General features: G+C 55.8%; 12 protein-coding genes and 3 long non-coding RNA genes across 34 annotated transcripts in view; 10 read left to right on the top strand and 5 right to left on the bottom strand.

Annotated features, from left to right (window-relative positions):
• The window catches only part of PYCR1 (pyrroline-5-carboxylate reductase 1), a 4,582-nt gene extending 4,454 nt beyond the window's left edge, over positions 1 to 128 (top strand). For all 3 annotated transcript variants that reach the window (XM_082442124.1, XM_082442125.1, XM_082442123.1), the window contains exon 8: positions 1 to 128. This exon is cut by the window's left edge and continues 703 nt beyond it. The gene's annotated coding sequence lies outside the window, so the exon portion shown is untranslated.
• Positions 129 to 3,681: 3,553 nt separating this feature from the next.
• MAFG (MAF bZIP transcription factor G) lies at positions 3,682 to 13,017 on the top strand. Of its 5 annotated transcripts, none has more exons than XM_082442184.1 (3): positions 3,682 to 3,936; positions 8,019 to 8,081; positions 8,179 to 13,017. In XM_082442184.1, the coding sequence occupies exons 1-3, from the start codon at positions 3,691 to 3,693 to the stop codon at positions 8,629 to 8,631; spliced, it is 762 nt and encodes a 253-aa protein (XP_082298310.1). In that variant the 5' UTR covers positions 3,682 to 3,690; the 3' UTR covers positions 8,632 to 13,017. The 5 variants fall into 5 exon arrangements, with proteins under 5 accessions (XP_082298310.1, XP_082298311.1, XP_082298314.1 ...); XM_082442185.1 differs by having other exon boundaries at positions 3,806 to 3,940; XM_082442188.1 differs by lacking the exon at positions 3,682 to 3,936 and adding an exon at positions 4,575 to 4,593.
• A 58-nt stretch (positions 13,018 to 13,075) lies between these two features.
• SIRT7 (sirtuin 7) lies at positions 13,076 to 19,656 on the top strand. 3 transcript variants are annotated; one of them, XR_014257616.1, is made up of 11 exons: positions 13,076 to 13,234; positions 13,305 to 13,442; positions 13,530 to 13,634; positions 15,307 to 15,377; positions 15,467 to 15,539; positions 16,932 to 17,030; positions 17,105 to 17,341; positions 17,426 to 17,563; positions 17,742 to 17,848; positions 18,296 to 18,381; positions 18,970 to 19,102. XR_014257616.1 is itself a non-coding variant. In XM_082442111.1 (10 exons), exons 1-10 carry the CDS (start codon positions 13,082 to 13,084, stop codon positions 19,166 to 19,168), a joined length of 1,263 nt encoding a protein of 420 aa, XP_082298237.1. In that variant the 5' UTR covers positions 13,078 to 13,081; the 3' UTR covers positions 19,169 to 19,656. The 3 variants fall into 3 exon arrangements, 2 of the variants coding, with proteins under 2 accessions (XP_082298237.1, XP_082298236.1); XM_082442111.1 differs by lacking the exon at positions 18,296 to 18,381 and having other exon boundaries at positions 13,078 to 13,234; positions 17,483 to 17,563; positions 18,970 to 19,656; XM_082442110.1 differs by lacking the exon at positions 18,296 to 18,381 and having other exon boundaries at positions 13,078 to 13,234; positions 18,970 to 19,656.
• A 310-nt stretch (positions 19,657 to 19,966) lies between these two features.
• Positions 19,967 to 27,347, top strand: PCYT2 (phosphate cytidylyltransferase 2, ethanolamine). 4 transcript variants are annotated; one of them, XM_082442142.1, is made up of 14 exons: positions 19,967 to 20,126; positions 21,996 to 22,084; positions 22,667 to 22,828; positions 23,085 to 23,151; positions 23,821 to 23,905; positions 24,075 to 24,119; positions 24,356 to 24,409; positions 24,843 to 24,981; positions 25,239 to 25,321; positions 25,571 to 25,648; positions 25,827 to 25,892; positions 26,058 to 26,123; positions 26,399 to 26,487; positions 26,573 to 27,347. In XM_082442142.1, exons 1-14 carry the CDS (start codon positions 20,038 to 20,040, stop codon positions 26,682 to 26,684), a joined length of 1,224 nt encoding a protein of 407 aa, XP_082298268.1. In that variant the 5' UTR covers positions 19,967 to 20,037; the 3' UTR covers positions 26,685 to 27,347. The 4 variants fall into 4 exon arrangements, with proteins under 4 accessions (XP_082298268.1, XP_082298265.1, XP_082298267.1 ...); XM_082442139.1 differs by lacking the exon at positions 24,356 to 24,409; XM_082442140.1 differs by lacking the exon at positions 24,356 to 24,409 and having other exon boundaries at positions 19,999 to 20,126; positions 21,871 to 22,084.
• A 2,228-nt stretch (positions 27,348 to 29,575) lies between these two features.
• On the bottom strand, positions 29,576 to 32,615 carry NPB (neuropeptide B). Its single transcript, XM_082442207.1, has 2 exons — positions 29,913 to 32,615; positions 29,576 to 29,832 (listed from the first exon to the last, which is right to left on the bottom strand). The coding sequence occupies exons 1-2, from the start codon at positions 30,153 to 30,155 to the stop codon at positions 29,704 to 29,706; spliced, it is 372 nt and encodes a 123-aa protein (XP_082298333.1). The 5' UTR covers positions 30,156 to 32,615; the 3' UTR covers positions 29,576 to 29,703.
• Positions 32,616 to 32,731: 116 nt separating this feature from the next.
• ANAPC11 (anaphase promoting complex subunit 11) lies at positions 32,732 to 37,393 on the bottom strand. The gene is made up of 3 exons (XM_082442210.1): positions 37,245 to 37,393; positions 36,633 to 36,753; positions 32,732 to 33,079 (listed from the first exon to the last, which is right to left on the bottom strand). Exons 2-3 carry the CDS (start codon positions 36,739 to 36,741, stop codon positions 32,934 to 32,936), a joined length of 255 nt encoding a protein of 84 aa, XP_082298336.1. The 5' UTR covers positions 36,742 to 36,753; positions 37,245 to 37,393; the 3' UTR covers positions 32,732 to 32,933.
• A 62-nt stretch (positions 37,394 to 37,455) lies between these two features.
• Positions 37,456 to 41,285, top strand: ALYREF (Aly/REF export factor). Its single transcript, XM_082442183.1, has 6 exons — positions 37,456 to 37,762; positions 38,214 to 38,345; positions 39,813 to 39,960; positions 40,535 to 40,598; positions 40,694 to 40,871; positions 40,965 to 41,285. The coding sequence occupies exons 1-6, from the start codon at positions 37,526 to 37,528 to the stop codon at positions 40,977 to 40,979; spliced, it is 774 nt and encodes a 257-aa protein (XP_082298309.1). The 5' UTR covers positions 37,456 to 37,525; the 3' UTR covers positions 40,980 to 41,285.
• A 3,337-nt stretch (positions 41,286 to 44,622) lies between these two features.
• Positions 44,623 to 67,634, bottom strand: LOC309650614. The gene is made up of 2 exons (XR_014257642.1): positions 64,234 to 67,634; positions 44,623 to 57,251 (listed from the first exon to the last, which is right to left on the bottom strand). It is a non-coding gene; the product is annotated as an uncharacterized lncRNA (long non-coding RNA).
• On the top strand, positions 58,245 to 62,243 carry ARHGDIA (Rho GDP dissociation inhibitor alpha). Of its 3 annotated transcripts, none has more exons than XM_082442191.1 (6): positions 58,245 to 58,355; positions 59,861 to 60,077; positions 60,180 to 60,263; positions 60,527 to 60,603; positions 60,684 to 60,747; positions 60,872 to 62,243. In XM_082442191.1, the coding sequence occupies exons 2-6, from the start codon at positions 59,888 to 59,890 to the stop codon at positions 61,069 to 61,071; spliced, it is 615 nt and encodes a 204-aa protein (XP_082298317.1). In that variant the 5' UTR covers positions 58,245 to 58,355; positions 59,861 to 59,887; the 3' UTR covers positions 61,072 to 62,243. The 3 variants fall into 3 exon arrangements, with proteins under 3 accessions (XP_082298317.1, XP_082298319.1, XP_082298318.1); XM_082442193.1 differs by lacking the exon at positions 58,245 to 58,355 and adding an exon at positions 58,600 to 58,836 and having other exon boundaries at positions 60,872 to 61,143; XM_082442192.1 differs by lacking the exon at positions 58,245 to 58,355 and adding an exon at positions 58,867 to 59,030 and having other exon boundaries at positions 60,872 to 61,143.
• Positions 67,635 to 67,736: 102 nt separating the features above from the next.
• P4HB (prolyl 4-hydroxylase subunit beta) lies at positions 67,737 to 78,400 on the top strand. The gene is made up of 11 exons (XM_082442077.1): positions 67,737 to 67,951; positions 69,021 to 69,227; positions 71,135 to 71,268; positions 71,405 to 71,542; positions 75,207 to 75,311; positions 75,508 to 75,633; positions 75,814 to 76,014; positions 76,185 to 76,305; positions 76,391 to 76,572; positions 76,671 to 76,757; positions 77,504 to 78,400. The coding sequence occupies exons 1-11, from the start codon at positions 67,801 to 67,803 to the stop codon at positions 77,582 to 77,584; spliced, it is 1,533 nt and encodes a 510-aa protein (XP_082298203.1). The 5' UTR covers positions 67,737 to 67,800; the 3' UTR covers positions 77,585 to 78,400.
• On the bottom strand, positions 77,789 to 82,827 carry LOC309650608. The gene is made up of 2 exons (XR_014257636.1): positions 79,380 to 82,827; positions 77,789 to 78,864 (listed from the first exon to the last, which is right to left on the bottom strand). It is a non-coding gene; the product is annotated as an uncharacterized lncRNA (long non-coding RNA).
• Positions 82,828 to 82,976: 149 nt separating this feature from the next.
• Positions 82,977 to 84,172, top strand: PPP1R27 (protein phosphatase 1 regulatory subunit 27). Its single transcript, XM_082442205.1, has 3 exons — positions 82,977 to 83,310; positions 83,390 to 83,540; positions 83,826 to 84,172. Exons 1-3 carry the CDS (start codon positions 83,121 to 83,123, stop codon positions 83,947 to 83,949), a joined length of 465 nt encoding a protein of 154 aa, XP_082298331.1. The 5' UTR covers positions 82,977 to 83,120; the 3' UTR covers positions 83,950 to 84,172.
• A 362-nt stretch (positions 84,173 to 84,534) lies between these two features.
• Positions 84,535 to 92,764, top strand: MCRIP1 (MAPK regulated corepressor interacting protein 1). Of its 2 annotated transcripts, XM_082442209.1 has the most exons (6): positions 84,589 to 84,620; positions 85,168 to 85,195; positions 90,653 to 90,708; positions 90,788 to 90,906; positions 91,558 to 91,659; positions 91,856 to 92,764. In XM_082442209.1, the coding sequence occupies exons 3-6, from the start codon at positions 90,701 to 90,703 to the stop codon at positions 91,918 to 91,920; spliced, it is 294 nt and encodes a 97-aa protein (XP_082298335.1). In that variant the 5' UTR covers positions 84,589 to 84,620; positions 85,168 to 85,195; positions 90,653 to 90,700; the 3' UTR covers positions 91,921 to 92,764. The 2 variants fall into 2 exon arrangements, with proteins under 2 accessions (XP_082298334.1, XP_082298335.1); XM_082442208.1 differs by lacking the exon at positions 85,168 to 85,195 and having other exon boundaries at positions 84,535 to 84,620.
• Positions 92,765 to 97,943: 5,179 nt separating this feature from the next.
• GCGR (glucagon receptor) lies at positions 97,944 to 106,939 on the bottom strand. 6 transcript variants are annotated; one of them, XM_082442087.1, is made up of 14 exons: positions 106,335 to 106,488; positions 104,980 to 105,091; positions 102,032 to 102,201; positions 101,834 to 101,936; positions 100,978 to 101,085; positions 100,775 to 100,896; positions 100,583 to 100,689; positions 100,353 to 100,509; positions 99,973 to 100,265; positions 99,619 to 99,688; positions 99,206 to 99,294; positions 98,921 to 99,059; positions 98,801 to 98,842; positions 97,944 to 98,458 (listed from the first exon to the last, which is right to left on the bottom strand). In XM_082442087.1, the coding sequence occupies exons 3-14, from the start codon at positions 102,089 to 102,091 to the stop codon at positions 98,237 to 98,239; spliced, it is 1,512 nt and encodes a 503-aa protein (XP_082298213.1). In that variant the 5' UTR covers positions 102,092 to 102,201; positions 104,980 to 105,091; positions 106,335 to 106,488; the 3' UTR covers positions 97,944 to 98,236. The 6 variants fall into 6 exon arrangements, 5 of the variants coding, with proteins under 5 accessions (XP_082298213.1, XP_082298214.1, XP_082298215.1 ...); XM_082442088.1 differs by lacking the exon at positions 104,980 to 105,091 and having other exon boundaries at positions 99,973 to 100,033; positions 100,106 to 100,265; positions 106,335 to 106,487; XM_082442089.1 differs by lacking the exons at positions 104,980 to 105,091; positions 106,335 to 106,488 and adding an exon at positions 106,740 to 106,939.
• On the top strand, positions 106,653 to 117,018 carry LOC309650611. Its single transcript, XR_014257639.1, has 3 exons — positions 106,653 to 106,815; positions 111,787 to 114,733; positions 115,084 to 117,018. It is a non-coding gene; the product is annotated as an uncharacterized lncRNA (long non-coding RNA).
• Positions 117,019 to 131,085: the final 14,067 nt, after the last annotated feature.

Below are 131,085 nucleotides of genomic sequence, written 5' to 3'. Positions count from 1 at the left end.
CCTTAGATGGTTGAACTCCCGAGGCCCCAATACACTCAGGCCATCATCTCCCATTCCTGGCCCGACCAACAGACGCTGCCATATCTGTCTCTGACTTTTTAGGTTAAATAAATTGGTTTCCAGCCCCAGTGTCCTGACTTCTAACTTTGTCACCGCCTGTGGAGGGAGGCCCAGACCTGTGCCAGAGGGTCGTTGCTGTCCAATGTAACATTGAAGGCTGAGCCAGCAGCCCACAGGCCCAGAGCCCTGCATTCCAAGGCAGCCAGTCTGGCTGGTGGGGCTGAGTCTCCAATGAGCAGAGGGGGAGGGGGCTTCTGGGGCCTCAGTCACTAGAGGCATGACTGGAAGCTGGCACTGTAGGCTGGGCTTGGCAGGCCCTGCTGTGGGAGGGGCATCAGCCTCAGCACCCTCTGTGCCTCCTGCTTTGGTGGGGGCAGATGTCTCCCCACCTCACCCAGGTGAGGCCAAGGGCAGGTGAGGAAGAAGCTTCCTAGGAAGGTGTATTAGGGTTCTTCAGAGAAACAACCAGTAGGAGATGGCTTATATATATAAAACAGGGAATATAGAAACAAAGAGATTTTTTATAAGGAGTTGGCTCACACAATTAATGGAGGCTAGCAGGCAGGCTGGAGACCTGGAGAGAGCCAATATTTCGATTCAAAGGCCATCAGGCAAGGAGAGCTGATGTTGCAGGTGATGTCTGAAGGCAGACTGATGGAGAATTCTGTCTTACTCTGCAGAGGGTTGGTCTTTTGTTCTATTCAGGCCTTCAACTGCTTGAGTGATGCCCACCCACGTATGGAGGGCAATCTGCTTTATCGGTTAAAATGTTAATTTGGTCTAATGTTGAAGTCTACTGATTTACATGTTAATTTCATGTAAAAACACCCTCACAGAAACAGAATAATATCTGGTCACCCCATGGCCCAGTCAGGTTGATGTAAAATTAACCATCACAGGAGGCCCACAAGATCAAAGGAGCTGCTGAGGGTCAGAACCGTTTATGGGGCCAGGAGGGCTCACATTTGTTTGATCAACAGTTACTGAACATAGAAACAGTAAGACACACACACACACCGGGGTGAGTATATCAGAGGAGCGGGGCTGGGTGACTGTAGGGTGTTGGCAGGGGGCACCCAGGTGAAGCAATGGGTCCCAGGAGGGGCAGGGGAGGAGACCAGGAGAGCCCCTGGGCAGAGGTTTTCCAGGAACTACATTGCAAGGTCTCAACTCCAGTTCATTTCCTTCCCCTGGGCCCACTTAGAACCAAGGCCTGATGCAAGTGGGGTAGGTGGAGGGAGCACTCTGCGGACAAGGACCCGGCCTTCCAAATCTACAGGAGACGAAAAACAGAGCAAGTGAGGGGCAAGACCACATACCCTTGTCCCTGCCAGGGTGGCCTCCAGAGTCCAGGTCACACCCCATGTACGGACTGCCCAAGGCCCTCACGGGGCCTAGAGTCCCTACAGGGCCCTCCTAAGGCATAAGCCCCTGGCACAGGCCACCATGCTGGTGGGTAGAAGCTGCATGAGGTGGGCTGTGGGCCTCCCCTGGCAAAGTACTTGGCAGTGCAGGGAGACCCTGGCACCCTCCCTCTGGGGAAAAGATGTCCCAGCAGAGATTGTCCCAAAGGCCACACATCTGCCCAGGACCAAAGCTTCCCCCTAACTGTTCCCTTAAGTCAAGGCCAGTCTCACTGGTTGAGTGCCTGCTGTGTGTGGCAGGTGTTGACCAATAAGACAAGGGGGGGGGGCTTCCCTGGTGGCGCAGTGGTTAGGAATCGCCTGCCAATGCAGGGCACACGGGTTCGAGCCCTGGTCTGGGAAGATCCCACATGCCGCAGAGCGGCTAGGCCTGTGAGCCACAACTACTGAGCCTGCGCGTCTGGAGCTTGTGCTCCGCAACAAAAGAGGCCGCGACAGTGAGAGGCCCGCGCACCGCGATGAAGAGTGGCCCCCACTCGCCGCAACTGGAGAAAGCCCTAGCACAGAAACCAAGACCCAACACAGCCAAAAATAAATAATAAATTTATTAAAAAAAAAAAAAAAAAAGACAAGGGGGGCATGCTGCTCCCACATGTGCCCTGGGTCTGGGGTCTGGAGGAAGCCAGCAGGTGGCTCTAAAGTGAAGAATCACACGTCACAGCCTGGGAGGAGGCACAGGAGTCCAGACGAGCTTTGCGGCGGGCTTTGCGCCACCCTGTGAAAAACACACTGGGTTTCAGCAGGCAGGAATGTGAGCCTTGGTCCCAACCACCAAAGGCCAGATGTGGGGAAGTGGGGCAGAGCCACATGGGCCTGAGAAGGGGTGTGATGCAGGGAGAAAGCTATGAGGTGTCTCTGGTGTTCTGCAGGGACTGACACCTGGGGAAACCCCTGCAAGTGTGAGCACAGACCTGAGCAGAGCAGGCCAGAAGGAGCCGGCAGCTGGTGGTGAGGATGCTAGAGGTCCAAAAGGACCTCTTTCTTGGCCTCAGGGGCAGGTCTTTGTGATTTAGTACATTAAAAGTTGAGGGCTTTAGAAGTCTTGCCCTGGGCTTATTAAGGCCCTATAGTCTGCGAGACTCGGGCTTCACCCAGTGCAGCGGGACATGCCCTGCACTTAAAGAGCATAGGATGATAAGACAACCACATGCAACCCTGCAAAGCAGAAGGTGACAAGGTGCTGTGGGGTTCAGAGGGAAGCTACTGGAGTCTGGCAGGGAGAGCTGCTGACACCTTGATGTCCCCTGGCTCTGGGGGCCTCCTGGGTTGGCCTCCATCATTAATTCAGTGGCACTGAATCCCTTTGAGGACCCAGCAGCCTGTCCCTCACTCATCCCTCTTTCAGCTCACCTGATTTCTACTGACCTGCCTGGCAGGGTAGGTCACCCTTCCTGGCTTTACACTTGAGAAGGTAAGTCAAAGGAGAAATTGGATCCCTTCAATGTCCCTTCTTCCTTTCGTCACCTCTTTCTCTGGGAATTTTGAACAGCAGTGAGAACTCCTTACAGAGAGTGCAGGAGCAGACATGGACCAGTGACCTGAGTTCCAGGCAGATGCTGATGAAACAGGGAAGGAAAGGTGCAATTCCTACATCAACTATTAATTCAACAGATGTTTACCCCACACCCACCCTGAGCCGGACTCGTTCCAGGAACCGCCTGAGTCCTTGTCACTCATGTGAGCTCTCGGGATGTTGCGTGAAGACAGACCACACTACACAGAGGATCTTGGAGGCGGCCTTGAGCAGACCTAAGTTTTGAATCCTGGACAAGCCCTTCACCTCCGGGAGCATATGGGTCTCCTATGTGCCAGGCCACTGTTCCTGGCAGGGATGAGACCCGCTCCAGTTACGGAGGCAGTGCATGCAGTCTGACAGGCGGCATCAGAAACACCATGAGAATCTTCTCCATAATGCGTGGGGACGTCGGGTCCGCACCTGCACCCTGGACACGTGGCCTTTGAAACGTCTACACAGAAAGCTCAGGAGAGCATTTGGGCAGATCACCAGGCCCCGCCTCGAAGGGGGCGGGGCCGGTCGGGAGCGCGCGCCCGGGCCAGTCCCGCGAGACCTCACCCACCGGGCGCGGCTTGCGTTGCCCGGGCGACGGCGCCCGGGCGCGCAGGCGCAGTGCGGGCGTGCCCCGCCCCCGCCGCCGCCGCCGCCGCGCCTTCCCCTTTAAGCCCCAGCCGGTCGCGTCGCCGCTTCATGAATGGAGCCCACGTGACCAAACATCATGTGACGTCTGTGGAGCGGCGGCGGCGGCGGCGGCGGCGGCGGAGGATCCGGAGCCCCAAGCCTGGTCCGGCCCGGCCTTCCCAGCGCGCTCGGCCCGGCCCGCGCAGGCGGCGAGCCCCCACTCTGGGCCCGGAGCCCCCGCGCGGCCAGCCCCGCGCGGCCTCGGAGCGCCCGCCCCGCCCCGCCCCGGCCTCGGCCCGCCGGGCCCGCAGTGTGGTGGGTGAGTGCGGCGGCGGCCGGGCCGGGGCCGGGGCCGGGGCCGGGGGCCGGGGCCGAGAGGGGGGCGGGTGGGTGCTCCGGTCCGGGGGCGAGTGCTCGCGGGGCCGCTGCTCCTTCCGGCGGCCTGTGGTGGCGTGGTCCGGGTGCTCCGGGCTTTGGGTCTGCCCTGTGCCCTGCTGGCGGCCCATGCCTCGATTTCCCCACCGGTCCGGAGCGGCTCCTGGTCCCTCCGCCGGGGGTGCTGGCGTGGGCGCGCGGGCCCGCAGGGGCGGGGCGGGGCGTGCGCTGGTCTTGTTCGGTGAAGCCGGGGAGTCCTGGAGGGAGGGACGGCCGGGGTGGCGGGAGGAAAGGGTGGGGTCGAGCGGGGCGCCCAGGGCTCCGTGGAAGAGCTCGGCGGCCCCAGCCTGAGCTGCTGATTCATCAGGTGTCTGTGTCAACGCCTCCCAGGCGCGGGGTCCTCGGCTGGCTAGGGGAAGGAAGCGGCACGTGGGGGGGGGGGGCTGGGAAGACCCTGCCCGCTCCGGCTTCGCTCCGTCACACGCTTGCCAGAGCCCAGAAGGAGACTTGCTGAGTCATCAGCATGAGGTCACTCGATGCTCGTCCTGATGCCTGGGGGGGATTAGAGCTAGGGGCCTGAGAGGCCGGGAAACAGGGGTAAGAGGGAAACCGTGGGGAGTGAGAAGGGGCCAGGCCCCGGGCTGGGGCGCCTGCTTAAGTTTGGGCTGATATGGGAGTTTAGGGTAGGGTGGGTGAGGAGTAAATGGAGAGGTCACGGTGCAGGTTATCCCGGGGTAGAGGGTGAAGCCTCTGGCCTGTCCATCCCCTCCCAGGCAGGCTCTTCTCAGGCTGCTGGTCCCTGACCCGCCTCTGGGACAGCTCCCCAAACTGGGAAATAGTTCTGAGTGAGAAGAGGGGAGGAGCTTAGGGGGGCCGTGCTTGCGGGCTGGGAAGTAGGCTTTCCCTATGACTGGTCTGGTTGGCCAGGCTGGGAAGTCTCCCGGTGGGAAGAGGCTGAGGCAGTGGGAGAAGGAGGGGTGCCTGTACTAGAGTCCTGGGTGACAGTGGACAGCGCAGAGGGCGAGTAGGCGCAGCTCTACCAGGCAATTGCAAATGAGAGGAGGCAGCAGGACTTAGACTCTGATCAGGGGAGCGAGGTGTCTGGTGAGCAGGCTGTGGCTCTCTTCGCAACCTGGCCTTGGGGTCCGGGTTGAGACTGCGGGTGGTGGTAACTTTGAGGGTGCCCAGCAGGTGGACTGGTGTGGATAGCATGGGTTGAAGAATCCCAATCACCCCAAAGTTGTTCCACTTGAGGTTGGGGCGCAATATTGTGCAGGTTAGCAAAGAACGTGGCCCTGATGGGTGTCAGGCCAGGTGGTAGGGAATCCTGGGGAGTGACAGCCTCAGGGTGGTGTGGCTTGAGCCACTTTTCCTGGGTGTGTGAATGGTTCCTGGTCTTCAGGGGTGGGGGAGTGTTTCGTCTAGACCAGGCTGACCCTTCTTGCCCATGCGTTCATGGCTAGGTAAGGCTGACCTTGTAGTTTGTCCTCAGGCATTCCCTTCCCTCTCCCCCATTCCTGAGCTTATAGATGCTAGATGTTTTAACACTTCAGCTGATCTTTCGGCTGGAATTTTATGCCCCAGGAAAATGCAGATTCCTGGAGGGATGTTTCTTCAAATCTTCTCAGCTACTTATGCTTTGGTGGAAATTAAGTTTTAGACTTTTTTCAGAGGGCTTCTGGAGGAGGTGGGTCTAAAGGGCAGGGTGGGAGTGTAGCGGGCTAGGTGGGGGTGCCAGAGTGACCAAGGCCACATCTGCCTTGGCTTGGGAGGTTTGGCCACTGGGGTTTGCAGGACAGGAGAAGGAGCAGGGGCGGGCTGGGCTCTTGTCTACTGTCCATGCCCTGGAGTTTGGGCCCAGGGGAAGGGGATGGAGTTCTTTCCCCTTTCCGGCTGGCTCTCACCTTGAGTGGGTGGCCCTGGGTACCTTGGTGGATCGGTGCCCTTGGAACCACCCATGCCTTCTCCACAAAATGTGCTCAGCCTCAGGGGGAGCAGAGGCGGGAGGAGGGCTGAGGGTTCTCCTTGATCCGGTCTCTGGGATCCCCTCCCTCTGGTTTCTAGAGGTGCCCTGAGCCATCAATCCCAGCCCATGCCCAAAAGCTGTCTCTGTCCCATCAGTGTGTGTCCCCAGGTAGTGGAGACAAGGCCAGGAAGCTGGAAGCATGGGCTTTGCTGAGACCCACCCCTCCCCCACCTGAGCACAAGCACACCTTTGATTAGGAGGCGATTGGCTTCACTTGTGATGTGCTGAGTTCAGGGCTTCTGTGGAGGGTGAAATCTGCCGAGGAGGCACTTTTCAGCTCCCGGCCGCCACGCTCGGCACTTTTCTGTGTGATCTCTTCAGGAAGTCACCGTGTGCTCAGCATTCGTGGGGTGGAGGGAGGATGGCGGGTGGGAAAAGCTGGTGCCAGGGCTTTTCCTTTGGACTGACAGTGGCAGGACCAGTGCAGTGACACTGTACCTGGACCTGAGGTTGGGGGAGCTCCTCCAGCTCTGCCTTGAGGACTTGACTCCCGGGGTAGGCGTGGGGCCCTGAGGACCTTCTGGCCTCCAGCTCCTCTGCCCCATCCTCTGCTCTGGAAGAACAGTAGGGCCGGAGCCTCGGGGCATGGCTGTGGGGAGGCGTCTCTGGCCCCCTTGCCTGCAGCCTCGCATCCTGGTACAGGGCTGGGTGAGGAGGGGTTTCTACCCTGAGTGAGTGTTTGCCTCCACCTCCCCAGCCATACTTTAGTGACCTGATAGGGCTGAGAAGACCCCGCAGCCCCAAATTGCCTGAGTGCTTGTAGCTTCTCCAGGAGCGCACCACAGTGCTTGTTAGGCCTCCGTTTCCCTCCCTGCATCTAACCTGGAAGGTCATGGAGGGAGTTGGGGGGGCAGAGGGGGTCCAGCTGAGCCAGGAATCCCAGGACTAGGTGGGTAAAAATGTCCTTGGCAGGGCTGCGGAAAAGATGACCAAGTGGGTGGGAGGGGGGCCTCTGGTTTTTGTTCCTTGCCCTGTGGGTGCGGACCCTGAGCAGGGAGCCAGAGAGTAGTCAGTGGCCAGAGAGGGCTGAGCAGGCCGCTGGGGGGTCGATTGTGGGCACTCTTGTGCAATACCCTGGATGGGGTGGGGCAGAGTACAAAAGGCTGCAACCCAAAGCCACAGGATGGTTACTCCATCAGCAGCAGAGGTGGACAGAGAGGGCGAAGGGGCCCAGGGCCCGGCTTCTCCGGCTGGAGTGTCTGCCACCAGTAGGTCTGGGGAACTCCCACCAGTGTTAAAGACAGAGTCAGAGCTGGTTGGACAGCTCCGTTTGCTGCTCTTCAAAGTGAGCAGTCTGGGAGAATTGGCACTCTCCTGCATCCTCCCCTCTGCCCGAGTCCCCAGTGGGGACACCCAGTGAGCCTTCATGGGAGCAGGGCTTTGCCCCAGGCCAGCTTAGGGGAGGTAGAGCCCTAGAGTACACACTCACAGGGGCGCTGGCCCCGGGCCTCACCTGCTGTTGGCCAGGCTGGCCTTCGTTGCCCCAGCAGCTTGCTGCTGCCAGTCCCCTGGAGCTGTGTTGGCGGGCGGCCTTGGGGAGTGCCAGGCTGGTGAGAGAGCGGGAGCGATGTGCTGAGTCAGCATGACTCGCGGGAACGGAACAGCCGTGCTCTGGGGCGCACTGGGGTTATTTTTAAAGCTCCTGGCTTCCTTCTAGGCTGGCCCCTCCCTCATCCTTCTAATCTCTCCCCTGGCCCCTTTTCTTGCCTCTGCCTCCCTAATAGTCCTTCAGTTCCCCTTCCCCCATCAGACCCTCCTGGTCTCCCCCCTGGTTCCCTAGGGGCAGGGCGGACAGGGAGCAGCCCAGCTTGGGAGAGGCGAGGCTGAAGGGCGGTCCTTGAGGCCAGGTATCAGGGGAATGGGCAGGCAAGGGGTGAGGCTGGGGACTGGGTGCCTTCCCCTGAGTGGGCAGAGGGTGTAAGGGGGCTCAGGGCTCTGTGTGGACTGGGGAGGGGAAAGGTCTCCAGGGTCCTGACCTGCGCTCCCTGTCTCACAGAGTGCCTGCTTGCTGTGCCCTCGGGTTATGACGACCCCCAATAAAGGAAACAAGGCCTTGAAGGTGAGCAGATAGGGTGGGCAGTGTCTCAGGGCTGGGGTGGCACAGGGGCAGACTGCCCCCACTTGGCCTGTGACCTCGTGCGCTATGCCCTCCCCAGGTGAAGCGGGAGCCGGGAGAGAATGGCACCAGCCTGACAGATGAGGAGCTGGTGACCATGTCAGTGCGGGAGCTGAACCAGCACCTGCGGGGCCTGTCCAAGGAGGAGATCATCCAGCTGAAGCAGCGCCGGCGCACGCTCAAGAACCGCGGCTATGCCGCCAGCTGCCGTGTGAAGCGGGTGACCCAGAAGGAGGAGCTGGAGAAGCAGAAGGCAGAGCTGCAGCAGGAGGTGGAGAAGCTGGCCTCGGAGAACGCCAGCATGAAGCTGGAGCTCGATGCCCTGCGCTCCAAGTACGAGGCCCTGCAGAACTTCGCCAGGACCGTGGCCCGAAGCCCTGTGGCGCCAGCTCGGGGTCCCCTTGCTGCTGGCTTGGGGCCCCTCGTCCCCGGCAAGGTGGCCGCCACCAGCGTCATCACGATAGTAAAGTCCAAGACGGACGCCCGGTCGTAGGGACGCGCTTGCCCAGGCGGGTCTGCAAGGGGCCAGTAGGCGCATGGCAAATTCAGCAGCCCTGTCCCCCTCTCCCTCCCTCCTCTTCCTCCTCTTCTCTTCTTTTCTTCCTCTCCTACCTCCTCCCTTCCCTGCAAAGCACAACCTGCACCCCAGGGGCGCCGGGCTGAGCCCCTTTGATCTCGTCGTTGTCATCGTGTGTTTTGTACGTTGGGATTGGTCAGTTTGGTGGTGACGTGGGGTCACCCCCGCCCCCTTTGTACCACGGGCAGGTGGGCTTGGAGTCCAGAGTCGGCCTGTGGGAGTGGACAGAGAGAAAGATTGACTGGGTGCTCTGGGGCACATGTGTCCCTGAGCAGGGAGGGCTGCAGGGCAGGAGAGAGGCTGTTCTCGCTGCAGAATGGCCCACAGGCTCTGACAGCCACCAGGCTAGCTGGGGGCCGGGCAATTCACTCTCAGCTCGACCTGCAGTCATAGACGGGCACTGCTCTGCAGAGTAGGCTGTCCCTGAGGGCCCTGGACAGGGGGGCCACCAGTCTGGCGCTGGGGGGATGGGGTGTCGTGTGGCTGTGGGCCGGGGGCCTTGGCACTCACACCTGACGTGTTGCACTGAACAAGACCAAATCACTGGTTGTGAGCGTACGTGAAGGGTGTGTCCAGTGTCCTGCGATGGGTCCCGTGTCACTGTTTACATGACCTATTTGTGTGGTTACATAGCCCTTTATTTAAAAGAGAGAAGTTCCTTTTACGAAGTTATTAAATTATATGTTTAAAAGCTAAAGAAAAAAAAAGCTGCAGAGTATTTATAAAACTGTCTTTTTAAAAAAAAAAAAAAGCGAGAACATTTGACCGTATAAACAGAAAAGGGAAGAAAGTATAATAGAAACTTTGCTAGTTTAAAAAAAGAAAAAAAAAATCCTTTCTTGTAAACTTACAGACAAGTCTTTGTGGCTGTTGGAGTTTAGTTTTTATATACACAGAGTTATCAGACGTTATTTATAAAACTTAGTTAAAAAAAAGACAAAAAAAAAGCCAAGCCGTGAGCGACCAGAAGGCGCGTCCTGACGTCCTCTTTGCTATCTCTTTTGCAATTGTACCGAAAGTGACTTACTCCTTTGCCCTTCCTGCTTCCGTCTCTTGCCGGTGCCGTGGTGTTGTCTGTGCCTGGTGAGGTCTTGTGCAGCGTCACGTGCTGGTGCTTCTGGTGACCTTTGACCTGTGGGTGTCACTTCTTGTGTCTGTTCTCCCGTGTTTGTTTTTTGGATTTGGTTGTGGTTTTGCTTCTGCTGGCTTGTCAGGCCTGGGCTGTAGTGCCAGGCTGCGCCTGCTCCAGTGGAGCTTGGGGTGTCTGTGCCTCCAGCCCAGCCTCTTCTGCTTTGGCGCCCACCCTGAGCCCCGGGGAGGTCAGATGCAGGGCTCTGCCACACCCCTCTGCTGACCCTTGGCTTCGCATGTGTGTCTCAGGCTTGGGCTGATCCAGTGGCAGGGTAGGTGAAACTGGGGGTCATCCTGGGCCCCCGTCCCGCCCCCTCACTACTTCCTTGCCCACCATCTCTGGCCCTGGGTGGGGGCTTGCAGGGACCAAGGAGTCACTGTGGGTGCCCGCCAGGCCAGGGCCAAGCTGCCCCCGACTGTCTTCCTTCTGGCCTCCAGTCAATGTGTTTGGGCTCCAGCCACCAATCTGGGGTTTGTTCCGGTGGGTTTTGTGTAGGCCTCAGCAGGGGAACCCCAGGGGCCCGCGGCTCACTCATCCCAGAACTGTTTCCATGCTGCGGGACGGTGCTTCCCAGGCAGAACCAGGTGGTTTCGGGGCCCACCTGGGGCAGCCCCTTCTCCTTGCCTGAGGGCCTGGGGGTCTCCACCAGTGCCAGACAAGGGCTACGGTCTCCAGGGCCAGGTCCTGTCCCCCATCTCCCCCTGAACATGCTGGCAGCTCTTGGCTATGGGCCTTCTTTCAACTCCCTTTGGGGCCTGTGTCTTCCAGGGATCCACTGCTCGGCTTGTGGAGGTGCTTCCCCGGGGCTGAGCCCACCTCCCCGTCCTGCCACTCGGTGAGGCAGCCAAGTCTCCCAGACTTGGCTCAGGCAGCTGCTCGTAGGCATGTGATGGGGCTGCCTGTGGTGCCTGCCCCCCAAGAGGCTACTGCCCTGGCTCTGGCCATGTGGGGCTTGGCTACTCCTTGGGGTTGCTGGTTGGCTTCTCTGGGGGCCCTGAACCCCTGAAAAAGCACAGACAAGTGGGCTAATGAAAAGAAAAAACAGTGCGGCCAGGCAGGGTTTAACCTTGTGGACAGCAGAATCTTCATCCCGGAGTTTACAGTGTGCCTGTGGGATAGGAGGGGGGATGTGCTGTCAACTTCTGTTGTCTTGATGGGCTGATCTTGGCCCTAGATATTCAGAGACATTCCTGGCTGTACCCAGGTTGGCCTGCAATGGAGATTTTGACCATTGACTCTGAATCACTTAGTGGCTTCCTTTGCCTCCCTGCAGTCTGGCTCTGTCTACCTAAGGTCCAGACGAGAGTAGTTGATGTTTCTTGTAGCAGCAAGTTGGAACACATCATAAGAATCCCTAAAGAGAGATCATGCGCTGTCCTGGACAGGGGGAGGGACAGGCTCCCCGTGTCCAAGTACGGTCCCCACTTTTATCCTGGCTGGGAGGTGGTCCTCCATCTCTGTGCACCCCTGCCATGCTGTAGACCTAGAGACAGGAGGGTTTGAGTGTGGGCATGTGCTGAACAGAAATTGCAGGTCCTTGGTTTGGTTTACAGACGCTTCTGGAGTTAGTGAAGCTATACTTCCTTTCGAGGTTTTTGGATTTGGAGCAACTGTTCCTTGGGTCTGGGGGAGCATCCTGCTCCCATCAAGCCAGTCTCTTGGGGCTGCTCTGCCCCTTCTCCCCTTCTCTTTCGTTATTGACAGTAGATCCTGTGTCCACATGTGACTGTTTGGCGTCTTTCTGATTCTCGTTAATTCGTTTTCCCTACTGTGAGCGTGTTGTGTTCTCTCTCCTCAACTTTTTGACACAGCGAATTGAGGGCTTTGGCCGAGGCCAAGTCTCCCAAACTTGTCCGCTAAGTAAACCATAATGTGCACCTTCCTTCACACCTTGCCCTTGCCCAACTCCTCCCTATCCCAACATGGACACTCAGATTTCAGAGGAGAACCCTTTGAGAACAGGTCAGCTCCTGCCCAGAGTATGGCCCCAGGGAGCCCACCCCATGGCTCTTGGCTGCTGCTCCAGGTGGCACTGCGTTTGTGCAGGTGAGAAGTTGTGGCTGCTGTGTGGTGTGCTGGTTTCTGCCGGGTGCCAGGCCTCCCTGGAGGCTTTTCTACTCTTGGTCCAGGCTTCAGGTCTGGGCACAACCCTGATCAGCAGCAGCAGCCTTGATGGTCGGTGGCTGGGCCCACGGCTCTGATCAGCTGCAGCCTGCTTTGGGATGGGTGGTCGAGCCCCATCTTGTCCCTGCGACTTCCCTCTCTGGGGTGGCCGGTTGGCCAAAGCTTCCGTCCACAGCTGGGAAGCCACAGCCTGCAACACTGTTTCCGCTCTAGGATCTTTTAAGTTACTTTTTTAGGCTGTGGTTTGGTGAAAGGAACCAACACATTAACGATTTTTTTCCCCCAGAAGCCACTGAATAATTCTTGCTGGCCGGTTTTCACCTTCCTTTTGGCTGCCTGGTTTTGAAGCAGATGGGAAGAGGCAGGGGTGTGCCCTCGAGACTGATGGCTTGTCCTGCTCTGGCCTGTGTGTCCTGAGCATGTGCTGTACCTGTTGGACCAGTCGCACACATTTCCACCCCACTCTGCAGCAGCAGCCTTGGTACGTGGGTGTCCCTTCAGTCTGAGCTGGAGTGTAGGAGAGCTCGTCCCCGATGACCTGTGAAGGGGGGACCCCTCTAACAGCCTCATGTCCCAGCCCCACCCTTCCCCACATCCCCTCAATCTGAAGCCTTTAACCAAACGGGAGTGGGTACAGAAAGCCTTCTCCTGGCATATTAGGGCAGCAGGACAAGGGCTGTCCAGTGTGTCCAGCTCTGCTGCTCTCCTGGCGCTGAGAGGTGGGCGGAGCAGAGTTGATCAGACCCTGCCTGCCCTGCCTAGGGCTGAAGACAGGAGGTGGGGTGGGTACGCTGGGATCTGTCGGGGTGGGCGGGGGGTTGTTGAAGATCCAGGTGGGGAGGGGCCCTACTGGAGCACTCTGGCTGACCTGGGTGGCGGCGGCCTCGCGCCCTCCCTGCCCTGTGCAGTATTTATTGCTAAATTATTGTCCAGGAGGGGCGGCACTGGGCCGGGCCCCGGGTATTTATTGCTGTATATAGTGTATGTTTGTGATATATAAGGTTTTCTTTATTTTGTATATGATCAATAAACACCTTTTAAAGAGACTGGCAGGTGCTTCCTTGGGGCGACGCAAGGGCGGGGCGGAAGGGCGGGGCGGGCCTCGTGCGCATGTGTCGGCGCGCGGCCTGCCGGGAGGCGGAAGCGGAAGCGCGAGTCTCCCCGGGAGTGATGGCCGCCGGGGGTCTGAGCCGGTCGGAGCGCAAGGCGGCGGAGCGGGTCCGGAGGCTGCGGGAGGAGCAGCAGAGGGAGCGCCTCCGCCAGGTACGGCGTTGCCCGCCCCGCGCCGCGCCCCCAGTCCGCGCCGCCCTCACCGCCCACCCCGCGCCCGCAGGTGTCGCGCATCCTGAGGAAGGCGGCGGCCGAGCGCAGCGCGGAGGAGGGCCGGCTTCTGGCCGAGAGCGAGGACCTGGTGACCGAGCTGCAGGGCCGGAGCAGGCGGCGCGAGGGCCTGAAGCGGCGGCAGGAGGAGGCGAGTCCGGGGTGCGGGCGGGCCGGGCGGGGGCCGGGGCGCGGGCGGGCCGGGGCCGGCTCACGACCGGCCTCGGCGTCTGGGCAGGTGTGCGACGACCCGGAGGAGCTGCGGAGGAAAGTCCGGGAGCTGGCTAGCGCCGTCCGCAACGCCAAGCACCTGGTCGTCTACACGGGCGCGGGGATCAGCACGGTAAGGAGACGAGGCGGGGACGGCCGCGCCCCGGGTCGGCTCCCAGGTTGTGCGAAACACGGACCGCCGGGGGCGGGCGGGGGGCGCCCCCTTCTGGGTGTCGGACCCCAGCACCGAACACCGTATTCTGTTAAGCAACAGTACCGATTCGCAAAAGCTCGCCTTAAAAGCACCTCTTGAGGGTCTTTCTTTTTTTAGAGAAACTCAGAATGACTCTATTTGGAACTTCGCTACGTAGATAAACATTCTTAAATGCTTGAATTTTCTATTGTACCCAGTTAGAGACAGTAAAGGAAGAGAGATAAAAATGGGGTGTAATAGTTTGGTGCTTGTCCCAAGGTTATATGGGCAGAGCTAAACCCTAAACTACCTTCTGATTCCCCATTCATTGTGTGTCCTGAATATTGAAGTAAGGTAAGTGGAATACAAGGCAGTATGCATTAGAGTGCACCAGGTAAGGAAGAGAAATGTTTTGGCTTTTGATAAGTTTTATCAGGAAGCTACCTGGGTGGTAGAACGTGACTAGCTTTGACAGTGTGGATAGCACGTTGTTTAATTGCTGGGTGCAAGTTGAGTGTGATCTACATGTAGGCCCAGCAGAGGTGAATAACAAGGATTTCTGTGGAGAGGTCCGGAGGTGATGATAATAAACCATATAAACGAATGACTGTAATGTGAAGCTGGCTGTGCTAGGCTGCTAGAATAGAAATCCAGATATGCCCTCTGTGGTCTCTGAGAGCTGGGAAACCCATCTGGTTGTTTTTCTGTGAGAAGTGGCATTGAGTCTGGGCCTTGAAGGGTGAGTAAGATTTTACAGACACGAAGTAAGACACTCCATACAGGGATGACTGAAGAAGCCCAGTAGCGAGAATGTGTGAGGTATGTTAACTGCTTTAACTTACCAACACCTGGAGCCCTGGCACATGTGAATTCTTGTCATTAGATTATGTAAAAGCAGTAATACCACCTTTTAAAGAACTGTAAGCAGTTACTAAAGCCACATGCTGTTCATTAATTTGCTCTGAGTGTTACTGTTTAAGGTTCCCTTTTTCCATGTGAGTCAGACCCACTGGTCAGGTGGGCATTTTTCTGAGCTTTAGCAGCAGGGAAGAGACAGGGCTCCCTACGAGGGAGGTCACTCACACCTCAGGAAGCACAGGGCACCTGATCCTGGCACACTCTCTGTTTTCTTCTCTCGGGGTGGCTCTGTTTCACTGGATTGGGAACTTGGGAAATTCAGTAATGTTTATCTCATTGAAGAGGTTGGTCTGTGTGAAGGTAGGCCAGGAAACACTTACAGCATCAGGATGTGAGAACGTGGAGGGAGGCGTGCAGTGAGCCTAACCAGTCCTCGCTCTCAGTATGAGGACAGACATGGCCACAGAGTCCAGACATGCTAGAGAGGCTCCCAGGACGGGCAGGGCTCCTTGGAGCCTAGAAGGATGAGCTGGACCAGGTTTGGGTGCAGGGGTCCTGGCAGAGGGAAGGAGCCACAGGGGGTGCACTCCATCTGGGAGGACAGGTTAGACTAGGAAATGCTCAGCCTGAGGAACGAATTGAGGCCAGTCTGTGGGCCAGCACTTCTCAAAGTGCTGGGAGAAATTATTGGGAATTCTGCCAGTGCCTACAGTGAGGTCTTTTCACTGGGCTTATCTCCTTTCTGAACCTGCAGGCAGCTTCTATCCCAGATTACCGGGGTCCTAATGGAGTGTGGACGCTGCTTCAGAAAGGAAGAAGCATTAGGTAAGCAGCCTAGCACAGCCTTCCCACCTAGTTGAGCAGGGACCTGACCTTGAAGCTCTCCTCACCTTCATTTCCCTTCTACCTGGCAGTGCTGCTGACCTGAGTGAGGCCGAGCCGACCCTCACCCACATGAGCATCACCTGCTTACACGAGCAGAAGCTGGTAAGAGCCCAGGGTGGCTGGTGTACAGCCATCCTTCGGTATCCCCCTTGGATACCAAAAGCTGAGGGTGCTCAAGTCCCTTGTATAAAATGGCGTAGTGTTTGTATATAACCTGCACACCTCCCCCCCATACTTTATTATTTACTTATTTATTTATTTTTAAAATAAATTTATTTTATTTATTTTATTTTTGGCTGCGTTGGGTCTTCGTTGCTGCGAGCGGGCTTTTCTCTAGTTGCGACGACCAGGGGCTACTCTTCATTGCGGTGCGCGGGCTTCTCACTGCGGTGGCTTCTCTTGTTGCGGGGTTCAGGCTCTAGGCGCGCAGGCTCAGAAGTTGTGGCGCACAGGCTTAGTGGCTCTGCGGCATGTGGGATCTTCCCGGACCAGGGCTCGAACCCACGTCCCCTGCATTGGCAGGCAGATTCTTAACCACTCGCCACCAGGGAAGTCCTCCCCACCCGCATACTTTAAATCATCTCTGAATTACTTGTAATACCTAATAAAATGCCAGTGCTACTTAAATCGGTATAAATACGATGTAAATGCTACACAGATACTTGCCAGTGTGTGGCAAATTCAAGTTTTGCTTTTTGGAACTTTCTGGATTTTTTTTTCCCCGAATATTTTTGATCTTTGGTTGGTTGAATCTGCGGATATAGAACCGTCGGATATGGAGGGCTGATTGTACTCACTGGGTCCATGGCGAGGACCAGGAGGGCCACCTTGGTGCCCAGGTGACAACTGCATCCTGCTTCTATCAGCCAGTGGACCCTGTGATGAGTGCCCACCAAGCAGTTTAGATTCCTGGTTTGAGCCTACCTCTACTCCTCCTGTGTTTCCTCTCCAAGAGTAGAGGGCCACCTCTCCGCTGAATCGTCACATAGAGGGTCCACACAGGCCCAGAGCTCGTGAGGGTAGCCCCTTCCCCTTGTGTTTCTCTTGCATTTTTCCCACAGACCTCAGGAGCCACCTAGATACAGGGGAGGCTAGTAGGAAACCTCTGGAGATCCTCTGCTAAGCACCTGCAACCGAGTGGGGAAGGGGTCGAGCCTCCTGGGCCTTCAAGGACCTGAAGCATGATGACCCAAGAGAGCATCAGTTTGGGCCCCAAGCTCCTTTCCAGCCAAGAGGGGGCAGTGCAAACATTTGCCCTCCTGGGGGCTCCTAGGGCTTCTGAGTCGTTGGGGGCGGGCCCAGTGCCCTCCCCACCGGAGCCTCCTGAGTCCTGCTGGGACCAGCCTGCTGCCCTGGGTTTGCCTTCGATGCTTTGTGCAGTGTCGGAGTTGCTGCTGGTTTGGGGGCTCTGGGGCGGGCAGGGCTCGGTATGGTTTCACTCCTGAGTGCTGCTTCCCCCCTTCCTCCTGCTGACTGCCGCTGTCGCCCTTCCAGGTGCAGCACGTGGTGTCTCAGAACTGTGACGGGCTCCACCTGCGGAGCGGGCTGCCTCGCACAGCCATGTCGGAGCTCCACGGGAACATGTATATCGAAGTGAGCGGTCCCTCTGGGACTCGGGGGCCTGGGCAGGCCAGTGGCTCCTGCTCACAGGGCCCTACTCTCTTCAGGTCTGCACAGCCTGCACTCCCAACAGGGAGTATGTGCGGGTGTTTGATGTGACGGAGCGCACTGCCTTGCACCGACACCAGACCGGCCGCACCTGCCACAAGTGCGGGGCCCAGCTCCGGGACACCATCGTGCACTTTGGGGAGAGGGGGACACTGGGACAGCCTCTGAACTGGGAGGCGGCCACCCAGGCTGCCAGCAGAGCAGACACAATCCTGTGCTTAGGCTCCAGCTTAAAGGTATGCGAATGGCACCGTGGATGGGAACAGGGGTGAGCCTGCCCACAGCTGGCCAGCTCAGCCTTAGACCCCAGCTTCCTGTAGCCTCCTTCCCTGGTGTGTGTGTGTGTGGTCTGTCTGTCCATCCGTCCATTCCCGCAGGTTCTAAAGAAGTATCCACACCTCTGGTGCATGACCAAGCCCCCCAGCCGGCGGCCCAAGCTCTACATTGTGAACTTGCAGGTAACTCAGGTGCTCCGAGGTGCCTCCTTAGACCCGGGCCTTAGGAGAGCCAGCAATCCCTGGGACATTTATGTCCCACACTAATGCACCACGGAGGTCTGGCTGAGTAGGGGCCAAGGCCAGCAGGCCATTGGGAAGGAGTGAGATGCTGTCCTCACTTACCTTCTCCCGTCCCCAGTGGACCCCGAAGGATGACTGGGCTGCCCTGAAGCTGCACGGAAAGTGTGATGACGTCATGCGGCTCCTCATGGATGAGCTGGGCCTGGAGATCCCCCGCTACAGCAGGTGAGGGGGCACAGGCACATCCCCCGCTTCCCTGCCCCTGTGTGGATGGGTTGTGTCTGTTGTCTTTCGTGAGCTGAGTGTAGAGAAAGCTCTGAGCTGTGGCAGATGGCATCTGAGGTGTGACTGCAGTGTGGTGGCCTCTGCAGGGACCAGCCCCAGCATTGGCTGAGGTGTCCTGGCTGGCGTGATTCCTGCGGGGAGAGGGAATCTGCCAGGGTACGCCTGGATGTCCCCCTTCACCTCAGGCAGCCTGGACGGGAAGGTGCCTTGAAGGGATGTGCTCTCAGCAACTCTGCTTATCAGGATCTGGGTGCACTTGGCTTGGGGAGCTGGAATACTTTGGGGAAGCTTAAACAAATTGTGCCTTAATACAGAATTTGTGATAATTTAGACGTGGTGTGTGTATTGAGTGAAAAGTTTACACTTTCTTTCTCTGTGAATTTTCAGGGTCTTATAGGGGAAATCAATAACTTCTTTTAATCAAAGGGTTCGAGAATTAAGGATCCCTTCACCTTCTGGGCCTGGCAATTCTTGTATGTTATGTTCGTGGTGTTCTGTAATGTGGGCCTATTGTGTACTGTACTTTTTTTTTTTTTTTTCACATTAACTTAGCTCATTTTCTTTATCAGTGCTTATCTGTATATTAAGTTTATGATATGTGGTTCTACATCTCAGTCAGACACATGATCTCTTCACGGTGTAGTGTTTAGGCCGCGTCTCCCTAGTCAGCTTCCCTCCCGTCAAGTCCTGCAGTCTGGGAAGGGGAAGAGGGTCTGGTCTACCTGTCCCTGGCCATACAAGTGAAAGGTGGGGCCCAGAGTTGGCTAGTGACTCACCCTTCCTGGGGCTACTGCCGCCCTACCCCATGTGTGCACAGCCCCCTCAATCACCGACGAGGACTGAGTTCTGCAGAGGCTGGGCTAGTCTGGGTGCTGGCCTTTGAGTTACTCGCGGAGCTTACCCCTCTCGCAGATGTTCTGGAGCTACCACTGAGCAAAGCCCAGCCATGGTTAAGACGTGGGAGGGACGCAGGGTAACCTCAGTCAGCTTTCCCGTCCTGGGGCGGGTTGTGATTGTGAGGGGCTCCCAGGCACGCCTGACCCAGTTTTCCCTTTGCGTAGGTGGCAGGATCCCATCTTCTCGCTGGCCACTCCCCTGCGTGCGGGTGAAGAAGGCAGCCACAGTCGCAAGTCGCTGTGCAGAAGTCGAGAAGAACCTGGGCCTGGGGACCGGGGTGCACCACTTAGCTCAGCCCCTGTCCTGGGCGGCTGGTTTGGCAGGGGCTGCACCAAACGCACAAAAAGGAAGAAAGCAACGTAACCTGGTGCTTGACCGAGAACAATGATGGCACTTTGCAAATGGCCGGGACTCTTGTTCAGGGGCAAGTGGCACTGTTAAGGCCAGGACTGCCCCTGGAATTCTCTGGGGGTGACATTTTCACCCTGACGTGTTTAGCCATTTGTCCTTGTGGAAAGCTCCCTTGCACTGCTGTGGTTGCCCCCCGCATGGGCCTAATGATGGAAGACACCTCGCCCAAGCAGCCTCTTCTAAAGAGGTGGCAGCCACACCCTCTGTGAAAACAGGACTCGGGTTATTTCACACCTGGCCAGCTAAGAGGAAGCACACGGCTGCCTTACCTCATTCACTAGGCTAGTCTCAGGGGCCTCAACTCTATTTCTACCACTTCTTACTAAAAATGTTAAATTTATAGAAGCCTTTTTCTGTATTGGGTATGCTGCAAAGGAGTGGTTTTTGAGCCTTGGCTCTCAGCAGGCCTTTTTATTGTTATTAAATATCTCTGCACTGTCTTCCTCGTGTCACCGAGTGACTGACTGTCTTTCTGAAGCGGTGGGTGGCAGCGGGCGCCTGGCGAGACTCTTGGAGGGGCGGATGCGCCCCACGTGGTCCTGCCCCAACCGCTGCTCCAGGTGGGAGCTGAAGGCTGGTGGGAGCTGAAGGCTGGTGGGCGCAGGCCATTGGCCGGGAGCGGAGGGGCGGGGCCCGGCCCGGGCGGGGCTCGCCATTGGCCGCGCGGGGGAGGTGAGGGGGCGGTGCTCCGCGCGTGGGGCGGGGCGGCGCTCGCCATTGGCCGTGAGAGGCGGGTGAGGCCCGCGTGACGGCGCGTGCGTGCGCGAGCTGCGGCGGCTGGGAGTGGAGAGCCGGCTGTGCTGCGCCGCCGGTTCGGGGCCATGATCCGGAACGGGCACGGGGAGGCAGGCGGCGCCGAGCGGCCGGGTCCAGGGGGCAGGCGCGCCGTGCGGGTGTGGTGCGACGGCTGGTGAGCGCGGCGGGGGGCGGGGGGCGGGGGGCGCGGGCGGGGCCAAGGTGACAGCTGTGGCCGCCTTCGCCGGGGTCGGGCGGCCGGCTAGCGCGGGTCGGGCGGCGCCTCGGCCGCGTAGGACGCCTCGAACCCGGGCCACCGCGGCGCCGCGGGCAGCGCGGTTGAGGGTTGCTGGAGTCTTTCTGCGGATCCCTAAATGAGCGCCTTCCCCGGACGCTCCTTCTCTCACGTTTGCCTTTAAGCCGGAGACCCAGCCAGGCGGTCCCACCTGCCTAACTCGTGCACGATAGTGGCCAAGGTTGCGTGTCTTACCTTGATGACTTTAATCTTTTCGGTGCCCTAGGAGCTCTCTTTTTCCGAAGGAGCCGTGCACCCAAAATGTCTTCCCAGAGTTCTCCGTGTCCGGCTCGCAACTTGCCGGCACAAAACCAGGAAGGTTCTCCTAGGTATCTGGGCAAGCGTCAGCGCAGGCATTGCCCGATCTGCGTAAGACCCTAGTGAAGCCCCCAGGCTCCTGGGTCCATCTGAGGAGGGCTACAATGCCCAACTGTCCTCTCTTCTGGCAAGCCAGACAGCTGAAGTGGTGTTGAGATAGGTTTGAGGCTGTCAGCAGACAGGAGGAAAGTGAACCTCTAGTGATAACTTGACGTCTTGGTTGCTTCCTCAGACCTTATTTGATGGAAGCAGAGAAAGAAAAACATCTGGGCTAGCCCAGGGCTTCAGCGGCCAGCAAGTGGGGCTGCCATACTCCTGGGCCTGCACCTGAGTCACCTTGTGGAGGGGGCGTGGCTTCCTGTCCTTTGACTCTGACCTTGGCCCTGACCAGGCCTGGCCCCTGCTCCAGCAGGCCACAGCCACAGGCCACAGTGACTGGGATACAGCCTGGACCCAGGTCCACCCTGCATTCTGTGCCGTGCACCCTCCTTCTGCCCAGCCTGTCCAGTGGGCACAAGGGCCTGCCAGGCTCCTGAATTTGGACTTCCCTCTTCCCTTAGCCCAGGACCAGAGCCCTGTGCCCCACTGGCTTGTCTGCTGGGGCCTGATGTGCTGGGGTGGGGCTAGCAGGTGGCGCTGAGTAGGATGGTTTTGTACACCTGGGTCATCTGGAGAAGCAGGGACAGCTCCACCTACTCAGAGGGCAATACAAGGCTGGGAAGAAGCAGTGTGAGCATGAGGGCCCACCTCAGGGCCCACAGAGAAATGGAGGTCCCCCCCGCCACACATGGCAACCCGAGTGGAGCTGTGGTGCTGTGTGTGGCCTTCAGCTGAGAGTTCACTCTTAACCAGGCCTGGATTTGAGGATGAAAGCTCTAGAACCAGGCGATAGGGAGGTGGTTGTTGGCCCCAGAGAGCAAAGCCTCACTGAGTTACCAGAGGCCCTGGGGAGCAGGCAGGATTTCTAAAGCCAGCAACTGCCCTTGTTCATTGGCTGGACTTTGTTTCGTGTTGGCCCCCGGGACTGTCTGGCTGTTTCACGGTAGTACAGAGCCCAGTCCACCCCTGAACTAACATTGGTTTCTATTACATCTCAAAGGGACTGCCCGTGACAGTTTGCATTTGGGAAGGGGAGGGGCTGAGGGCAGAGTGCTGTCCCAGGTGTGGGGAGCAGGGGTTGTTCTGTGCACTCACCAGCCCTCAGGTCCGCCAGGCCTTCTCCCTGGGCACAGCCGTGCTCGCTCAGTCTGACCTTGAGCCCAGGGATCAGTAATGTGGAGAGCTGAGCACCCTGCCCCTGTGAAAGCCCAGGCCCAGCCGGACCCTGGGAGCAGTTCCCCACGGTGGCTTCTCAGAGGGCTTCCTAAGGACACTGCAGAGGAGCAAGACTGCACCCCCAACACTGGGATGACGGCCCTGCCCTCTTCACAGCTATGACATGGTACATTATGGCCACTCCAACCAGCTGCGCCAGGCACGGGCCATGGGTGACCACCTCATTGTGGGTGTACACACTGACGGTAAGCCGGGCTGCCAGGCCCACCCTCCTCCCCCACGCCCGTGACAGGCGCCATAGGTCCCCGTGGTGGGTAGGGCCAGGCCCAGCCGTCCTCCCCAGAAGTGCAGCTCCACAGGCTCGCCCCAGCCCCAGCCCAGGCCGAGCCATCCAGAGCTTTCCCATCTTGCATCCTGTCATGAGCTTGGGGGGCAGGGGTGGTCCAGTGGATCAGTCCAGGTATGCCGCCCACTTCCTACCCCCTTCCTGGTTCCCAAGGCTTTTGAGGACAGAGCACCCAGCCATCAAAGGGAACCCCGGACCGTACCTGGAACTCTGGTTGGCTGGTGGTGAGGGGCATGCAGTTACCCAGCAAGTGCGTCCGCAGCGCCTGTACTGGCTCACAGAGCACAGAGCAGGGCTGCTCCTTGTGGTCCTGCCTCGTGGGCTGAGGGCCCGATGAGAGACAGCCTCCCACCGTGAGCCCTCATGTGGCCGCAGACCCTGCTCAATTCTGGGAGGGGACTTCTGAGGAGGGGCCAGTGGTCCTGTGGCCAGCCTTCCAGGGGTCACCCACCTTGTCCTTTGCCCTCTTCTCTCTCCCTAGAGGAGATCGCCAAGCACAAGGGGCCCCCGGTGTTCACTCAGGAGGAAAGGTACAAGATGGTGCAGGCCATCAAGTGGGTGGACGAAGTGGTGCCAGCAGCCCCCTATGTCACCACGCTGGAGACGCTGGACAAGTACAGCTGCGACTTCTGCGTCCACGGGAGTGAGTGGGCAGAGCAGAGCCCCCGGGGCAGGGGACTTGGGCAGCTCCAGACCTGACCATCAGAGGGCGTCCGGAGGTGCTGGCCTCCTCACACTTTGGGGAGCGCAGAGCCCTTTGAGGGTCTGAGGAAGCTCTGGGTCCTTCCCCAGAAAGGAGCACACTCACACCAGGGCAGGCCTGGAGTGGAGGTGTGGGCCTGGAGGTTTTCATGGCTTTGGGTTAAGATCCTTGTTCTCGTGTGCGTGTCACTCCTTAGATGACATCACGCTGACTGTAGATGGCCGGGACACCTACGAGGAAGTGAAGCAGGCTGGGAGGTACAGGTAAGCTCTACTTGCTGAGTGCCCCGCTTTTCGAGGAGCGGGGCACCCAGCTCCCATCGAGCTCCTTCTGCCTGTGAGGGCAGCATCCGGGCCACGGCCTGTTTCTCGTGGCCTGGACTGGAGCTGGGGGTGCCATACATCTGCACCGCCCAGTACGGTAGCCACTGGCCACGGGCGGCTGCTAAGCAGGGGAAACGTGGGGTATGACTGGGGAACTGGCTTATATTTGAGTCACTTTAATTGAAAAGGCCAGTGTGGCCAGCGGCTTGAGTGAGGCAGTGAAGCCTGGGGTTCCCTTGGCAGGGAGTGTGTAGTGAGGCAGGACCTGGGCGTCAGTGGACAGAACAGGACCAGAGCCACCCCTGTATGGCCTGCTCACCCTGACACTGCGAACTTGGGGCTTGGTGACAGCGTTCTTCTGTCCAGTCATTTCCTTTGGTTGATAAAATTTCAGTGGTCCCTCCACTCTCCTGGTCTTGGTTTTTTGTTGTGGCTGAGAGTAGCAAGGAGACGCCCGGGTCTGTGCACAGCATGGCTGGGGGCTGGACCACGGTAGACTCAACCACAAGCAGAGTTGCCCTTTAGGTGGGGCAAATTAGGTGTCCGTAGGAGGTGCAGCCTTGCAGGTGTATCCCAGGATGAGAGCCCCAACCCCACCTCTTTTCCCAGAGAATGCAAGCGTACCCAGGGGGTGTCCACCACAGACCTCGTTGGCCGCATGCTGCTCGTGACCAAGGCCCATCACAGCAGCCAGGTGAGTCTTTGGGGGCCAGAGCGGAATCCCCGAGGTCTCAGGGCTGGGAGGGAGGGATCGCCTACCCCACCCTTGCCCCTCAGTGGGCACTAGGACAGCAAGCTTCGGTGTCCTGGGGTTGGTTGCGTCTGGAGGGCAAGGCCCCTCAACCCCCTGCCCTTCCGTGCAGGAGATGTCCTCCGAGTACCGGGAGTACGCAGACAGCTTTGGCAAGGTGAGTGTCGCCTGTGCTGTCCGGGCCGCTGCCCAACCCCCAGGCCACCCCTGGGGAAAGGCTGGCCTGGAGCCTTGCCCTCTACCCTGCTCCCTGCTTTCTGGACACTGACCGGGTACTGACCGCCAGTCTTGCCGGCTGGCCGGTCGCAGCGGCCACTGCGTGGAGGAGGAGTGAGGACTGCCCGCGAACGAGGGGTCTCTAACCAGGTGGCCTGGTCCTCTCTCCCTCTGTAGCTCTCTCACCCGACACCCTCCAGGGAGACACTTTCCTCAGGAGGCTCCTCCCGGGTGACCAGACGGTGGCCTCAGGGTGCCAGGTCCCCACGAGGGCCGTGTCCGCTGGCTGCTTCCTAGCGGGTTCGTTGCCAGGCCAAGGTGGTGTTGGCTGCAGCGCCTGCTGTGGCCGTGGGGCAGAACCCCAGTCCCACCGGCCATAGCAGCCCCGCCCAGCCTGGTCGTGGTGTGAACCAGGCACCTGCCAGCCAGGCATCTCTGCCTGAGATGTCTGCCTGGAAACAACAGCAGAGCGACAAGCGAGTGGCAGGCTGTGGCTAGGGGTTTGGAGTCCCGGCCTATAGCCCCCATACCTGCCCCTGCCATCTCACACCTGTGCCTCCCAGAGCAGACTGACAGGCGGATGTGGGCAGGCCCAAGGATGGGCACAGGCAAGGGACGTGCCTGCGAGGCCTCTGTCGCTGACCAGGTTGTTCTCGGCTTACAGTGTCCTGGGGGGCGGAACCCTTGGACGGGGGTGTCCCAGTTTTTACAGACATCCCAGAAGATCATCCAGTTTGCTTCGGGGAAGGAGCCCCAGCCAGGGGAGACGGTCATTTACGTGGCTGGTGCTTTTGACCTGTTCCGTATCCTCTGGGACTTGGGGAGGGGGGGTTGTCCCTGCCCCAGGCCTTTTCTGTGCGCTTCCACATCTGCCCCAGTGGGCTGTGGGGCCTAGAGGGGCCTCCCTGACTCTCGAAGGCCCAGGATTGGGGTGGGGTGCAGGGGCACCGCTATCAGCATGGAGAGGCATGAGCAGGTGGGTGGGAAGGTACCTGTCCGAGCCCCTGCTTCTGTGGGTGGCCGCTCCTCGTTGGTTCCTCGATCCTTAACCTGGGCGCAGACATCGGGCACGTGGACTTCCTGGAGAAGGTACATGGCCTGGCGGAGAGGCCCTACGTCATCGCCGGCTTGCACTTTGACCAGGTCTCACCCCGGGCAGCCGGTAGCGTGGGGGCTCTGGAGGGGCTCCTAGGGTTGGGGTTGGGCACAGGCGAGGCAGAGGTGGCAAGCTTGGGCCTCTTCCCAGCGAGAAGCCCAGGGAGAGCCTCCCATCCAGGGCTTCCCCACACTGGCAGACGCCCCATGAGGGATTGTTGGGAGGGAGCACGGCCTCACTCCCACCCCAGCCCACCCCCGAGGTCACCAGCTGACCCAACCTTGCTCTGGCTCTAGGAGGTCAACCACTACAAGGGGAAGAACTACCCTATCATGAACCTGCATGAGCGGACCCTGAGCGTGCTGGCCTGCCGGGTGAGTGCAGGCGGGCAGGTGGGCAGGCCCAGTGGCGTCTCCTTCCTAGGCTGGAGCTGCTCCTCCCCAGGACCCTCCCCGGGGTACAGGAGCCTGGGGCTTCACCATGCTGCCTCTCAGCCCCTACCCTGCAGCCTGGTGAGGCCCATCTAACCAGCTGTGCTCTCTTTCCGCCCAGTACGTGTCCGAAGTGGTGATTGGGGCCCCGTACTCGGTCACAGCAGAGCTCCTGGATCACTTCAAGGTGAGGATGGGGCTCCTGGCGGGCGGCTTCCAGGGAGGGTCTTGACTGAGTGGGGCCAGGCCAGCTCTCTGAGCCCAGGCTGCTTCCCTGGAGAGGGCCTTCTGGGGGCAGGGGACCATGGGGGGAGATGCTGGGAGGGCTCCGTGACCCCTGCCTCCTCCCCAGGTGGACCTGGTGTGTCATGGGAAGACGGAAATCGTGCCTGACAAGGATGGCTCCGACCCATATGAGGTGGGTGATGCTGGGCCCTCGACAGACATGAGGTGGCCACTGTCTGATGCTTCCCAGCCACCTAACGCCTCCGCACCTCATCATGCCTGTCTGGGAAATGGGCAGGGTGACAGCTGCCACGCTGATGGCCTCACGGCTTAAGGAGGCAGGTTGCTAACGGGTGGGAATAACTGCCCCCACCATAGTGGGGTGGGAACTCTCTGAGCCAGGGCAGCAGGGCAGTCTCCTTGGGGTCCAAAGGAGGGCTCTCACCTCCTCCTCCTCCTGGCCTCTAGGAGCCCAAAAGAAGGGGTATTTTCTGTCAGATCGACAGTGGGAATGACCTCACCACGGATCTCATTGTCCAGCGCATCATCAAGAACAGGTGAGTCTCAGCCAGGCTGCTGGGGGCATGGGGAGCCGCTGAGGCCTGGGTCTGGGTGCAGCACTCACCCCCACCTGGCCCCCAGGCTGGAGTACGAGGCCCGGAACCAGAAGAAGGAGGCCAAGGAGCTGGCCTTCCTGGAGGCCATGAGTCAGCAGGAGGCACGGCCCGAGAGGGAGAGTGACTGTGACTTCTGACCAGAGGGGAGAGGTCGCCAAGGGCCCTCCGAGTGCTGGCCCTGTCCCAGCCCTGCCTCGGGAGCTTGGCTCGGTTTTTAACGAAGCTGCGGTGCCCTCCTTTCCAACCACCCGGCCGTGGAAGGGCTGGTGTGGAGGACACTACCTTTCACCCTGCCCGTGAGGTGTCCGTCTTGCAGCAGGCCCTCCTGCCCTTCCTGCCGAGCTGCACAGTGAGGGGATCCAGCACAGTGGAGCAGCCCAACAGGCAGGATGAGCAGGGGGCACCTTCAACAGAGGGGTGCCACCCTGCATGCCCGGGAAGGCCCAGTTTCCATCCTTCCGGCTCCGCTGCTGCTCCCCATTCTGCCCCCAGGAAGATCCTGCAGACCCTGGATGTCCCCCACTGCCCAGCTCGAGGCGGTGGCCTTCCTGCCCGCCCGGCCTCCGTGGGAGCCAGCTTCAGGGAGCAGTGACCCAGGGGCTCGCCCCCTTTCCTCCTCAGAGTGCAGACCATGCCGCCTCCCACGTGAGCGGCCTCTGCCCTGCAGTGTGTCCCTGATGCCCCGGGGCCTGACGCCCGGACGCTGCGCCCCCTGCTTCCCGGGCCAGCCTCCCCACAGACTGTTCTCGGTTTTGTACCTGACCAGCTGGTGTGCAACCGAATAAACCTGCTGGGAGGTGCTCTGCCTCAGGTTCTCCACCCTGCAGGGCAGGACCAGGAAACCCACCACCTTGGTCCTGCTCCCCACTGCCCACCCAGCAAGGAGGGGGGCAGCAGGCAGCATGATGGCAGCAAGGAACCCCCCAGATCTGGGCCCCCAGGCACCTCCAGCTGCCTCCCACGTGGCAGGCGACAAAAAAAGAGGGGAGGGAGGCAAGGACCAACAGAGTACCTTTGGCCCCAGGATCTGTCATGGGGAAAATGAGAGGCTGACACCCCGCGGCCCACATGATGTCGCGTGGGCTACCCTGGGCTACCTGATCCAGGAAGGAATTAGGGGCTGCTTCCTGGCCAGGTCTACAGAATCTCAGGGTCTTCTGCACCCAAGTCAGGGTACACTTGGAGTAGTGCAGTGGCTGCAGGGTGCTGACCCCGGTCACCTCTTGATGGGGTGGGGGGGGAACAGTGGCAGTGGTTTATGGCTCTGTGGTGTTCAAGAGTGAGGACTGATGTTTTTTCAGTCCTCTGCCAGTTCCTTCCAGGATGGCCTCTGCCCTGCAGCTGCTGAGCCAGATGGGGCTGGAGTACCCTGTGGCCTGGCCCCATGGGAGCCCCTGGCCAGCGTTCATTCCTTCTGGAAGGTGGGCCTGTCCTTTCTTTTGGTCCTTAAGGTCCAGCCTAGAACCTGTGCAGGAAGCTGCAGTGGGGGACTGCGGTGCACGCACCCTGGCGCCCTGCTTCCTTTGTTCCCTCCTCGAGTGGGGGGAGCTCACTAAGCTGTGAGAGGTACAGGGCCCTCCCTGCACCTCTGCCCCACCTGGGCCCCCAATTTCAGGAGCCCGGTGATGCCAGACCCTCCCACGCTCAGATTCCTGGGCGGCAGGGATCAGCCAGTCCCCTGTAGACTGATGTGAGGGTGGGACACAGGAGCGGCCGGAGGGTTCCTCTTGAGACTGGAGTCAGCCCTAGGCCTGCTGAGAACCCCCTGCTGGGTGGCACCGCAAGGTGAGGACTGGGGGACAGTCCACAGCAGCAGTCAGGAAGCCCCAGGTGAGCCACGGTTGGAGGAGACTCAGGGCCTGGGCGGCCAGGAGGTAGGCGCCTCCAGAGACTGACTGGTCCACCCAGGTGCAGCAGGATTGCGGGTCCCACCCCCAGCCTAAGTGGAGGGCCGGTGGGTCCAGCTCCCTTGGGCCCCCTGAGGCTCAGCTGGCAAGGCCCCATGGGGGTGGGGGACACCACTGAGACAGGCTGCAGACCTCTGGGACCAGGGCTCAGGCCAAGGACTCAAGTCAACTTCATTGGGGGTGAGGAGGGCAAATCAACCTGCTAAGATCCCCACAAGTGAATTAAGGAATTAGCCTGAGTGTGGGGCGGGGGGAGGTTGGGGGAGGCTGGCACAAGGCAGTTGTGCTCAGGAGCTTTGGCCCTACACAGCCCCTCCCTCCTCAAGGTGGGGCAGCACCCATTGCTTTGAGGATATCTGCTTCCCTGTGGGTCTAGGGAGGGCTGAACAGAGCTCCCAGGCCTGGGAGGAGCCAGCTGCCTGACGTCAGATTCAGGACTCAGCTGCGGTGGCGCCCAGCTTTGTCAACCCCCTGGTGCAGCCCCTCCTGGTCCTGGAGCTGCACATCTGGCTGCCTTCCCACTCCTGCTGGGCCCAGCCTATTCATTAATTCACTTGGCACAAGTATTGTCCTGTGCTGTGTACTTTGAGGAATTTTGGGGGGCTCCAAGAAGAGTGACCCCAGAGCTGCCCCTCTGGTAAGGGAGATCTTTGGTCTCAAGAAACCTAGGATTTGAGGCAGGAGGGCCTTCCGGTGTGGAGTGTTCAGGGGAAGCTTTTATAAGGCAGGACATTTGAGCTGGCCTAATAGACTTGATGGCTAGTGGGCGACCCAGGCACCACCTCCCAGGAGGATTCAGGAGCTGCGTGGACAAAGGCAGGAAGGTGTCGGGCAGGGGCTGGAGGTGGGGGACATGGAGAGCAGCCTTGCAGAGCCAGATGTGGGGCTCCAGAAGATGTCTGGGGCCGATACAGCTGGAGGCCCAGCAGCGTTTTGCCAGCATTGGGGTTTGGGAGCCCCTGTGTTGGTGTTTCAGTGAAGCCTGTTGGCTTGAGGGCCCTAGTTGCTGTCTGTGCTCCTAGATGGCCAGAGTCTGGGTTTGGAGATTCACAGGTACTTGCCCACTCCGTCTGCTGGGCCCACCCCCCCCCCCCCCCCCCCGCCAGAGGCTGCGAGTCTCATTTATTCATTAAGCCATTTACTATGGGGATGGGTGGGCGGTACTGGGTGCCATCTGGCGCCAGGGCAAGGGCGGGCCCCAGGGTGTGCCCGCGGGAGCCAGGCCAGGTCCACGTTCCAGGGTTGGGGTTCACGTGCTGCGACAGTCCGCGGCGCGGAGTGACAGGAAGACGTCGGCCTTGCACTGGAAGATGGCGCGGCCGTCGGGGAGCCGCTCGCAGCTCTGCAGGTTCGGGGTGACGTCCTCGACGCACACGGCCTGGGGGCGGGGGGAGGATGAGGGGGCGCCCGCACCCTCCAGCGCCCCGCGCCCCGCACCCTCCAGCGCCCAGTACTCACGAGGCTCCGCAGGCTGGGGCGCAGCTCCGGGAAGGCGCCGGCCCGTCCCGGGGGTCCCGTGCCCACGGGGGGCTCGGAGCGCCGCGCGTACGGCGACCTGCGGAAGCCGGACAACAGCCCCGCGGCGCGGCCCACGGAGTAGTAGCCCGGCCCCGCCTCCTGCTTGTACCACGCGAGGCCGGGGGGCGCCAGCAGCAGGCACAGCGCCAGGGCGGCGGCCACCAGCATCGCGAGCCCGGCCATGGGGACGCGGGTGGCGGCGGGCGGCGGGGCGCGAAACAGCAGCACCGGCGCCTTATATCTGCGGCTGGGCGGGGCGAGGCGCGAGGGCGGACGCTGGGACGCAGGGGCCTCCCCATCCCAGAGGGAGAAGCCCCATGGGGTCAGCGTCTCTTGGGCACAGGGGCGCGCTGGAGGACCAGATGGTCGAGAGCTTGGTGGTGATGAGACGCCCCCTTCTCCCCCACCCCGGCCCACCTCCCCGTTTCTGACCCTGCCTGCTCTTACTGGGAGGCGGCCCCCAGGCCACTCCCACCAACCTTGGTCCCTCCTGGGTCTGGCCTCAGTGGCAGCAGGGACAGCAGTGCTGCACTGAACCCTCAACTAGTCCGATGGCGCCCCAGCCCCGAGTCACCCCCGGAGGTCCCCAGCACTCATGAGGCTGGAGAGAGAGTCACTGACTGCACTGTGCCCAGGGGACAAACGAGCAGTTCCCACCCTAAAGGGGAACCGACCAGAGGACAAGCGCTTCTTGAGGAGGCAGGGAAGTCTGGGAGGGCCTGGGGGCAGAAGTCAGTTTCAACAACTGGTCTGGTCCTCAGAGCTGGTGGCAGGACAGGCAGAATGGCACACAGGAGAGATGAGGAGGGGAAGCCAGGGGAGAGCATTTGCAAAGGCAGGTGCTGTGATCCTGTGCCACCATGACGGAGAGAGAGCTGAGGTTATGGGATCCTGAGAGGACCTGGTGTGGCCCCTGAGCTTCCCGGGAGGGGGCAGATGGCTGGACTCTGGGTGTGTGCAGGGCCTGGCAGGCAGTTGTGTGTCCAGCTCAAGGGGACCAAGCAGGCCCTGGGAGGACTGGGCTGGAACCCAGGAAAGAGTGGAGAGGATCCCACCTGGCAGGGAAGTGGCAGTGGCCTCCCAAGAGGACCATGTGACCTGTGGCAAGCTGTGGACCCCTCTGGGGTGAGTGCACCTGTCCCAGTGCACGAAGGCTAAAAGCCTGGAGGCTGGGCTTCCCTGGTGGCGCAGTGGTTGAGAATCTGCCTGCCAATGCAGGGGACACGGGTTCGAGCCCTGGTCTGGGAAGATCCCACGTGCCACGGAGCACCTGGGCCCGTGAGCCACAACTACTGAGCCTGCGCGTCTGGAACTTGTGCTCCGCAACAAGAGAGGCCACGACAGTGAGACGCCCGCGCACCGCGATGAAGAGTGGCCCCCACTCACCGCAACTAGAGAAAGCCCTTGCACAGAAATGAAGACCCAACACAGCCAAAAATAAATAAATAAATCAAAAAAAAAAAAAAAAAAAAGCCTGGAGGCTGGGCTCAGGGTCTGGCACCCCAGGTATGTGGGTACTTCCTGTCACAGGAGAGCATTCCTCAGGGAAGGAAGAACTCCAGGGAGGGGAGGCAGACTGGGGGTAGGCCAGATGGAGGCCAGACCCCCCAGTGGGATCCTCTATAGTTGCCACAGCCCACTTCCCAGTGAGGGCTAGTCTTCCTACTGGTCTGTGAACTCCTTGGTGACCCTGGAGCCAGACACAGTGTAGACAGGCCCCTGGAATAGAGTTGCTGCCTAGAACCTGGCAGCTAAATAGGAGCACCCAGGAGGCTGAGCCCCAGGGTCCAAGATGGAGGGCACATGGCGGGTGACGTCAGCCATTAGGCTTGCTCAGCTGCCGTCTGTCCTCCTGCTCACACTTTCCAAACATCCTGGCCACGTGCTTTCCCAGGACAGACACCAGCACAAGGGCCCTGGCAGTTGGGCTTCGGGGCAAGGAGCACATGACCTCCAGGTTCTGTGAGGGCTTCCTTTCCTCTGGGCACAATGTTCAGATGGGAAGCGTGGTACCACATGGGTGACCATGCACTGCCCAGTCTTCTTGCCTGGGGACTGGGGACAGGTAGAGTAGTATAAACGTGCTTAGCAACCAGCTACAGGACAGTGGCCCCGACGGGGGAGGTCGAGAATAGACTGGAAGGAGCCAGTGCTCTTAAGACATGCAGCCTGCAGCGGTCTCCATCCAGAAGCTGCACAAGACCATTAGGTCTGGGACCGCTGCCCCCGAGGGGCCACCACCCCATGGGAGCTGTGGTGGAACAGAAGTGCTCAAAGATGTCCCAAGGGCTGTCCTTCCCTAGGAAGGGAGACCCTCAGACACCTGCGGACACACATCCTAATGTCAAGGACATCAGCCCTGACAAGGAGCTGGCCTTCAGTTGGAGCAGGGGAGAAAGGGATCAAGACAACCCATCACAGCTGCCTTGGCAGAGCCGGTTCAGCACCACCAGCGCCTGCTCAGGGACGGCCCACCGGCGGGAGGAACCAAAGCAGTGGCCACCAGCTGTGTCCAGCCAGGGTCCTAACGACCAGCCTGAAGAGTGGTCCCCAGGCCTCCACACGGCTAGGCTCTACAAGCCCCTGAGCCCATCCCTCCTGCCCCGGCTCCTCCGGCTGATCCCAAGCTCCTTCTCCTCCAGGGGATGTGACTCAGGGCCTCGCGGAAACCCATCGAGATGTTTATTCATGAGAGTTTTCATTTCGGCGCACACCAAGGCAGCCTCAGCACCAAGAAAACAAGCAACGGGAGGCCTCCGGCGAGGCTCAGGTGGTTTAATGAGTTTTACTTATTGGATAAAAGTGTCAATGTTGTGATGGAAAAAAACAAATGCAGCTCCAGTCCTCGTTTCAACCCTGTCACAGCCCAAAGGGGACTGTCCCACTGGAGACCATGGCCGCCCAGAGCCACTGTGGGGGTGGGGCCGTCTCAGGGCGAGGGGGGAGTAGGGCAGTGCAGCCTCACTCCTTGAACTTCCACTCCTGGCGGCACATGGGGCAGTGCTGCTGCACCTGCTGCGCGTTGAGCCACTTGAGGATGCAGTGCATGTGGAAGCAATGCGAGCACTGGCCCCACACCAACGGGCAGTCGTCACCTGGCACCTTGCCTGCGGGAGGGATGAGAGGACCAGTGAGTCACAGAGCTCGGGACAAGCCAGGTGGGGGATGTGCACCCAGGGTGGCCTCATGTCTCAGAGAGGACAGGTTTCAGGAGTGAAACCACGGATTCTGCCGTGCAGCTGCCCCAGGTAAACATCTGCAAAGCCCACCCAGGCTGCTCCTGCTTCCACTCTCCCCTCCCAAGGGGGAGCAGCTCAGGGAGCTCAGCGGCAGGAAGAGCTCTGGCCTGGCCCACATCCCTGCCCGCTGGCCTCCCAGAGGCTGGGCCCATCTGCAGACACACCACAGCTCTGCCACTATCACCTGGCACCTATGATGCCAAGAAAGTTACATCAGTGTGTCAAGGAGCCCGCAGAGGTGACCCCCCTCTGAGCGGTGAACTAATCCTCTTGATCAAGGTGAGGTGGGCTGGGGCCTTGGGACCTAGACGGCTCCTTCCCTAGGCGGCAGGGACCCAGTGCAGTACCAGGGAGTGGGCTGGGGACACTGAGGTGCTTATAGCCCAGGCTGTTGGCAGCTGGTAGTGACACAGCACTACCTTCCATTTCCTTTCCGTTTCTAGCCTAAAAGGGTCCTACCTCCAAGGCCCAGGGTACCTGCTGCTGGCACTCCACCCCACACACCTGGAAATGCTACCTCCGTGGAGAGGGCCTGGCACAGAGAGGACATGCTACACTGCCTGTCATCAAGAGAAACTAGCCTCTCTCTGATTTTCAAGAATCTAGAAAACCCCATCACGCAGCTGGTGCCAGCAGAGCACAATGACCTCCCCCAGCCTCGAGTCAGGTCCCCACGGGCATTGAGGAGCTGCAGCTTGCTTCCGCCACCCTCTCTTAGGGGTGTCATTCCCCCAAATCATTGCCCTGGGGGCCCTTCACACCTATCAAGCACGAGCTGTATCCAGATGTCACTAGTGCATAAACACAGTGGACCAGCCGGACAAGCCAGGGTGAACAGGGTACATCTTGTCCACGAAGTGGTTCCTAAGTGCAGGTCTGAACCCCTGTGACCACAGGGCTGGTCTAGTCACCTGTGGTCCTGGTCCTCACTCTTGACACCAAACACAGGGAGGGTTGACTGTACAATGCGTTAAAGAGATAACACCATGGCTGAGCCACATGACAATGCTCTCAGTACCTCATGTAGCACCTGCTCCGAGCTGCACAAGGAGCTGGGAACCTGGCCTGTGCTCTCGTCCAACCTCACAGTGCTCCCGCAGCCTCCGTCACCCCGCCTGACAGACAGGAGGCCAGGGCCACACGGCTCACGAAGGCAGATGCCCCTGCCTGAAGGAAGCAGGCCCACCAGGAGGCTGGTATGGGTGCCAGGTCTTAAATATCCTTCAATGGCTGCTGAAAACATGCAGCTCCTTCCCAATTCCCAAGCAGCCCCTGCCCCACAGTGGTACCTACACCTCATGGAGTCAGAAGGGATGGGCACTTCCATCTTTCTACTCTTTTGTTTGGGGCAGTGTTCCTCAATCTTTTAAAAAAATCCTTTCAATAACGAAACACCACACCCTTTCTGAAACTTTTATGACAAAACAACCAGAAAATAATTTACTTGGCAAATACAAAACGATCTAACTCACTCTGCTTCCCAGGCCAGGGGGGTGGGGCGAGTAGGACTCTGTGCCAGGAGCCCACAGTGTGTGACACCTGATTTATATTGGTTCCCACCCACCCAGGGTCTTTCCAACCTCAGCAGAACTATGCTTGGAATCACCCCTAAAACATTAGAGTCCTTACAAACAGAGTCTGGAAGAGGGTGAGCAGGGGCCAGCCAGCCCATTGGTGGGGGTACCCAGCCATCCTGTCCGTTTGAGGCAGGGCTCCTGTAGGCAGCCCGCCGGGGCATCTGACAGCACAAGCGCAAGCCGACGGTGACTCATGCCAGTGCCGGTGGAATCTTCTTAACAAGACTTTCACTCCCAAAGCCCAGGGACGAGGAGCAGATTTAAGACAGCCTGAGTCACTCTGGATTCTCCATAGGAGTTCCATTTCAGCAGAGAAACCCAGCGTCACTTGATCTGTATAGAAAGCGTCCTGGGCTAGCCAAACACTTGCTCATTACAACTGGCCCACTCTAACCTCATAACCAGCAGGTCCAAAGTTCAGACTCTAAACCCCCTCTTCCTAGCAGCCAGCACACTGGGAAGTGGCCCCCGGTGCCATCTCTGACACACAGACTCACTGGCCCGCATTAGGCCAGGGGCATGGCCACATAAATGCTTCCGAGGACTTTTCTGTTCAGAGGCCACAATCTGCTGCTGAGAAAGTTGCAAGTACCTACCCACAGCCTGTGTTGTACCCTTAGGAGGGTGGTTTTAAATGGATTAAACCAAGCCAGACCTTGTGCTTCTACTTTCCTTCCCTGTTATATAAAACCTCATCAAGTAGAGCCAATCACTGATTTCCTAAGATTACATCCCACCTGTTTGATTAAATCAGGAAAGATTAGCCCCTGGGTGATGAGATTTCCTCTCAGGAGATGTAAAGATGTAAAGATGAAAGATAAAATAATATTTGCACTAAAATTCAATGATGTCAATTTCATGGTAAGCAAAAACCTATGATTATTCCAATGCTCACAGCCCCACAGTGACAGGCCTGGTCACTGACTTCTCAGCAGTCACCAAGTCCCACTTCTCTCTTGGGACCACCCTTGTCCCCTAGGCAAAGCCTTAGATCCTTTCACTTGGGTCTGACTAAAAACTAAATTCACTGGTGCAAAAATCTGCTTCTGACCCAAATGTATAACCAAACACTTTCACTTCACAGAACACAGTGGGGACAAAGGAACAATGCAAAAGACACCACCAAGAAGAAATCTGATAAAACCCGAGCGCAGGCATTCTGCAAGACAACACTTTCTGAAAGAATTAGATGTCTTTTTAAAAAAGGGTAAGAGAACTCGAAGCAGAACTGTTCTAGATTAAGTAGCGAAGGGACAAAGTGATCACACCTTGGGTCCTGGCTCACACCACCCAATAATAAAAAGACATTTGGAAACAACTAAAGAAATCTGGACAAGGACTAGGAATGAGGGGCAACAATAAGGAACTATCGTCATGTTATCTGATGTGACAACAGTGGTGGGTAAAAGCACTACATTTAGAGACGCAGCTGAAGTGAGTGGGGTGAGGCTGCACATTTACCATTAACTTTAAAACATCTGGGCAAAAACAAACAAATACGGACACATGTTACCCATTGTTCTATGTGCTGGATGGGGGATGACCTTATAACATTACGTTTTTTTGTTCGCTTGAGAATTTTCAAATAAAAGGTTTTAACACAACTTTTTGTTCTACGTGTCTCATAGCGACTTTCATCAGGATAGGAAGCTGTGCTCTTTTTCTTACAAAACTTTTGACGGAGTCTTTGTACAAATATGGGCCCAAATAGCCTAGCTTTTCTCTATTAACTTTTCTTGGGGAAAGGAAACCAAACCCTAGGGACGCTGTGCAGGTATTTCTGGGGACACGCCAAGGCCGGAGAGTAAGCAAAGCTCGAGAGAGAGCGGGCAGGGGTCACTCACAGTCCGGGCAACAGCCATTGAAGGCCATCCGGCAGATGCCGCAGTTCTCGTCGTTGGCCACCCAGAGCCAAGTGGCCACGCCGTTCCAGCACTTGATCTTCACCTTCATGGCGCGGGGAGCCTGCGGGGAGGAGAGAGACCACCAGGCTCCGTTGAGTCTGCAGAGCTACAGCACTTGGGAGCCAAAGAAGGAGTGCCGCCCCGAGCCAGAGGGTCAGCGCAGGCAGGAGGCGCCGCCGAAGGGCAGCACAAGCTGTCTACAAGGGGGCTGGGGCTGGGACCGAGTCCTCGGGAGACCCGGACGCTCAAGGCGTCTGCCAACACCGCACTTGTGCGCGGGCGTCCAGAGAAAGGCACGTTGGATTCCGTTAACAATTGCAAAAACGTGCAGCAACTTCTGAAGGGGACACGACTGACGAGGTGAGATGGAGACCCACGCCCGCTCCCCACGAGGTCACGCCGGAACAACCCCGGGCCAGGTCGCGCGAGCCGCACCCCCTCCCCGCCGCGGGACTGGGGTGCGGGGTCTTGGTGCGGTGGGGGAGGGGCAAGGGAGGAGCAAGGGAGGGTCGGCACGCCCGGCCCCGCCCCAACGGCCTCACCCCCACCGACCTAATCGCGCGCTGCCCCACCCGCCTTCAGTTGTCAGCGCCGGCGCCGCGCGGGAAGGTATGTAAACGACTGCGGCCGCGGCTCGGCAATTCTCAGCGGCGCCCGCCGAGCCCCTTGGCCCAGCGCGCACGCGCCGCCTCGCCCCTCGCCGACGCCACCGACCCACAGCCAATCCACGGCCGCTCCGAGGACGCGGCACCGGAAAACCCCGCGCGGCGCAGGAAGTGACGCGCCGACGTGCTGACGCGCGGGCTCCAGCCGAGGCCGATTCCGCGCCCGCCATGGCCGACAAAATGGATATGTCTCTGGACGACATCATTAAACTGAACCGGAGCCAGCGAGGCGGCCGCGGCGGGGGCAGGGGCCGCGGCCGGGCCGGCTCCCAGGGCGGCCGCGGAGGCGGGGCGCAGGCCGCCGCTCGAGTGAACCGAGGCGGCGGACCCATTCGGAACCGGCCGGCCATCGCCCGCGGCGCGGCGGGCGGCGGCGGCAGAAACCGGCCGGCGCCCTACAGCAGGGTGAGTGCGGAGGCCGGGCGGCGGGCCGCGGCAGGGGAACGGGCCGGCGGCGCGGCGCAGGGGCGGGCGACCAGTCGGCCAACCGGGCTGGGGGCGCGGGCGCCGGCCGGCCGAGCGGACGGGGAGGTCGCGCGCCGGCCGGGCTCCAAGGCGGAGACCCCGGCGGCCTTTGTCTTGGCTGGGCGCCCGGCCTCATGGCGCCGGGGGCCGAAGGGCCGTTGGCGCGACCGCCCGGGAGACGGGAAGTTAGGTGGAGGGAAGCGAGAAGTTGCGGGACGTGTGGCCCCGGCGGTCGGCTGCGGCCTGGCGTGGGCGGGAAGCGGGGGCTGCGGGTCCCTCTACGCGCCTTTCTCCCTGCCGTGATGGGGGAGGGTCTTGCTATGGTCGTGAGGTCAGCCCTGGAGTGAGACTCACGGGTCTCTTTCTGTTCTTGTGTTTCCTTTTTCTTTAGCCGAAACAACTTCCTGACAAATGGCAACATGACCTTTTCGATAGCGGTTTTGGGGGTGGTGCCGGCGTGGAAACCGGTGGGAAACTGCTGGTGTCAAATCTGGATTTTGGAGTGTCTGACGCTGATATTCAGGTAAGGGAATTGAGCTTCTCGGTGGGCAGGTCACCCCGCACGGAATTGATTGTGGTGTTTGGGACGTAGTCCTGAATCCCCACCCGCCTTAGGATAGTGAGCCCTCCCAGGCTCCCAAGGGCTAGCCACTGTCCCTTGTAAGGGGCTCCAGGAATGCAAAGCAGAGGTCAAGCTAGAGTTGAAAGTCTGACCAGTGGGTCAGTTTGTGCTGGAAGACAGGCCCCCAGCTTAGTCTGAGGAGCCACTGCTCTTCGTTAGTAAGACGTGTTCTGTGGATGAAGGCCCTTTGCCTGAGCTTTTGTAACAGAAGCTTGGTTGAATGTGTGTCGTTTTTGTCTTATTGAAAGAACTACGTTATTTGCTTTTTTTACTTTGTGCCTGTTTTAACGGTTTGTTGCGAGGAGAAAGCCTTTTCTCTGTAGAACTGACAAAGCACAGAAGCAGGATGGTGCCAGCGTCACTCTGGCTCCATTTGCCTTAAGGCCTATGTCTTATATGGAATTTTGTTCCCTGTCTTATTCTCACTTATTTTCACCCCCTGGGTTTTGTTAGTGGCATGATTCTCGAACTCGTCTTTGGTTGAAGCTTCCTTTTCCTCTTTCTTTTCTTTTTCTTTCTTTTTTTTTTTTTTTCCCTTTGATTGAACCCCAAAGACATTTAAATTTGCTTTCTATAATGACATCTTGGGGTCAGTCCAGGAGATGGCTGGGTCAGGGTACTGGGCCTTCCTGAGTTCAATTTCCCAGAGCCCAGCCACTTTACCGTGGGAGGACAGAGCAAGGCCGGTGAGCACTCACAGTGTCTCAACACTTTTTTTAAGGTGGTTTCTGGCATCCACTGGAAACCGCTTTTGGTGAACTCCACTTCCCGCTGTGTGCCTGCGGCCGGAGTAGCCCCACACTCTGGGTTCCCTCTCCAACTCCCAGCCTACCTGAGGTCAGGGCAGTTTCCATGGCAGCGCTTGACTTCAGGCTTTGCGGCAGGCTTGAGTAGGAGGAGAGGGAAAGGTGAGCCAGAATCTGCCCTGGGGGAGGGGCTGGGTCAGGGCTCCCAGTCAGCGGGCCCTTGGAGCTGGTCCACAAGTGGATAGAGCCCCTTGCTCTGTGATCTTGACCTTTGCTGCTTCTTGGCACAGTCCTTGGGTGTGTTGTAAATTTTCCTTTGTTGAAGGAGATAGCGACTTAATCTTTGTGCCCTTCACTGGTGGGCTTTGTGATCCTTTACCTGCATCGTGGTACAGATGTCAGGTCCCCAAGTGGGCAGGAGCCCTCGGGCCCAGCTGCTCTTGGAAATTGTTGTCCCACCTGTCCCATCCCATACCCCAGATCCCACTACCACTGCCCTGCCCCCAACATGTATGTCTGCCTCCCAGGGAAATACCCCAAAGCAGTTCATACTTCCAGGGAGTGTCCCTGGGGCGCCAGAAGAAAAACTGCTTTGCTGACAACTGCTCTTTCTGACTCTCAGGAACTCTTTGCTGAATTTGGAACTCTGAAGAAGGCGGCTGTGCACTACGACCGATCCGGCCGCAGTTTAGGAACAGCTGATGTGCACTTTGAGCGGAAGGCAGATGCACTAAAAGCTATGAAACAGTACAACGGTGTCCCTTTGGATGGTGCGTTTGGGATTGGCCGAGAAAGGCTACAGCACTGTAGCCAGTTTGTGGAGCCTGGGGCTGGCCCCAGCCCTGCAGGAGTAGGACCCCCTCTACCTGAGGACACTTTGCATTCGCCCCTTTGTCTCTCTCTTCCATTCTGCCACTTCTCATGCTGCCCCGTACATCTGGACCAACTTCTTGTGAACCCCCATCCAGCAAGCTACATCCCTCCCCTCCTTCAGCTCCTTCCGGAAGATTCACTTCTGTGAAGCTTTCTCAGAACCACCATAGTACACCTCTTGAGTATGGGGCTGTAGTCGTAAAGACAAAGGTACTTTTCCGCTTGTGAGCACCCCGGACACCTGACAGACACCCACCTACACTGGGTGGAGAAGGAGCAAGGAGGCGCTGGTGGGGCTGTCGTTGGCAACGTTTCGTTCTCCCACCAGCATCTCCAGGCTGTTGCTCTTGTTGGGAGCATTGAGGTGCACAGCGCCCCTTTCTAGTGCTTGCGTGGAGGCCAGGTTGTGTGCCGCCAGCAGGCCTCAGAGCCCTCTAACAGGAGCTGGCCCTCTTGTGTTCTCTGCCACAGGCCGTCCCATGAACATTCAGCTCGTCACCTCACAGATTGACACACAGCGGAGACCTGCACAGAGGTGAGTTTGGGGCCTCTGGGCGGGGCTGGCCTGTGGGTATCCACTCACCCCGCAGGCCTTTCCAGGCACGTGAGCAAGTTCCCTTTTTTTGCTAGCGTAAACAGAGGCGGGATGACTAGAAACCGTGGTTCGGGAGGTTTTGGTGGTGGCGGTGGCACCCGGAGAGGCACCCGTGGAGGCAGCCGGGGCAGAGGCAGAGGAACCGGCAGGAGTTCAAAGCAGCAGCTTTCTGCAGAGGAATTGGACGCCCAGCTGGATGCTTATAATGCAAGAGTAAGTCCCAGAGGAAGACTGGGTGGGGGCCGGTCAAAGACCAACTGGAGAAGGACCTCATTTTGAGTGAGAACCTCTCTTTCTCTGTTTCAGATGGACACCAGTTAAACAGACCGGCAAATCCGTGCATGGACCAGGACCCGGAAGTCTTGTCCGTGCTCCCTGGTGGGAGGGGTGACAGACTGGGGCTGTGTGGCCAATGATGGATTTGTTTCTTTTATGTTTTAAAATAGGATTTAAAATTCATGTAAAGGTTTCTCTTTTTTTTTTTTTTTCTTTTTTTTTTTTTTTTTTTAAATCCTGAAACAGACCTGTTTTGTACTGAGTTATTTTTGGGATAAATTTTACTGGTTGCTGTTGTGGAGAAGGTGGTGTTTTCACCTTTGCCATAATAAAATAGAAATGTGTGTAGAACTGGAGCTGTTTAATTCATCTCACTCTTGGAGTCCTCACCTGGGCCAGAACTCTGGTGTGGTCTGGCGGGCAGGAGGGACACAGGATCCGAGGAGGAAATGGGGCAGGCCTGCCAGGCACATGGCACTTGGCCTGCAGGAGGATGGTGGCTGCCGCTCTCCCATCTCTGTTCCCGCAGATCCGAACTCCTTTCTCTCTACCCCCAACCCCGGTAGGTGGGAGGATTTGGAGCAGTGGTCCGCTGCCTGTGCACTGCCTGCACTGCCAGGTGAGGGGCGGGGTGCCCTGTGTTTCTGCCAGATTTCAGATGGCTTCTGGGTTGAGCTGTCCTTTCCTTCTGATGCTCTGGTTCTCAGAAATGTGATTTAGCAGTTCTGACTTTGCAACATAATCCCCTCGTGTTTCTTGTCTTTTGTGTCATCAAGGAAGGAGCACTGTGTTAGGGTGTTTCCTTAGTTACGTACTTGGTGATGTAGCTGGTGGGAGCTGCAGAAGAATATAATTTGATCTGCAGAGAACTGGAGGGGCTGGCAGACACAGGTGCCCATCTGGACCACTCCTGGGACAGAATAGAGCTGGACAGTGACATCACACGCTCGAACGCCAGTGACCTGCCATGCAGTTTCTGTGGTTTAGGAGGTGCCGAGATCCCTGTGGGATGCAGGGCACGGACACCCCTTTGTGCCCCCTCTCCTGAGGGCATGCCTGTGAGCTACTCACAGGGTCCTGGTTCTGTGGCTCACAGGTACATTCCAGGGTGGGGTGGGACGGGGAACCTTTATCACCTGATGCTGGGTTGGTTAGAACATGGTGACAGCTTTTTGAGAATAGAGACTGTGGGGAGGGGTGGGTGGGGGCCTGCAGAATGGAGCTCAAGAGTCACCCCAGCCTTATGGCAGCCATTGGCTCTTCCGGAGGCAGCTGCCATGGCCCGCAGCTCAGGAGGCTTCCAGGCTTCCATGTTCGGGATGGGGCTGGAGTGAGTCACGAGGAAGGTGTGTGATTAAGGGGTGGCCCTTTAACTGTCAGTTACCGAGCTATCACTGCAGAGCCAGTGGCTGCCACTTGAGCTGCCTGAGCCATGTCAGGCACTGAATGGAAAGATGGGTGAGGTGAATCATCCCTGCCCTCAGAGGAGCCCAGTCTAACGGGAAGGGATCATCCAGGGCCCGGCTTCAGGTGCCGTGGTCGTGAGGGGTGGGTGTGGTAGAGGTCGGACCATCTGGGCAGAGCCGGGCAGCATCCCTGAGGAGGTGGCCTTGGGCTAAGCAGGCACGTTCCAGGCACAGAGACTGCCTTCTGGATGTTGGGAGAGGAGGTAGGACATCTTGCTCTGCTCCGCCTGGAAGCTGAAGAGCACCTGATTGAGGGGTGCGCTGGGCCCAGGCCAGAGGCTGTAAACGGTGGGACTAGTGGCCCCTGGGATGGGGAGCCGTGGGCTGTTGGCTCAGGTGTTTGGAGCTAGTGATGGCCAGGATTTGGGGGCTTGTGGGGCATCGTGAGGAGTGGCCAAGGGGTGCTGCATGGGAGGAGGATGTCGTTAGTGAAGGGAAATTTCCAGGAAGAAAGCAGGCCAAGGACAGGGGCCGTGCTCAGTGGTGGGTCCAGGGGGGCAGAAACACCGGATGTGGGTAGGCATCCAGATGTGGACCCAAACGAGGGTTGCTTTGAGCTGGATGTCTCTGACCTGGAAGTTGGCTTGGGGACACTAGCTGGAGGTGACAGGAGTAGGGAGGGGGTGACGTCATGGTTGCTGGAGGCCTGTGGTGGGGAGGCGACTGAGTCAAAAAAGCCTGTGTTTTGGCAGGGAGCTGAGAGAAGCCTCCCCATCACTTTAATCCTCATCTTCTTATTTGTGAAATGGGAAACCTCGCATTACTTCAAGGGCTGGAGGACCATGTGCTTTGCTGTTCACGCAGGGATACTCTTGGAAAGAAGGGACTGGTGAGTGTGCAGGGGCAGCTTCTGTGCTCCAAGGCAAATCAGGCTTCTGGTCACCTGAGGGCAGTGCTGGGTGTCCCTGCGATGGCCAGCACTTCATCCCCCAAAATACTGGTCGAATGAGTGAAAGGATGAAATAGACTTGGTGCTCTTGCACGTTTTCTCCTTCACGTTCTTTGCTCAGATGGTGGATTGCAGTCTCGCAGACCGGGTGGATGGGGCTGCCCCTCTTGCTGGGTCAGGCCCCCACTGGGATGCGCCCCAGCCCGCCTCCCACCATGTGGTCTGAGTGGAAAGCTCAGTGATTGGTCCAGGAGTGGCAACATGCCTCGCTTGGCTGGTCAGTTAGTCTTCAGGATTTTCAAAGGTGTTGAGAAGAAAGCCAGCGCCAGGTAGGGTGGCACGCCCATAGGGACTGGGGCTTCTGGGCTGTGATGGGACGCTCAGGTGGAGAGGAGCCACTCAGCTCCTGGGTGTGTTCCTGACGTTTGCTTGATTGAGCAAAGATACATGTGGTTTACAGAGCAACGTGGATAAGGAGGAACAGCCCTGTCCCTTGGCAGGTGATGTGAAACCCAGCAGGAGTCAAGGTGCCAGAGTCGTTGAACAGTTGTCACACTCAGACATGGTTTGAAATACCAGAAGAGGAACGTTGCTGCGTCTGTGCTCAGCAACAGTTCTCTAAACAAGGGTTTGTTCTTGAATGCAGGGAGCTGAGGCTCTAATACAGGAAACAACGAGAAATTATAATAGTCTAACAACTACAATAGAAATAAGTGAAGCAGAACATAGAGCATTTCTGTTCTGCTGGAACGTACATTCCAATGGGGGAAAGGTGGGAAAAGTGAAATACAGGATGTCAGGTGGTGACAAGGCTGTGTAGGAAAACAGAGCAGAGGGTGGTAAGGAGTAGGGAGAGGACTTTGCTGATGAGGTGGAGGTGTGAGCACCTGGATATGGAGGGGAGCCTTGCTGGCAGAGAGAAGAGCAAGTGCAAAGGTCCTGGGGTGAGAACGCCAGGACAAACCAGAGCCTAAGCATGGCTGGGTGGAGGGGGCAGAGGTCGTGGGGCCTCACTACTGGCTTCTGTGCTGGGCTTTGAAGGAAGTAGCCCTGTGGGGGCATCTACCAGAGGTGCAGCCTGGCCTGGGGAGGGGCCGCCAGGGCCTAGCATTTGGAGACTGACGTGGGTGACATCCATAGACAATGACTGAAAAAGCAGAGATGATGGAGTGGGCTTTTGTGTTTTTGTTTCAATGTGTATGGAATGTGAGGTACTCTTAAGAGCACTAGTTTTTTAACTGAAAAAATAACACATTCAGTCAGTACAAAAGGGTAATGATGTAAACAGTCACCTTCCCACGATTGTCCAGAGGAGACCCTTGTTACTGCAGGATTTTTTTTTTTTTAATGAGAGCTTTATTAACATGTAATTGACATACCATAGAAATAACCCATTTACTGTAATTTTACTACATTCACAGAGTCACCAATCCACCACCACATTCAAATTCCAGAATATTCTCATTACCCCAAAAAGAAATCCATTAGCTGTCATGCCTCAGTTCCCCTCCCTTGGCCTCCACTTGTCCACTTTCTGTCTCTCTGGATTTGCCTGTTCTGGACATTTCATACAAATGGATTTATACAATATGTGACCTCAGTGTCTGGCTTTTTTACTCAGCATAATGTCTTTGGGGTTCATCCTTGTTATAGCCTGTGATAGTATCCAGTCCTTTTTCTTGCTAAATATCCTATGGTGGTTATTTCACATTTTGTTTTATCTGTTCATCAGTTGATAGATATTTGGGTTGTATCTACTTTTTGCCTATTGAAATAATGCTGCTGTGAGCATCTATGTACACATTTTTACGTGGAGGTAGTTTTCAGTTCCTGTGGAGTAGAATTGCTGGGTCATAAAGCAACTAAGTTTAACTTTTTGAGGAGTCGTGGATCTTTGCACAGCAGCTGCACCATCTTCCATTCCAGACAGCAGTGATAAGGGCTCCAATTTCCCCACTTCCTTGCCAATAGTTGCCGTCTATTTTTTTTATTTTAGCCATCTATAGGGTGTGAAGTGGGATCTCATTGTGGTTTTGCTTTGCAGTTTCTTTAGTTTATAATCTTTTTTTTTTTTTTTTTTTTTTTAATTTTTGGCTGTGTTGGGTTTTCGTTGCTGTGCGCGGGCTTTCTCTAGTTGTGGTGAGCGGGGGCTACTCTTCATGGCGGTGCGTGGGCTTCTCATTGCGGTGGCTTCTCTTGTTGCGGAGTACAGGCTCTAGGCGCGCGGGCTCAGTAGTTGTGGCTCGTGGACTCTAGAGCACAGGCTCAGTAGTTGTGGCACACGGGCTTAGTTGCTCCATGGCATGTGGGATCTTCCCGGACCAGGGATCGAACCCGTGTCCCCTGCATTGGCAGTTGGGTTCTTCACCACTGTGCCACCAGGGAAGTCCTATAATCTTTCTTTTTTAAATGTCTGGATTGAATAATAGTTATCATGGATAACACATTCCTCCCTGGACAATTTGGAGGCCTTTCCTTGCAAACACTCATAGCCTAAATGGAATTGAATGTCCTGTTATTATCACCAACATTCATCACATTCAACAAAATAAAATCGTAAAAGGTTGATTTAGTTGAACATCATGAGTGCCTGTACTCCAGTTTTACAAAGATGAATACAAAGATCTCTTTATATTACCTGTATTCTTTAGATTTTGTAGAAATGCTCAATCAGAAATGATGTGATCTTGAAATTGACATAGCTAGCATCTTCCCTAATTTCTATTCAAGTCAGCTTATTTCTCCATTTAACTGTGCATGTTCTTAAGTGTCATTTTGTAATTTTGATATTCAGCTTTATGGAAAAGAAGTGAGAATCATACAGAGAATTCCTGGATCCTCACCCAGACCCCCAGATGGAACCCCGTTCCTTTTTTTGTGTGTGTGTGATTATTTTTTTTTTTTTAATAATGTTGGGGTGGCATTTTTCACCAAGTTTCTTTATTTATTTATTCATTTTTGCTGTGTTGGGTCTTCGTTTCTGTGCGAGGGCTTTCTCTAGTTGCGGCAAGTGGGGGCCACTCTTCATCGCGGTGCGCGGGCCTCAGTATCGCGGCCTCTCTTGTTGCGGAGCACAGGCTCCAGACGCGCAGGCTCAGTAGTTGTGGCTCACGGGCCTAGTTGCTCCGCGGCATGTGGGATCTTCCCAGACCAGGGCTCGAACCCGTGTCCCCTGCATTGGCAGGCAGAATCTCAACCACTGCGCCACCAGGGAAGCCCCCCCTGTTCCTTTTCATTCTCTGTTTTTTCTGAACTGATGGAGAGTAAGTTACAGCGTGATGCCACTATACCCCTAAATCCTTCCACGTGTATGTCTTTAAAAACAAGGACATCATCTTACATAATCAGACCTTAACACTTGATAACAATACCGTATCTGAACCGCAGACCTTATTCAAGTTTAGCCAGCTGACCTAATAGCCTGTGTTGTAAATGCTTTCCCTGGTTCACATGGAAGAGGAATGCCTGGGCCACTGCCTTGAGCTAAAGATGTCTGTAGTCGTCTGTAACTGGTAGTACTTAGCCTTTTCGTGTCTTTTGTGACCTTGACACTTTTTGAAGATCAGTCTCATTGGGGATTGTTTTGCTTCGTTATGATTAGTCCAGGGTTATGTATTCCAGGCAGGAATACCACTGAAAGGGTTTCCCATGGGGTACAGCATGTTGGTCTATCTGTCTCATTACCCATGCTGTGACCTTGCTTGTGTGGTTCAGGAGGAGCTGCCAGGTTTCTGGACTGTAGTGTTATCCTTCTCCCCTTTATAATCTATAAATTTATTGGAGGAGAACTTTGAGACTAAATGAATACTTGTTTCTCACCCCATTTTGCCTGCTGATTTTAGCATCCTATGATGCAATAATTATTATTATGGTGTTTAATGGTGAGTTTTTTACATTTCCCCCATTCTTTCAACATTAATTGGAATTCTTTTCTGAGAAAGAGCAGTCCCTTCACCATTTATTTGCTTATATATATCAGTATGGACTTGTGGATATTTATTTGATTCTACGAGTCATAATCTGGTAACTGTTAACTCTGTTGCTCAGACTGTTAGGATTCCTCCTGTGCCCTTTTGACATGTCATGTCCTTTTTTTTGGGGGGGGGGGCCTGCGTTATATGCAGCATGTGGGATCTTAGTTCCCCAACCAGGGATCAAACCCGTACCCCTTTGCAGTGGAAGTGCAGAGTCTTAACCGCTGCACTGCCAGGCAAGACCACCATGTCCTTTTTTTTTTTTAAATTTATTTATTATTTATTTATTATTTATTTTTGGCTGTGGTGGGTCTCCGTTTCTGTGCGAGGGCTTTCTCTAGTTGCGGCGAGCGGGGGCCACTCTTCATCGCGGTGCGCGGGCCTCTCACTATCGCGGCCTCTCTTGTTGCGGAGCACAGGCTCCAGACGCGCAGGCTCAGTAGTTGTGGCTCACGGGCCTAGTTGCTCCGCGGCATGTGGGATCTTCCCAGACCAGGGCTCGAACCCGTGTCCCCTGCATTGGCAGGCAGATTCTCAACCACTGTGCCACCAGGGAAGCCCCGCCATGTCCTTTTTAAAGCACTTCCTGACTTTCTGGCCCCAGGAGAGGCTCCAGGCTCACCTAGTCCCTGGCTCCTTTCATGGAGACTGGTATTTAGCAACCAAGATCTGGATATTGGGTATGCTCATTGCTACTGAGCTGTTGTTGCTTCTGAGCCCTCTCAGGACAGAGCTAGGAACTATATATACTAATTCATGCATACACATCTATATTCATTTCTGTATCTATTTAGCTGTATATATGCATTTTTAAAAACCATGAGTTCATACTGATATCTCTGATTCCAACCCAATTCCATAGGATTCCTTCTCACCTCCCCTTATTCGTAAATTCTTTCCCTGACAGTGAGAAACCTGGCTCTCATTATCAACATGATATTTGCTTATATGATATCAATCCTTTAAGTGTCCACCTAACCTGATTTTAGAATTCTAACATATACCCCTGTGAGAAGCATTTACTAACTAGGGTACAGAATTGGGTTCTTCTGTGAGTTGAGCTCAACGCATAGAAGAGTATCCAGTGAAAGTACTGGTTTCCAAAGTTGCTTATGTGAGTCCTTCTCTTCCACCCCCTTCAGAGTAATTTGTGTAATTTGTACTATAGTTAGTTTCTTTTGTTACACTTTGCATTCCATTGTGGCTTCCTCACATACCCTGGTTGATTTTTTTTTGGTAATTTACATATATTACTTGTTATGGAATTACATATGATTGTATAATTTTCATAAATGTTTATATGGCTTACATTAATTAGCTGTTATTATTAATGAGTCACCCTGGGATCAACTGACCATTTAGGGGAAAATAGCAGTAAATAATATACATCATTAAAGATTTTAATATAAAAATAAACCATCAAAGTACTAGGAGATAATCTCATTAGTTTTATTTTTTTAATTTAATATTATTTTAAAATTTATTTATTTTATTTATTTTTGGCTGCACTGGGTCTTTGTTGCTGCTCGCGGGCTTTCTCTAGTTGCGGCAAGCGGGGGCTACTCTTTGTTGCCGTGCGCGGGCTTCTCTTTGCCGTGGCTTCTCTTGTTGTGGAGCATGGGCTCTAGGCGTGCGGGCTTCAGTAGTTGTGGCACACAGACTCAGTAGTTGTGGCTCTCGGGCTCTAGAGCGCAGGCTCAGTAGTTGTGACGCATGGGCTTAGTTGCTCGCGGCATGTGGGATCTTCCGGGACCAGGACTCGAACCCATGTCCCCTGCACTGGCAGGTGGATTCTTAACCACTGCACCGCCAGGGAAGCCCAATTCTCATTAGTTTTAAATACATCAGCTTGTCTAAGCTAGGCCAGAGTTAATTTTTATGTTATCTATGTGGGTTGTAGAAACAAATTATAAAATGTTTTAGCACGTTAATTGTAAATTAATATCTGTATATAAAAATCAATGTGAGCATTCCAGTTTTTTTAAATGTACAAAGCCATCATAAACAAGCCATTCAAGTTACCATTAATGATTTCATAGAGTTAATATTTCTTTCTGGGTTGTTTTCTTTTTTGTTTTTTTGGTCCTTGTCAAATATATAAACATCCAAGAGTTGATGATGATACTTAAAAAAATCTAATGTTCACCTTTGGAGATTACTTGGGCACTAATTCATGCTAAACATTGGCAAATAAAAGCAAAGGAACAAACATTTAATCTGTTTTTTTCTATACAAACTGTAATTTGAAGGGATTAAATAGCTGATGACTGGAGGTTCTTTTAAAAGAATTCCAGCTAAGAAATGCAGAAATGTTAGAAAAATCACCACTTTCTGATGCCTAATAAAATGATGCATGTTGGGAAGAGTCCTCAGCAGCTGCTGTGGTGATAGATGATGGTGGGCCAGGCAGCTTCTGGAGCCTACTGCACCTCACTGCAGGTGGGACCAGCAGAGTGTCCCCTGAGATGAAGCATTGGGAAGCCCACAGCACCTCCCGAAATTGACCTGGGGCTCATCCCCCCTGAGATGTAAGGGGAATAGAGGACCACACCACACTACACCACACCTAGAGGATTCACCTAGCAAATCCAGAAGTGCCCACGGGAAGTTCTCACCACAGGTGTCCTGGCTTCCTCCCCACCTAAGTGCCACAAGCAAAGAAAAGGAGTCAAAAGTGACTGGTATAATAAATACGTAAATTGATCTTTGTCCCTGGTTCCTGGGACAGAGCTCCTAAATCCCTTGGAATTTCCTGAATGATAGGATCGTCTTTTGTTATTCATAACAAGGCCCTTTCAATTTATGTTAATGAATGACTCTTGGTGGGCCCCCGGATAGTTTCAGGCTGGATGCTGGTCACTAGAAAGACCAAGACTTGATTATTGGGTTGGAACTCTCAGCCCCACCCACTCACTATCCCCTGACCTCTGGGGAGGGGAGAGGCGCTGGAGATTGAGTTAATCACCAACATTCAATTATTTAATAAGAATCCGCCTGCCAATGCAGGGGACATGGTTTGAGCCCTGGTCCAGGAAGATCCCACATGCCATGGAGCAACGAAGCCTGTGCGTCATAACTACTGAGCCTGCACTCTAGAACCCGAGAGCCACAAACTACTGAGCCTGCGTGCTGCAACTACTGAAGCCCGCTCGCCTAGAGCCCTTGCTCCGCAACAAGAGAAGCCACCTCAATAAGAAGCCCGTGCACTGCAACGAAGAGTAGCCCCCGCTCGCCGCAACTAGAGAAAGCCTGCACACAGCAATGAAGACCCAAAGGCAGCCAAAAAAAAAAAAAAAAAAAACTATATGATGCCATCATTTTAGGACATTAAATTGGCAAAGATATGTTCTTTTAAAAGATTAACACAAGCTTTTCTTGGAAAGGGTAAATCCAGGGATTTTCATAGAGATGACATGATCCTACAGGTACAAAATCTTAAGGAATTACACAAACTTTAAGAACTAGTAAATGAGGGCTTCCCTGGTGGCGCAGTGGTTAAGAATCCGCCTGCCAATGCAAGAGACACAGGTTTGAGCCCTGGTCTGGGAAGATTCCACATGCCGCGGAGCAACTAGGCCCGTGAGCCACAATTACTGAGCCTGCGCGTCTGGAGCCTGTGCTCCGCAACAAGAGAGGCTGCGATAGTGAGAGGCCCGCGCACCGCGATGAAGAGTGGCCCCCGCTTGCCACAACTAGAGAAAGCCCTCGCGCAGAAACGGGGATCCAACACAGCCATAAATAAATAAATAGAAATTTAAAAAAAAAACAAAAACTACTGAGCCTGAGCTCTAGAGCCTTCAAGCCACAGCTACTGAAGCCCGCGTGCCTAGAGCCCATGCTCTGCAACACAAGAAGCCACTGCAATGAGAAGCCCGCGTGCAGCAACGAAGACCCAACGCAGCCATAAATAAATTGATTAATTTTAAAAAAAACTAGTAAATGAGCTTAGTAAGGTTGCAGAATATAAGGATATAACATCAATACACAAAAATCAACCAACAATTCAAAAATGAAATTAAAATTCTATTTATGTCAATACAAAAAAGAATAAAATTGGGACTTCCCTGGTGGTCCAGTGGTTAAGACTCTGCGCTGCCAATGCAGGAGGCATGGGTTCGATCCCTGGTCAGGGAACCAAGATCCCACATGCCACTCCATGTAGCCAAAAAAAAGGAACAAATTTAACAATAGAAGTGCCAGACCTGCACACTGAAAACTATGAAATACTGCTGAGAGAAACTAAAGATTAAATAGATGTGTGGGGATGGGGGAGGGACAGACTGGAAGTTTGGGGTTAACTGTTACAGAATGGATAAACAAGGTCCTACTGCATAGCACAGGGAAGTATATTCAATATCCTGGGATAAACCATAATAGAAAAGTATATAAAAAAGAATGTTTATATGTGTATAACTGAGTCACTGTGTTGTACAGCAGAAATAAACACATTGTAAATCAACTATACTTCAATTAAAAAATTAAAGGACTTCCCTGGTGGTCCAATGGTTAAGACTCCCTGCTTCCACTGCAGGGGGCACAGGTTCAATCCCTGGTCAGGGAACTAAGATCCTACATGCCGCAAGGCATGGTCAAAAAATTTTTTTAAATAAATAGATACATGCGTAGAAATTTCATGCTTTGGGTTGGAACATTCAATATTGTTAAAATGGCAATTCTCCCCAGACTGCTCTATAGAGTCAATGTAATCCCTATCAATAGGTGCTTTTGTAGAAATCGAGAACAGATTTTTAAGATTTATATGGAAATTCAAAGGACCTAGAATAGCCAAAACAATTCTGAAAAGAATAATAAAGTTGGAGAATCTACACTACCAAATTTCAAAACTTACTACAAAGCTACAGCAATCAAGAGGTTGTGGCATATAGATTAAGGAACAGAACTGAGTCTATAAATAAACCCTTAAGTTTATGGTGAATAAAATTTCAACAAAAGTGCAAAGACAGTTCAGTGGGGAAAATTATTAGTCTTCTCAATTCTTGACTCGTGTTATACACAAAAATTAACTCAAAATGGAGTGCAGACCTAAATGGAAGCTGAAATTATACACATAACAGAAGAAAATATAGGAGAAAATCTTTACAACTTTGGCTGAGGCAAAGAGTTCTTAGACACAACATCAAAAGCATGAGCCATGAAAAAAAAAATTGATGTTAGAATTCACTTAAAAGGTTTTGCCCTTCAAAAGACATCATTAAGAAAAACAAAGTCACAGAAAATATATCTGACAAAGGACTACCATCCAGGATCCATCAATAGTCTTACAACTCAATAGAACAACCAAGCTTAAAAATGGACAAAAAACTTGAATACAGGCTTCCCTGGTGGCGCAGTGGTTGGGAATCTGCCTGCCAATGCAGGGGACACGGGTTCGAGCCCTGGTCTGGGAGGATCCCACATGCCGCAGAGCAACTGGGCCCGTGAGCCACAATTACTGAGCCTGCGCTTCTGGAGCCTGTGCTCCGCAACAAGAGAGGCCATGATAGTGAGAGGCCCGCGCACCGTGATGAAGAGTGGTCCCCGCTTGCCACAACTAGAGAAAGCCCTCGCACAGAAACGAAGACTCAACACAGCCATAAATATTTAAATAAATTAATAAATAATAAAAATTAAAAAAAAAAAAAAAACTTGAATAGATGTTTTACCAAAGAAGACTCTTCAACAGGGAAATGCAAATCAAAGCCACAAAGAGACACCATGTCACATCCACTAGGACAGCTTTAATCAAAAAGACAGGGACTTCCCTGGTGGCGCAGTGGCTAAGAATCCGCCTGCCAATGCAGGGGACACAGGTTCGAGCCCTGGTCCGGGAAGATCCCACATGCCGCGGAGCAACTAAGCCCATGCACCACAACTACTGAGCCTATGCTCTAGAGCCCGTGAGCCACAACTACTGAGCCCACGTGCCACAACTACTGAAGTCTGCACGCCTAGAGCCCGTGCTCCGCAACAAGAGAAGCCACCGCAATGAAAAGCCCACCTGCCGCAACGAAGAGTAGCCGCCGCTCACCGCAAATAGAGAAAGCCCGCGTGCAGCAATGAAGACTCAATGTAGCCAAAAAAAAAAGACAGTGCCAAATGTTGGCAGGGTGTGCCCAACTGAAACCTTTTCACATTGCTGAAATGTGAAAAGGTACATCCCCACCTTGGAAAACATGGGGAATTTCACACTTGGCAATCTACCCAAGACAAATGAACAAACGTTCATGCAAAGACAGCAAATGTTCACAACAGACAAAAAGGAAACCAAAAGTGCATCAACTGACAAGTGAATACAAACAGAATATGCTATACTTATACAATAAACAGGACAAAATGTGCATTCTACGCTGTAGATGGACTGCAAAACATTAGGTGAAATCACAAGACACCAGAAACTACATATTGTGTGATTCCACTTACAAGAAATGTCCAAGAAAGACAAATTTACAGATGCACAAAGCAGGACAGTGGTTGCCAGGGTCTGGGGGGAAAGGGGGGCTAGAGTGGGCATCAACTACAAACAGCTCAAGGGAAACTTTCTTGGCGTGAGGATTATGCACCTCTACAAATTCACTAAAAGATTCTTGAATTGTAAACTTTCAATGGGTGGATTTTGTAAATTATACCTCAGTAAAGCTGCCTTTCTGTGTCATTAAATATTTTTATTTGAATAATGTAAAAAGTTTTAATTACAGGGTTTTTAAATTAATATATATTAATATTTACTACAGTGTAGGTGTTCTGGGGCTGCTCAATGATCTGCTCTGCTTTTCAGATCCCTGTTATGAAAACGTTTGATATTGTAAAAGTGCCGAAATAAATGTCCTTGCAACTAAACCTTTGCACACAGCCATGGTTCTTTCCTCAGAACACTGTTAAGGTTCAAGGTGTACTTTCATAGCCCTCCCCAGCCCCGCTGGGCGTTCCGGGTGTGGCCATGCTTGTTACATCTCTTAGGTTCTTTGCTAATTTGATAAAAGGTTCAAAACAGCGTCATTCCTCCCTTGTGATGGTGCAGAAACACGTCACATTCCAAGGGGTCCAGCTCCTGCAGGTCCAACCTGCACCTATGGAAAGGATGAAGGGCAGGGACACAATGTCAGCACTGGGTATGGTGTTGCCAGCCAATCCCAGTTGTGGGAGACTCTAAGGACCAGTGATCCTGGTCCTTCAACAGGACACTGCACAGAGCAGAGAGGACGATCCTATTAAAGAAGACCCTAACACAACTAATGCAATGTATGAAGCTCTGACAAAAAGTAAAAGAACTCAGTACAATCAAGGAGAATATTGGTTAGATCTTGATATTTAAGAATTTATTATATTTTCTTGGTTGGTATTCCAGGTACCTACTACTCCTTAAATTACTCCAAAACGTGGTGTGAAACAAACACATTTTACTATGGTCACAGATTCTGCAGGTCAGAGAGTGAGACAATCTTTTCGTCTGGTGCCACAAAGCCGGTCTTCTGGGTCTTCAGCCCCAATTTTCAGATTAAGAGAAGCCACACCCCCCAGCCTCACCCTCACCAGAGTCTTGACCAGAAGCCATGATGGGATGAGACTTCTGGGGGTCCTGGGAGGCAGAGAGTGTGCTTTACACAAGAGGGTCACACATCCTTTGCTTCTATTCCCGTTGAGAGGTGGAATCTAACTCTGTTATGATGTGATTTCTTTTCTGTTATGATTCCTATTCATCTTGTGTGAAACTTGTAGGACTTGAGCTATGTTAAGACAAGTTATGTAGTTCAAAATGGAGTCACACTGGCCAACGTGAACGTCCATGTTAGTTGTTTTGAAATGTCTGTTGTAGCACTGCGAGTATCTTAAGTGATAAACTAAGAGTGTTACTTTAGATAAGAAGTTTGATGGATGATGTATGTCACTGGAAGAGAAGGAACAACTGACAGAGTGAAGACCCCTCCCCCAGGGGGTGGGTAACTGTTGTTCCTTAAGAAGAGACCACTAAGCCCAGTGACTTGAAGACTCTTCCCTGAAGGACCCGACTCCACGTTGTTGACAGCTGTTCCAGCTTTTTGAACGTTGCCAGAGGCCCTGTCAGAGCAGAAGGCAACTTCCCACTCACACTTGTCTCAAGACCTGTGGCCAGACCAGAGATGCTGCTCGTGCTGAGACGCCTCCTTCTCAGACGTCTCCTTGGAGTGGTTCATTACCCCCTTTTCCCTACTTTGTAACTGTGTGTAATAAACTGAGTGATTTGTGAATTGAACGTTGGCTACTGTTCCCTACATCTCCATTCCTGATTCTCACCTGCCCTTACTGCTAGGTCGTGCCCTTCCTTCACAGTAGACAGGCCTCTTGGAACATTTGCTCTTGGAGTCCAGCGGCCAAAATCCCATGGGAGTTGTGTGGGCGGTCCTCAGGCCAACAGCCCAGGCTGTTGAAATGGGGCCATCTTGACGGCCAATCTTCATGGCCAGTCTTTGTGGCTGCAGCACGACCGAGCTGATTACAGCTGCACGAAAGCCCAGCCCTCAGCCCACAGAATAGGAGAGAACCATAAACCGCTGCTCCAGGCCACTGCGTTTGGAGTGGTTTGTTTTTAGGCTGCGCCACGCGGCATGTAGAAATATGGGATCTTAGTTCCCCGACCAGGGACCGAACCCATGTCCCATGCAGTGGAAGTGCGAAGTCTTAACCACTGGACCTCCAGGGAAGTCCTGGAGTGGTTTGTGGGATGACTGTACTGCTATTATTTACTCCCAAAGGATCCTTTTCTTTTTTTAATTTTTTAAAATTTATTTATTTATTTATTTATTTTGGCTGCGTTGGGTCTTTGTTGCTGCGCGTGAGCTTTCTCTAGTTGCCGCGAGCAGGGGCTACTCTTCGTCGCGGTGTGCGGACTTCTCACCGCGTCGTAGGCTTCTCTTGTTGCAGAGCATGGACTCTAGGAGCACAGGCTCAGTAGTTGTGGCACACGGGCTTAGTTGCTCTGCAGCATGTGGGATCTTCCCGGATCAGGGATCGAACCCGTGTTCCCTGCATTGGCAGGCAGATTCTTAACCACTGTGCCACCAGGGAAGTCTGGATCCTTTTCCTTAGAAATAAATACACGCTGAAATATTTATGACATTTGACGTTTGCTTCAAACTTGCTGCATGTGTTTAGGAAATGAGGGCACACATGACACAGGATTGGACACGAGCTGGTGGGTACCTGTTGAAGCTGGTGATAGGTCCACTGGGCTTCATAATCCCATTCTTTCTACCTTGGTCCATGTGGTGGGCCGCCTCCTTGTCCTCATGTTCCTGTGCTCTCCTCTGGTGCTGTACTGGGGAAGGTCCGTGTGACCAGCAGAAGAGAGCAGAAGCGATGGCACTTCTGACACTAGGCTGTGAGAGACACTGCAGCTTTGTTTTTGGCACTTGCTGTTTCCCTGGCTTGCGTTCTCTTGCTGCACGCAGGATCTTCGATGCTGCATGCGGACGGACTCTTAGTTGTGGCATGCAGGATCTAGTTCCCCAACCAGGGATTGAACCCTGGCCCCCTGCATTGGGAGTGCAGTCTTGCCCACTGGACCACCAGGGAAGTCCCTCTGTTTCTGAGGCCTCACTTGGGGGACGCCAACTGCCTTATAGAGAGGCCAGAAGCTGTGGGCAGCGGGGAACTAAACCCTCCAGCCAACAGCCCGCTGCAGATCCTTGAGACCAGGTCCCAGGCTCACAGTTGACCACAACCTCATAAGACTGGAGACGGAATCACCCCGCAGATAGTAAATGCTGGTCGTTTTAAGCTGCTAAATTCCAGGGTACGTTTTTACCCAGCAATAGGTGACTGACATAACAAGTTCGGTATTTTTCAAAAAGCACTTGGGTTATGGGAAAGCAAACTTTTGCTCAACCAGCGATTCAGCAGTGCAGCAGGACGGCTGGCTCTAGCATCGCGGTTTTCAGTGGCAGGAAGCCTCAGAAGCACACACCGAATAAATACCATACTGGAATGCTCTGTCTTTGGCCAACTCAACTTCCTACACATAAAGGGGACAGTGAGACTCTTAGATACAGAAAACTCGCAAACACTCCTCAAAAGTTAAGACATTTCTAAAAGATACCAAGGTCAGTATTTCGCATTAAGTTCTATGGCCTAAAAGGCCCTCCTACGCGCAATCTAGGGGTGTGTGTTTGTGATGATTCTGGTGTTGAGCATTTGGGGGCTCAGACCCCGCGAGGAGGAGGAGGAGGAAGCGGGGTGCTCGGCGGGCACTGGCGGCACGGGCTCCGCCAGACCCGCCACATTGGTCACAAATCATGGGCCCCACCTGGAGCTGCAAAATGCTCCCGGGTTGAGCGCATGGGCAAGTGTCCGATACTCGCCACGCGGCTGAAGAACCCGGGTCGGCTGTGGCGTCTGGGCCAGGAGCTCCGGGCAGAGCGACCACATGCTGACTTGGTCTGGAAGGAGCAAAAGGTTCGGCAGGCGCACCGATCCCTCTCCTGGAAGGGAGCGCTAGGCCGACACCCGCGGATGAACGTCCGGCGGTAACTTCCGGGAGGCCAGACAGCGGCGACTGGCGCGAAGGCCGCCTCGGGCTGGACGGCGGCCATCCGCTGACCCCGGCTCCTAGAGGGGACCGGCCGGGCCCGCTTGTCCTCGCAGAATGACGGCTGCGTACCCACAGAGGGAGGCGGGGCCGTGGAGGGAGACGCGCCCGTTGACTGACAGACGCGCGTTCCAGCACCTCGCGGAAATGCCACGCCGCGCCCACGTTCTGCGTGGGGCTCAGCGAGACTGTGACACTGCCCCGCCCCTTCAGCTTGCGGGCTGACCCCTGGGGATGCCCGGGTCCAAAAAATGCCTGGGGCAAAGGGCGCAGAACCCCCAACGGGATAGGCCTCCGCAGGTGTCCCCACCGTCGCACCGCCCACGCGGGACGCGCCCACGAGGCCGTGCTCGCAAGATGGCGGCGGCGCGCTGACGTCAGCCCCCGCGCGCATGAGCTCTCAGCAGCCCGCCCGTCGCGAGCGGAAGTCGCGTGACCCCGGAAGTGGCCGGCCGGGCGCGCGCGGGCGGGGCGGCAAGGTTCGTCATTCTGTGTGGGAGGGAGCGCGAGAGCGGCGAGGACGATCCTCCGGTGAGCGCGGGCGGCGGGGCTGGCGAGCGCGGTGGGCGCGGCAGGCGGGGCGGCCGCGGGGGAGGAGGCCGGGCCCGCGCCTTTGTTCTCGCCGCCCGCCCCGCCCGCCAGCCCCGCCGAGGGGTCTGCGCCGGGCGGGGGCGGCATTGACAGCGGGCGGTGGCCCGGGCGTAGGGCGGGCCCACGTGCGGGTCGGGGGCGCTGGGATCCGGAGGCGGGGGCTTGGGTGCTGGGGGCGGGATCCGGGGGCTGAGCAGGTCTCTTTTGTGGTCGCCGCTCATGCCCAGGGCCCCCTCCCCGCTGGTGCGCGCGGGCCTGGGCCAGGCCGGACGCCCCTTCCCTTGGGCGGTTAGGTCCACGCGCCCCACCCCACGCGCCGGGCCGCGCCCGGCCCAGATTGCAGGCCCTGCGGAAGTGCGGGCCGCGCCATCGCACTTAAAGGATTTTGTCGCCTGCGGCCGCGATTGAGTGGCGTTAGGGCGTGAGTCTTCTAGAGGAATTCCAGAGGAAGCAGCAGGGAGGTCTGCAAAAGCGGGCCGGCCCCACCCCGCCTGCGGCGGCCGGGCGGTTCCGGGTCCCTAGCGGCCCTTTGTAAGATCTGATCCTCGCGCGGGTCCCGGTCTTGGCTATCTTTATTGGCAACTGGTGGCCCTGACCCACCTTCTGCACCGCCAGGTCAGATCTGAGCGGGTGTCAGATACTCCTCAGGGATTCTAGGGGGTGCGACGGTCATCCTTAGCGAAGGAAGCCCAGTGGCTGCCCCATCGCTGCTCCTCGCTCTGTCAGCACTGCTGCGGGCTCTTCTGGGGCAGGGTCCGGAAGGAGGGTCCTGAGACTACCACATGTTTGCAGCGGTTCGCAAATTCTAGGTCTCAGACCCTCACAATTGGAGATGTGGTTGGCAGATACTTAGGGTCTCTCATGCCATTTTAGGACTTACCTGTGAGACTGAGGTTGGCCCTGTCATGTGAGCTTTAGGAGGGTCCTGTGTTTGAAGGGTGAGACAGAACTGACCCATATCTTGCACAGAGGCTTTGGTTTAAAGCTAGGACGTGTCCGAAGGAACTCTCTGGTTAGAGAGGACCCAGCAGGAGGGGTCCCTTGAGGCAAGGGCCTGGGCAGTTCAGAATAAGCAGCAGGACTTCGTCCTGATGTTGCCTGGTGGGACCAGGGTGCTGCTGCTTCCTGGGCAGTAGGGGAGCTGTGCCTGGTCTCCCCTAGGAGCAGGCTGCAGGTTCCATTTAGCTCTGGGTGCTGGACCTGGGGTGGGGTCCCCTGAGGTGGGCAGGGCAGGGAGGTGAGTGTGGCCCCTCTGGGCCTCAGGAGCAAGTTCTGGCTGTCGTTGCTTTCCTGTTACAGAAAGTGCACCTCTCCTTGGGCTCAGGTGGGGGCTTGGCCACCTGCAGAGATCTGACGCAGATCACCTGGGGGACCTGCAGAGGGGCAGGAGGGGAAACACTGTGGGTCCCTCGGAGATGCCACAGCCCATGTTACCCTGCCCACAGGTGTCCCAGACCTAGCTAGAGGTGAGTATGGCTGAGCAGGAGCCCACAGCCGAGCAGCTGGCGCAGATTGCGGCTGAGAACGAGGAGGATGAACACTCGGTCAACTACAAGCCCCCGGCCCAGAAGAGCATCCAGGAGATCCAGGAGCTGGATAAGGACGACGAGAGTCTGCGCAAGTACAAGGAGGCCCTGCTGGGCCGTGTGGCCGTGTCCGCCGGTGAGTGGGCCCTGGTGGGTGTGTGTGGACACCTGTCGCTTTTCTGGGTGTTTGTTACTATTTCCCCCACTGGTGAAACTCCAACTTGCTGTTACTTTGCAGACCCCAACGTCCCCAATGTTGTGGTGACCCGACTGATCCTGGTTTGTAGCACCGCCCCGGGCCCCTTGGAGCTGGACCTGACAGGTGAGTGGCATCTCTGAGGTTCCTGGCTGGGGCTGCCTGGCAGCCTGCTGCTTCCCCTAAAAATAGTTTCTTGGGGTGCTGGCGCCCTCTTGTGGGGAGCACAAGAACTGTAGCCAAGTGGTCTTAAAAGGCTCTGGCTTTGATGTGGTCTAGGTCTGGGTTGCCAAGGGTTATGTGGGGGGGGCGGGTGGAAGGAGCACCCCACCAGGGCCAGAGGCTGCCCCTGGCTGAACCTCCTAGTGTGGCGTTCCTCTCAAATGCAGGTGATCTGGAGAGCTTTAAGAAGCAGTCCTTTGTGCTGAAGGAGGGTGTGGAATACAGGATAAAAATCTCCTTCCGGGTAAGGAGGAGGCTCAGGGAGGTGCCAGGGGCTGGGGCTGGGGATCCTGGCTGAGCCCTGCTTGGGGTGCCTCCTTGCAGGTGAACCGAGAGATCGTGTCCGGCATGAAGTACATCCAGCACACGTACAGGAAAGGCGTTAAGAGTGAGTGAGGGTGGGCGCCAGGCCCGAGCCCCCAAGAGGGAGGTGGCCACCCAGGGGCTCAGGGATCAGGAGGGAGAGAGGAAACGCCCAGCTCTGCTTCCTGACGGCCTTTTCTGCATCGCAGTTGACAAGACCGACTACATGGTGGGGAGCTATGGGCCTCGGGCAGAGGAATACGAGTTCCTGACCCCCATGGAGGAGGCCCCCAAGGGCATGCTGGCTCGAGGCAGCTACAACATCAAGTCCCGCTTCACAGACGACGACAGGACTGACCACCTGTCCTGGGAGTGGAACCTCACCATCAAGAAGGAGTGGAAGGACTGAGCTGTGGCTGGGAGGTGGGCAGGGCGGGCGGACGGAAGGACGAACATGCCCCTCCCCACCCCTCCCGACCCCAGACCAAAGTGCTGACAGGGCCCGCCCACGCTGCCGCCACTCCCCCTGGTCTGCCTCCTGGCCGGCCTGTCTGTCCCTCCTCCACCCTTCCAGCCTGCTGGCCCCAGCCTCCTCGGTGGTCTAGTGTTGTTGCTGCTTCCGCCTGTGCTGTGGGGAGGGAGGTCTACACCTCCCCTTCTGTATCCCTTGAGGTTCCCCCACCGTCCTAACCCGACCTGAGGTCCTGGCAAGGGAGCCAGGCATTGCAGAGGGGCTCACGTCCCCTGGGCCTTCTCTGTTGCCCCACCTCACCTCGTGTTCTAGCACGCCCTCCTGGTGGGGGTGGGGTGTACCACGTGGGGCCTCCTTGGGCCGGTCGTCCTCCAGCTTTCACTTCTCCCCGGTCAGTCTATCCATCGCTGTCAGTAACCGTCTAACCATGATGCCTTAACATGTGGAACGTGTGCTGAGGGGGCGTCACTAATCTCCTAACCCCGTGTCTGCATGAGCATGTGGTCTCCCCCAGTCCCTGCCCCGTCTGTGATCCCCGTGGCCCGAGAAGGTGTGTGGGATGTGCTGCTGCTGCTCCCCGGTCTGCCTGGGCCTGGCCAGTCCCCCTCCCCCTGGCCAGGGCTGCGGGGACGGCTCCAGGGGCTTGGGAAAGCCAAATGCCAAACCTTGAGCGGCCTCCAGTCCCATCTGGGAGGCTGGGTGTCCTCACACCTCTGCCTTCTCTGTCCCGGTGGGCAGTGCCTAGAGCCCACGGCCCCAAAAGAGAGCCCTGAGCAGACAAAACCAGTGGCCAAGCCTTACCTGTCCCGCCTGGGCCTGCCGGCCTGGAGTCATGTGCCTGGCCGGTCAGTATTTATTGCCTCCATATGTGCCGTCCTCTGGGCCCACTGGCCTGCTGCCTCTGCCCCCAGGCTCGGTGCCATCATCCCCAGCAGGCCAACCAGGACCCAGCCAGGACAACTGTGGGACCAAGCTTGCACAGCTGGAGCCGTCCCCTGTGCCCCCCACCCCACCCTGCCCCTCCCCGGTCAGGCCCGGGCCTAGAACGCACAAGAGCCTGTCCTGCTTCTCCTTTTCTGACCGGGAAATAAACTCCCCCTAAGGAGCCAGGGTGTCTGCTGGTCGTCTCCTAGTGGGAAAGGGGAAGTGGGGCCCCATTCCTCTGCTACCCCAGGGCACCCAGAGGCCGGCCAGGGGCCAGGTGCAGTCACCACTGCTCCTGTGGCTATTGAAGGAGAATGGGTTTAAAGCCCTTTCTTAGTTATGTCAGCCCGTGAGGCCAGTGCTACCCTTTCGGCTCTGTGGGTCCTGCAGGGAAAGGGCGGGGCACAGTCAGGCCCTGGGCCCGGTGGGGTGTCCAGAGTGGCTCCCACACCCCACTCATGGGCCCTGTCTGAGCCTCTGGGAGGGAACACTTTCAGCCTCAGAGAAGAGGAATCTTGCTGAAGACTTGGGAACAAATGGGATGACTGGGTCGCAAGGGACCTGGGATAAGGACTCCAAGCTAGGTAGGAGGGTGGAGAAGTTGGCACCATGGGCAGCAGGGCCAATGGAGGGTGCCATGGAAGGCTGGCCAAGCCCCTGTGCCCTGTAGGGCCAGGCAGGGCCAGAGGTCCAAAGGTGGGATTGGTGAGGTGGGGTGAACAGGAAGAGATGGGGATCCTCACTGCATGGAGGTACAAAAGAGCACCTAGGGAGCCCTGAAGGACTGCCAAGGGCCATGCATACTCCACAGCCAGTCCCGCTGACCATCAGGGTCTCTTCAGGACCTTGGGGTAGCAGGGACTGTGCTGCCTCAGAGCATCACCCGCAAGGGCACCCAGTACCTAAGACGCCCTTTCCCAGCCCTGAGGCAGGAAAGGGCAGTTAGGAATCCCCAGCTCCAGAGTGTCAGTTCCAGAAACTTCTTTTTATGGCTCAATGCTGGTTGCAAAATCTCCCTTTGTGCTCTGAGCTGGTGAGAAAAGTGGTATGTGTCACACCTAAACAGCCGCTTTCCTGAGCCCGCCTTGGCTGCACCTCCCAGAGCTTGCCACTCTTCCCAGTGCTTATCAGTAGGGTGAGCCCTCCCAGGACCTTATCACCAGCTGGGGTGGACTCGGAGGTACCCTTTCACCCCCACCCGCAGGTCAGTGACCACATGTCATGGCAGGATGGCACCCACAGGGCTGGTTATCTCCTGGCCTTCCTTACCAGGGCCCTGGTGGGATTCTGGAGTCTGGGCGCTGGGCTGGGTAATGGGATAAAATGCCACTTCGTGCAGCAGCTGGCCCAGACGTAAATCCAAGAGCCATAGCCCCCAGCTCTGGAATCCACAGGGGTTAAGGACCCTAACCAGCCTCTTCCAGGACTGCCTGCCAGAGGCAGGGGGAGGCAGTGAAACTGCACAGCTCTGGGATCCGAGGCCCAAGGCCTTTCCCACTAAATTCAGACACAGCTACCTCTGAAACAGCTCTACCTTTGGAGGGGAAAGGCTCCCAGGTGGTGGCTACAAGTTTCAGTCTGCAGGAGCTCCGGGGCCAGCCACAGCTGCTCTAACTCTCCCTGTCCACCTCCTAAGTGGTCCAGTGAAAATCATCAAACCTAGGGTCAGCCTGTGCTAGCAGCAGTTTGGTTTATTGGGCAAGGGCCTTCCGAGGCTCCAGCAAGCCAGAGGGCCTGCTATTTTTGCTCTTGGATTTTCCAAGCTTTAGTTTGATGCGTGAACTCAGACCCCAAGTGCCAAGTAGTACAGACACGCTGCCAACAGCCAGGACTTTGTTCTGGTTCCTCCTCTGGTGAAGGATTACATGAGGTGGCACCTGCAGGACCTGCATGACGTGTCTCTCAGGTCCCAAGTCTAACCTGATCCTTCTGGTTCCACCCCAAACCCAAACCTGTCTGCACAGCTCCGTGCTGCTGGGCCTGGGCTCCCCGCCCTAGTGAGCCAGTGCCTGTGACCCTTCCTCTCCACTCCCTTCCTCTCCACTCCCTCCCTCTGTCCATGGCCCTAGTCATCCCCAAGCTTCTGCCTCCTCAGCCATCCCCTAGATGGACCCTTCTTCCACTGAGGAGAGTGGCAGTGGACACCAGGTCAGCGCCTTTATTGTGACTACTCACCAGTTATTGTAGTTTGCTAGAATCTTCTCCATGGCCAGCACTGTCATACTTTACTATCAGGGTCCACTTCAGTCCACCAGGGCCACGCTCACCACCGCACCTTCTTCCTATGTCCCAGCTCACCCATGTGTAGGGCTGTGGGGCCCATGGCACAGCCTTTGCCCCCCTGCTGCTGCTCCACAGGGGAAACCTGCAGTCAGGAGGACTTCCTGGGTATCCACGAGCCTGCTGTCAACTCCCTCAATGCCTCCAATCGGGTTGAAAGGGAGTTGTTTTATCCTGATAACTTTTTTTGTTTTTTTAATTTTTGGCCACACCAGGCAGGATGCAGGATCTTAATTCCCTGACCAGGGATCAAACCCGCGCCCCCTGCTGTGGAAGTGTGGAATCTTTTTTTTTTTTTTTTAATTTATTTAATTAATTTATTTTTTTGGCTGCATTGGGTCTTCGTTGCTGCAGCGCAGGCTTTGTTGAGTTGCTGCGAGCGGCAGCTACTCTTCATTGCAGTGCGCGGGCTTCTCATTGGGTGGCTCCTCTTGTTGCAGAGCACACGGCTCTAGGCGCACGGGCTTCAGTAGTTGTGGCTCGCGGGCTGTAGAGCGCAGGCTCAGTAGTTGTGGCGCACGGGCTTAGTTGCTCCGCGGCATGTGGGGTCTTCCTGGACCAGGGCTCGAACCCGTGTTCCCTGCATTGGCAGGCGGATTCTTAACCACTGCACCACCAGGGAAGTCCCCAAGAACTCTATTTTTGAGAGTAGTCTTTATCAAAATGTTTTATCACTCGGTTGTTCAACCAGTGTTTAATGAGCACCTTCTCTGGGCGTGAGAGACCCCTGGAGGACATCCTGAAGCAGCTGTGCTGTGTTCATAGAGATGCCAGAGCCACAGCCACTGGGGCTCTGCCCTCCAAAGGTGCACTCCAGTTCAGGGCACTGGTATGAGAGTGAACACGGCTCCATCGCCTCTTCCTAGAATTGCTCATGAAAGGCATGTGAGTGGCCTTAGGAAAAAGACAGATGCTGGCCCTCCCCTCAGGGCCAAGGCCTGCAGAGGCGTACAGTGAACCTGGCCTGTGTCCTGGGGGGAAGGATGCACCCCTGCACCTCACCCAACTACTGACCAACCCCAGAGACTGGAGACCTGGTGCATCCCCAAACCTGGCCTCCCTCCAGCTTTCTGGGAACCCCACTTCCCTGCGGACGTGCTTTGAGAAGGTGCATCAATGCAGGAAAGGCATGAAAATACCGTGCCCTGCCCAGGCCAGAGCCCTGGTTTTCACAGAACGATGACTTGGCTGGGTCCACCTGGGCTGCAGAACAGTGGCCTGTCATCACCTGCATCAAGGTGTGTCCCAATTACCCTTGGCTTTGGCCATGGAGGCCCAGACTGAACCAGAGAGAGTCAACCACAGCCAGCAACTCAGATCCTTGCTGTTCTGCGTCTGGTCTGTTCTCTCCTTGGTCCCAGTATTCTCATCTTTTGTAACTACTTTACCGTATGCTGTGAGGCTAAGCTGCCTCCAAACCATCACAAACTAATCAACAGCTTGGTATCTCTTCACTCTGTCCCTACCAGATGAAAAAACTAAAGTCCAAAAATTTAGGCATCTAAACTCTGATTTCAAGAGTGCCTCTGAAATCTAGACGCGGTACAAATGTTCCTTGTCTCAGACCCAAATTGTGGTCTGTAAATCGGGGTCATGGCAATCACGAAAATGTTGGGAGATAGGGCAGGAGATATGAGGCAATTCCCACCCTTTCCCAGAGAGCAGAGGGTGCCTGTGATGACTTATTTTGAAGCCCTGCTGCTCAGCGGGCCAGCACCCAGGCCAGGACCCCACTGAACTGGGGTGGAGGCCGCAGCTGCAGAGACACATGTTCATAGCCTTTCGTTGCCTGAGGCCCAGCTCCTGTACAGTGCCTGCTGTGAGGTAGACAGGCATCCCAGGAGCTACAACCACCTCTCCCAGACTCTTGTTCTACTGGCCCTGGGGGAGGGGCACAGAGAACCTGGTCTTGACCTTCAGGAATTCATATTCTAGGTGAGGAAGTACAACAAAAGAGATGAGAAGACAGGCCCTCAGGAGCTACGTGTCAATAAATGCAAACTCTCAGAAGTACAAACACATCTTTTTTTCTCTGTTTTACCATTTCTGAAATCAGGATGTTATTATATAGCCAACGTGTACATTTAACGTGGGAATGTCCTCCTTTTTCCTGTCAAGTTATTAAATCGATGATGAGTCAAAATCAGTGGGGTTGGCATTTCACAACCGAGGAAGTGAACACAAATGAAGAAGAGAGTGTAGAGATGGGGGTGGGGTGGGGTTAGGGTTAGGCTTTGAGCTGTGAAGGAAAAGGAGCTGCTCCGTCCAGAGCCGCGCCGCCCGACAGGAGCAACATTTGGGCCACGTACGTTATTTTAAATGTTCTAAAGCCACGTTAAAGAAAAAAACTGGAAAAAAAAAAGCTTTAATACTTTTACTTAAGTCATCGTATACAAAATATCCCAACATGTCAATATAAAAAGTCATCAAGGGAATATCGTACACTTCACACCCGTCCTCAGTCTTGACGTCCGGTGCGTGTTACGCTCACTCCCAGTCACGCTGCCCGGCCGCATTTTAAAGCTCGGTGGCCGCTAGCGACCCCCCTGGTGGACGGCGCGGGTCTACCCGGGCGCCTGAAAGCGACCCAGGGGCTGCTTCGTGGGACTGGCAGCCGGTGGGAGGAAGGGAAGGTGCCGCAGAAGACGGTGCCGGCCCTGACCCTCTCACCAGGCGGGCGGCCCCATTCCGGGCCCAGCCGAGTCTTGCCGTCCCCATCGCGTCCTGCCTCGGTCCTCCCCGCGCCCCCCGCGCTCTGCTCTTGCGCCTCGCTACGCCGCCACCGGTAGCGCCCTGACCGCCCGCCGAGGCCCCCAGGGCGACGCCCGTGCCGGAGGCCCGCCGCCACTGCAGGGGCCGCACGGGCCTCACGCGCGCCGGAAGCGCGTCAGCTCAGTTTCCAGCCTGCAGAGCTGGGGGGCGGTGTCAACTGGGGATACGCGGTCCAGTCAGAAAGCAACACGAGGGGTTTCGGAGGCGCAGGCGCGGCTCCGCCCCTCAGCTGGGAACTCCGCCCCACTGCCACGTTCGACGAAGGATCGCGCGTGGTGCGCGCATGTCTCGGCCAATCAGGAGTCGCAGAGCCCAGGCCCCCGAAGGTAGCAGCCATTCCAGACCCGCTGAAGGTGTAGGAGAAAGCCACCAGTCACAAGGCCGGGGAGAGAAAGTTCGCCGCCAGGAGCCAATGAGAGGCCGGGAAAGAGCGCGAGCGCGAGCTCCTCGGCCAATCCTGGGCGAGGGTGAGGGAGGTGCCCGTAGCGATTCCGAATCCGGGGCCGTGGCCTGTGTGGACGCCCAATGCAAGAGCGGCGGAGGCGGGCCCCGGAGCCCACCGGCCAATCGGAGGTGGGCGCGGGCGGGCGCGCGCTTGGCGGCCTGAGTTATAAGGGCGGGGCGGGCAGCGCGCGCTCTCGTGGCCTGCTGTCCTGGCGGCGCCGACAGGAGCGCCCAGTTCGTTCCGACATGCTACGCCGTGCTCTGCTCTGCCTGGCCCTGGCCGCGCTAGTTCGCGCGGGCGCCGGCGCCCCCGACGAGGAGGACCACGTCCTGGTGCTCCATAAGGGCAACTTCGACGAGGCGCTGGCGGCCCACAAGTACCTGCTGGTGGAGTTCTGTGAGTGCCGCCCGCTTGTCCGTCCGTCCGGGCCGGGCCTCGCCGTCACCGCGGCGTGGGGACGGAGCGGGGACAGAGGAGGGGCCAGGGGTGCAGGAGCACCAGAGGGACGGAGGGGGGCTGGAGGGTGGGGGGGCGCGGCGGTCCTGGGCTCCCCTCCCCACTCTCCCTCTCCCGGCCCCGCCAGAGGTGGGTTGGGGTCTAAAGGGTTGTCAGCTTTCCGGCCACCCCATGGACGCGCTGACTCCTAGCCCCTGGAGAGGCGCATCCTTAAGCGGAAACAGCCCACAGACCTGCTGTCAGCGTCCCTGCACTGCCTGTGTTCTGGGGGCATCCCTCCTGCCCAGCTGGACCCTGAGGGTGACCAAGGGCAGACAGCTTGGATGTGCTTTTATGCCTGAGGTCCACATGGCAGGGTGTCTCTGTTAGCCGAAGTAAAATAGCGTCGACTGTGTAAGCTTCTACAAATACGAAGCACCACGCAGGGTCCAGTCCTCTAATTGCTCACCTGGACCAGTTCCCAGAGAACACTGCCCCTGCCCACAGCACCTTCCACCAGGAACAGCTGTCTTCTGATTAACAGTGTTGCCAACCAGAATCCAAAACCTTTGTTTGTGTCCATAAGTGTCTGAGCCCTGACTATCTCAGGGGGAAATCTTAGGCCCAACACAGCTGCTAACCTGAGTTCAGAGAGAGTCTAAAGAACTCGTGTTAGATGTGAGTCTCACTCATGATTAGTCTCACTGAGTATACGGTTGCTGTGGCTTTAGCTGCCTAACTTCTTTGGTTCCTAAAGGGAAATTCCAGGGACTCAACTGTCCTGATCGCCTGCAGGTAGTAGGAAGTTACTAATCATTGAAGACAAAGCAGAGTGGGGCTGGTGGTTTGTCATTCATGGCCCTTATCCGATATTGCCCAAGAGAACCAAGCTATCAGCTCAACCTGTGCGTTCAGAGGGGTTATCTTGGTGCAAAGATAAGGATTTTATGGAGGGAAGTACCAAAGGAGAAGGGAAAGGAGGCAGTGGAGTGGGTCGGTGCTGCCTTCTAGGTCTTGCTTTCTCTCCCAGATGCCCCATGGTGTGGCCACTGCAAGGCTCTGGCCCCAGAGTATGCCAAAGCAGCTGGGAAGCTGAAGGCAGAAGGTTCCGAGATCAGACTGGCCAAGGTGGATGCCACTGAAGAGTCTGACTTGGCCCAGCAGTATGGCGTCCGTGGCTACCCTACCATCAAGTTCTTCAAGAACGGAGACACGGCGTCCCCCAAAGAGTACACAGGTGTGACCGCGGCACTGTCCTTTCATTGCCTGCAGTTCTGGAAGATAACAGAGGCGTGGAGGAGAACCCATTCTTGGACTGGGTTCTAGGTCTAGTTCAGACTCTGAGGGTTGTGTGAGCAACATTCTCTCATTCCTGAACCTCTCAGGTGGAGAGGGTCATCCCAGGGGGTGGCTAGTAGGCTGAGGTTTGTCCTAAGGTTGACCAGTAAGGGGAGGGAGGCTGAGCAAATGGAGCAACACGTCAGCCTTTGCTGGCTCTCTGGTGTGCCTGCCGCCAAGGCGGGCGCAAGGGCCTTTCACAGAGGAGGGGCAAGCGGAGATCAGTGGGTACCGGTCTGGGGCTCGTGCCGGTTGTGGCAGAGCTTGAATCCATGCCCACTTTGTCTGCCACACAGGCGCTCAGTCGCTGCTCGGCCGCCTCCCCTGTGTAGCCTGGTCGGTACCAGTGACAGCAGAGAATCTTTGTCTGTAAAACAGGTTCCGTGGCTTATGTGCTAGAATCGTTTAGAGCAGCCCATCTTGTTAGTTCTGATGTCAGCAGCTCTGGTCTTCTCAGTAGGCTGCTGTTTTATTGCTCCCACTTTTACTTATGTTCCATTTTGGAATGGAAGTGCCTTATGCAGAGTTACCATGATCCCGTCACTAACACTAAGGCTTTGTAGATGAGACAACTCTTCCTGATTCCACCTGTAACTGATAGCACAGCTTTCACTAACTCTGCAGAATGCTTTTTTTTTTTAAAGCTGTTTTTTAAAGATTTATCTTAAGTGTTTTTTTTTTTTTAATATTTATTTATTTGTGGCTGCATTGGGTCTTCGTTGCTGCGTGCGGGCCTTCTCTAGTTGCAGCAAGCGGGGGCTACTCTTCGTTGCGGTGCACAGGCTTCTCATTGTGGTGGCTTCTCTTGTTGCGGAGCACGGGCTCTAGGCACGCAGTCTTTAGTAGTTGTGGCTTGTGGGCTTAGTGGCTCCACGGCATGTGGGATCTTCCCGGACCAGGGATCAAGCCCGTGTCCCCTGCATTGGCAGGCAGATTCTTAACCACTGTGCCACCAGGGAAGTCCTAAAGCTATTTTTTACAAAATATTTATCTATTTTGGCTGTGCTGGGTCTTAGTTGCGGCACGAGGTATCTTCGTTGTGGCACGCGGGAACTAGTTCCCTGACCCGGGGTCGAACTCGGGCCCCCTGCGTTAGGAGCGTGGAGTCTTACCCATTGGACCACCAGAGAAGTCCCTAAGGCAGAGTCCTTTTAAACATGAGATTTGGCAGCCCTTTCCAGGTTGGACTAGGTAGTCGCACCCTATGAGGGGAAAAAGGGCAACTAGCCTCAGTCTCAGGAGGAGCAGTTTTCTTCCTTTTCGTTTTATCTGCTTGGGTGGCGTGCATGGGCTGATCTCTTCCTCTTGCCAGTCCAGGAGGCATGTAGGGCGAGGACACCTGACCAGCCTTGGCGCGCGAGGCGGTAGAGCCCAGCCTGCTTTCGCAGGGGAAAGCTGGCCTTGAGACTGACTTGCTAACCAGCCCTTTCTTCCAGTCCTGCCACATCTCTGATGAAGACGAAGCCTAGTGTGAGACCACTGGGGGGAAAGTGCGTGTGTGTTTAATGAATTTAAATGTCAAAGAAAATTTACAAGATGCAAAGGTATTAATGGGAAAAAAATGACTTGTAATTTATTACCCAGAGGTAATCACTGCCTTTTCCTCTTTTAAACACAACCACAGTCTCCCATATACCCAGAAAAGCCTTTTTAGCCCTGGAATTTGGGCAGGTATGTAGACAAGATGCCTTTTCTGTGGCAAGAGGATGTTTTGCTCTGGTTTTGGCAGAGAGGTCGGATAAAGATGGGCGGGGAGGGTGGGCGCACCCCTGGTTTCAAGTGGACCCTGCATGTGTTTGGGTGCAGCTGGCAGAGAAGCCGACGATATTGTGAACTGGCTGAAGAAGCGCACAGGTCCTGCCGCCAGCACGCTGCCTGACGGGGCTGCCGCGGAGGCCTTGGTGGAGTCCAGCGAGGTGGCAGTCATCGGCTTCTTCAAGGTAGAAGCTTTGGAACTTCATCCCGGGTCTTCCTTCCTCCTGCCGTGGCCTGGGCACCGCAGTCTGCCCTGCTGCTGACCAGGGCAGGGGTTCTCGGTGTTACACGGCGGCGGCCACCTCTGATTCTCCCCTCCAGGACGTGGAGTCGGACTCTGCCAAGCAGTTCTTGCTGGCGGCAGAGGACACTGATGACATCCCCTTCGGGATCACGTCCAACAGTGACATGTTCTCCAAATACCAGCTGGACAAGGATGGGGTTGTCCTCTTTAAGAAGGTGAGTGGCCCTTGGGCAGCCCCTCCCCCCACACCGGGTGGGTAGTTGCGGTGCTGTGCCGCAGGGCTGGTGTTGCCTTCGAGGACCTTGCCCGGGCGGCGCTGGCTGCTGGACTGAGGCCCACCTGTTATCAGGGCCCATTTTGCAACGTCAGGTTGTAGGAGCCTCTTAGACAGTGGCCTTCAGCCCTTCAGCTGTGGGCCCTTTGTTCCAGCTTCTGTGGTGGCCCCGGTGCAGTGTTCATTGGAAGCCAGGCGGCTTCAGTGTGTTAGCTTGTTAAAGGAAAGCTGTGGTGAGACATGTAACAAAGTTTGGCGTTTTAACCACTTTTAAGTATAGGATTCAGTGGCATTAATTACATTTGCGATGTTGTGCAGCTGTCACTCCTATTTGTTTCCACTCTGGAGTATTAGTGGCATGTGTTCCCACCCTGTTGGTAGAGCCTGGCCCCAGGTCTCCCTCGGGCTCCTCCAGGCTCCCCCAGCCCCGTGTCTGTTATTCCTTCCATGTGTCTTTTAACCACTCTGCGCTCTTGCTAGGACACAGCTGAGATTGGTGTGTGCATGGCATTACCCGAGTGGGTGATGGGGGTCTCTCTTTTATCTTAGCCACCAGACAGTGGGCCTGGGGCCGGCTGAGCACCCATGCTCTTGGGACCCAGCTGTCCCTGGATTGGGTGCTGAGTGGAGGAGGAGGGAAGGCTGTGGGGGAGGGGCTGGGACTGGAGGCATGTTTTCAGCGGGGGGGGCTGGGCCTTTGATTCCTGTCCTGTTTTGTCCCCAGGGTTAGGAGGTAGTTAGAAGTAGTGTTACGGGAAAGTTGTAAATCGAGTGGTCAGAAAGGACGCAGTGTTTGGGGGCCCGATCCCCCCACTGTGTGTGCACTCCCGGTGGGGCACTGCTGAGCCTCCAGCACCTGGGGGTGGGGAGCATGTGGCAAGGGTAGGCCTCCCAGCTGCACAGGGTTTTGGGGCAGCTTGCTTTCAGCTCTTTCTGAAGCCCCTTCTTCGAAAGAACTCAAGGCATTATATACGCTCTCTTTTCTCAGTAGACATCCTCATGATGTCCCCTAAAGGGAATAGAACGGCTAAATTAGCCAATTGTCTTCCCAAAAGTGCCCAGGAAACTGTAATTAACAGCTGATTAGGAAAAAACCCTGCCGAGTTGAATGGAATTGAGTGGAACGAAGGTCCTGGGCTCACCCTGCAGTTCTGGGTGAGGGACTGGGAGACTCAGGCCTGTGGAGCTTGCAAATCCCCTTTCATCAGCTTGGTCCACACCGTTCTTTTCCATTATCCTTGAGATCTGGAGTGGCATTTGTCACACTGGATCGATGGTTTTGGTGATCATATGTCCTTGAAGGTTAGCACGATTGTTCCTTTTTCTGCAAAGACTGTAGTCACGGTAGCTCATCTGTTCTTGGCCTCAAGTCTTTGGTGTTCATGGAGGCTGGGCACAGCCGACCCCCTCAGGTCTGGTGCCAGTGGGCGGGGCCTCCCCGCTTCCACTCGTTTGCTTCCAGTGACTGTGCTGGAACGGCATGGCTTCCTTGGGCAGCTGTGAGCAAGAGCCTGGCAGAGCCCACCGGCTTTGTGTTGGGGGGTCAGTAGGGGTCACAATTGCAGTCAGACAGACAGCTCCACGGATGAGAGGAAGAAGATGCAGATTCCTGCCCGGCCTGTGGTCCCCATTATCTGCCTTTACTTGTTCCCCTTCCTTCAGGCTGTTCGCCTAGTTCCTTAAAGTTAGCTGGGTCTTCCCGTGGGCAGCCTCGAGAGTGGGACGGGGCTCCCAGGAACGGCCAGCTGCCACTTGAGAGGGAGGATGGCGAGGGTGGGGCTCCAGCAGAACTTGAGCCCGAGAGTCCCAGCTTGGGTCCCAGGTCAGCTGGGTTCCAGGTCGTTGGAACTTGGACCACTGGTTTGAGAGCTGATCATCCTGTATCTTTGTTTGGTGTTTACTTTGTTTATTTTTTTCATCTTTGAAGCTGGGGGCTTAAGAGTGGGTGTGGGACCTTTCTGTGACATTCTCATTGTGGTCTGGAGGGGTGGCCTTTGCCCAGGACCCCAGGCCTCCTGCAGCTGTCCCCACATAAACGAGGGCTGGCTGTTTGGTTTTTACCAAAGCAGACACCGAACATAGTGTAACATGGTAATATTACCTCGAAGACTGCATCCCAACAGAGGCACGGCAGTTTTGGAGGAGTGGGGATGGCGGCCTATTTGCCTCTAATGGGGGCTCCACTTTGTGCCTGATGGAGCCCAGCCATGGCCAGGCCAGCCTTTCGCCTCCATTTCCTTCCTGTTTCTCTGTACCTTCCCTTTGTGGGTGTGGGGAAGGCTGAGGAGGCTTCAGCTCCCTGGGCCTGGCCCTCCGTGTGGTCCTGCTTAGCAGCACGTGTTGTGGTCAAGCCACGTGTCAGGCTCTACATAAGTGCGGTGGGAGTGGGAAGTGGCCACCTGCTTTTCTGGAAGTTACTTTAGGAAAATGCAGAGGGAAATGACCAGGAAGGGAAGGTGAGTGGTTTTTCTCTGCCAGTCCCGTTTGAGTTCACAGGGGTGATGGGAGGCTCCCTGACCTGCTGGACAGGCCAAGGCACAGCTCAGCCTTCCTCACGAGGAGCTGTGTCCGCCATCCCCATCCAGAGCAGGTCTGCACCTCTTGGCTCTGCGGCGGCAGCCCTCGCCCTTCGTGGCCCCAGGACTTTGAAACTCTTAACAGGTTACTGGAGTCCCAAAGAGCTTTTGTTTGTGTGGATTACATCTATCTATTTTTATTGTTAGAAGTGTTAGAAGTTAGAACTGAGAAATTAAAAAAAAAACAAATAACTTGTTTATTCTGAAATAACAATAATAAATGTTACATGTTATCAAAGATGACATTTTGGGGGAATTCTCTGGCGGTCTAGTGGTTAGGAATCCGCACTTTTACTGCAGAGGGCCTGGGTTCAGTCTCTGGTTGGGGAACTAAGATCCTACAAGCTAGATGATGCGCCCAAAAAAAAAAAGATATTTTTGTGAAAATTAATTTTTCCCAGAAAACAACATTTTAGGGGTAAGAGTGGTATTTTAGATTTCTGCTGGTATCTAATGTCTGCCCAAACAGAAGACAGCTGGGTTCTCCTGTTTGCCTTTAGTCTGACGTAATGTCACGCCGTACTGCACACTCTGGGGGGAAAGGGTGACAAGGCACCTGCCGTCTGAGCATGATTGTGAAAATCACTCTTACCTTGCATCCACCCTGGGAGGGCCTTGGACCCACAGGGGTGAGGCCCGCACTTGGAGAGCTGCAGTTTTAGGGACTTGGCAATGAGGAAGTCCCCTGGCACCCAGGACGTGGGGTTCTCATGGCTTGTCAGGAACATGTCGGGGCAGGGTCTGGGTCAGCTGCTGCCATCCTGGCACGTGGGAGGCTGCCTGCCGGTGTTCGTGGGGAGCCTGCGTGCGCTCCTAGTGACCTCACTGTTGCCTGGTGCCCAGAGGATATGTCCCTGCAGCCGTCACCTGGTTTTGCTTTGGACGGAGGCACGTGGGTCCTGCCCCCGACTGCGCACAAAACCCAGACAGGAAAATAATGCAGACTGCGTTCCTGGCCAAGTCCGGCCGGCCAGGGCCATAGGGGGCTTTGTGGAGAGCCTCGGCATCCACACCTTTCTCTCTCCACAGTTTGATGAAGGCCGGAACAACTTTGAGGGGGAGGTCACCAAGGAGAAACTTCTGGACTTCATCAAGCACAACCAGTTACCCCTGGTCATCGAGTTCACTGAGCAGGTGTGGCTCTGTGCTGCTGGTCCTGCCCCTGGTGGGGGGAGGTTCGGGGGGTCATGATGTTCGGGCGTGGGGACCCCCACTTGCAGAGCCCGTGCTGTTGTCCAGGCTTGTGGTGGCATTGGGGCCATTGAGAGAGTAGCCTGTGTCAACAGTTTGGTTTGTGACTCAGACCAAGTAACTTGCGTTTCTAACACAGACAGCCCCGAAGATCTTCGGAGGGGAAATCAAGACTCACATCCTGCTGTTCCTGCCGAAGAGCGTGTCTGACTACGAGGGCAAGCTGAGCAACTTCAAAAAAGCTGCCGAGAGCTTCAAGGGCAAGGTGAGCGCTCCCGGTGGCCTGCGGGCGGCTCGGCCCCAGGTTGAAGGCTGGTCCAGAGTGTTCCTCCTGCCTCAGGACAGCCTGTTTAGTCTCGGGGTCCCAGCTGTTGGGAGTGGGCAGCAGGGAGGCAGAGGGAGCCCTTGTCCTGCAGTGCCATCAACGTGCCTTTTCTCCCCCAAGATCCTGTTTATCTTCATCGACAGCGACCACGCCGACAACCAGCGCATCCTGGAGTTCTTCGGCCTGAAGAAGGAGGAGTGCCCGGCCGTGCGCCTCATCACGCTGGAGGAGGAGATGACCAAGTACAAGCCAGAGTCGGATGAGCTGACGGCAGAGAAGATCACCGAGTTCTGCCACCGCTTCTTGGAGGGCAAGATCAAGGTACAGGCCATGTCTGGGGGCGGGTTAGGGATACTGCTGAGGGTCCTGGTGGCGCACGGAGCAGCCCGGCCTCACACGCTCACCTCCTCCTGGGGCTCTGGAAGCAGCTAGGCAGCGGAGGGGTCCCTGGGTGACCGCGCATGCCTGACCCTGCTCTACCTGCCCTCTAGCCCCACCTGATGAGCCAGGAGCTGCCTGATGACTGGGACAAGCAGCCTGTCAAAGTGCTCGTCGGGAAGAACTTCGAAGAGGTCGCTTTTGATGAGAAAAAGAACGTCTTTGTGGAGTTCTGTAAGTGAGGCCCTCCAGCTCCTCAGGGCTCGGTGGGGCAGGGCACTTTCCGGCCGAGCAAGACTCAGAACGGCTCCCTTTACAGACGCCCCGTGGTGTGGTCACTGCAAGCAGCTGGCCCCCATCTGGGATAAGCTGGGAGAGACGTATAAGGACCACGAGAACGTCGTCATTGCCAAGATGGACTCCACAGCCAACGAGGTGGAGGCGGTGAAAGTGCACAGCTTCCCCACGCTCAAGTTCTTCCCCGCCAGCGCCGACAGGATGGTGCGCCCGCCATCGAGGGCTGGGTGGGAAGAGTGTGCAGGGGCAGCGGGGGGCTGTCAGGTAGGACCGCTTCCTGCATCTCATCCCCTTCCCCACAGGTCATTGACTACAATGGGGAGCGGACACTGGATGGTTTTAAGAAGTTCCTGGAGAGCGGCGGCCAGGACGGAGCCGGGGATGACGATGTAAGTGGTCACGGACCCCGCGGCCCATGGGACATGCTTTCTCAGTGCTGCTGGGCAGCGCTACACGGGGGAGTTGGAAGGGTTTTTAGGTGCCGGTGTTTGCTCAGGAATCTTCTCAGGCTCGTCTGGCACGTTCCCTGTCAAGCTGAGGTGCTCTGCTGGGTGTGAGCTCAGGCCTGTCCACGTCAGCTAGGGTCAGCTGGGGGTAGTGGAGGGGATGTCAGAAGTGCTGGGCCAAGAGGGTGTGGCAGGGTGGGGGTGGTGGAGGGAATGGTCAGCTGAGGCCGCAGGGCCCGCCCGGAAGCGCGGGGATGTGGGACGAGGGCGCAGACCTGCTGAGGGGGGGCAGGTGAGGAGTGCCAGGGCCGTTTGTGCTGCTGTGGTTGATGGGCTGTCACTGGCCTCTCAAACTCCAGGGCTACAGGGGTGGATGTTACACACCAGCAGTTCCCTGCTTGGTCTTCACACTGGGGCGGCCCCTGCGCTCACCTCCTGGATGGCGTGGGCTGGGCTCCCACAGCACCAGCTCTGCTTCCACCCTGTCTTGTGGGCGGAAGTCCCCATGCCTCACTCTCCTCGGGAAGCCCACCCCACATATATGCACATCTGCTCACAGAGACCGAAGTTGGCTGCTCGTGTCCGAGTGGCCAGCTGGTCCCTGGCGTGCTTGGCATGGGTGTGGGGGCCTCAGCATGCCAGCTTGGCCTGGACATCTCATTTCCCTTCCTTTTCATCCTCCGTCCCAGGATCTAGAAGATCTCGAAGAAGCAGAAGAGCCTGATCTGGAGGAAGACGATGATCAAAAAGCTGTGAAAGATGAACTGTAACACAGAAAACCAGCCCTGGGCACCCAAACCTGGCACCTCCCAGTGGGCTGCACACCCAGCAGCACAGCCTCCGGACGCCCGCAGACCCTCCCGGAGAGGGAGTGTCGATCGGAAATGCAGGGAACTTTTTTGAAGCCACACTTCACTCTAACACACGTGTAAATCTGAACCCGTCTTCCTTTGCTTTTCAACTTTTGGAAAGGGGTTTATTTCCAGGCCAGCCCAGCCCATCTTGGTGGGCCTTTTTTTTTAATTGTGATGTACTTTTTTGTACATGGTTCTGTCCAGAGTGCTCGCTAAAATGTTTTGGAATCTCACGCTGGCAATGTCTCATGCCTGTTAGGTTTATACTATCACTTTAAAAAAAAATTCCATCTGTGGGATTTTTAGATATTTTTGGAAGTCAGGGTGTCTGTTCCACCTTGGCCAGGCCTCCCTGGGACTCCTGTCCCCTGTGTGGGGCGGGACCAGGCCGGTCTAGACAGGTCCCTCACCTCATGTGGTGTTGCCATGGTGGAGCGTGGCTCCTGCATCGTTTGGTTAAATGGTGACTTCAGGTTTCTGTCACAGGGGCCCCCCATGACTGGAGGGTGCAGCTGCAGCCCCCTCCTTCCCCAAGCCAGGGTCCTCGTTGCTCTGTGACATCCAGGGTGGCCTGAGGCCTGCACCAGGCAGAACCAGGACCCTCCGTTTCCAGGCTGGGAGACGGCCAAGGATGCTTGCTTGAGCCAAATCACATGTTGACAGTTCTTCAGGCATTTCTACCACAATATTGGAATTGGACACATTGGCCAAATAAAGTTGAAATTTTCTGCCTGTTGTTGCCTCTGCCTTACAATCTCCAGGCACAGGGAGTGGGGCTGGAATTCCAAGTTTCTCGGGAGAGGAGGTGGGCTTGGTGGGGGCCGCTCTTGTTGAGACACCTCTTTCTTGGAACGCAGCAGAGACGCAGAAGCGTGCACAAATCCTGTGGGCACAGTGTGCGGGGCTGTCACCATCGTGACTGGGGGTGAGGGGTGCCTCTTGGCCCTGTTCCTGTGCCGTCAGGCTGGCTTACCTGTGATGCAGTTCGGCAGCTTTACCCGCCGTGGGCATCCAGTGGTCACAACATGGATTCTGCCCATGTGCCATGTCAGGACATGATGGTCAGGGATGCGTGGCTCTAACCTTAACCCTAGGTTGGGGAGTGGCCCCTCCCCACCACTGCCTGGAACCACTGCAGCTTCTGATGAGAAATCAGGGGCGTTCAGACTTCAAGAATGCTGTGCTCATCACCAAACCTTCATGTAAAAAAGAATCTGGAGTTAAGGTAGCAAATCTCTAGTTTTTAAAATGTAATTTGACTTCTAGAACCTCTGCTTACTCATAGTTTACATAGGGAAGGGTATTTCGATTGATTTTTTTTCCCCACAAACTCAAAGCTGCCAATCTGGCTGCAGTGTTGGGCTGATGGCACCTGAGCCTGGATTGGTGACACCTCTTGGGCCTTGGGGAGAGCTCTGAGTGGGAGACCCACAGGGGGCCAGCCGGGCTCAGGTGGGTATCTGTACCTGGCCAAGACAGCCCTGCCCAGCCCGGGGCTTCCCGTCTGTTGCTCTGTGCACACATCTGTAGCCACAGGTAGGACAGCAGGGCTGTTGATGACGTTATTGGAGGGAACAGGTGGCGATCCAGTCCACTTTGGGAGGTCAAAGCCAAACGTGGCTAGGTCTCCGAGGAGCCCGGCCCGTCGCTCCACGTGCTCCCATCAGTCCCTCCGACTTGCTGCCTGGAGTAGGAAGTGTGCATGCGTTACCTGATTCCCGGCCCCCAGCTCTGATGCCCCTGGGACCTTGGAGGTGGCAGGGGCAGGTCCAGCAGACGTGACCGTGAAACTTGCTGTGAATGCAGTTCCCTTGGTGGTCTTGGCCCATGGGGAGCTGGGTGTGTCATTTCCCCCATGACCACAGCTATGCTCCAGCCAGAGGCCCAGGTATCTCCTCTTGCCCTCACAAACCCCAGGACTGCTCCTGCCTCTCACCTGGGCGTGTGTTATACAGCTGGTGTCCAGGGAAAACCTGGTGTTAGCACCCTAGGCAGCACCAACCAAGCCCCGGCTTGTCCACATGCTCTGGCATCCAGGTACCGCTCCCCAACTCAGCCATGGCCGCACTCCCTTCCCTGGTTCTCAGGTGGTCTGTGCCAGGGCTGCTCCAGGGTCTGTGTGTGTTGTGCCTCGGCTGTGCTGACACAATGAGATGTGTATCCATGAAAGAGTGAGCTCGGGCACTTGGAGGTTCTGTGGGAGATCGCTGGGGAGATGTTAGCTCTGCCCTCCTAAACGTGAGTGAGTTCCCCAGGGTATGCGTGTGATTTCCAGAGAAGGGAACCCAGGGTGGGCTGAGAGCAGGGCTGTCAGGAGTCACAGCTGCGAGGGGTGGGCTATGCCCCGTGACAGGCGTGGGTGACCGTGCAGACCAGCTGTGTGGAGCCTGGCCCTCTGCATAGAAAGCTTGGGACCAGGTGTCGCTGCCCGGAACAGGGCCGTCATGTGCTCCTGGGAGGGGGAGTGAGTCACCGATACCTTTCCCCTTTTGCCCAGGCAGCTGATTAGCACATTCCTGGGTCTGGGTTTGCTGGGACGTGGTGGTTGGAGTCCCAAACCCGGCAGCGCTGGTGGATTAGTGAAGTAACTTTGCAGGCTACGGGGTAGGCAGTCAAGGCTTAACAGCCTGGGGTGTCCCAATCTCTCTCTTCCTCTGTCCAGCTGGTAGGAAGCTATTGGCCTGGAACTAAAAAGCAACCGCTGGGCCTGTGTACCGGACCCTCGAGGTCTGGCTTCTGCACCTGCCGGGAGGCAGCTGAGTGGGCCCTGCACAGACTCCCCTCCAGGCCCCTGGCTTGTTTTCTGCTGGATGCAAAGCTTTGCTCGTCGAGTTTCCTCGGACTTTTCAAAGTAAGAGTTTTGCCCTGAATGTTTCATTTGCTTTAGTTCTCCAGAAGGCAGAATCTTAAAATTGTGCAAACCAGGTCACTTGACAAGTTCACACGGGCAGAGGCTCAGGGGCAAAGCTGTGTAAATACAGGTTTGGTGCTGGTGTGGTTGTGTGAAGAGCAGGTTAGACTGCTCACGGCTGGCTTCTGCCGAAAGGCTTCTGAGTGAGTTGCTGTAGGCCGTGTCCGTGGCTTTGAGGACGTGCTGCCCGTGTCCTGAACAGAATGACTTTCAGGCATCTGTCCCTTCTTTGATCCAAATATCCAAACAGAAACCCCAAAGCCCAGATCCTGAGCTCTCTCAGCTTGCCTCTAGCAGGATAGAGCGGGAGGGTCGCTCTTGGGGTCACCAATAGACCCACCCTGACGGTTTGCCCCGCCTGGCCTGAGGCCTGTCACTGGTGGGAAAAACCATGCTGTTGGTGGCAGCTTCATCGGAGTTCTTTCATTTGATCCTCTGAGCAGGGCAGGCAGACAGAACTTTCCACAACATCAGAAAAGGCAATCTTCACATCAAAGGAAAGTTCTGTCTCTGTGTACAGCATAGGACTTTGTTTCTGGGCTTCGTGTAAACAAGCCGGAAGAAACTGTACCCAGTTCCTCCCAAATGACCAAGAGTTAGGACCACCCAGCACCATACTCTGAGCCCGAAATGCAGGAGCACTGGGAACCACCCCTCCCTCGGGGCCCCTGCAGGGCCTGAGTCAGGTGGAGTTTCCCATGGAACATTAGTGGCAACAAGGCAGGCAGAGAAACCCTGTCAGGGCAGGGAGCCCACCGTGGACAGTGGCCTATCCTCTGCAGCATTTGGCCCAAGACTTTGCACCTAGGGTGCTGATGCATTTGTTGATTTGATTTTGTTGGAGCAAGATCAGCCTGGTGATACAAGGACTTCTGGTGCCCAAGTTCCTGCCCCCCCTACAGAGCGCTGACTAACCGTGGTTCTGTCAGCATCCAGGCCTTCAGTGACTGCCCGGAGGATCTTGCCAACATTAGGGGCTGAACCGCACCCCCCAATATTCATGTTTTGAAGTGTTAACCCCCAATACCCCAGCGTGTGACCTTACTTGGAAGTGGAGTTGTTGCAGATGTAACTGCTTAAGATGAGGTCATACTAGAGTGGGCCCTAATCCAATGGCTGATCTCCTTATTAAAAGGGGAAATTTGGACACAGACACCTACTCAGGGACAACACCATGTGAACACGAAGGTGGAGATGGGTGATACATCTACAGGCCAGTGAACATCAAGGACTTGCCACCAGAAGCCAGGAGATGGGCCTGGAGCAGATTCTCCCTGGGAAGGAAACAGCCCTGCCAGCACCTTGATCTTGATCTTCAGAACTGTTGTTTGAGACCCTCAGTCTGGTACTTCGTTACAGCAGCCCTGGAAGAGCAATACAGCCAACTTCAGATGCTGCGGGGACTGTGTGGACCCCACAGGCCCAGCTCTGCTCCCAGGGCATGTCCCCCGTGCGCGTCCATCCATTGGCTCTTGTCTCGCACTGAAGCCTAAGCCCCACCTCGGACCTTGGCCGCCGCACTGAAGGCAGCCAGTGCTGGCCCAGCCTGCTGGGATATCTCACAATTCCACTGGTTGTACTCCTACAGGTAAGTATGCTCTAGGTCAGGTGCAGAGGGCACACCCCCCCCCCCTCCCCAGGAGGTGACAGCTATGGCGTCACAGTCCTTGGGTAGCAGACTAGATACCATGTTAAGTGTGAGCCCATGTGTTCTTGGCAGGAAGCAGCAGGAACCTGGAACCAGGAGGAATGTAGGGGAATGGGAAGGAGGGGAATGAGGGCCTGGGGGTGGAGGGGGCTGGGGGGGGTCCCAAAGTAAGGTCGGTTGGGTTGAGTGGGAGCTGAGGCATTTAGAGTCTAACCTGGGAGGTTTCCAAGCAGAAGGGCAGTGCCACTGAAGCCCACGTTTTGGGAAAACTGCCCTGATACGAGCCATGATGGAAGGTGACAAGTGACAGGGAGATGAGTAGGGATGGGCCTTCTTCTCCACAGCAGGACCCTGTCCTGTGCTTCCTCAGGTGTGGGTGGCCCCCTTGCCTTCCCAGGAGGCAGAGGCAGCTGTGCTCACCACTCATCATGCCCTTCTCCCCAAGTTCCCAGGACTGTAGGAGACCCTGACCTTGGTACCTGTTTGCCTTCCTTATGGGCCCTGCCCTTCTAGCACCTCTCCTGCCCTCTGTCAGGCACCTTCGAGGTCCAGCTGAGGGGCAGGGAGCAGTGGCCAGGAAGGATCTGACCCCTTTGGCCAGGAACAGTGACAGGTGGGCTGAAAGATGAACCACTAAACATGATCCTGAGGGCACGGCTGGAGCGGCTCAGTTTCAGCCCCTCGGGTGTAAGCATGACTGCGCAGCTTTATATAGCTCTGCGGGCCCTATATAAGCAGGAGGTGCCCTGGCCAGCGGGAGCACGGAGAGCACTGAGGTGGCTGCGCTGGAGGTTATCATCAGCCAGAAGAGCCTGCAAGCCACTCTGGTCTGGGCACCTTCCTCCCCAAAGCAGTAGGGTCCCCACAGGGGTGGCCACACCATAGCTGCCAGGATGCCCAGCAGAACTGCCCGCTATGCCCGCTACAGCCCGAGGCAGCGGCGCCGGAGGCTACTGGCTGATCGCAGTGTGCACTTCCCTAACGATGTCCTGTTCTTGGACCACATCCGCCAAGGAGACCTGGAGCAGGTGGGGCGCTTCATCCGGGCTCGGAAAGTCTCCCTGGACACCATCCACCCCTCAGGTGAGTGCCTGTGGGGCCAGTGAGGGTCTGTGGGGCGGCAGGGGAAGGCCTGAGCCTTGACCCCTCCTGTCCTGTCCAGGTCTGGCTGCCCTTCACGAAGCAGTGCTTTCTGGAAACCTGGAGTGCGTGAAGCTGCTAGTCAAATACGGCGCGGACATTCATCAGCGAGATGAGACAGGCTGGACACCCCTGCACATCGCTTGCAGCGATGGATACCCTGACATAGCCAGGTGAGAGGGTGGCCTCCAGGATGTGGTCCCTCAAAAGGTGGCTCTGCTGGTGTAGCTAAGAACCCTAAGGGCTTCTGGAATCTCCTTTCTGCCCTGTTGCCCTCCCAAGAGAAAACTGCAAAAGTCAGCCGTAGTTTCCAAAAGGTCTGGTTTCTTCCTCCTCACCTCACCTGGAAAAATAAAAAACAGGTGGACCTCGGAACCCCAGCCTGCTACCCTGGGGCAGGGGTGAGCATCCTGTAGGCCACCTCCCTTCCTCAACCAGGGCTGCCCTTTGCACCCCAGGTACCTCATTTCCCTGGGGGCAGACAGAGAAGCAGCCAACGACGATGGTGATCTGCCCTCGGATCTCATTGACCCTGACTTCAAGGACTTGGTGGAGTTATTCAAAGGGACTAAGATGGACTGAGCCCAGCCCCGCCCTCCTAGGGCTCTAGCCTTCCCTGGAGACGTCAGGTGCCCACCTCCCCCAGGTGCCAGGAGTGCCCCACCAGCCGGGCTGGGGGCCGCCCAGGCTGGCCAGGACCCCATACTTGGGCACAACCCTCGCCCCCCGACCCCGGCCTGGCTTTTCCTCCAGGTGAATTTTTTATTGCGAAACTTTCTACTTTTTCAATAAACCTGATTCCCAAGCCCGTGGTGATGGCCTGATTACTGGGGACCGACCCGTCCCAGTCCTTCGGCTCCGGTGGTCAGCGGACCCCCCCCTCCACTCCGGTCTAGGGGTCCGGCAGTGCCGGAGCAAGGAGCCAGAGCCCCGCGGCTCCCGACCGCCAGTCCCTGCAGTTCGTCGACCCCTCTGCCCCCCGGCCCTGTCTGTCCCAGGACCCTGACCCCGCCGGCCTGGACCCCCAGAACCCCGCTGCCTCGAGAGCCCGTCCCCGCCATCCCCCGTTCCCCGGGGCCACCAACTCCACAAACCTCACGGACACCAGACCCTCAGCCCCAGCCCTCAGTCTCCGCCCCTACCCTGCGCGCCGGCGGTCACGTGGCTGGCGCCCTCGTGCGTGCGCGTGCGCGGCGGCGCGCGTCACTTCCGGCCGGGCCCCTGGCAGCTGTGGCGGCGGCTGAGAGGGCGAGGTGAGGCGGCGGCGGCGGCGGCGGCGGCGGCGGCGGCGGCGGCGGCGGCGGCGGCGGCGGCGGCGGAGGCGGCGCGGGGCGGGGCGGGGCGGGGCGGGGCGGGGCGGGCGCGGCCGGGACCCGCCCTGGCGCGGCGGCCGCGAGGGGAGGGCCCCGGGCGGGGTCGTGGGGTGCCCGGCCCGCCGCGGCGGAGGATAGGGAGGGGCGCGGCGGGGCAGGGAGGGCCTGCCGGGCACGGGGCTCAGAGAGGGCAGCGGGCCGCCCTTTCCGCCCGTGAAGCTGCAGCCGCCCCATCGTCCGGGGAGCAGCCCTGATGATGCTTCCTGACCCCTGAGCGCGGCCGGCCGGGCTCCCGCGGTTCGCCTTCCGCCGCCGTCCAGCCTGTCCCAAGCTCCTGGCCTCTGAGCCAGGCGGGGCGGTGCCGGGTGCAGGGTGGTAAGGGGGTAAGAGGCTGCCCGCCGTTCGGGAGCTCACCGAGCCCCGGGGGCTGCCGGGGTGGGCGGGAGCCGCAGCGGGGAGGCCGCAGACATCAGATTTCCAATTACAGAAGCAGCCCAGGTTGTGAGAAACTTCAGGTAACGTGGAGGCGCTCAAGTCATGTCCCCGACCTGTCCCAGGGAGACTTCCCAGAGAAGGTGGTCGTTAGCCGGGCCCCCAGGGACCAGCGCGATAGTTTTGGGTAGACAGGACATTTTGAGCAAAGGCCCTGAGATGTCAGTGGGGAGTGTCTAGAGCTTTTAGAGAGGAGTGCAGGTGGGGAGGGAAGGGGGCAGGAGCTGAGTCCTGAAGGAGGAGGCTTGATTTGGGGTGAGTGGAAGGGCTAGTGAGATTTCCACATGAGGAGGGAGGGGGGTGCATACGCTAGGGTTTGTTGGTAGGGTTTGTTGCTCGGGAGGGGAGCCGCTGTTGACACCCAGGAAAGTGGGGGAGGGGTGGTGCAGTGCTTAGAGGCTTTGCCTGGGGGACTTCAAGAGACTGCCAGGCCCATTTGGCATCTCATATGACAGTGTCCTGCTGGCACTTGCTTGGGTGGTAGATCGTTTTCTAGAAGTCTCATTGGTAGAAACTGGGCTGTTGAGAGCCCCAAAGACACAGAATATGAAGGGGAAGTGGAGTCTGAGAAAATTTGAGTACCTATCAAAAATTCTAAAGGAACACAGAGTGGCTGCAATTGCATCATTGATTCTAACTCCAGAATATCCACTGTCACTTTCCCAGACCACAGAGTGTCATTTTGCCCCGTCCTTAGGCAGATGGTTGTGTGTGGGGAAAGAGTTCAAGACTGGGGGCCTGGAGACTGGGCTTTGGCGCCCCCTCCCCCCATGCCTTCTCCCAGGAGGTCTCTGTAGCCCTTTGTTCCCATGGAAGAGCAAGGTGCTACATAGATCCATCCAGGAGGACTCCCTCCCTGTCTCTGAGCGGAACCACATCAGTGCCAGGGGTCAGGAACCTGCCAGGAGTACAGGCAGGGGTGGGGGCAGGCTCTCGGGTGCTCAAGCCAGCTGAGCTATCTTGACCTAGCCCTGACTGCTGTGGCCCTGGAGGCCCAGAGGTTGGGAGGCCCTTGGGGTCCAGACCCCATTCTGCTGGGTGGAAGGTTGCTTCACCTGTCAAGCCTCCAAAATGGGGGTTATCGGGGTCCTAGCTGGCTCAGTGCAGTGGCCGCCCTACAATCGGCCCTTGGCAAACGTTTGCTGTGGCCGGCAGTGCTGCTGCCCCCTTCACAGTGTGCTCTACGTTTGTGGGTCTCCACCACACCTGAGTGGGCTGTCTCTGCATTCGGTTTGCCCAGGGCTATCCTGGCTCACGCTTCGTAATCAACAGCAGCCCTTTTACTCTCAGAAGTGCCCAGCTGGACAATACATTCCTTCTGTGATTGCCCTGTCCATCATCATATTGGATAAGCAGCCACGGAGATCTTGTTTGAGATGGTGACTTCATGTGGCTATACTTGGGTCCCTGTTGAGCAGGAAGGCCTGGTGAACATTCTTGGGGAATGTTTTGGCTCAGATGGGGATTCTGAGGCCCATAGAGGGAAGAGACTTGCCCAGGGGCAACAGAGCAGGGATGGACAACCGCCACTCACAGAGTGGTTCTGGACCCTGCCAGGTGCCGAGCATGCAGCCCGCTGGCCGCTATGGGCTAGTCAGCTGTGGACAACAGTCGAGGCCTGCAGAGCACACTGGGAGGCAGTGTATGGTTCTCCGTGGCGCCGGCAGCAGCAGAGGTGGCTCTGAGGCACAGACTGTGTTTGAGTGGGGGGCCCAGTAGCTGGTGACACCTGATGAGATAGATTGTGGCCAGACTGAGGGCTTGATGGCAGTAGAAGACCCTGGTAGTGTCTGGGTGGGCAGTGACTTGGCAGGGTGGGTCTTGGGAAGATCGTGCTGGCATGACGTATACCGGTGATGGAGAAGGATGGTGCAAGATACTGTCCCGACACAGGGGTTGGAGGGTGAGCGGTGGATGTTGGACCAGGGGTGGGTGGGAATGGGAAGAAGTAAGAGCACATGGGTGGAGGCTTGGGATCTGTGGGCTGAGGGAAGACTGGTTGCATCATCAGATCTAAGATCTCAGTGGTGTGAGCTGGGCCTCTGTGGTCCACTGAGAATGGAAAAATGCTGCTAACTTTTGTGCTGGCGATTGCCAGATGCAGCCCAATTTCAAAGCTATTAAAATAGGAAAAAAGTTTCTCAGAGTTGATGGGATATAGGAAATGTGATGAGGATTTGAGCTCCAGTCTTGAGGAAATAATTGTGCCTGATAATCACTGTGAGCAAAAGTCAAAGAAAACAAAGGGAGGGAGATGTTTGCGGAAGTGGATGCTCCCTCGCTGCTGGCCAGATGGACTTGAGGCTCCAACCTCAGTGGGACTCTTGTGACCTGCTGGGGCCTTTTTAGGTGTCCCTGGCACTTTTCCAGGCATGCCATTCTCCCCAGCCTGCTGGTCACCTGGCCCCTCCACACCGGCCTCTGTAGTGGCCCTGCTTAGCACTTTCTCTGGGCAGTAAATGTGCTTGGGTTTCCCTCCACTTCACCCCACATGCCACTGTCAGCCCAGGCCTCACACCTCCCTTCGCAGCCAGGGACAGGCAGTCTTGGCTGATGGTCCCACTTCCTCCCCTCGCTCCACTGAGACCCTTTTTGCTAGGTCGATGGAGATTTTGTCTTGCTGGTCCAGCAGTCACCTCTTCGTCTAGGTCTTCCTTGAGTCCAGCTGCCCCCTTGGTCATCTCTTCACTGACCTTGTTCTCCCTCCCCCATCCATGCCTTTGCGGCTCGGCCCTCTCTGCTGGAGCAGCCGTGTGTCCCCAGGCTTCTGTCTTTAACATCAGTCGTATGATTTGCCCACTGTTGCTGTGGCTCGTGCCCATGGCTGTCACCTTCTGTAGTGGAAACAGGCCCTGTGTATATGGGTCCCTTTCAGTGGCTCTTCCCTCTGGGCGCTGACAAGTACTGCTTCTCTGGTCACTCCGGTGCACCTCCCAGTGGCCACGTGGCCCTTTCCCTTCGATACACACCTAGGACTGGAATAGCTGTCATGGGGCGTGCATATTTGTTAGGTTTTTCATGGAAATTTCTTTTGGGGTCAGCATGGGGGCCCGGCTCCCTGGAGGAGCCCCAGGAGGTGATGAAGGTGAGCGAGTGCAGCTCACTGTCCCTCTGTCTTCAGGGGAGCAGCAGGGACCTGGCTTCTCGGGAAGCTGCTGGTACACTCGGGAGAAGCCTTGGTGTCCCTGCGTCCCACCAGGTGGCAGGATCTCAGCAGGGGCAGGGCAGGGCCAGCACAAGGTTCTGAGGAGACAGGCCCCTGGAGGGAGGCTGAGCTGCTGGGAGAAGACGGAGGACTCAGGGGTTCCTCACATCTAGGAAGGCCAGCTGGTAGGACACAGGCCATTAAAGATGGACCTGGTTAGGTGTGACCTCCCGCATCGAGAGGAGGCAGACGGTGACTCCTTTTTAAAAAGTCATTTTACTCGCCCTTCAAGTCCCAAGGACGTGAGAGCCTGCGGGTGTCCAGCACCTGGCCAAGGTGCTTCCCGGCCACTCTGTCCAGGGCACCAGAAACCTTGTAACTCAAGTAGCAAATCTGTGTGGGCAGGCGCCCAGTGACAGGTGCACAGCTCCGTGGTTTATGGAGATACTAGCCTCTGGTCGGGAAGCCCAGCCGGTGGGGGCAGCGAGGGGTGGGTGCCCACTGTGGGTTCTGAATGCTCCAGGGGTCTGGGGCACAGGCCTCGGGACTTCAGTGACCAAGGGGAGCAGGTAGGTGCCCAGAGAACCCCAGAGCCATGTGTGCACGTGCATGTGTGCAGGCAGGGCGACGGGAGCTGTGAGGGTCTGGCACCTGAGTTAGGCCTGAGACTGAGCAGGGGGCCCTAAGCCAAAGGCACGTGCCCATAAAGGCCAGGCAGCCCCCAGAAGCTGTGACCAGAAGAGGCCGAGGCTGCCCTGGAAGGAGAGGCCCCAGGGATGGGCAAGGCTGGGAAGGCAGGTACCCTGAAGAAGTGGCCACTCAGGTCCGAGAGGACAGACTGCAGGAGGGCTGAGGGGGCCTGGGCAGGAGGGGCCAGCCTAGAGTGGTCAGGGGCTGGCTGATCCTCCAGGCACCTCCCTCCTATTGCGTAATTGGAGCCTCCCACCTCATCCTGCTGCCGACAGCCCCTTGGGACTTGAGCGTTCTTGAGCCCTTTGAGTGTCCCCAGGGCACCCTCAGGCCAGAGAGGGCTTTCCCTCTGTTCTTTGGTGTTCGTGGGGCTGGCGCCTGGGCAGGAGACCCATGGGCAGTGAGATCTCCCGAGTCTAGGAAAGAAGTCACTTTGTGAGGAGCTGGGCCTCTCCCCTGGGAGGGCACAGGGTTCCACGTGCCCCCCCAGGAAACTGGCTTTATGCTTTTTTGTTGTTGTTGCTGCCTCAACCTGTGGGCTGTGTTTACCTGTGCAGGTTGTTTTTTTTTTTTTTTTTTTTCCGGCCGCGCTGTGCAGCCTGTGTGATCTTAGTTCCCCGACCAGGAATTGAACCCGAGGCCCCTGCACGGTGTCTTAACCACTGGATTGCTAGGGAAGTCCCCCTGTGCGGGTGTTTAAAGGCCAAGGGAGCCAGAGAAGAGGTACCCACTGTGTCTCATCCTCCTGGCCCTTCAGGAGGGGCTGTGGCTACATGCTCTAAGTATTCTGGGGCCCCTCGGCTCCAGGGGTGGGTGGGGGAGGCACTTGTGCTCAAAGGCCCTTCCCAGGCTTCCCCCCACACCCCCGGCACCTGGGGTTGCCCTGCTCTGGAGCAAGGCCAGGCCTAGGACTGGCCCTGTGCAACCAGCTTCCTCACCCTGCGGTGTGTGTCCTCAGCCAGAGAGAGCACATTGTCCAACTGGCCAGTTTGAGAGTGAGCCTAAAAATAGACCCCCATCCAGGGCTGTATAGTCCCTTGGGCTGAGAGAGAGGCTGTAAACAGCACACACCCCAGGGTCTCGGTCACTAGGTTGGGCCTGGGGATTTCCTCCGGGCTCACAGCCCTCCCCCAGCCCTTCCGTCACACCCCGGGGACCAGGAAGCTGGGCAGGCTCTGCTGGGCTTCTCACCATTGGGAAGCACATCCCCATTTTAGAGATGGGAAACTGAGGCTCAGCAGAAATGACACACTAGGCCCTGCAGGCAGTGAGGGCCCTGGGACGATCGCAGGCCTTCCCCACAGACCCACGCTCTGCCGGCATTGGTGTTCTGAGACTTGAACTGGGAATGTCAACAGAGCTGCCTGACTCTGGGGAAGGTGCTCCCAGGCAGCAGTGGTCCAAGTGCAGGGGCCACTCGGAGCTCATGTGGCTCTGACTCGTGCATGTCGCCGGCCCAGCCCCATCTGGCTGACCCTGCCGCACCCTTAGCCAGCTGGATTGTGGCTAGACCCTGTCTCCTGGAAGGCAGGGAGGCCACAGCTAAAGGGAGGAGGCAGATGCACCCTACGCCCTTCCCATCTCTGGAGCCCTTCTGGAGAGGGTGGTCTCCGTCCCATTCCTGTGTCGTGGGCTTCCCTTCCAGAGGCCGAGGGGATCCGGCAGTGGAGTGCGAGGACCAGACGCCCCAGCGATGACCAGGTGGGTCTTGGGCAGTGGAGTGGCCTCCAGGTGGGAGGGGCCTGCCCCCAGCCCCTCCTCACTGGCTGGGCTCCCCCAGTTCCCCTGTCTCCAGAGTCGTCTACAACGGCAAGAGGAACAGTAGCCCCCGCTCTCCCCCCAACAGCAGTGAGATCTTCACCCCGGCCCACGAGGAGAATGTGCGCTTCATTTACGAAGGTACACGGGGTGCCCCCAGCCAGGCCCCTTGAGCCCCTCCTGCCCCTGTACCCTCACTCCGCCCCAGGCAGGTGGGGGGACCCAGCTCTGGTCACGGCAGGCGGTCAACGCTATGGTGTTCCTGACAGGCAGCACCCCAGAAGAGGCAGTATTTGGAGCCAGTGGTGTTTGCTCGGGGAGAGGGGGGCCGTGGAAGACAGTGCCCCCTGGGGAACCTGGGGCATCCTGCAAGTGGTGTGGCTGGCGTGTGGGAGCATGTGTGCACAACATTTGTGCCAGGAGGTGGGGGATGGAGGAGGCGGGAAAGATGGGGGGCCTGCCTGGAGGAAGTGCTGTACCCCAGTGGGTCTCATATGCCTCTGTGACTGCAGCTCTGGTCATGGTACCATGAGGCTGAAAGGGGCATGGTCTGGGCAGGGCTCCCCGAGGGAATGGGGGTGTGTTGGGGACAACTTCAAGTCAAGAACGGGCTAGGCCAGGGGGCCAAAAGCTGTGAAGCGGGAGTTGGGGGCAGGGGGCTTGCGGGGCCACTCTGATTGGGGGGGAAAGGTCAGGAGAGGGTGTCCTCCAGCTTGGACACTGACTGGGCCGGACTGCCTGATGCTGCAGGCCTGGGGGTCTAGAGCCCCTGACCACCCCTGCTTCCTGCAGCCTGGCAGGGCGTGGAGCGGGACCTGCGCAGCCAGATGTCGGGCAGCGAGCGGGGCCTGGTGGAGGAGTATGTGGAGAAGGTCCCTAACCCCAGCCTGAAGAGTGAGTGGGGCTGGCCTGGGAGGGAGGGGCCGGCCAGGGGGTTGAGCTGGGGGCAGGAAGGCCCACCTGCTTCCTGCTTCCAAGACAGCCTGGCAGGGTGGGCTGGGTCCCAGGGCTTTCAGAGGCAGGGGCAGGACGAGGGACAGACCCTGCCTCTCCACCTGCGCCCACCGCTGACCACTCTGTCCCCTGGCAGCCTTCAAGCCCATCGACCTGAGCGACCTGAAACGCCGGAACACGCAGGACGCCAAGAAGTCCTAAGGCGCGCCGGTGCCCCTCCCCTGGCCTCTGGGAGATCTGGGTGCAGCCTGCTGCTGGCCTCCTCCTCTCCTGTGGGCCCACCTCCTGGGAGGGGAAGGGGGCCTTGCTCCCAGTGGGCTGAAAACCCCAGGAACAGGACATGATTGATGGCCGAGGCCTGCCCCTCCTCCCTGAGTCCCCTCCTTTCCTCTTGGGGGATCTCAAGCTACCCCCGACACTAGGGGGGCTTGGGCCCAGCCAGCCCCTGCCCTCCCGTGGGCCTAAGTGGCTCTTCCGAGCTGCCTGGCCCTGCCTGCCCCCCAGGGCCTTGACCCTGACTCCCTTCACCTTCCCCTGCCCCCACCCCCCTACCCCTGGCCACTTCCAGGATCAGGAGGGAAACGAGGGGGCCTTTGTTGTCTCCTGTGCTGGTGGCATTGGGCTGGATTAGCTCCTGAGGTGGCCAGGAGGCAGGACAAGGGTGATCCCACCCATGCCTAGCATGGGTCCCCCACTGACCCCTGCTGCGTCTCTGGCCTGGACACAGGGAGTGTCTGACCCCTCACCCCACTCTCCAACCTGGCCCCTTCCTTCTCTGTGTCAGCTTCAAGATGGCACCAGCTGTCTGGGCCTAGGACACTGCTGGGTGCCCCCTCCAAGGGTCTTGGGCAGCCAGGCCTGGCCCCCCCTGGGGAAGGGGCATGGGGCTGGCCTGAGCTGGTGAGGCTGCCCAGTGGGTCCTGCCCTGTGCGGTGAGTTGGGAGGGTCTTCAGGGCCATTTTTTCTTCCTGTGCCCTCCAAATCCAAGTGTCTGACTGGAACCTGAGGACGAGTGAATAAAGGCGGGGTGGCATTGGCTTGGCCACTTGGTCTGTGAGACCCCTGTCTCGGCTGCCCACACAGGGCTGGAAATCCAAGGTCATGGTCCAGGCCCAGAAGTTCCGTCTGATCCCTGGGCTCCACCAGGGGGCTTGGGCCTCCTGAGGGGCAGTGGGAGGTGGAGGTGGGGGCCCTGGAAGGTAACACATCCTACATCCCTCTGCAGCACTGGGTCCTTGGGGAGTTGGCTCCTCTGCGGTCCGGATGGAGGAGTGGCTGCTGGGCTCAGAGAGCCCCAAGTGCACTCAACCTTCAAACCTGGACATAGCCCTGGCAGACAAGCCAAACCGGAATTTATTTCGGGAACACCCTTTCCTGTTAGAGTATTCTGGGACTCCAGCAGCCCCACAGGTGGCTCTGGGAGGTGTCTTTTCCTGGGGGGAATTCCCCAGGGATGGGGGTGCAGGAAGGATTGTTCATGGAATAAGCAGCAGCCATGGCTTGCTGCCAGTGGATGCTGGCTGGTGCCAGGCCCTGAGCCAAGTTCCTGTAACCGCACAGGCCTGTTTGCTCCCCAGGGACCTGTGGGGCATCCTGCCAAGGGTTTGAGTGCCTGCTGGGCTGGGTCACCCAAGCAGCCCCCCGTCTGTGGCTGGAAGGGGGTGGGCGTGGCCTGGCTGGGGTGCAGGGACCTGTGGCCAGAGGCTGAGTGGGCACACAGGCACACATACCCTCCACCCAGCGTGTCCTAGACCACTAAAGATGGGGTGATGTCCAGTCAGGCCACTGCTGCACTTGTGGCATTGAGCAAGTTGCTGAGTCTCCAAGCATCAGTTTCCTCAAGGGGAGGTCAGCACCTGCCTCCTGGGTGGCTGCCCAGTGCTAGTGCCTGCTGCCACTGTTAGTCACCTTGTGGATGCACTTGACAGGGCACTCAGCCACAAGGCTTCAGCGGGGCCTGGACATCTGCATTCTGGCGACCGCAGTCATGGCCTTGCTGTGAGCCCTGGGGCATGTCACTCTCCTGTCCCACCTCAGTTTCCCCATGTAAAGTGAGGGTATGGGCTGTGGTGGTTCAAAGGCCTCTCTCCGAAGGGGTGCTGGAGCCCCCTTGCAGCACACCGGGGAGTGTCTAATATCTTGCTGCGTTGGTTAAAAATTGACTTAACTTTGCTCCCAGCTCTCTCTAGGTCATTCCTCCCTCCTGTGGGGCTGGAAGGTGGGAATGGGGCCACACTGGGCCCCAGCATCTGGGTCTCCCCTGCCCAGAGCCACCCTCCCGCTAGCAGTGGTTCCTTGCCCCTGTGTGGGTGGGCCCATGGGACACCCCGCAAGGCATTTTCATTCCCGCTTTCCCTGCCAACTTAGATTTTCTGGAATAGAGGCCCTGGACCTGGAGTCTTTGCCGAGAACACCTTGGAGGTGGGAATGTGGTTAACAGGCTGTGCTGGGGTGGGGGGGTGAGGAACTCGGATGGGGGCACTGGAGACGGAACCCTCACCAGCACAGTGGGCTGCCTGGCTGACCATGAGTGGCTGGAGACACCTCTCTCCCCCTCAGACAGGGAGGGTAGAGGAGGCGAGGGGAGCGTCCTGGTGGAACAGGAGTGCCCAGTCCTCCATCATGTTCTACCCTTGGTGGCGCTCATATCACTGTCTGCTTTCATTCAGTGCTGACAACTCGGGGGGCAGGGGGAAGATTTTATTACCCTGATGTTACATATGAGGAAATGGTGACCTCTTGTAGGAGACTGGTCTTAATCTGATTTTTAAGCTTTTACTGTTAATCAAAATCTGAATTTAGTAAGTACTTCCTGAGCATGTATTCTGAGCATGTTCATGTATATTGAGCATGAACAACAATTCCCTAATGTCATCTAACACCCAGTCCATAGTCCCCTAGTGTCTAAAATAATATATTCCACATGGGTTATAGACTCAGAATAGGAAGGCCAAGTGCATCGGCTGAATCTGCTTGATGCGTCCCTTAAGTCTTTCTTAGTCACGGTACCTCCTCCCACATTTCCCCTCCATTTATGAGTGAAGATCCGCTGGGTACTTGATGTTGGAGTTTCCCAAACTCTGGTTTTCACTGGTTGCATCTTTGTAGCATTAACAGACTCCTTTGTCCCCTGCATTTCTGTAAACTGAAGTGAGATATGGATGCTTGATGGGATTCATTGGAGAAAACTTTGGATGTAAAGGGATCGCTCTGGTTGCTGTGTTGAGAATAGGCTGCAGGGTTCAGGGTGGAAGCGGGGAGACCTGTCAGGAGGGCTACCTCAAGTGAATCGTGGGAGGAAGAAGCTGGGTGAGGGGGCAGGTAAGGAGCTTGATATGGACTGTGGAATTTAAGTTGCCATTGGATGTCTGAGTGGAGGTGCCAAGAGGGAAGCTGAGTCTTGAGTGGATTTGGGAGGGCCACAGAGGTTGGAGATATAGTTTGGGAGTAATTTGAATATTGGTGCTTTTTTTTAAGGTTGATAAAGAAGGGAGGAGGGTGGGACCTGATCCTGGGGCACTGCACTCAGGGAGAGGAGGAGGAAGCAGGACCAGGGACTGAGAGCAAGGTCAGAGAAAGGGCAGGTGGGGGAGGACCTGGGGCTGAAGGCTGCCATAGTGTCCAGGAGGAGGCCGAGGCAGTCAGAGTTCGGCTAGTTGCAGCCCTCAGACTTCTCCTCCCACCCTCTCACCTACAGGCAACCATTTTCAACTTTTCTGCTGATTCTTTGGTTTGTATTTCTATTTCTAAATAGCATACATGAACTGTTACTTATTGGTTTTCCCATTTCATTCTGTCCCCCACTCCCACTACACACGTGCTCTTACCATCCACTATCCTCCCTAGATCTTTTTTTTCTCTCATAACTTTGGTTACATCAGTGTTGAGTATTTACATGATGATGTCTGTGTATTTAGAGATGAGCCTTGTGGTAAATTGTGATCTTTTTTCTGCCCAGCTTTTTGTTTTCCTTGAAGTTATTGCCTTTTTTTTTCATTTGCTCAGTTTTCTATGTACTAACACTAAGTCCTGAACTCTCCGCCAGTTCATCTAAATCTCCTCTCAATGTGTTCAGTCACTTTGATCCCCTTGAGGGTGTCGCTCCTGTACTTTTGCCCTGCTTGAGGCTCCCTCCCCCCAGTGACCCACTCTGCCTGGCACACAGCTGCCATCCTGGGGATGCCCCTCAACTCTCCTAGGTTTGATCAGTGTTTATTGTAGTCCATGTTTTCCTCTTTCTTGGTCTCCACACTCATTTTAGTAGCATGCATGTGGAGAGACACACACACACAAGTACGTGCTGGGTGGTTCCTATGCATTCTTTTAGGGGAAGGGCCTGAGATTTGGACTGGGGTCGAGGTGGGAAGGGAAGTAGAGATGGCGAAGGGGCAGAGGGCCTGGAGTGTTCGTCTTCCTGAATGGAGGGTGATGCTGTGTGGGTGCTGGGCCCTGTGTTAGAAAGTCAGGTTCCCCCACCATCCCACCTGCAGGACGGCCTGGTCGGAGCCAATGTTTATTGGCTGGATGAGCCCAGCCCCTTCCAGGCCTCCACCTCCACTCCTGACTCCACCGGCCTGCTCCAGTTCCCTTGGGGACAGGGACAGGGTGAAGGAGGACAAGGGCAGAGGGAGTCAGGATGGGGAGGGCTGTCAGGAGGCCCCTAGGTGAGCGGCACACCCGCAGGGCAGTCACCAACCCTGAGCTCAGCTGGCGTGAAGGAGAACTTGTGCCCTCCCTGTGCTAGGCTTCTGGCCATGGAGGGCTGGCAGGGGTGCCCCTGTGGGCAGGGGCTCAAAGGAGCACTGGGACCTGGGGAGCCTGGGATGAGAGGTGACCTGAAGCCTCAAGGTCAGGGGTCTCAGGTCCTCAAAGGTGCAGCCAGCCACACTGCCTCCCTGCCCTGCAGTCCCCACCGATCATAGTAACATCGCTTCCCACCTGGGCCGCAGGAGAGCCCAATCTACCTTAACTCACCTCCTGCCCCTCCGTCCCTGCCATGTCCGGTGGCACGAGGTGAGGGCCCCCTCAGGAGGGCCCCAGTGCCTGGAAGGTGAGTAATTCTATTTACCTTTCCTGAGAGGCCTCCTGTCCTTTCATTTGCTGCAATTAGCTCAGCTCTGCCTGAGCAGCTTCAGCCCACGTGGCCGGGCAGGGACTGTGGACACCCCCTCCCCCAGGTCCCAGCAGTCACCCCCCACCAGGTCCTAGGAGCAGGGCCGCCTGGCTGGCCCGTTTGGCTTGTGCTCTTGGCTCTTGTGGCCCCTTCCTCTTTTGACAGCGCCCCTGCTCCTCCCTCCCTCCACGCACACCCCCAACCAGGCATCATGGCACCGGACACAAGGGGTGCTCTTCAGGGGTGACTACAGTCCCCACACTGCTCCTGCACTTGCCTCCACCCTCTGCATCAGACGCACCGCGCCCCGGGGGGCAGCGTGGACTCAGGGCGCACCACTTGGCTCTTCCTGCGTGAGCGCCAGCCCTCGCTGACTGCCAAGCAGGGTGCCCACCCGCCAGGCAATGGGCAGCACCGTCGCGCACAGCTGCCCTTCCGCATGCACCTGGAGCAGCAAGGACTGCAGTGATTCTCTGTGAAGTGGCTGTGTTGGGCTGTGCCGCAGTCTTTGGAAAACTGTGCTGTGCCTGCACTTGGACGGTCTCGATTTTGGGGGTCCATCTCTCCCTGCTTCAGTCAGCTACATGGGCTGCGGATTGCTGGGGTGGCTAGAGTTGGGATGAAGCAGAGGCCAGTAGAGGACATCCAGTTCTGGATTATCTAGTTCTGGATTAGCCAGTGATGCCCTTGCTGGGCCTGAGTCCAGCCCCGGCTTCGGCTCTAGCAGGGAACCAGGGGTGTTCATGTGGGGTTGGTAGAAGGACTGTGATGTCGGTGGCTTCCCTCGGCCATTGACGCCCTTCATGCCCCTCTGCGGGTGAATGGTGACACTCCGGGGGTTGAGGGGCCAAGACTGAGTGGGGCCCGTCCACTCTGGCCCGGGGTGGGGGTGAGCCCACCTGAACTGGGCTGGGGACAGCACGTGCTGGTGGGGCACCACCAGCCACCACTCACACCCTCAGTTGTTCCAGCTCCAATTCACCTGTATGATGGGGCAACAAGAAGTCTAGAAGGAGCAAGCCAGCACGGGCCGTCCACGGCTGCTCCCTTCTCACGGGGAGGGCCTGGGCCCAGCCGGCCCCTCTCCTCCAGCCCAGCTCTCCACCCAGGGTGAGCACAGAGCTCTTTATTGTTGGAGGACACATGTCTTCCCTAACTCAGACACACTGACACACACGGGGACACACGGGCATGCATTCACAGAACAGCTTCCCCACCACACCCCCTCCCCCACCCCTCGGCACAGAGCAGGTGCCCCTCAGACCACCACACTGGGGAACATGTGGACAGCGGGGCGCTGTCTGGCTCCCACGCTCTCGCCTCCACTGGGCATCGGTTCTGGATTGTCCAGTGATGCCCTCTCTGGGCACCTGAGTCCAGCCACAGCTGGCGTTCCAGGGGGCTTCAGAAGGGGTTCTCAGCCAATCCAGGGAGGCCGCCAGCCAAGTGGGTCTCCGCAGAGGGGTCCTGGCTAGTCCTGTTGCTGCCACCGCCCCTCGAGAGCAGCAGCTTCTCACTGGGGGGGCCACCAGAGGGCCTGGCCGTGTGGCTGCCGACATGGCGCTCCTCCTGCAGTGCTTTGCCCTCGCGCCAGCGGTGCCAGCGCCGCAGCAACTCCGACTGCACCTGGGGTGGGCAGGCGGGTCGGGCCAGTCCCAGGGCCTGCCCATGCCACCCTCTCAGGATCCCCAACCCCTTGGCCCTGGGTGTGGAGCCAGGCAGGCTCTGTCACCACAGAACGCTGGGGTCTGGGAACACCTGGGGGCCCCCTCACCCTCAGGTGCACTCCCTGAGGACAGGCTGAGGCGGACCCATCTCAGCAGGCCTGACACCCAGTGTCCTGGAAACTGAGCCCAGTAAGTGCAGGTGGACACGAAGGGCTCACACCCCTGAGGGGTGGGGCCAGGGTGTCTACACTCCCCCTGACCCCAACCCCAGGGCTGGTTCCAGACCCACTCCCCCACCTACCTCCTTGTTGAGGAAACAGTAGAGAACAGCCACCAGCAGGCCCTGGAGAGATGTGGGAGGTCAGGGCTGCACCCAGGCTGGCCTGGGGGTTGGGCGGTTGCTTAAGGGGCGGGCAGGCACCTGGAAGGAGCTGAGGAAGAGGTCGAAGAAGAGCTTGGCGGAGCGCAGGGTGCCCTGGGCATGCTCGTCGGTCACAAAGGCAAACACCACCTCGTGGACCCCCAACAGGGGGATGAGGGTCAGCGTGGATTTGGCCAGCCTGCGGGGGCAGAGACTGAGCCACCGGCCCAGCATGCCCCCCGGGGCTCTGGTGCCCCCACCCCCACCTACACTCCCTCTGGCCCCCGGGGGTGTGCAGGTCCGCAAGCCACCTGGCGCCCTCCCACTCCCAACGCCCACACCCACCGGAATTTGTAGTCAGTATAGCGCATCTGATGGGCTCGCAGCTTGGCCACCAGGAGGTGAAGGATGCGGATGAAGATGAAGAAGTTGATCTGTGTGTGTGTGGGACACAGCTCAGGGCAGCTCCTGGCCCCCACCTGTCCCTCCTGGAGGTGGGCCTGGCAGCCAGGCAGACCCTGGCTCCTGGGGCCCTGGGGCTGTGGGCACCCAGTCAAGGATGGACAGCCTGGCCCAAGGCCCAGGGCGCCAGCCAGTGTCCTGGGTGAGTGCCAGGCCTCCCTCCCTGTCCACCCAGGCAGGATGCTGTCCGTCTCCTCGGGCTGCTGCAGGCCGATGAGGAAGGAAGGGGCTGGCGGGCCAAGTCCAGCAGCCACCCGGCCCTCCCTGCGGTGCCAGCAGGTGCCTCATTTCCTCACCAGGATGGCCAGGAAGACGGGGAAGCGCAGGATCCACCAGAAGCCCATGTTGTCATTGCTGGTCCAGCACCTGCAGGGTGGGGCCTGCTCATGTCCTGGCAGCCTCACAGACCCCCGCCCCCTGATTCCTTGGGATCTAATTAGTGCCTCAGGAAAAGAAGGGAGATAATTACCAATGATCTCCACCCCCGGGGAACCAGGTTTGCTTAGCGCCCCCCACTGCCTCTGGCCAGAGACCCCTGAGCCACTCCCACACTCTGAGCCACATGGCCATTCCCCACGGGGCCAGCCTAGCACCTCCCAGCCAGGAGAGGTGAACCCCCCTGCTGGCCCACCCTCCAGTCAGATACTCACTGGATGTTCTCAAACAGACACTTGACCACCACCCAGGGGGTGACGAACAGCATGGGGGCACCTGTGGGGGAGAACAGCTGTGGTCCCGTGGCCCCGGCCAGCCCGCCGGCCCCCCGCACACCGGCCCACTCACCCCAGCCGATGCCCAGGTAGAGGGGGAAGCAGCTCCTTTCAGGGATGGTGGCGAAGCCCAGCAGGCTGTGCAAGTACACGCCCTCCACCAGCAGCCAGCAGTAGTTGGCCACGACGCCGTACTGCATGAATACCGCGGCCACCCGGCAGCCGGCCACTGCCTGGCCGCGGGGGCAGCATGAGTGTGGGCCTCCCAGCTGCCTGCCACCCAGGGCCCAGAGGCCAAGAGGCCGGATCTGGGAGCTCACCCCGTCACTCAGCCAGATGCTCACGCTGAGGTCGTCCCCAATCCTCTGGCTGTAGCGGGTCTTGAGCAGCGTGTCGATGACCAGCACAGAGCTGGCCTTGAGCACAAAGGACACGAACAGGTTCACGTGGATGTAGTTTCGGGTGCAGTGCAGCTTGCTGTGGGGACAGCGAGTCAGTCCCCGCCCACCCTGCCCACTGGGGCCCCCCATGAGCAGGGCGGTGGGCATACCTGAGGCCTAGCAGGATGGCCAGGGCTAGGAGCAGGGCCCCCAGGGACAGGGAGTAGCCCACGGTGTACATCACCTGGAAGCTGCTGTACATCTTGGCCACCTCCTTCTGCAAATCGCAGTGGCCAGTCAGGGCTGGAGAGGGCCATCTCGCCCCTCCCCACAAGCCCCCACTGCACCTGCCGTGGGCTGACCTGGACCTCAAGCTCCTTGTCGTCCATCTGGCACTGGGAGGCATTTCGCCATGGCTGCCCCCGCGGCCCACGTACCCACTGCCCATCAGGCCCACATCTCTTGAAGACGAGGCGGTGCTGCACTGTGGGGGCAGGCTCTGGTCAGCGCCCCGCCCCTGGGCTGAGCCCCCTCTGCCAACCCCCCACATCCCTGCTGTGGTTACCTTTGTGGTGCCAGGGCAGGTACCAGGGGCAGGAGATGTTGGCTGTGGTGTTGGGAGGGGTGTCCGGCCAGCAGGAATATTTGTCAAAGGTTCTATTACAGACCAGCTCTGCAGAGGCGGGGACAGGGTTGCTCCTCAGCAGGGCCTGGCCCGCATAGCCCCCTGTTGCACGCTCTCTGTGCCCCAGGAAGCAGCCTCCCAGGTCTCCCTGATCATCCTGCCTGTCCTGACGCCCCTGTCCAGCCTGGTCCTGAGCTCCAGCTCTGCCCGGCCACCTCCCCTCAGATACTCCACATCTCCACCCAGGGTCTTCCGTCTTCCTAGTGCCCTTCTAGCAGCACTTCCATCTCTGGAGGCTGAACCCCAATTCTTTTGGCATCCTTCTGGGCCCAGCACCAGCCCCCTCCCTCCCCCAAACAATGGCTTGGCCTCCCAGGCAGCTCCTCCTGCCCCAATCCTTCTCTTTGCACCTGAGTGATCTTCAGAACTTGTCCAGAACGCTGTACCCCAGTCTGCCTGAGCCCTCCAAATAATGGCCCATCTCCTTCCCCCTCACCAGGCCTGGTGCCCTCTGTCTGCCCCTCTCGGTCCACCTCCCCCACACACTGTCTGCCTCCTGGGCCACGAGGCTTTGCTCCATGGGAGGAAAGACGGTGTCCAGGCCCTGGGCATGCAGGGTGCCCAGCAGCAGGGGAGGGTCACGAAACACCCCAGTTCTGGGGCAGTTCTACCATTTCTTAAATGTCCTGGTCTGTGGCCCTGGGCTAGTCACCAGCTTCTCTATGGCTCAATTTCCTCACCTGTAAATGGTGGGTGGGGTTGGGGGGACAGGACTCAGGCCGAAGGCGGGGCTCACCAGTTGGGGGGGGCAGAAGGCTCAGGTTGTGGAGACACTGGTCGCCATAGAGCTTCCACTTCTCAAACAGGAAGTCCATCACCTGAGCGGAGGGGGCCTGCGGCTGGGGGTACAGATGGACGGACAGAGGGGACAGACTGGCGTCAGCATGAGGGGCAGGCAGGCTGGTGGGACGGGGGCACTGGCAGCAGCGCTCACCTGGCAGGCCAGCAGCAGAAGCAGGAGGAGGTGGGGGCAGTGTGGCAGGATGGGGGGCATGCCTCTGGGCAGCTGCCCCCCACATCTGGCTGGGGTTGCACAGCTGGAGCAAAGAGGTCCTCGTGGGTGCACTCTCCTCTGGGGGCTGCTGAGTATCAGAGCAGCAGGGTCTGTGCAGGGACACCCAGGAGTGAAGAGGCCCAGCTGGTCTCCATTGTGATCAACAGGGTGTCCTGCTCCCCTAAAACCATCCCTCTAAGTCTCCGAATCCTACTGACGAAGTGGGAGCTGGGAGGGAGGGGATGCCAGAAGTGGTCACTCTGCCAGTGGCAGGTTGGGGGTCTGGCCCTGCGCCTGGGGGTTCTTCCCAGGGTCCTGGGGGCTGCTCCATCTCACAGCCCGTGGCTGTCTGTGTGGAGGCTCAGACAGTCCCAGAGCCCCTCTCCTACATGTTGGTTAAGCGGCCCCAGTCCTGCCTGGTACCAAAGATGTCAGAGGAGGGAGCAGCCTCCCTAGCTGCCCAACTCCTCCCTTCGGCCCTTGCTATTTTTCCCACCTATTCTTAGCTCCTGGGAAAGTCAGCATGGCAGGCTGGGGCAGGGTACCAGGACCATCCATCACTTGGTCCCCAGGGGCATGGTTATCGAGGTGGCCCTGGGCCAGCTCCCAGACTTGGCAGGGGCCAGGAGTGCCAAGCATATGCTTAGGGTAGTCCCTGTCACACCCATGCCCCCTTGCCCAGGACTGGGGTGTCTAGGTGCTCCCCTGGGCCCCGCCCAAGACTCCAGCCGGGCTTCCTGGGTCCCATGGGCCACAGCACGCAGGCAGCTGCAGCACATTCCTTTGAGATTAGCACTGCCAGCTGCCGGGGGCTCAGACACAGGACCCCTGCCCTCGTGGTGCCTGCAGGGGGGACCTGAGGTGCCTGGTCCTGTCCGGATCCTGCATTTGGGGCGTCAGCAGCCCCGTAAGTCATCGTGTCACTGCTTCCAGAGTCCATCTTCTGATCCACTGATTCCACAAGGGCAGTAGGGAGGGGCTTCCCTTGGGGCCTAGGGGTGGGGCCCCTAGGAACTACTCATGCAAGCCCCCTTAGGGCTGTGGATGGCATCCTGCCACAGAGTGAGCATGTGATGGACCGATGGATGGACAGATGGACGAAACTGGCTGGCTCGAAGGCAGTGCCTGGGAGAAGCCAGGGAGAAGGTGGGGTCCAGGAGGGATGCAGGCTGTGACTGAAGGTGGAGGGCTCCTGAACAACCCTGAATCTCAGCCTCCTCCCATCAGAGTCCAGATGGGGCCTCATGGGGCCAACTCACGTGGGCTCCTCTGTGATTCACTCCTCACCCCTAACGGGACCCTGAGATGCCACCACATGGGGTGGGCACCTGGACCATAGCCTGCTGTGGGGCTCCTCACCCTGGCCCTTGGGCCACAGCGCGGGTCAGGCCTGGTGAGGCACGGCCCAGTAGTCGCTGGTCCCCAGGCCCTGGTCCAGGTGAGGAGCCAAGGCTTAGGGCTGCGGTGGAGGAGCCAGAGCGGAGGGCCTTCTCAGGGGAGTAGCCCCCAGGCAGGGGGAGGACAAGGGACAATTCAGGTGTCCCCAGCCCAAGGGGCCTTATCTCCTGATTCTTATCAAACAGCCCGGTCTTCTGCCCTGCCCTTGCCCACCGAGGCTACGGAGCCAGGTGGGTGAGGAGCACCATGCCCAGCTGCTGGAGGAGGGGAGGTGGCTGGGAAGACTCAGGGAGACAGAGGCAGCCTGAATGGCTAGAGGCTCTGGGGGCAGGGCAAGTGGAGAGTGACAAGGGATGGCTGGGGTGGAGTAGACAGTGGAGATGCAGGCAGGGAACATGGGGAGGAAGGATACTGCCCCCTGCCCAGAGGCCCTGCGGCCGGTGGTGAAGGGAGGATGAAGCTGCGGGGATAGTCCAGTGAGGAGCTCCAAGGCAAAACGTCAGCCCCTCAGAGTCCAGCTGGGGTGTGGTGGCCAGGCTGTGCCTCAACTTTCCCATCTGAAAAGTGGGAGTTCACCTTGCTGACCTCCTAGGGCTGTTAGGAGAACCCAGGGTAAGCGGGGCCACACCCAGGCAGCCTGCCTTCCAGCTAGGGGTCAGTTAGTCTGGGAACCACAGAGAGAAGCTGAGCCCCGGGGTAGAGGGGAGAGAGGGATGGGCTGCCCTGGGGCCCCTTCTTCACTGCCCCTCCAATGGCAGCCAGAGCAGAGGAATAGGGAGGCCTTTCCATAACACCTACTCCCATCCCTGGTCTGGTATGTGGGGTTGGGAATCCTTGAAGATTCACCCCACACAGTTCAGCACCTACAGATCACAGGCTGGTACCGCAGCTCAGAGCACCTGTGGCCCCACGTCCCTAGGGATCAGGGCCTCAGCACCCCCCCCCCCCACCAGTACAAGAGGCAGAGAATGATACCTCTCACTAAGTCTCTGATATAAACACAAGAAGGGGCAGAAGTGGATGAGGCTCCCATGCCTGTTGGGGGAGTACGGGCAAGATATCTAGACACTTCTCTGAATGAGGACTGGGCAGAGTCTGGGGCTGTGGAATGACTTTCAGCTGTGCAAGGCTGAGGTTCTGAGGTCCCTGCCCTGAGCACCCAGGAGAGGGTGACATTGCAAGGCCCAGTTCTGGTCCCGGGACCAAGGGTAAATAATTTAACTTCTCAGAGCCTCGGTTTCCTTACTTGAAAAGTCGCTGCCTCCTCAACACCGTGGAGGACAATGAGATTTGCCACTTGAAGGGAAGGACAGATTATCACGTGCAGGCCCCCTCCCTTCCGTGGGGGACACTGCAACCCCAGAGGTAGCCTGCCAGCCCCAGGGATAAATATTTGTTGAATGAATGAGGACTGAGACTGGGACGCGGAGGTGCCGCTCCAAGCCTCCCATTGGCCTTGGCGTCAGGGCTGCTGTTTTCCACCTTATTACCCTCCTGGCACGGCACGGGAGCCGGTGGAGGCGGGGGACTACCGGCCAGGGACCAAGCCTTCTCCCTTCATGGACCGGGAGGCTTCGCTTCCTCTCTGGCCCTAGACTGCACCTGCCCAGCACAGATAGCTCAGGATCAGAGACTCTGGCGGAGTGGAAAGGAGGGCCAGCTGTCCCCCGGCCCCAGCTCACCCACTCCTCTCTTTCCCAGCCCCCTCTTTCCACCACGGGCTGACTGGCCCGTGTTCTGTCTGTCTCCCCGCCTGGTAGAACACACCACTCCTGGGTGCTCAAAGCTCAGCTGTTTCCCCAGTTTCCCCTGGGGATGCCCCAGGACTCCCAGACCTGCAGCTGGGGGAGGGCCCCCCAGGATGGGTGGATCTCCATGGAGGAGAGTGGGGCGCTGGTCACCCCAGCTCCTCCCAGGATCTGAATGGGTGTGGTTGAGGCCTGCCAGCCTCTGATGGGTATGGGGGTGGGGGGTGTTTGTGAAACCAGAGCAAGTAGCGGAAGGTCATGGCCCCAGGGCGGGATCGGGGCCACAGGTTGTTGACAAAGCCTGATTCCTGCGTCCTCCTCCCACTCCGTGGGGGTAGGGCGGGCCTGGATGTGGGCCAGGGTGCTACTCCCCCACCAACCCTCATCCCCCAGCACAGAAGGGCTGAAAACAGCCCGGACAGGTCCTCGGAGGATGCGGGCGCCCAGACCTCAGGAGTCAGTCCGTTTCTGGTGGGGGCAGAAATCCTGCGGCCCAGAAGTGTGAGTGGGGGCCGCCGGAGAGGAAGGAGCAGGCAGGGCAGTGACCTGCCCTCCCTGCGGATCAAAGTGACAAGTGTAGGCTCCGCGGATGACGCCCCTCGGCCCCTCCGGTGAAACCCGTGTAACCAAGATACTGCTGGGGAGCTTTGGGAAGCAGGGACCCGCTGGAGGGAAGCAGGGCTGCCCCCCGCGCCTCTGGGGGTCTCCGAGGTTCTGTGTATGCGCGGGGCGGGGGGGGGGCGGGGAAGCGGGGGTGCTGGAGGGAGGAGTCGGGAGCGGAGAGGGGCAGCAGGACAGCGCGCCTGGCGCTCACAGACACCCCACCCTTTTCCCCCGAGACGCGCTCCCCAGGGAGGAGAGGACGGGGGAAGCGCTGAGACCCCCCAACCCTCTCGATAGTGCGGAACCAGGTTGACCGTACGAGCTGGAAGGGCGCATCCTGGGGTTGGGAACGGGGTGTCCGACGGGGATGAGGACGGCGACACCCGGGGCCCGAGACCGCCCACCTAAGATAGGGGTCCGCGCCGGCCAGTCCCGCGCTCCCGCCTTCGGCCCCTGGCCGGGAACGTGTCCTCGAGCCTGGCCCAGGTGCTCACCGCGCGCCGCTCCGGCCGCTCCGCGATCCCCGCAGTCCTCCGCGCGCACGGGTCAGGGGCCGGCCGCCGCTCGTCTCCACGGCGCTGCCAGATCAGGGTCGGCGCCGGCTCCGCGCCCGCGCCCCGCGCCAGCCGCGAGCAAACTTTCCGGCGGCTACGCTCGGCGGCGGCGGCGGAGGGAGAGGAGGAGGGGGCGGGGGCGGAGGCGGGGGCGGGAGCTGCCCGAGGGTCCCCGCCCGCGCCTCCGCCCTCCTGCCGCGCCTCGGGGAGCGACTGCGGGCCCGGGAGTCCCTGCCCGCAGACCCCTCCCCGCGCACCTGTGCCCGACTCCTGCCTTGCGGACTCCTACCCCACGGGGCCCTCTCCGCGGACCCGGCCCCGCAGAACCCCCAACCCAGAGCTCACTCGGCAGACCCCCGCCCGGGCGACCCGGACCGGCAGACGGCAGCTCCCCGCGGGGACAGCAGCGGTGGATAGACAGGTGCGGTGTGTGGCGGGCGCGCGGCCGGGGGTGGGGGCTGTGACTCCACGCCCCTTCCTCTCGTCTCCTCCGCGTTCCCGGGCCCTCACAGCTTCTTTCCCGGGTACTGATTGCCGGAAGGACTGACCCCCGACTTGCCCCGCACCGTGGCTCCTAGGCGACCCTCCTACCGCGCCCAGAGCAGGCTGGACTGGAGTGGGGAAGGGCGGCCCCTGGGATGCCTCTTTAAGCCCAAGGGTCCCGTGCCATCTCCCTTAAGCACCCTCCAGCACAGTTCATCCAACAGCACAACCCCTCCCTCCGGGCCCCCCCCCCACACCCCAGCAGTCAGCCCCCAGTGACCGCAGGGTCACCAGACCCCATGGACACTTTGGGGCCTCATCTTTCCTGGCCTTTCAGTATCTGGGGACATTGATGGTCATGCCCTCCTTCTGGAAAGTTCTCCCATGGTTCTGGCTTCCAGGCTGGCGTTCCCACCTCCTTCTCTCTGCATTCCCCTCCACTTTCCCTTGGACAGTTCCTAATGTTCCCACTGCCAGATGCCCAGGACCCCACCAGGATCCCTCTCCCCTGACCCGCTCCCATCTCCTGAATGTACTTCCTCTGCCCACCCACCTGCTGGACTCCTGGCAGGGATCCTGAGGTCTCCAGTGCATCACCAAATCCTGATTCTCCCTCTCGCATTTCTCTGGAATCTGTCTGGGCTGCCTCTCCACTGTCAACCACTGTCTGGCCACCATCACCCTGGGATGCCCTCCCTGGCCCACCGGGTCAGCTCTTTTGTTAGATGCTGTCCTTTGTCTTTGGGGCCCTTCTCCCTACTTCTGTTTTGGGGGACATTGGAACCCGTGGTTCTCCCCTACGCATGGCTCCCCCCTCCCTCCAGCCCCCAGAGCAGAGCTGAAGCTGCTCCCAGCACCCTGTGACGTACCCACAGGTAGCTGGTGCTTGGTAACCTGACCTCCACACACCTGCCCTGCCACTGTCTGAAGGCTCAGGAGGAGGGGCATTTCTGGGGGTGCCCTCCAGACCCCCATTCTTACCAGCCCACCTGGAACCCTGTCCCCAGAGCAGCCTGTTTTGGTTCAGGCAGTGGCCAGAAGGCAAAGGTCAGAAGCAAAGGTCAGAAAGTCTGGCTCTGCTTGCATAGGGCTGAATGTGCAAGTGCTGGATGCAGGTGCTGGGGGAGGGGAGCTTTCCGAGATGGGTGCCCCCAAACCCCAACCCCCCATCCTCCTCTCCCCTTCCCTTGCACCCCTCTTCCAGCTCTCCTCCCACTTCTCTTGGGGCAGGGCACTCGTACGGGCAACAGAGATCTGCGTAGGTGCCCCCTACTCTCCCTACAGCTGTGAACTTGGGATCTTGCTTGTGATCTTGGTGGGTTCCTGCCTGTGAGCAGGGTCACTGGCACCACTCTGGGTGGCTGTGAGGCTCAGGGGAGAAGCTACAGGTTCTTCCTGGAGGTGGGATAAATCTGAGGAGCTGGGAAGGTCATCCCTGCTGTGTGACCTTCAGAGAGGCCCTTCCCTCTCTGGAACTTATTTTCCTGAGGAAATTCTGGTTGGGTGGAGGCCCAGCAGTCTGGGGGAGGGGCTGGGTGGCCCAAGTTGGGTTCTAGCAGGAAGAGATGTGAAAGAATATATGTAGAGTTTATTCATAACTGTATGAAATGGGGGGGGACATACCTGAAATGTGTGGACACAGTGGGGAGCAGAAGAGGGAGGGAGAGGGAGGAGAAGGGGGAGGGTGTGCCTTCCTGGGCTGGGCCACCTTTATTTACATAACTGAATTCATAAGACATAAATAGAGCAGAAACTGGGAATGAAGGGGGCTGGGCCTTCCCACGGAGCATTGGAGGCCTGGGGAGTGAGGAAGGGGTCTGTCCATCACTGAGTCCCTGAGGGTCCCGATGGGGGTGGCACCCTGGAGGTGTGCTGGCTCCTGTGTGCCAGGGCAGGCTGGGTTTGGGGGCTGCCCTCCACAGCCACAGGAGTCCTGTTCCGTCTGTCTGCGCTGTGGGCTCTGGAGAGTACACCAGCAGACCTCAATTCAGGCATTTGGCTGAGTGTTATGAACTGGTACTGCCCACAAAGCCTGGCAGGGAGAACAAGACACCCCAGCATCGAGTTCTGGGTGGGAGATGATGAAAAGTGGCCAAGAAAGAGGTGACCAGACTGGGTGGTGCTGGGCAGAAACCTAGGGCAGAGGGACCCCCCAGCGCATCAGGACCCAGAAAATGTGGAGCTGCAGGAAAGGATGCAGGGGGAAAAGAGATGGTGCCCCCAGACAGAGTTACTGTTAATGTCGCAGGGTGGTTCCTTTCAGGTCTCTTTACTGTTGCTTTTTAAAATTAATTAAATTAATTAATTGGTTTTGGCTGCGTTGGGTCTTCGTTGCTGTGTGCGGGCTTTCTCAAGTTGCGGTGAGCGGGGGCTACTCTTCGTTGCGGTGCACGGGCTTCTTATTGCGGTGGCTTCTCTTGTTGCGGAGCACGGGCTCTAGGTGCGAGGGCTTCAGTAGTTGTGGCACGCGGGCTCAGTAGTTGTGGCGCATGGGCTTATTTGCTCCTCGGCATGTGGGATCTTCCCGGGCCAGGGCTCGAACCCGTGTCCCCTGCACTGGCAGGCAGATTCTTTTTTTTTTTTTTATTCTGTTATTTAGTTTGTGGCTGCATTGGGTCTTCGCTGCTGCACACAGGTTTTCTCTAGTTGCTGAGAGCTGGGGCTACTCTTTGTTGTGGTGCACGGGCTTCTCATTGCGGTAGCTTCTCTTGTTGTGGAGCACGGGCTCTAGGCTCACGGGCTTCAGTAGTTGTGGCTCGCAGACTCTAGATCTCAGGCTCAGTAGTTGTGGCACATGGGCTTAGTTGCTCCGCAGCATGTGGGATCTTCCCGGACCAGGGCTCGAACCTGTGTCCCCTGTGTTGGCAGGTGGATTCTTAACCACTGCGCCACCAGGGAAGCCCGGCAGGCAGATTCTTAACCACTGTGCCACCAGGGAAGCCCGGCAGGCAGATTCTTAACCACTGTGCCACCAGGGAAGTCCCCTACTGTTGCTTTTGATAGAGTTTTGTATCCAGCTTTCCCAGCATAGCTGGTAACATAAGCATTTCCTCATCTTAATAAGAGGTTTTCTCAACACCATGGTACTTGGGCACTTAGTATTCTATTGTGTGGATCTATCAGACTTTACTCAACCATTCACAGGCTATAGGAATCAGAAAAGGGAACAACCCATAGCCCCAGCGAATGGGCACTAAGCTGCATCCTGGTGCCTCGCTCAGACATTCTTGAGAGACTGAGAACCAATGGAAAAGAGGACACTGGATGAAACAGAGTTAATGCAGAGACCAGAAGAAAACTTTAGGTGATCATCCTCAGATAGGAAAAGACAAGGCACCCCTGCAACTAGGACAGGGCACTTTGGAAAACAGGCAGAGAACAAGAAAGAGTCCTTGTGAAATTAAAAAAAAAAATCTGTAAACTTAAAAATATAATAGGATTGAAAGAATGAGTTGAGGAAATCTCACAGAAGAAAGAACAAAAATCTGAGAGACAGAAACTAGGAAAGAGAAGATAAGAGATGGTGGAGGATCTGTGCAGAAAGTCTAGCACTTGAGGGACAGAGTTTCCAAAATGAGATCAGAGGAGGAGACAACTGTGAACAAATAATACAAAGCTCTTCCCAGAACCTCTGAAGTGGAAAAGCCGCCAAGTGACCTGCACAATAAAAACAGCAAACCAGCTAACGGATTCAAAAACTCCACCACGTTGCATCATCATGAAGTTTCAAAGTCATCAGAATAAAGAGAAGATATTGAAAGTTTCTAGAGTGTGAACGTAGGTCTCCCGGAGAGGGCACTGCTCAGCGTGGCATAAGACCTGTCGCCAGCAGCCAAGCGAGCCACGTTCCCAGGGACAGGAGTTCTCACCTCACATCCTCTCTCTAGGCCCACCATCCTCCAGGTCATGCTGCAGGTGCTAGGGCAGAATAGGACATTTCCAGACACCAGAGGACTCTTACTTCCCACGCAGCTCTTCTTAAGAAGCTCCGAGGTTGAGCCACCCAGCATGGAGCGGGGTGCCATGCCAGTCAAGAAGACACTGGATTTTGAAGGCTTAGTACAAAAACAGAACATAAAGTATCATGAATTGTTTGTGCTGGTCACATGTTGAAGGGATCCTCTTCCTGACAAATTGGTTTAAATAAAAGGTATTACTAAAGTTAATTTCACCTGTTCCTTTTCCTTTTTTAAAAAAATTTATGTATTTTATTTATTTATTTTTGGCGGCATTGGGTCTTCGTTGCTGCACGCGGGCTTTCTCTAGTTGCGGCGAGCAGGGGCTACTCTTTGTTGCGGTGTGCAGGCTTCTCACTGCGGTGGCTTCTCTTGTTGTGGAGCACGGGCTCTAGGCACGCGGGCTTCAGTAGTTGTGGCACATGGGCTCAGTAGTTGTGGCTCGCGGGCTCTAGAGTGCAGCCTCAGTAGTTGTGGAGCCTGGGCTTAGTTGCTCTGCGGCATGTGGGATCTTCCCGGGCCAGGGCTCAAACTCGTGTCCCCTGCATTGGCAGGTGGATTCTTAACCACTGTTCCACCAGAGAAGTCCTCCCTTTCCTTTTTAAATGTGGACACAAAATATTTGAAATGACTCATTGGTTCACAGTTGTGCTGCGTAATATTTCTGTTGGGCGGCACCCTCTAAAAATGCCAAGAGACTGTATAAAGAAGGAAATGTAGTAATAACACCCATCCCCCCTTCCCCAGGCTGCCCACCGACCCTTCCACCAACAAAATTTACACATTTGCGGTGTGAATGCAGATCATTATGCCTCTGGATTGAAGGGGGGTGGAAGGGGTCGGAAGCAGGTGGGAGGGCCCGTCTCTGGTTGGGGTGCCAGGAAGTCGGGATAATGCTGAACAGTGCAAATCAAGACTGATTCAAACATTATTGAGCCCCTTCAATGTGACAGGCACTGTTCTGGATGCTGGGAGACAGAGGGCAGCTGACATCTTAACAGAAGGAGGCAGATGATACACAACCCAACAGATCGGTGTATTCCTACTGCAACGTGAGGTTCTGATAAGGGCTGTGAAGAAAATACAGCAGGTGAGGAGATAGAGTGAAGAATGTGGCTACTGTAGATATTTTCTTCTTAAAGTCCCGGGTGTTCCCAGACCTTGCCCAACCCTCCCCCCAAAACTCCCACTGCCCTGAATTGGGTATTTCTCTCTCAGTTTTTCATACTTCTGTTACACGAATATAGAAATGATTCATGATATCCATGGCATGTTCTTATTTTTTCTTTTTTTATTGAAGTATAGTTGATTTACAATTCCATGGCATGTTCTTAAAGCACCAGGTCTGATATATCTGCTCTTCTGCTCAGCAATATGCTTTCGGGCTGCGTTTATGCTGACCCAAGTGGCTCTGGTTTGTTGATTTAAAAAAAATTTTTTTTTTGAAGTATAGTTGGTTTACAATGTTGTGCTAGTTTCAGGTGTACAGCAAAGTGATTCAGTTATATCTATATCTGTATTCTTTTTCAGATTCTTTTCCATTGTAGGTTATTACAAGATACTGAATATAGCTCCCTGTGCTATACAGTAGGTCCTCGTTGTTTATCTTTTTTATATATAGTATCTTTTCTATATGTAGTACTGTTGATCCCAAACTCCTAAATTTATCCCTTATCACCCTGATTCCTTGATTATTTAACTGCATGATATTCCAGCGTCCAGGGAAAACCCACTTGCTTTGTTCATGTTTCTGTTGGAGGACATTTGGCTTTCTTCCTCCCTGTCCCTCTTTTCCTTTCTTTTTTTGACCATGACAATAGAGCTGCAAGGAACATTGCGGGACAAGCCTTTGGTGCACGCAGGGGGCAGGGTCTCTCCCAGGGGTGGGGGGCTGTGAACTGCTGTGCTATCAGGGGGTGCACATCTTCACGTCTTCAGCCTCACTAGATATTGACCAATTGTTTTTGGAAATGATGAGCCCATTCACGGTCCCACCAGCAGGGTTTAAGAGTTCCCGTACATACACTCACTAACACCATATTTTATTTTCAAACACGCATATGTATTAATTTCATAGCATGTGTTAAAAGTCAGGTTTATTGAGGCATGATATACTCTTGAAAAATGTACAGTTGAATGAGTTTTGACAAATATATAGTCATGTAACCACCACAGTCAAGATATAGAACATTTTGGTTGCCCCCAAATTCCCTCAGGACCCCCTGTAGCCTGTCCTCCCCCCGCAGGACCCTGGCCGTCACCCACCTGATTTCTCTGCCTATAGATCTGCCTTTCCAAGAATACATATAAATGGATTATGTAGACTTTTGTACCTGGCTTCTCACGTATTGCAAAGCTTCTGAGGTCCATCCATGATGCAGCTTGTAATCATGGCTCCTTCTGTTTATTGCTGAGTCCTGCTCCACCGGACGGGTGGCCCGAGGTTTGGTTATTCGTCCAGTTGGTGGACATTTGGGTTGTTCCCAGTTTTTGGCATTGTGAATTCTGCTGCTCTGAATGGTTGTGTGCAGATCTTTGTGTGGACACGTGTTTTCCTTTCTCCTGAGGAAACACCTCGGAGTGGGACTGTGGTTCCCAGGCCCTTGACTAACTTTATAAGAAACTGCCAAGCTCTTGTTCTGAGAGGCTGCACCGTCCTGCGTCCCCCCTCCCCGCCCCGGCCCCTTGGCTCTCTTGGGATCTTCAGGATTTTGGGTTGTTGATTCTGATTTTTTAGCCATTCCACTGCGTATATAGTGGTATCTCATTGTGGTTTTGGTTTGCATTTCCCCAGTAACTAATGATGGTCAGCATCTCTTCATGTGATTCTTTGCTGTCTGTATGTCTTCTTTTATGAATCACCTGTTCAAATCTATTGCTGATTAAAAATTGGCTTTTTAAAAAATTACTTATACATTCGAATACAAGACCTTCACCAGATACATGTTTTGTAAATATTTTCTCCCGTTCAATGGCTTGCTCTCCTACTTTCTTTTTTTTTTTATTTTATAAATTTATTTACTTATTTATATTTGGCTGCGGTGGGTCTTCGTTGCTGCGCGTGGGCTTTCTCTAGTTGCAGCGAGTGGGGGCTACTCATTGCAGTGCGCGGGCTTCTCACTGCGGTGGCTTCTCTTGTTGTGGAGCGCGGGCTCTAGGCACGCAGGCTCAGTAGTTGTGGCACGTGGGCTCAGTAGTTGTGGCTCATGGGCTCTAGAGCGCAGGCTCAGTAGTTGTGGTGCACGAGCTTAGTTGCTCCGTGGCATGTGGGATCTTCCTGGACCAGGACTCCAACCCGTGTGTCCCCTGCATTGGCAGGCAGATTCTTAACCACTGAGCCACCAGGGAAATCACTCTCCTACTTTCTTATTAGTTTATCAGAGATCAGAAGTTTTTAATTTTGATGAAATCCAAATATCACATTTTTGTTTCAGGACTTGTGCTTTTTGTGCCCCATCTGCGACATCTTTGCCTAATCCAAGGTGGCTAAGACTTTCTCCCAGGTTTTCTCTTCAAGTTTTGTCATTTCACCTCTTACACTTCGGTCTATGATTTACGACCAGCTAATCTGGTGTGTGGCGCAATGTGAGTTTGTTTATTTGTTTGGCAGATACACCCAGTTGATCCAACACCATTTACTGAAAAGAGTATCCTTTCTTCACTGAGTTACCTCAGCATCTTTGTGGAGAATTTCTTGACCATTGTTGTGGGTCTCTTTCTGGACTCTCTTTTCTGTTTCATTGATATGTATGTCCATGTTTATGTCAATACTACACTCTCTTCGTTTCCATAGCTTTGTAGCATGTCTTGAAACTGCGTACTGTGACTTCTCCAACTTTCTTTTTCAAAGATATTTTAGTAATACAGGTTCATTGCATTTTCATTTAATATTAAAATCAGGTTGTCGGGGGCTTCCCTGGCGGCGCAGTGGTTGAGAATCTGCCTGCCAATGCAGGGGACACGGGTTCGAGCCCTGGTCTGGGAAGATCCCACATGCCGCGGAGCAACTAGGCCCGTGAGCCACAATTACTGAGCCTGCGCGTCTGGAGCCTGTGCTCCACAACGAGAGGCCGCGATAATGAGAGGCCCGCGCACCGCGATGAAGAGTGGCCCCCACTTGCTGCAACTAGAGAAAGCCCTCGCACAGAAACCAAGACCCAACACAGCCATAAATAAATAAATTAATTAAAAAAAAGTTGTTATCACAAGAAAAAATGTGTAATTATAAAAAAAAAAAAAAAAAAAATCAGGTTGTCGGGACTTCCCCGGTGGTCCCGTGGCTAAGACTCTGTGCTCCCAATGCAGGGGGCCCGGGTTCGATCCCTGGTCAGGGAACTAGATCCCACATGCCTCAACTAAGAGTTCGCGTGCTGCAACTAAAAGATCCTGCGTGCCGAAACTAAGACCCGGCATAGTCAAATAAATAAATAAATAAAAATAAGTATTAAAAAATAATAATAAATTAAAATCAGGTTGTCAGTTGCTACAAAAAAGCCTACTAAGATTTTGATTGAGATTCATTTGAATCTATACGTTAATTTGGGGAGAAAGGACATCTTAACACTGAATCTTCCCATCCATGAACAAGGTGTATCTCTTCATTTATTTGGATCTTCTTTAACTTCTCTCAGCAATGTTTGGTCATTTCCAGTACACAGATCTTATATATATATTTTTTGTTAGGGAAGTATTTCATTATTTTTGATGCTATAGTCAATGGTGATTTTGTAAAATTTCCATTTCCAGTTGCTCATTGCTAGTATATAGAAATACAATTGATTTTTTGTGTGCTGATTTTGTATCCTGTGACCTTGCTAAACTCACTTATTAGTTCCACTGGTGTGTGTGGATTCCTTGGGTTTTTCTATGGAGATGACTATGCAGTCTGTGAGAAAGGATGTTTTCTTCCTTTATAATCTGTGTGCCTTTCATTTATTTTTCGGTAACTTATTGTATGGGCCATGACCTGTAGTATAACATTCAGTATAAGTGGCCAGACCTCATATTCTTGCCTTATTCCCAATCTTTGGGGGAAAAGCATTCAATTTCCCACCGGTAAGTATGATGTTATTCGCAGGTTTTTCAGAGTTGCTCTTTATCAATTTGAGAATGTTTCCATCCACTCCTAGTTTGCTGAGTCTTTATTTTTTTTTAATCGTGAATGGATGTTGAATTTTATCAGATATCTTTTCTTTTTTATGAGATTATCTTTTGATTTGTCTTTCTTAGTCTATTGCTGTGCTGAATTATACTGATTTTCAAATGTTTACCAACCTTGCATTCCTGAGATACATTTCACTTGGTCAAAAATATTATCCTTTTTATATATTTCTGGGTTAGATTTGCTAACATTTTATTAAGGATTTTTGCATCTGTGTTTCTTAAGGATTTTAGTGTGTAATTTTATTTTCTTGTTATAAGAAAGTTGTCTGGCTTTGGTATCAGGATGATACTGGCCTCATAAAATGAGCTGGAAAGTACTCCTTCCTCTTCTGTTTTCTGGAAGTCTGTATAGAATTGGTGTCATTACTTCCTTAGATGTTGGTGGAATTCACTGGTGAAGCATCTGGGCCTGGAGCTGTCTTTTTGTAGGAAGGCTTTTAACTACACATTCAATTTTTAAAATAGACATAGTGCTATTTCCCTAGATATTGTCCTATTGCTATTTGAAATTATTATGCTGATTTTTTAGTACCACCAGCAGGATTTAAGGGTTTCTGCTGTGGGAATTCCCTGGTGGTCTAGTGGTTAGGACTCTACCCTTTCGGCATCTCAGTTCCCTGACCAGGGATTGAACCCAAGCCACAGCCATGAAAACCCGGTATCCGAACTACTAGGCCACCAGGGAACTCCCAGTATTTCCTTCAAGTAAAGCAAAAGGGTGCTGGGTCACAGCTGGTGGAAATGTGTCTAGGACCGGGTGGACCCTTCCTGCTGGGGCAGCTCAGAGCCGAGGTCCCTCCTCTTTGAGCCTCGTCCTAGGTGTTCATTGTCCTTCCTTCCTTCCTTCCTGACCTGCCTACTCCTCCTCCCCTGATCTTGATTTTTATTACAAAAGGAACTCCTGCAGGTGGCCTTCGCTAGCCCTGCTGCTCTCAGGCCTCAGCAGCCTTCCTGGGCTCCACTGCCACGGTCCTGGCTGGTCACTACTGAGCCCCCCTCCAAGCGCATCCGCTCCCACAACCACGAGCCCCCTATCCGGCTAAGACTGCCCGTCTTTGGCCTCCATGCGGGCCTCCTCTGCCTCTTGGATGCTATGGCCGCTCTCCTGCTGCCAGGGACCACCCCCCCCCACCGAACTCCCCTCCAGCCTCCATCTGTGTCTTCAAGATAAACTGAGGCTCTGGTGGCCACTGTGCATATGGACCGTGCCCAGACCCCACCCCCAGAGGGCAGGTGGCATGCTCAAAGGTGTTGGGGAGCCGGGGACAGGGAGAGGCCAGGCCCCCATGACCAGCCACAGCCATCCCCAGGTCTAGACAGCCTCTGGGGCACCCAGGACCTGTCCCCACTCACTGCCCATCTCCTGGGAGCGTCAGCTCACCCGCCAGTGTGTACCCGGCTCCTCCGCAGATCAGGCTCCGGGCCAGCCCCACCCACACGCCCTCTGAATTCTCCCAACCAGTGGGTGGCGAGGGGGCATCTGGCCCCTTTCAGAGAAGGTAAATGGAAGAACTCAAGCCTGCCCAGGACCCTTAGCCGAGGGTGGGGGTGGTGGAAGCCCAGAGCCCACGTCTTGACCAAATAGGACACTGGGCCTGGAGACCAGTCTCTGTGGAGGGCTGGGGTCCCCACTTCCATTTTATAGATGGGGAGCCTGAGGCTCTGGAGGTGAAGTGGCCGGTCCAGGGCCTTCAGCCCCCTGGAGCCTGTCCTGGGGAGGGGCCCTGGTCCCGGCTCGCGCGAAGCAGGGCTGGACTGAGGGGCGCAGCCTCCTCCCCCCACGGCCATCGTTCTCTCCCCGAGTGACCCCCACCCTCTGAGTCCTGGCCTCTTGTCTCGCCAGCTGCCTCTCTCCCTGAGCCACCATCAATGTTGTTAGGCTGAGCAAAGTCACATTAGGTGGCATCCAGCATGGCTCAATCAAATCAAGCCACTTAGAGGGATGGCAGCAGCAGGAAGGGGCCCTAGGGCCACCAGCCCTAGATGGGGCCAGGCTTGGGTCAGCGACAAAGCAGCGGGGTTGGGGGCCGGGCAGCATTGCCGGGGAGGCCAGGGGACAGGTGGACAGGTGGTGCTTGGGCACAGAGGGGCAGCATGGCAGGCGGCCCCTGACCCAGGAGCTCAGGATGATGGGGGCAGACAAGCCCAGGCCCCCATCTGGGCCATCAGGGCGGGATGCGGAGCACAGGTGAGGTGGGAGCGGAAGAGGCACGGCCCCCGGGGCTCCTGCAGAATGAGCCAGGCCAGTTGGGACCAGGGGGTGGGGGTTTGTGACAAGGAGGCTGGGAAGGACGGGGAGGGGTCCCTCAAGGCTGGGGGCCAGGATGTAGGGAGTTAAGACTGGAATTTTGCTTGAGTCGGACTCTCCCAGAAGCACAAGCACACATGGGTTGTTCTCACTTCTTCCCACCATATCGTGTCCTTACAACCTTCGATGGCTCCCCCGTGCCCCCAGAACTGAGTCTTCTCCCAGTGATGCATAGATGGCCCACAGGCTGGCCTGGCTGGCTTTCGTCAACTGGCTTGCCCTGTTCTTTGTTTTTTTTTTCCCTGTTCTTGTGTCACCCACTCCTCCAGCCGGCCCCAGAGCTCACTTGCGCCTGCCCATCTGTGTCACGGACTTCCTGCAGAAAAATCTGATGGCTTCTCTGAGTGACGGATTCAACCCCTGAGAAGTGGGAATTGGTGGAACCCTGGGGCAAAGAAGCTGGGGTTTATCCACAATTCCCATCCCTCAAGGGTCGCTGGTGATAGGGTTGTGACAGCTGCTCGCCTGGAGTGGACTGGCCTAGGCAAGCTTTGTCTCCAGCGTTGGAGAGATACGGGGTCAATGGAAATTTTAAGGATCAGACATTGACCAGCCTGAAGCCTTGAAGAAAGTTTAGGTCATCCAGTAGCAATTCAGGGCTGCAGTGAGATCCAGGGGCCCCTGTTACCAGCTGAACTGCATCCCTCCTAAAATGTGTATGTTGAAGTCCTAAACCCTAGCACCTTGGGATGAGACTGTATTTAGAGATAGGGCTTTTACAGAGGTAATTACGGTAAAATGAGGCCATCAGAGTGGGCGCTAATCCAATCTGACTGGTGTCCTTATAAGAAGAGGAGATTAGGACACAGACACACACAGAGGGACGACCGTGTAAGGACACAGGGAGGAGGCGGCGTCTACACACCCAGGAGAGTCCTCAGCAGGAACCAGCCTGCTGACGCTTTGATCTCAGGCATCCAGCGTCCGGACTGTGAGTTGATAAAACTCTGTAGTTTAAGCCACCCTGGCTGTGTACCCGCTGTGGCAGCCCCAAGACCCTCATACAGCCACCATGCAGCACGTAGAGTCACAGCCCCTAAAGCCGGAGGGCAGGTTTGCTGGAAGTTGGGCCAGAGACTTGATCCTGGGGTGGTGGGGAAAAGGAAAGGATGGTTGTGCTTCGCCATCTCCTGGGCCAATGTCAAGATCCACAGTAGAGGGTGGACCCCATGACCCAGACGGGGTATCAGGGTGGAAGCCCCCAGCCCCAGAACTCGGATCCCCCCGAAACTGCTGGCAGCAGAAGTGGCCACAAACCTGGTTGGAGGAGACCAGCCTCCCGCTGCCCGGGCTGTGCAGACCTCACCTGAGGCAGATGTCCTTTCCCAGATCTGCCCGCCTCCCCTCCAGGCCCCTGACAAGTCATGACGGGTGACTCTCGTGTGACCTGACTATGGGCAGAGATGGCTTGTTCTCCAGGGAGCTGTGGCCAAGCAGGCTTGCACCCGCAGGACCCCGCAGAAGGGAAAGTGGATATTGAGGATCTGGAGTGGGGGGTAGAACTGGGCTGGGGAAGGGGGAGTTATTGATATGGGGCGTTTTCCAAATCCTGGCAAGGATGCCTGAAATCTGTCCTCACATGCTGCTGGAATGGCTCCTGGGAGTTTGGGGATGACGGGCTGGGGAAACGAGGAGGGCTAGGGGGTGTATTTGCAAGAGAACCTGCAGCTGATGGAGAAAGCACTGGGAGGGAGCTTCCAGGCCCCCAAGGCTGTCACATCCTTAGGTCCTTGCTGGCTGCTGGCTGGACACAGTGGCTCCTTCCTTGGGGCCTGAGCAAGATGGCAGCCACAGTCTTTAATCTCCAATCTCACAAGGGACGTTCCGTCACTTTGTCACCTTCTATTTGTCAGAGGCAAGTCACTGAGTCCAGTCTGCGCTCAGGGGAGAGGACTTCATGAGGGCGTGGATGCCGGGGGAGGGTCCTGGGGCAGCTTAGAGGAGCCCCCTCAGGGAGTGGGGGTGGGCAGCCGGTGATGACATGGCTTCACTTTTATCCCCTAAAAAGGTCAAGGGTGGGTGACCCCTCCCTGACACTCCAGATCGAGCCTGGACTCAGGAGAGAGGAGACCACTCAGATCTCTCCAGCGCTGCAGATGAGGGTCTGAGCTGACCCTGAGACCAAGACACCAAAGTACTATGAGGCCTCTCTGTTAGGTGGGGGATTCCAGAGTCTTAAAGACTTAAGACACAGGCGCCTCAAAAAGTTAGACATGGAATCACCATGTGATCCAGCAAGTCCACTCCTGGGTATATTCCTAAAAGAACTGAATACAGGGGCTCGAACAGATATTTGTACGTTCACGTTCATAGCATCTCTATTCACAACAGCCAAAAGGTGGAAACAACCCAAGTGTCCATGGATGGATGAATGGATAAACAAAATGTGGTCCATCCAGGTAATGAAATATTATTCAGTCTTAAAAAGGAAGGCAATTCTGATACCTGCTGCAGCATGAATGAACCTTGAGGACATGATGTTCAGTGAAACCAGCCAGTCACTAAAGAACAATCCTGTAGGATCCACTAGTATGAGGGGCCCAGAGTAGTCGGATTCATAAAGACAGAAAGTGGAACGGAGGTTTCCAGGGGCTGGGGAAGGGGCTGATGGGGAGCTAGTGTTTAAGGGGGGACAGAGTTTCACTTGAGGAAGATGAAAAGCGTCATCTGGAGATGGCGGTGATGGCTGCACAACCATATGAATATGCTTAATACCACTGAACTGTACACCTAAAGTGGTAAATTTTATTGTATATAATTTATTACATTTACTATATATTTATATTATTTGTTATATCTTATTGTATTTTACCGCAATAAAAATTTTTTTAAGTCTTAAGATGCAGGGGGTGGTGCCCATCATACCACTGTTTAATTCCGGGGCACGACCGCTGCCAGCACCAGCGGAATCACGGGTGAACAGGAGCTCCACCAAGCGGGAGCCTGAGCACAGCAGCCGAGCAGGCTTGCTCCTTCCTCAGCCTCCGCTGCGTCTTGCAGACACCGCCTGGGGAGCACGCTCCCCTGTGTGTCCTCATCAGAGGGGAAGTGGCGCGTTGCCCTGAAGCAGGCTCACCGCTGCCCCACGGCCCTGTCTCTGCTCCTGCTGCTGCCGACTCTAATACTTGGAAACGGGGAAGATGTTTCTGGTTGTGAGTCACTGGAAACTCAACTAACTGGCTGGAAGGATAAATGGATGGGAAGACAAAATGCTTTAGGGTCCAACCTGACCCTGACCCTGACCCTGACCGGGGCCTGGTGGACCCCCTGGAGGGGACGGCCTGCAGAGCCCACAGTGACTAGGCCTCCAGGGGTGACGGGTTCTGGGGCTGAGCCTGGACACCAGGACCTGTTGTGGGAAGTGGCCCCCACCAGGGTGCAGGGTGTCCCTAGAGAACTAATCACTGCTGCCAGGCGTGACCCCTGCAGTGGCCCTGGGTGACAGTGTAGGCAATGATGGCTGGTCCTCCAATTCCCCTCACTGGGGGCTCTCAGTGTTGGGTGCTGGGAGAGAGGGAGCCCCACAGGGGTCCTGGGCTTCCTGGTCACCCTCATAGGGTCTGGAAAATAAAGCTGGGCCCAGTTGGCTTGTGTGAGGAAGGACCTGGTCGCCCGCAGGGCAGGAGGTGGGGGTTGGAGGCTGAAGGGCAGGGTGCAAAGACCTGGGGGGTCCACACTGGAAACTTGACCAGGCCCCTCTCAGCACCCTTCCACTGCACCCTGCGTCCAGTGCCCCCAGGGCCTGCGGTAACGGCTTCCCTCTGCAGCACCCTCTCCTTCCAGCCTTCCCATGTCCCACCTGAACCCCACCATCACACCCCCAAAATTATTCACCAAAGGCAGCCAGAGCCTTCTTTCTACACTCTGCCCCACAACCAGCTGGGGTCCTGCCCCTGCTGCAGAATCCCTACTGTCCCCAGCAGGAATGAGAACAGACACTCCTGGTGGGACACACTGGCCACAGGGTCTGGCCTCGCCCCCTTCCATCTTCCCCAGCGAGCTCTCAGAGCACACTGAACGGCTCTGCGCTCTCCCCGCAGTCACCCAGCTGGCCCTTCCAGGCCCGATCCCAGCATGCTGGGAGCCCTCCTGGGTTGCCCCTGCACCCTGCCTGCCCGCCACGCCCCCATCGTGGGTCAGGCTCTGGTGTCTGCATCCTCTCTCCCATCAGCCCAGTAGCCTGCACTGGGTGCTGGCAATGCTGGTGGACCGTCTGGCTCTGGACCTGGGTCACACCCCTTTCCCCAAGGCTGGCTGAGTTCCGGGAAGGCCACGGGTATGCAGGAAACGTTGCCCCGAAGCCTGAGTTCTCCTACCACCTGGGCCCGGCCGCCCTCTCTCTGAAGCCCCTGGGTTCCACCCTGTGCAAGTAGCTTAGATGGGATCTGGACCCTGGCATTTTGGAGTTTTGTACTTTCCAGACCATTCTTGTTCCTGGAAAACATTCCAGCCGACTTACCCTTTGGTTGCTCCCGTTCACCCTGGAAGGCAGCCTGGCACAGGGGAGCCCCGCCTGGTGGCGGCCAGGCAGCATCCCTGTCACTGGGCCACACCCGTTTCTGTCACCACCTCACCCAGCCCAGCCTGCCTGCACCTCTGGCTCCCAGCCCTCCTGGCTGTCAGTGTCACCAGGCTGCCAACCAGCGGCCACTTGGGGAATGTCCAGCTTTCCCTTTGGCAACTGGCCTACTTGGTGGACCCACCCAGGCCCAGCTGCTTCTCCCACCCCTTTCCTCTCTCACTCGCTCACTCATTTGTTCACTCATTCATTCATTTAGCAAACCACAGGGAGTTCAGCTGAGCCAGACTCAGACGGGCTTCATGGTTGGAGGGACGCGGCCAGAGAAAACACTCAGCCCTCCTCCCTTTGGGGCTGACTTTCTAGCAGGGACACAGACACAGTGCATATAATTTAAAACAACTGAACAGGGCTTCCCTGGTGGCGCAGTGGTTAAGAATCTGCCTGCCAATACAGGGGACACGGGTTCAAGCCCTGGTCTGGGAAGATCCCACATGCCGCGGAGCAACTAAGCCCACGCGCCACAACTGAGCCTGTGCTCTAGAACCCGTGAGCCACAACTACTGAAGCCTGAGTGCCACAACTACTGAACACCACGCGCCTAGAGCCCATGCTCCCAACAAGAGAAGCCACCGCAGTGAGAAGCCCGCGCACCGCAACGAAGAATAGCCCCCGCTTGCCCCAACTAGAGAAAGCCCGCACACAGCAACAAAGACCCAACGCAGCCAAAAATAAATAAATAAATTAATTAATTAATTAAAAAAAATAAAATCCAAAAAAAAATGTACAGTTCAGTTGTTTTTAGTATGTTCATAGCCATGCAATCATGACCACAGTTAATTTTTGGAACATTTCATCACTTCAAAAGGAAACCTCCTGGGACTTCCCTGGTGGTCCAGTGGTTAAGACTCTCCACTTCCACTGCAAGGGGCATGGGTTTGATCCCTGGTTGGGCAACTAAGATCCCACATGCCGCGTGGCGCAGCCAAAGACTTAAAAAAAAAAAAAAAGAAAAAGAAAACCTCCTGGCTTCTAGCCCCCAGCCCTCCAGCCCTCCCTCCCCAGCCCTAAACAAGCGCTAATACACTTTCTGTCTCTATGAGTTTGCCTGCTCTAGAGAACCTCAGGTAGTGGAATCATGCATTATTTGTCCTTCTGTGTCTGGCTCTTTTCACTGAGCTTAATGTCTTCAAGGTGCATCCGTGTTGTAGCAGGTGTGAGGCCCTCATTCCTTTTAAAGGCTGAGTAGGAGCCCATTGAATGGTGGATCACAATTTGTTTATCCCTTCATACACAGATGGACATTTGGGTTGTTTCCACCTTTTGGGGACTGAGTAAGGCTGCTGTGAACACCCGTGTACAGCTTTTCATGTAGACACATATTTTCATTTCTCTTGGGAATAAACCTAGGCGAAGAATTGCTAGGTCATATGGTAACTCTATGTTTAATTGTTTGATGAACTGCCAGCCCAAAGGAATCCTTTAATATCCACACCTGACCCAGTCATTGCCTTGATCAAGGCCCCCTAACTGCTCCTGACCGCATAGCCCAGGCCCTGTCAGCCCGCCCTCCGCCCTCCGCCCTCCGCCCTCCGCCCTCCGCCCTCCACCCACAGGCTTCGATCCTGGGACTCAGGCCCTGAGCTCCCGCCCACCGCAGGGGTTTGGCGAGCGGCAGGTTCTCCGCCTGGAGCTCTCCTGCCTCCCTCCTGCCTTTCTTCAGGTCTCAGACCCAGGCAGGTTCCCAGAACTCCTTTCTTGTTTTGCTTCCATGGTGTTTGTGCAATTAGTTAATTAGAATCCAGGTCTGGACGCTCCAGGAGGGCAAGTACTCTGTGTGTGTTTTTTTTTTGTTGTTGTTGTTTTTAATTTATTTGGCTACGCTGGGTCTTAGTTGTGGCATGCAGGATCTTCAGTTGCGTCATGTGGGATCTAGTTCCTTGACCAGGGATCAAACCCGGGCCTCCTGCACTGGGAGCATGGGGTCTTAGCCACTGGACCACCAGGGAAGTCCCACTACTCTGTGTTTTAAAGCACGTAATAGATGTTCCAAATCATTTGGTGGAAGAAGAAATTCTCTGAGCAGAAGGGGATCCAGAGCTGTTTTAATTTCTAAACGGGGTTGCGATGGGCCCACTCTCTTTTGCCTACACAACAGTCTCTAGTCTCTCCCCACTTTTCTGGTAAGAGTATCTTGGTTTCCCTTTGGGGATTCTCTCCCCACTCAGTCTGGGGGAAGCTGGAAACCCAGGCTTGGCTGGCCAGCCTGTCCTTGGCAGCTGAGGTTGATTCGGGCAGGCAAATGGCTGAGGTGGGGGCAGTGAGAGGTCATCCAGGTCTTCGCTGTCCCCTTCTCCATGGGGAATCCAAGCTGGCAGAATGTGGACAGGATTTGAGGAGAGGCTGCCTGGGAATGAAGCCATGTGGAGGAAAGCAGGACTGAGACAGGAAAAGAGAAATGGATGAAGCACCTGGATTGAGCCAGGCCGGAAGCCCAGGTGAGCCAATACATTCCCTCACGCGCAAGTCGGTTTGAACTGGGTTTCTGTACCATGTAATCAAAAGATTCCTGATTAATGCAGGGTCTACAGCCCAGAAAGGGTTTGCAATGTTAGCCCATTTTCCTATCAGGTGGTTTTTTCTTAGTACAGTAATTTGTAAGAGCAATTAGTATATTAGGAACTTGTTATTGTATACTTTGCAAATGTTTTCTCTGGTCTGTTGTGTGCATGTTTGTGTGTGTATTTCTTGTATATATATATATATTTTTGGCCACACTACGTGGCCTGTGGGAACCCAGTTCCCCTACCAGGGATTGAACCCACGTCTGCACAGTGGAAGCGCGAAGTCTCAACCACTGGACCGCCAGGGAAGTCCCGTGTGTGTGTGTTTCTTTATAGAATCTTTTGCCATGCATAATTCCAAAATTTGTTATATAATCAAATGTCTATCTCTCCTCCTATAATTGATGGGTCTTAATTTTACTATATCTTTCGAAGACAATGCCCTTTATCAGATCAAGAAGTTGTTCTTCTACTCCTAGGTTGCTAGGCGATTTTTTAAAAATCACAAATGAGTATTAGATTGTCTCAGGCCCTCCTTCTGCAGCTATTGAGGTGATCATGGATTTTTTTTCTCCTTTAATCTGTATCGGGAAGTACATTCATCAGTTTCCTGACATTGAAATCCTGCTCTAAGCCCAGCATGATCAGAGGTCTAACATTTTTGATATACAGCTGACTTGAGTTTATTAACAGTTTCTTTAGGCTTGCTGCATTTATGGTCAGAAATTAGATTGGTCTTTTCATTTTCATTTTGGAGTTGAGATCATGCTAGCCATCTTTGAAGTTTTTAAGATAACGATTTTTCTGTTCCATGAACGCTTAGTAAAAATTCACCTGTGAAACCAGCTAGATCTGGTGTGCCTGTGTGAATTTTGGTAATACATATTGTGGTTATAACCGAAGACCACGCAAATGAGAACAAGCGGGGCTGTGTACTCAGCTTGCTCTAGCAGGGAGACAGCCCTGTCACTTGCATGTTGGCAGAGACTCAAAGGCAGGCAGAGGAGGGGACAGCTTCATAGTGAAAGGGGGACTCAGGTGCACCCCGAGTGGGCTTGGGGAAGCTGTGGGCGGCCAACTGGAGGTGCTGCAACCTGTGTGGTTGCTTAGGGGAGCCTACTTGGCTTTCTCTGGTTGGTCCTGAGCTGGAAGCGGAGGCAGAAATTAGGGAAGCTGGCAGGTGTTGGCCAAGTCCTGGCCGTTTGGGGCTGGCCAAGTTCTGTTGGCATATCTAGTAACCATCGTCCCAGTGTACATTCAGCCTCTGTGTTTTTCTAGAGCCTTACCCATTTCTTCTTCCCTTTCAAATGTACTGGTATCAAGTTGTTTGTAGGATTCACTAATAATTTCAATCTCTAATATTTCTTTCGTATGTTTTCTCTCGTTGCAGATTTGTGTCTTTTCTCATTGTCCTTGTTGGACGTGTTAGTGGTGTGATGATTTGACACATCTTTTTAAAGTACCAGTTTTGAGTTTTTGTTAGTCAATTTCTGTTTCATTCATTTCTGTTCTTATCTTTGGTACTTCCTTCTGCTCTCTCTGGGATTTACTCTGTTCTTTGTTTAATTGCTTAAGTTGAATGCTTAGATACTTTTTTTTTTTAACACAGTTTTGTGATAAATGCATTTAAGGCTATAAGCTTCCCTTCAGTGTTGCAACTTTCGATGTGTCATATTTTCGTTGTTGGGCAATTCTAAATTTTTCATAATTTCTGTTGTGATTGTCTCTTCAGCAGCTGTTATTTGGGAGTGCACATTTTAGTTTCTAAGAATATGGCATTCTTAAAAAAAAACAAAAAACAACTCTCTTTTTACACTAAAAAGAAAATTGTTCTAGGAGGTTTTTTGTTTTGTTTTGTTTTTTTCTTTTGTAGCATCCTTGGGATTTCCTACATAAATAGTCATATCATCTGAAATAGGGGCAGTTTTATTTCTTCCTTCTCATGTATGGATGCCTTTTATTTTATTTTCTTGCCTTCATGCACTGGCTAGAACCTCCGGTACTACACTGCATAAAGATGGTGAGAGTGGACAACCTTGCCTTGTTCTGATTTACAGGGAAAGCATTCAGTCTTTCATTGTTAAGTATAATGTTAGCTGTAGGTTTTTTGCATCTATATCACGAGAAGTGTTTGTCTCTCGTTTTCTTATTTTGTATTGTCTTTGTTTGGTTATGGTATCTGGGTAATACTAGCTTCATAAAATGAATTTAGAATTATCTCCTCCTCTTCTATTTTCTGGACGAGATTGTGTAAAATTTTTCTTTAAATGTTTGGTAGAATTCTCCATGAAACCATCTGGGCTGGAGAGTTCTTTCTTTGGGATTTTTAAAATTATGAGTTCAATGTCCATAATAGTTATGGGGCTATTCCCATGATCCATTTCAAATTGGGTAAGTTGTGGTAGTTTATGCTTTTCTAGGATTTGTTCCATTTCATCTAAATTGTCAAATTATATTTTATAGTTGTTTGTAATATTCCCTTACTTTCCTTTTGGTGTCTGCAAGATCTGTAGTGATGTCCCCATTTATCAGTCTTTCTAGAAGTTGTCAATTTGATTGATCTTTTCAAAGAAATGCTTTTTGTTTCATTGATTTTCTCTATTATTTGTCCATTTACATTTTAACTGATTTCTGCTGCCTTTAGAATTTCCTTTCCTTCTGCTTGCTTTCGGTTTATTTTTGCTCTTCTTTTTCTAGTTCATAAGGTGGAAGCTTACATTTTTTTCATATGAAAAAGACATTCTTATATAGTCTTTTCTAATATAAACATTTAATGCTATGAATTTCCCTCTAAACCCTATTTGTTGCTGCCCACACATTTTTATATGTTGTATTTTCATTTTTATTCAGTTCAACTTATTTTGTAGTTTCCCCTGAGATGTCCTCTTTTGATCCACTAATGATTTTGAAGTGTGTTGTTTAGTTTCCAAGTGTTTGGATTTTCTTGTTATCTTTCTGTTGAAGACTCCTAGTTTGAGTCCACTGTGGTCAGAGACATAATTTGTGTGATTTCAACTCATTTAAATCTGTTGCGGCGTTTCAACAGGATGTGTGTCCAAGTGACTCCTGGTGGCTTGCCATGATCGTGATTGTATGGTGGCTAGTATGCTGTGTTGTGAAAAGAAGTTGTGTCCTGCTGTTGTGGATGGAATGTCCGAGCAATGCCGATTAGATCCTGTTGGTTGATGATGCCGAGGTCTTTTACATCCCGGGTGATTTTCTGTCTAATTTTCTATCAACGACTGAGAGAGAGGTGGTGAAGTCTCCAGCTATAATTATGGATTTGTCTTATTTTAAAAAATAAGAGTCTTCAGATAACTAACTCTTGAGTAAAAGAGCAAATTAAAAATTTTAAATGACAAATAATGAGAGAACACTATTGGTCAAAAACTTGTGGAATAGAGCCCAAGTCAGTCTCAGAGGACAAACTTTATAGCCTTAAATGCATAACTTAGAAAACATGAATAATTAGTAATCAATAGTGATTAAAAGAATAATAAGGTAATATTATGAACAGCTCTATGCCAATACCTTTGACAAATTCCTTGAAAAACACAAACTACCAAAGCTCACCAATGAAGAAGATAACCTGAATAGCCCTATATCTATTAAAGAAATGGAACTGTTAGTTTAAAGTCTTCCCTTGGGAATTCCCTGGTGGTCCAGTGGTTAGGACTCTGTGCTTTCACTGCCGAGGGCGAGCGTTGGATCCCTGGTTGGGGAACTAAGATTCCACATGCCGTGTGGCCAAAAAAAAAGGAACTAAAATAAAATAAAATAAAATCTTCCAACAAGGAAAATTGAAATAGCTTGGTGGGGTTATGTTTTTCAAAATTCAATAAAAAGAAAACAATTTAATTGTAAAAAAATGGTCAAAGCATTTGAACAGATACCTCACCAAAGAAGATACATAGATGACAAATAAGTGAGCCCGTGAAAGATACTCCACATCTTTAGTCATTAGGAAAATGTAAATTAGAACCGCAGTGAGACCCCACCACACACTATGAAAATGGCTAAAGTTAAAAAGACTGACTCTACCAAGTGCTGGTGGGAGTTGAAACTCCTCTGCTACCAGTGGATGAAAGTGGTACAACCACTTTGGAAAACAGTTTGTCACTTTCTTAGTGGTTTTTACCAAGGGAAACAAAAGTGCATATATGTCCGTACAAACATTGTACACGAATTTTCATAGCTGCTTTATTTGTAATATCCCCAAACTGGAGACAGCCCTAATGTCCATCAGGGAGTGAGTGTACAAGCACACTGAGGTATCTCCATCCACACAATGGGATGGTACCCAGCGTAAAATGTCGTGAGCAACTTGGATGGACCTCAGAGTACTTATGCTGAGCCAGGAAGTCAGACAAAAAGAGAGAACGTTATGTGTTTCCATTATATGCAAGTATAGAGTATAGAAATCCATAAGAAATCCATAGGAATCTACAGCCTGTCAGTGATTGTCCGAGAATAGGGAGAATGAAGAGGGGCAGGAGGAAACTTTGCGGGGGTGATGTTTGCCATCTTGCCTGGGGTGATGCTTTCAGGGTGTATTGTCTGCACAAACTTCTAAAATTGTGCACTGTGATTGTGTGCAGTTCATCGTGTGTTAGGATGAATGACACATCAGTGAAACTATTTTTTTTTTTTTTGGTTGCGCTGGGTCTTAGTTGTGGCAGGTGGGCTCCTTAGTTGAGGCATGTAAACTTTTAGTTGTGGCATGCATGTGGGATCTAGTTCCCTGACCAGGGATCAAACCCAGGCCCCCTGCATTGGGAGCACGGAGTCTTTTTAAAAATTTTTTTTTATAGATCTTTATTGGAGTATAATTGCTTCACAAGGCTGTGCTAGTTTCTGTTGTACAACAAAGTGAATCAGCCATATGCATACACATGTCCCCATATCCCCTCCCTCTTGAGCCTCCCTCCCACCCTCCCTACACCACCCCTCTAGGTTGTCGCAGAGCACCAAGCTGATCTCCCTGGGGAGGATGGGGTCTTAACCACTGCACCACCAGGGAAGTCCCCTCAGGGAAACTATTAGAACCTCTCAAGTGGTCTTCTGGAACACTGGCTCTGGGAAGGTACCTCTGGAACCCAGTGGCCGTGCTGTGAGAGCCACAAGCCACAGGGAGGCCACTCGGCCCTGTGGTCAGCGGCCGGCCTCCCTTCAGCCCCTTCGTGGGAGCCACGTCCCGGCTCTGTCACCGCAGGCCCTGACCCAGCAGCTAGAGCACCTTGGCCAGAGAGACCAGCGCACGGAGGGCGGGGAGGCCTCTGCTCCTGGTCGCCCTGAGCACCGGCCCTGGGACTGGGCGGCCAGGTAGCAACCCCTCTGGCTCCACCCTCTTGGGGCAGGTCCCCCGGGAGGCCCTGGGCCCTGGGCCAGGGTGGAGGGAGGGCAGCCGCCGAGGAGCCCGGGGACTGAACTGCTTCAGGGCAGGGGGGCCAGAAACGAGGCAGGCTCAGATAAGGGGCAGAGTGACCTGCAAGTGGGGTGCCAGAAACAGAGGAAGGAAAGGGGGGCAGAAGAAGAAAGTCCACAGCCTGCACGGAGACACGCCAAACACCCAATCAGGGAGAGTTAACCCAATCAGGGGCCAAGGGCATCAGAAAGAACTAGAGGAATCGCTCCAATTAACCGTCTGCTCTCAGAGAGGAGGGGACACGGCCATGGTGAGGGGGTGGCGGCTGAGGGA

The sequence above is a fragment of the Balaenoptera physalus genome (assembly GCF_965194825.1).
Source record: "Balaenoptera physalus genome assembly, chromosome: 20".
Lineage (NCBI taxonomy): Eukaryota > Metazoa > Chordata > Mammalia > Artiodactyla > Balaenopteridae > Balaenoptera > Balaenoptera physalus.
This window is presented reverse-complemented; position numbering and strand designations above follow the sequence as displayed.

Coding starts and splice junctions, on each gene's coding strand:
- NPB (XM_082442207.1), bottom strand. CDS start 30,155: ATGGCCGGGCTCGCGATGCTGGTGGCCGCCGCCCTGGCGCTGTGCCTG. Junction 29,833..29,912: donor GCCCCAGCCTGCGGAGCCTC/GTGAGTACTGGG, acceptor CCCCGCCCCCAG/GCCGTGTGCGTCGAGGACGT.
- ARHGDIA (XM_082442191.1), top strand. CDS start 59,888: ATGGCTGAGCAGGAGCCCACAGCCGAGCAGCTGGCGCAGATTGCGGCT. Junction 60,264..60,526: donor CTTGGAGCTGGACCTGACAG/GTGAGTGGCATC, acceptor TCTCAAATGCAG/GTGATCTGGAGAGCTTTAAG. Junction 60,604..60,683: donor GGATAAAAATCTCCTTCCGG/GTAAGGAGGAGG, acceptor GCCTCCTTGCAG/GTGAACCGAGAGATCGTGTC.
- MAFG (XM_082442184.1), top strand. CDS start 3,691: ATGAATGGAGCCCACGTGACCAAACATCATGTGACGTCTGTGGAGCGG. Junction 3,937..8,018: donor CCCGCCGGGCCCGCAGTGTG/GTGGGTGAGTGC, acceptor CCTGTCTCACAG/AGTGCCTGCTTGCTGTGCCC. Junction 8,082..8,178: donor AAGGAAACAAGGCCTTGAAG/GTGAGCAGATAG, acceptor TGCCCTCCCCAG/GTGAAGCGGGAGCCGGGAGA.
- P4HB (XM_082442077.1), top strand. CDS start 67,801: ATGCTACGCCGTGCTCTGCTCTGCCTGGCCCTGGCCGCGCTAGTTCGC. Junction 69,228..71,134: donor GTCCCCCAAAGAGTACACAG/GTGTGACCGCGG, acceptor GTTTGGGTGCAG/CTGGCAGAGAAGCCGACGAT. Junction 76,015..76,184: donor TCTTGGAGGGCAAGATCAAG/GTACAGGCCATG, acceptor CCTGCCCTCTAG/CCCCACCTGATGAGCCAGGA.
- ALYREF (XM_082442183.1), top strand. CDS start 37,526: ATGGCCGACAAAATGGATATGTCTCTGGACGACATCATTAAACTGAAC. Junction 37,763..38,213: donor GGCCGGCGCCCTACAGCAGG/GTGAGTGCGGAG, acceptor CTTTTTCTTTAG/CCGAAACAACTTCCTGACAA. Junction 40,599..40,693: donor CAGCGGAGACCTGCACAGAG/GTGAGTTTGGGG, acceptor TTTTTTTGCTAG/CGTAAACAGAGGCGGGATGA.
- ANAPC11 (XM_082442210.1), bottom strand. CDS start 36,741: ATGAAGGTGAAGATCAAGTGCTGGAACGGCGTGGCCACTTGGCTCTGG. Junction 33,080..36,632: donor CAATGGCTGTTGCCCGGACT/GTGAGTGACCCC, acceptor TCCCTCCCGCAG/GCAAGGTGCCAGGTGACGAC.
- PPP1R27 (XM_082442205.1), top strand. CDS start 83,121: ATGCCCAGCAGAACTGCCCGCTATGCCCGCTACAGCCCGAGGCAGCGG. Junction 83,311..83,389: donor GGACACCATCCACCCCTCAG/GTGAGTGCCTGT, acceptor TGTCCTGTCCAG/GTCTGGCTGCCCTTCACGAA. Junction 83,541..83,825: donor GGATACCCTGACATAGCCAG/GTGAGAGGGTGG, acceptor TTTGCACCCCAG/GTACCTCATTTCCCTGGGGG.
- PCYT2 (XM_082442142.1), top strand. CDS start 20,038: ATGATCCGGAACGGGCACGGGGAGGCAGGCGGCGCCGAGCGGCCGGGT. Junction 22,829..23,084: donor CGACTTCTGCGTCCACGGGA/GTGAGTGGGCAG, acceptor GTCACTCCTTAG/ATGACATCACGCTGACTGTA. Junction 25,649..25,826: donor TGAGCGTGCTGGCCTGCCGG/GTGAGTGCAGGC, acceptor CTTTCCGCCCAG/TACGTGTCCGAAGTGGTGAT.
- GCGR (XM_082442089.1), bottom strand. CDS start 102,091: ATGCCCCCCATCCTGCCACACTGCCCCCACCTCCTCCTGCTTCTGCTG. Junction 100,897..100,977: donor CCTGCCCTGGCACCACAAAG/GTAACCACAGCA, acceptor CTGCCCCCACAG/TGCAGCACCGCCTCGTCTTC. Junction 100,510..100,582: donor GCCATCCTGCTAGGCCTCAG/GTATGCCCACCG, acceptor CTGTCCCCACAG/CAAGCTGCACTGCACCCGAA.
- MCRIP1 (XM_082442208.1), top strand. Junction 90,907..91,557: donor TGTGCGCTTCATTTACGAAG/GTACACGGGGTG, acceptor TGCTTCCTGCAG/CCTGGCAGGGCGTGGAGCGG. Junction 91,660..91,855: donor CCCTAACCCCAGCCTGAAGA/GTGAGTGGGGCT, acceptor GTCCCCTGGCAG/CCTTCAAGCCCATCGACCTG.
- SIRT7 (XM_082442110.1), top strand. CDS start 13,082: ATGTGTCGGCGCGCGGCCTGCCGGGAGGCGGAAGCGGAAGCGCGAGTC. Junction 17,031..17,104: donor ACGGGAACATGTATATCGAA/GTGAGCGGTCCC, acceptor TACTCTCTTCAG/GTCTGCACAGCCTGCACTCC. Junction 17,849..18,969: donor GAGATCCCCCGCTACAGCAG/GTGAGGGGGCAC, acceptor CCCTTTGCGTAG/GTGGCAGGATCCCATCTTCT.